This window comes from Apteryx mantelli, chromosome 7 (genome assembly GCF_036417845.1).
Source record: "Apteryx mantelli isolate bAptMan1 chromosome 7, bAptMan1.hap1, whole genome shotgun sequence".
NCBI lineage: Eukaryota > Metazoa > Chordata > Aves > Apterygiformes > Apterygidae > Apteryx > Apteryx mantelli.
Window position 1 is genome coordinate 39,083,807 of NC_089984.1, and position 144,179 is coordinate 39,227,985.

At 37.9% G+C, this 144,179-nt stretch overlaps 1 protein-coding gene across 1 annotated transcript; it reads left to right on the forward strand.

The window, feature by feature from the left end:
• The first annotated feature begins 45,348 nt into the window (after positions 1 to 45,348).
• PLPP4 (phospholipid phosphatase 4) lies at positions 45,349 to 117,196 on the forward strand. Its single transcript, XM_067299564.1, has 7 exons — positions 45,349 to 45,469; positions 67,572 to 67,680; positions 73,053 to 73,143; positions 76,527 to 76,590; positions 78,120 to 78,244; positions 105,195 to 105,365; positions 114,146 to 117,196. The coding sequence occupies exons 1-7, from the start codon at positions 45,414 to 45,416 to the stop codon at positions 114,343 to 114,345; spliced, it is 816 nt and encodes a 271-aa protein (XP_067155665.1). The 5' UTR covers positions 45,349 to 45,413; the 3' UTR covers positions 114,346 to 117,196.
• The last annotated feature ends 26,983 nt before the right edge of the window (positions 117,197 to 144,179 follow it).

The window sequence follows — 144,179 nt, forward strand, 5'->3', positions numbered from 1 at the left end:
AGACCTTAGCCTCTGTAAGTACATATAAGTGCCTCTATTCTAAAGCGCCCGTCTGAATATAGGCCAGCCCCTGTTATTCTTGCTCTAGGAGATACCAAGGGATAGATTCTACATAAACCATTTTTTTCCCCAGTAATATAGAACTGCCTTAGTTGTGTAATAATGGGTCTATAAATGTCACACTGATATTTTTTCAGTGCAAGAACAGGATTAAAATACTGTCTTTCAAGTCATTTGAATTAACACATGCCAACAAATGAAGTTTGGTTGCCAAAGTGAATGAAAGGAGGTTCAGATAAAATGAAATCCCTGTCATCTTAAGGTAATTATCAAGTATTAATTAAGTCTTGTAAATGTAATTAAATCAAAGCTCAGAGGTTTTAAGAACATCTTGAAAGATCTGAGGTTAAGTGAGATGCCATTTCCAAGTTTTACTTTTAACTCACAATTAATTGTGCATAATTTTTGTAGTATTTGACTCATTATTTTGAGATAGATAAAAACAGATTTGAAGTATTTTCTGAGCAGAATGTTCATTGCCTGGTCCTTGAGTATTGCATAGTGTGGCTCTTTCATAAATATAAGTATTTTCCTACACTCAGGAATCTTCCAAAACAGCTCTTCGGGCATAGTTCCAGCATAGGCTATACTAAATAGGAAAAAGACACTTTTATAGCTGAAATAGAGAGTCTAGTATGATAATTATTCTTAAGTGTTCAATTAAATACTACCACTGAATACGTTTATTGGAGTTGCTCCATTAAAGTAATCATGGTGGTTACTCTTCCAAACTGTTTCTGTTTTTTCCTTATCTGTGGGTCAAACCTCACTCTAAATTAGACCATCCCTTCAGTATGGAAAGGCAAAGCTGTTATAATGACATCTAGAAGTAGGATGAGGTTCACCTACAGTTCTGCAAAACAGACGGTTCTTATGGCCCGCCAAGTACAGGCTGTATGGAGAAATAAAAGGGATATCTATGAAGTTTGGAGCCCTGGCATAAAGCTCCAATGCCTACAGGTTATACACTGCTATTACCTTTTGAGCCTTGACACTGCTTTTTGAGGATTCTTGTTCATATGCCTTCCCAAGCATCAGTTGCCCTCAGATTCTCATACAAGGAGCATCTGAAAATACGCAAATAATCAGTTCAATACCTGTACAGAATCAATAAATTTATAACAGAAATCCACTATGAATTTGAGAAAGATTGTTACAGTTTAGAGAAACAATTTGCAATTACTGTTTCTACTTGTATTCAGTCACATTCAGGCATATAAAAATCATACTCACAGAAAGTGATGAAATGAGAGATGGTACAGGATGCTCTCATGGTTATAAAAGACTCTTGAGTCTTAGACATCTCCTGGAACCTTGAACTGAACCTCGATAGGTTTTCAGTCTTGGACCATGATTGCATCTGGATCAATAGTGGATTCACCAGTTTGCAGATAAAAGTTTTCCTTTAAAAAAGCAAGAAATAGGTTGTCAAATGAAAAGACACTTTTAAATTTTGATTATTTTTCTTCCATCACTTTTTAAAGTGAAAATTAAAATATTTCTCTTAGAAAATACTAAAACAGAGATTTTATTTTTAAGAAGGTTTTATTACCTCTTGAATGAATTATCTACTGAAACTAAAATAATTCCCTGAAAATTTTAGTTCCACTTTTAATTTTGCTAAGTCTACTTTTTAAACTGAAAAATGCTAACTAAAAAATATTCTAAAACTGTCACTCAATGCTGTCACCTCTTGGGCTTAGTGTTTATCATGCCTAGAGGCTGGATACTGAGACAATCTTGACTCAGCTGTGATCACCCTAGCAGATGTGACTTGAACTCTGACTGTAAGACAATTCCCTCTGTAGCAGTGACAAGAGTAAATAATAAGCATGGCCTTTCCTAAAAGCAAATCATTGTTTATTCAGAATCATGCACTGCAACATATTTATACAAACATAGTTAGAAAAACATAATGCACCCTCAACAAATGTTTGAATTATACTAAACGGAAGGGAAGGGTTGACATGCCAAATGGTTGAGCTTCATTCCAGAGGGGCCTTGAGGACTGGAGTAACAAAAACATCATGAAGTTCACCCAGTGCAAAGTTCTGCATCTGGGATGGAGGAATCCCATGCATCAGTATAAGACAGGAACAGCCCTGCTGAAAAGGACCTAGTGTTTATGGTGGATGTCCAGCTGAGTATGAGCCATCACTGTGCTCTCATTGCAAATAATGCAAACTGCATGTGTGCCTATGTTGGGAGGAGTATGGCAAGCAGACTGAGGGAAGTTATTATCCCTCAGCACCTGACACTGAGGTGAGGCTACATGTGAAATACTGTGTTCAGCTCAAGAGTGATTTTAAGAAGCCAAAGAGGGTGCAGGAGAGGGCTAAAGGATGGTCAGGGGCCTAGAACAAGGGATTAGCCTGAAGGGGAGACTACGCAATCTAATAGCAGCCTTCAACCGTGCCAAACAAAGGTAGTGGACCCAAACCTCTGTGGCAGATGATGCAGCAAAGGGCAATGGTAACAAGTTGCAGATTGGGAAGTTCATAATGGCCACATTGGGAAAAAAGTTATTACTAGGAAGGTAATCCAGTATTGCAACAACATTTCCTAGAAAGGTCCATGGAGTTTTTTAAGACTTGGGTAGGCAAAGCCATGGTTGACCTGAGCTACTGTTTAAAATGGTCCTGTTTCTAGTGTGAGGTAGGAGGAGATGATCTCCAAAGATCCCTTCCAATCAATGTTTCTATGATCTTAAAAGTAACGATACCTACTTTATAACTTTCCCACAGTGCATTTCACTCCCTTTAAACCCAGATTCCTCCACAGAGGTGGTCTCTGCCACAGACTGCTTCGTTATACTGCTTGCTCACAAGTTTTCTCTACCTTCTCATCAGACTCAGTTTAGTTTACTAAAATAGTCAGTCTCAGTGTCCATATGATAATATATAGCCATCCATTAGAATTCATAATCTCACTGCCAGCACCATTTCTGTCATAGATGCTATTCAATTACATCCATCTTTCTCATCCCAGGAAGTTTTTAGATTTTAAGTTTTTAGATCTTTTTTTATACCCACAGGATGTTCTAAGAGAATGTAGATTGCTACATGAATTTCTCCAGAAAAAAATGCTGCTAAGGACAGTGAAGGATCTGTCTTAGAAAGAACCACAGCTTTTGCTCTCCAGTAGCACTGCAAATTGCTTTTTAAAATTTAGCTAATATAGAAGAGGTATGCTACCAGCTTCTGTACAGTGCTGCAAAACTGGAACATGGCTGAAATATTGTGCAATAAATATGTCTGTTGACTTTTTTTAAGGGCAAGGGGAATCCCTGGAATGGGTTTATTCAGTGAAACTGTTGACTGAAGTAAGACTTTGCTAAATTGTGTTCCTCTTTGAGCTGAAAAATAACAGCAAGAAAGGGAGGAAGTACTATATTTTGTTTCAGCATTGTGGGAACAACATTTTGCGGTAACAGCCCCTTTAAAACAGGTGCTGGAAAGGCTTACCAAAGTAGTCATAGAATGTATTTCTTCAACTGCTGGCACAAAGAAAAGAGAGCAAGCCTGTCAAAATTTCTTTCACTGACTAGCCACAGAAATAAACCAGTTTAGACCTGTTTTTCCATGAAGAATTGAAAAAGACTGTACTGACTTTCAGGGGCAGTACCTGCTGGTAAATTGGGCAGTAGTGTAAATGTAAACTGAAAAAAATAGTGAAATGGTTTTCATTCAGGATCAGGCAGAATAAGACCCCTAACAACCCCCTAATAAAACATAACATTATTGTGATGGAATATTAACCTCATTTGTGATATTTCAATGTATTTTCTAAATATGACTTTATCTTGTTCTAGTTTAATTGTTGTAGTCAGCTTGAGAGGTTTATTTGAAGAATAGAAGACAAAAGAGTCTAAAGGATTTGCCTTATGTTAAAAAAACTGTGACTCTGATAGTTCCTCTTGTTTTGTATGCAAGGGACAGAATTAATGGTATTTTGGATGGGTTTGGAAAATTGCATTTTCTAACCCCTCTAACCTTATGATGGAAAATGTATTATTGCCATTAAGTCTTAAAAATGCAGAGTCTGGAGCTGGTATGCCAAGAATTCAGAAGTTATATGACATCTATTAAAATGGAGTTTTAACATCTTTAAACAATTAAAACTCAAATATTATCTGTCTGTAATGAACTTCATAAATATTTATAAGGTGACATTAAAGTGTACAGTCTAAAAAGAGTAAGGAACTTCAGCTGCCTTTTGCTCCATTTGAAAAGACTGTGTCGTAACTTGGGAATACCTACGTACCTGTAACACACAATTCTGTTTCCTTTTACCCCAGTAAATGAAAGGTAATTATATTAATGTCAGTGGAGTTATATCAATGTGAAAGCAGTAAATATGAAGCCTCTTGTTGTTCCTCAATGTTTTGGCTCCTTTCAGTCTGCACTTTGGCTGGTATGGAAACCAGGACATAATAGAAGCAGAGATACAGTAGGTTGTGCTGGCAAGTTTAAATTACTATTTGTTCTTCTAGGGCAGGAGAGCGCTAGAATTTTTGCATTTTTTATAGGTGCAGTGCACTCTTCAAAAGGTGCATAGGGCAAATGACAAAATGTGCCCTAAGAGTAGGATCTTCACTGTGAGGTCCACCTTAGAGTGCTGAGGAATCCTTGTTCCACATAAATCAGGGCCAGTGAATTTAATGAAACTCCACTGGCATAAAACTGATAGACTTGAAGGAAGGAATATAGCACAGTGTTTTTTAAATAAAGAATGCTCTCGTTACATGTTTAGGCCCTGTGGAATGCTTCTCTTTGTGAAAAAACCTCATTATAATAACTCCCTTCAGATTGGATAGCTGGACTACATTTCCTCTCTTCTCTGTGTTAAAGCAATAACCCAGTTGCATTAGGCATGTATGATTAGCCTGCTTTTAGGAAGCTGTGGAAGTAGCTTATTAAAGTGACTTGAAAAAACAAACTTGTAAACAAGTCAATTTAGCCAAAGGCACATTGCACACACAGAAAAGTTATGAAAATGCTGTCTGTTCTGCTTTTTTCCCCTTGCTTGAATCTTAGTGTTTCGCTATGGTTTTAATAAATTCCTTTGAAACCAGCTAATTGCAACTCTGGAATTAAGATTGGAAGACAGAAAATAATTATAGTTCATGTGCTTGTGTAAGAGAAACATCTCCAGCCATTGTCAACCTGAGAACCCGTCTTTCTTAGTCCATTGTCTTAAAGCAATGGGGGGGTTGGTATCCCATAGCAACATTCCCAGGTTAAGGACTTTTTCGCTGTGTCTTTAAATACTGTTGATATTGGCTCAAAATCTATCTTACTATTTCTGTTGTTTTATTTCCTGTCGAGGGGGAGGATCACCTCCCTCGACCTGCTGGCAACACTCTTCCTCATGCACCCCAGGATACCATTGGCCTTCTTGGCCACAAGGGCACATTGCTGCCTCATGCTTAACTTGGTGTCCACCAGCACTCCCAGGTCCTTCTCCGCAGAGCTGCTTTCCAGCAGGTCAGCCCCCAACCTGTACTGGTGCATGGGGTTATTCCTCCCTAGGTGCAGGACCCTGCACTTGCCTTTGTTGAACTTCAGGAGGTTATAATAGAAATAATAGATCTAAGTTGCTTTGTCTTGTGTATTTGAGTTTTTTCACATAATTTCTGGATAGCAAATGATGTAATAGATGAGTCTTGGTTTTTCACCTGTCAATAGCTCATTGCATCGCTGCTGTTAAACAGCATACATTAATAATTGCTTCCCAGATGAAAGTGAAATACATATAGTAAGTTTTTGTAAACATACAGCAGATGATAGTAAGAGGCACCTATTTTCTTTAGGCCTTTCTATAGCTGACTGAGTTTCATCTTTGGAACTGATGCTATTTTAGTACCATATGCAGATGCAGAAATACCCTTCTCCTGGTAAAAACAGGGCAGATTTGCTAATCCTTTTCCTATAATGGCTCAATGAATGGAAAAATGGAAAGAGATATATGAAGTTATCACTGTGTAAGAATTCTTTTAAAGTTTGGTACTGTATCTAGTTTTCAAATCATCCTTGGATTCGACAGTTCCTCTTCAAAGATATTAGTCTACAAGATGGCCAGAGCTGCTACTGAAAAAGGTAAGAATTGGGTAGCCACCTTTACATAGTAAATACATATTTATGAAACCACAGTAAACTGAATTGTGATATCCTGTTTCAATACCAACTGCATCTTACAGCTGATTTTTAAATTCCTGACCAAACAAGATTTTTAATGGGTTTCATACAACATATATTTTTTTCTAATCTCTAACAAACAGTAGCAGGAATAAATTTAGTCTAAATAATCATTAGGGCTGTTACATCCTAACACCTCACTTTTTGGACTGGACTATACTAAAACATCATGGGTTCCAATCCTTTAGAAATGTAGCACAACTGTAGTTTGATGAAACAGGCAGAAAACCAAGTAAAGAATCACTGTTAAATATATTGAAGTAGGAAAGTATGAAAGCCACCCTGCTTTTGTAAGAACTAAGTCACATCTTTGGCTCCAAAGTTCTTAAATAAATCCATACAAAAACTGAACTTGCTACATCTGTCCTGTTGTTCAGTTGGGCTCTTTCTTCTTCTGTACTTCCAGGCAACTACTGCTCTTAGCTTCTTCATGAAGGCATCTTAGAAATATCTACTTACAAACACAGGGAAAAGCATATCTATTAAAAATTCCTTGTGTGTTGAAAGCTATGATTTCAAGCTCTTCCTAAACATGGAAGAGGAAATAACTGCAGTGAATTTCTGGTATGTATCAGCAAATGTTGACTATATTAATGAGATTAATTAGTCATTTAGAGGTTAAACAAAGAATAATTAGATGTTATCTGATTTTAGTTTTCTGTATGTTTATGAATATTTTATATTATACATTAATATATGTATATTATCATTTTCTGTATGCTCTCTTCTTGATGCTGCTGTTTAAAATTATGTTAACAGCTCACTGATACACACTGCAGGCAATAGTTCATAAATTCAGCTCCCCATCGTCTGTTATGAATGCCTTTTAATCAACTGTTTTTGCATGGAGTCACTCTCTCCTCTCCCATCTGCTAAATCATATTCAGGCAAACATTTTTCCAGTCACTGAGAGGGATTCAGGAGCTCTATCCTAGTGTTGCTCTAGTAAATTTAGTTTTATTTAGAAGCATCTGAGCTTATTCAGTTCTGTTGCTATCTTTTGTACCTGACATTGATTAAATAGCCTTGTCTGTGATTCATCAAATTGAAGAGCTGCTTCTAGGCTGCTGAGCCCTTTTAACAGGGGTGCCATGAAGTATTAAGACTAGTACACAGAACCCTGGCGCAGAGTACTTGTCACTGGGTTATACACTACTTCACTCCCTCATTCCATCAGTTCATGGTTATGATAACTCCCAGGTGGCTCCAGAAGGGTTCAAGGTCGAAGAATGATCAAATGAAACATGTCAGCAGAGACAAACATCTGAAAGACTGAGACACAGAATGAGACACAACCGTGAAGAACTCCCAGGCTAACAAGAAATTACTCTAAAGGCATTGTTAGTAAGAGGAAGATCAAGGGAAGAGTTGTTCCATTACTGGAAGGGAAAAGCCTATTTAAAAGTAACACAGGGACATGTTTCATCATAGTTTTATGTTGGTCATTATAAAGACCCACCGCAGGGTATGTTACATAAACTGCTGTCAAGGATAAGACATCTGATCCTCTGGAAACCCTTTCAGCCCTAGTATTGAATGATGCCCTGACCAGGGGGGCCATATAGTCTTGCCAGATTTTCTCAAAGGAGCTTTGTTAGATCTTTGTTTTGAAGGTGTCTCTCCTTCTCTCTCCTTCTCTTCAGAACATCTAGTATATCTGACATCAAGCACAGCAGTTATTCAAAAATATATATTGCTAGCTGAAAGCATACAGTCAAATAATGTTCTGATCTGGATGTTGATACCTTCCACTAAAGAAACAGGAACTATGTAGAGCTTATAGAATGTGACTTACACTTAAAACACTAAGGTGACTTTCTGAGAAACAGAGGAAAAATGATAGTTGTGAAGTGAGAGTTTAAGGGCTACTGTTCCCATTTTACCCCTGTTAGGATACAAATTTCAGAACTGTCAGTGCTTTTACATTGAGAGAATTCTAGAGCCTTAGTCCATAGTTTACCAAATGTCACCAAGTCAAACCATTCTTAGCAACACATGATACTCATTACCTGAATCTTCCTATTGTATTATCATTGTTATTACAAGACATTTGCAAAATAGCTTAATTATTTGTTTGATAAATATGTAAAATATTAAAGAGAACATTAAGTCTTCTCAAAATGTCAGTATATTCTTTCCTCATGTTCACCCAAGCAAGAAATACTGATTAACGGGTTTCATTATTCAGTGGTGTAGTATGACAGAATAGCCTTCAGCACCTTGTCCTGGTATTAGCCACAGTCAGATCTTACACTGTTTTGCTCCATTCATAATGAATCTATGCTGAGCTTTCTATTGCCCACTCAAACTTGGGGAGAAGCTGTCCATTCTTACTGGATATGGAGGAAGTGAGAACTTACTGATATAGTGCAGTACCTTGCCCTCTGATACTGTATGGAGACTATTTTAAATAATTAGAGGAAGGTTATTTCCTGGCAGTCTTTCATATGCATATGGAAGGGTTTTTAATTTTCTCGACTGGAAATTCTTTTAATTTCCAAAATGAGTGCAATAGTTAAAAAAACTAATGACTGTGGTATACTGCTTCATCTTGAAGCTGTTCTGTAATATACATTTTTTCATCGCTCTTTCAAACCACTGTATAACAAAATGCAGCTACAGATGCTGGTAGACTCAGGCCCATACCTCTCCAAACTTACTTTAGTGATGTTCCCTATGCAATTTTGCAACTCTCTTCTGTTTATTCTAATGGCAATTGAGCTTTACTAAAGATATTTTGAAAACTAGTTTTAAAAACTGTAACATCCATGCATGTGACAGAAGCCAGCAAAAAATAAAATTCAGTGCCCCATTTTGACGACTTTGTTTAGAAGATTTTGAATCAAGAGTAATAGCAAATAAGGATACTCATGATCGTAAAGAGCTGCCAATAAAAGGAGTTCACAGTCTGGCACATGCCAAGTCAGATGGAAGTCCTGGTGAGGATCTCCAGCCTGCAGGACTCTCCCCATGCATGGACCCTCCCTGTGCTTGGGACTTATTTGCAGACTCCACCGAGGCTTTTTGCAGATGCCAGAGATGCAGACTTTGCAAGTTTGATCTGAACGTACTATTTACTGGCAAATCAACCCTCATTTGGGGACACCAGACCTATGCAATAATATATTTTTGAATAGGTTTCTACAGGAAGAAGTCAGCAGAGTTTATATTCTTGCTGGATGTGTGACTGCTTGTTAGAGAAAAAGACAGACAACAATTTCACTTAGTTTCTAGTATACAGAATAATTGTGAGTTCTTTTTTGATGTCCAGCTGATGTCCAAAATCTTGGCCCTTCTTTTATTTAGAACTAACTGCAGGATGTAATATCACAACTTCACATAGTCTTTCTGAACCCTTATTTTCAGTTGACAAGTCCTGTCTGACAACATTTCTGTATCTTTTATTCCTGTGCTGCACCTAACAGGCAGAAGACATGAATTAGCAGTCCTAATGCCTGCAGCAGTGCTGGGTAATCACTGTGCTTCAGACCAGTTCTGAGAAGACTTGCCTGAAAACCAGTTTTGTTTAAACTCGCTTTGCACAATGTAGACAGTGATACTACTGTTCACAGCAAAGCTGGGACTGGTACTCACACAGTGGATTTGACAGCAAGAAGATGATACAATCTCTCTTTCCACTGCTACCTGCTAGACAGCTAAAGATGTCAGATAAGAAGAAGATTTCTGGAATTTGTCTGTTTTCTAAATAGTTTTTTCTAGCCTATATGAACCCTGTATGTCCCTGGGTTGAAGTTACACAGTGTTAAGTTAAACTCTTCTAGAGACACTTAGAATAAAAAGATTTCTCTCTATTGATGATTCATATAGGTGATTAATAATGAGTGAGCCATCTGAGCAAGAACTACAGCAAGGCCAGATCCAGCTGCAATGCAGATATAGGTAAGGTCTGCAGACAGTATTTGGTATAACCGAGTAGACACCATCTGTCTTCTGACCCAGTGTGTGCGCAGTCCCAAGCAGCGATAATAGACACTGGCCTTTGATTCCTGGGTTTTAGGTAAACCCCTCCATGAAAAAGAGTATTTATAATACATTTGGACTTGAATTTCACTTTGAATGTGACCTACTTTTGTGGAAAAGAAGCATGCAAAATCAATTGTAATAAATTATTTCACTTTGTTTATAGGCTGCTGGAGCTAGGGAAACAAACAAACAAAGAGGAAGATAAATCTGAAAAGAGTTTTGAGGTTGTCTCTATTTAGGAGAGTTCGAAATAACCCCATTTATTCTTTTCTATTAAATCTTTTGCAATGTTTAATCAATATTTTATTGACCTTATTACCAAGTTTTCAAAATTGTCATTGAATTGTCATTATAAAAGACCACATGATTTTCAGTACACAAAATATTTCTACTGAAAAGTGGTTTTATTAGTATTTCAGTATTAATGAAAATTTCAATTTTTGCATAAAAAGTCTGTTTTCCTAGTACAAAATTGCAAATCTTTCTTCCTGCTTTGTTTGCTTTCTCAACCACATGCTTTAATGATTATGATACAACATTCCTGACTGATTAGAAAACACTGGTGAAGATGACAATATAATTCTCCTTCTTGTCTTAAAGAAGCTATGTATACATGTATGTCATCTATTTCCAGCTACAGCACATCTCCTTAGAGCAGTTAATAGATTTTTCCACCTAAATAAAATCTTTTTGGAAACTATCCACATATAAAGGGATGAAATATTTATTCAAAACACATTCTTCATGCTTCTTCAAAGCAGGGTCCAAAAGAGCCTGGCTGGGATTCCTTGTAGACTGCATGAGGGCACAAAGTTTTAAGTCACTCTGCAGTGGGAGTGTTTTGCAGAAATCCCTGGAAATCTATTGCACATACCCAATTAAATTAATGCTCTCAAATGTCAGATTCACTGAGAAGCTGTAGATTTTCAGAAGTTTCTAGCTCAAATTGTTGGCTTGGATTCTGCAAAAAATGTAAGGTTTATTCTGTTTTTCCCTAAAGACAGAAAACTCTACTTTTTATATCAGCTTTATTTCTTATGTTAAACTGATACTACAATAGAATTCCTTTTGATTGGTTTAGACAAAATTAACAAGCAAGCACAAAAATGAGAAAGTAATCAGTGTTGTGGTTTTCCAGGCTGTGAAAATAGCAATACACCAGCATTAGGAACAGACAGGCATAGAAGAAATGCACTGCACAAGATGAAAGATGAAATCAGATGGCAAACTCATAGAAAGAAAAAATAAAAGGATATTATTTTATGTTTTCTAGCATGACTAATTGATTTGATATTGTTCCATGTAATGCTTATTGCAATTAATTCATTTGGGATTAAAAGAGATATTATATATTACCACATCTTATTGCTCTTGGAATTCAATTCTAATATAGTAGCATTAGGATAAGATCACAAGTATAGCTTTTGTCAAGAACAGGAGACCAAGCATAGTGCCAAAGAAAAAAAGAGATGAGGGATAGCCGTGGGCAGGTGGACCAGAGGGAGGGAACAGGGGTTTTAGCATTATTTCTGCCACTTCTCTCCTGACTTTTTGCTCTTTGTGCTTACTCATGCTTTTCTTTTACTTCTGTTAATTGCTTTCCTTGATGAATATGAATCAATTGCCTCTTCAAAGAGACTTGCTGATCCTAAGCCTGTAAAGGGTGCAAACACTGCATTGTTAAGTAAAACTTGTGGCATGGGAATAAAGGATCGGAACGGGGGGGAGAAAAGTGCAGAAGTGATGTCCTCCAGTAAGCTAGAGACCATCTTACTGTATCATCTAGTTTATCTGTGTAAAGCAGGGGGAAGGGGAGAGCATGCAAAAGGATATTATCTGCTATTTAAAATCTTCATGACTCTCTCCCTTGTTAAGGAAATTGGTACTAGCAATTCTTGGCTCAGCCATCAGTAGTAGCAAACTTTGCTGATACAAATCACTTTATAAAATTTGTAAGAGTTAATTTTAAAAAAGGTTGATTATTAGGAAGCTTGATGTAAAGCCAGCCAGCTTTGCCTCACAAAGCAACATGCATTGCTTGAGTCTAACTGGCTAACAGTCCAGCTCTGTGAGTTCTCACAGCATGCTTATTTCTGTCTGCTCCTCAAAACCTTTTCTGCCACAGTGAGACAAGCTCCTACATTTCATTATTCAGAAATGCCTATTCATGTCTCCAGATACCTGAAAAACAAGGAATACACCACACCTGTTCATCACTCAGAGACATATTGTGCTGCTGAATTCTATTTAAAGGAGTAAAACCTTTTTTTCCCTTTATGTTGTCCCCAACTTGGTTATCAAAATGCCATAATTTTGTTTTTGTAAATGGAAAGTTCTAGTTTCCTCCCCCTTCTCTAGTTTTATGTTTTCTCTATTTTGGGAGTGAAAAAGGAGGTGGAAAGTTTTTGAAGGAGGTTCTGTCTGGTCTTTCTTGTCACCAAAATTTAGACTGAAGCTTTCCTTTGAATCAGGTATCCCAAGAATTGTTTAATATCAATACAGAAACATATAATAATAATTCATAATAATGTATTGGGATAGTGCTTCCTCTTGAGACCTTAGCAGTGGAGAGGAAAAGTGAAACTCTACTATCTCTCTACTATCAGTGAAATCCAGTTAAGGACAAGGTATTCACTGTTCTAGACTATGTACTGGTTGTATAACTAATAGCATGAATAGTACAGAAACTATAAACTACTGTGAAACTGAGTCAGATTTTGGTCACAGTCTAGCTAGGGTGATATGGATCTCAGTGTGGGTTGCAAACCTGAGTGACAGGTTATTACTGTAATAATGTTCTTAGTCCAGTTCCTCATGGTAGGATATTTGCCATTACAGGAAGCATCACAAAGGGAGGTAAATAAATGGCAGTCCTGATGGGTGCTTCAGGAGAAATCTGAAGGCTGAAGACCCGCTGCATTCTCCCTTTCTTTTAGAGTCACACCAGATTGTATAGGTCTAGAGAGTGAAGACCATTCATTTGAGGACGGAAAAACTGACACTGATACAATCTGTATTACGGCTAAATGGAGACTTGAGGGATGGCAGTTTCATGCAGTCCTGAGGACCCTCATGGCATTGACCAAGATTACCAGCCATCAGTCCAGGAGAAGGAAGCTCAAGAGGTGAGGTTTTCTCTCTTTTGAGGATTATTTTCTCATCCCTTTTCTACAGTTAAAGTGTTCATCTGGGCAGCCATGAACTTGCATTCTCAGAGGTGTCTCCCTGTGTAGCCATTTAGTTTTTAGGAATGTCCTCTTTGATGCACTCTGCTAATTAAATTGCATTTGTTCATCAAGGGGACACCCTTTTCTAAGGGTCTTGTTCAAAGGGAAGATACAGGAAAGAAAGGGAAACAAAGAATTGAGTTTAATAGATTGGAGATTTGTGCAAAAATAATCTTCAAGGGGTATAATTTATTCATTGGCTCTGCTTATGCAATCAAGGCTGTAGTGTCTTTATGATGACTTCAATGGATTAGCATTGTTACTATAGCTGATGAAATCTGGGTAGGTTATTATCCACTAACAGTAATATCGCAAAGTTCAAAGAAAGTAAATACACTGCTGAGTACACCACTGAATTCATTTTCTCGCACCTTTTTCTACTTAAAATTACTAGACACACATTGCAGTAGTCTCCAAGTTAGGCTAGTTTATCTGTTTCAGCAGTATTCCAAAAATGTCAGATAATGAGACACTGATTAGATTCAAAACAGCCCCAGAACTGAAGGCATCTAAAAGCTATTTCAAAAGCAGAGTTAGAAACATAATTACAAAAGAAACTAATGAAGGGCACCTCCTCAATCTCCCTGTGGCCCCTGCTAAGAAATTAAATCAAGGTTGTAGCAGATAAGCATGACTGAACTGTTGGAAATGAGGGAAAGAAAAGATTAAAGTGTGATCTTCTAAACAATAAATACATAATGAACTGAAAATAAAGAAATAAATTAAATGACATTACAATGACAAGAAAAGAGAAACCTAATGGATTACAGAAGATCCAGCAGTTCGAAAAGGTACTAGAAAGAGTCAGTCATGAGTTTATTTTGGAGAAATAAATTCCAAATTTTGGAACTTGTGTGGAAGTAGTTTTCCTTGATATTTCAAAAATAGTAGCATTGAAGCTGTTTCTTAAGCTACTGTCTGCCAGAGAAGGAAGATGAGATGTCTCTATGGATAGCTAGGGGACTCAGTACAGCACCTGTCAACATCAGAAGAAATCATTCCACTGGTGTCATTAGTCTCTGCATGAGGCTTTAGCAGAACAGGTCCCCTCTGACCTTGGGAAGCATGCATACCAGAGGCGGGACATAAAGTACACATGGGATGAATCTGCATTTGAAATCTTGCCTCAGATTTCTGTAAGCCTCAGCAGAAAAGATCTGTAAGGCCAAGTGAGGCTGGTGGAAAAGCAATAATATGCTTTGCACAAGTGGGAGAGCAGTGGTGATTCAAAACACAAAACACCACCAACCTTCATGTTCCAGAATGGTCCTGCTTGTACAGGAATTGAAAAGGAGGCTAGCAACTGAAAAAGTAACCATCAAAGCCCATCAAAGAAGAAATGATATATGTTTTAATCAAGAAAGGGATAGAATCTGATTTTTAGAGAGTGAATGACTGAGATGACCTCAATTAATTATTTCAATTTACCACAGCTGCTTGGGATGATATCAGAGCACTTAACACCAGAGTGTGAACAGCTTCTGTAATCAGGTTATCTTGACTACCATGATGATTAAAAAGTGCAGAACACAAGGCAAGGGATGGAGCTGAAGGCTTTACGAGTATTCAGCTACTAGTTTGCAAATTTTTCCTGTACATGGTTTGGTGGGACTTTACATATTACCTGTAAGTTCTCCTACAGAACTAATTTTACTCCACAATAAAATATTCATATTGGCTTGATCAGTCTCACTGAATTTAATTCTTATTTTTTCCATTTAATCATTCAAAAAACAGTTCAAAATTTTGAAAAGCAAATTCATTTTCCCATAGATAAAAGCTGAATATATTGGACAACCAGTTTATATCCTGTGTGCTATTCGTTCCTTGTTTCTAATGAGTATTTGATCACCTTTATCACATCATTTCTTTTTGATATCTAACTGGTTGACTGAAACCTTTTAAGTTATAAACAAAATAATAGAAAACAATAAATAGCTAAGTCTTTTGTCTGCTTCTAAAGCTTAAATTTGCATGAAAATGTAGGTGTTCATATCAATCTTTATTCCCTTGCTGCTGTCCGTAAAAAATACAAAGATGTATATAGATGTTTGAATAGAGTAGGGTTTTGTAATACAAATCTTTGTGAACACTTTTTTGGGGCATCATTCCAGGTCCCCATACCTTGTTTGCCTGCAGTCTCAATCTCTCTCACTCTCTGTTTTTTTTGTCTTTTTTTTGCTGTATCAACTCACTTTCCAAGTACAGTGATATTCAGCATTCAGGTTACCTTTATTTCTAGAATAAAAGGAGAAATCAACTGTCAGTTTGTGAAACTTTCCCAAATATGCCTAGAGTGACCTGTTTAAAAGAGTATGAATCTCTGGCAAACAACATGCTGTTGCAGTAATTAATGCTATAGACACTTACTACACAAAATCATAGTGAAGAACTGTCCTAGCTGTAACAGGATATCTTCTTTAATAAATTGGGTCCCTATTTATATCATGGGCTGCTGAAACTCTCTAGACTTCAAATATTAAATCCATTTGCCTGTTACATTCTTTGCTTAATTTAGTAGGCCTAGAACGAATGCACTTTTTTTCTTACACTATTAAAATCCTCTCATAATGAGATTACTACAGCTAACTCTCTTTTCTTCTCCTTTGTTGACAAATAATTTTTTCTTTCTGAAACCCTAAAGTTTTCTCTCTCTAGCTACCATCCAACTCCTGTTTTGGAATATGTTCTCTTCAATAACAAGCTTGTGGATATTAGCACCCCAGCATTTATCACAAGTGACAACAGAAAAGCTTTTAATCAAAGACACTTGGGTTTGTATTTGAAGGTTACCTACTACATTATGATAGATGGCCCTCTATAGATGCCATAGCTGACCTATTTTACTGATTTCACATTGCAGTAAACCTGCCCATCTTATAAAGCTATTAATAATTTAACCTGCACCATTACTGTTAATATGTCTCTGAGAGGTATGTCAGCTGGGGAAAAATGATACATTTATGAGCTTTCTGAAACAATAAAATTGATCAAATCTTGACCCAGCTTTTCCTGTGAAGCTAATTCCAGAGTAATTTCTTTTCCCTGATTAAATCTGATGTCTGAAAGTAGCATTTAGCGGATCTACATGAGCAAAGCACAATCAGCTGCATTTGCAGGTGGTGCCCAAGTTCCCTGTAGAATCCAATGGAACTTGCCTTGAATGAGATAAATGGTGCATGCGTTTGTGTACACTTACAGAAAAAAAAGGAAATCAGTCTAATACTCTAGGAGTTCTCTCCATTGCATCACTGTTTATGAAAGGCTGCATTCTGTGGAACATGTGGAACACTAATCAATAAAATTACTATTGCATTGATCTGAATGGTTCAACTAGGGAAGGAAGAGTGCTACTCTGTTTCCAGGATCAAATGAGAAAGTTTAGTCATTTCTACTGTGAAAAGCAATTAAACTGAGCATCAGCTTTGATTATTCAATGTTCCTTAGCTAAGTCTTTAAGAATTTATAAGCTAAGACTAATATCTTACAGTCTACCTAGAAGGAAGGGCTGACGAAATAAATGGTTGCAGCAATCACTGCAATTGAAAATAGCGTGCCTGTAATTGGAAATACCACCTCTGGAATGATTTCCAAACCTCATTGCAAAGGATGGGCAAATCATTTTGGACAAGAAGGAAAGGCACAGACACAGGTATGGAATCACTGAATGAATACTGGGCAGTAGAAAAAGATTATCCAGACATACTTTGAAAAGTGGGAGAATCTTCTCATGATAGGAGCTCCTATGATATTGTTATGCGTGATGTATCTACCTTGCATTCTGCCAGTCCCTGGCTGACAGAGTGGACTTTCAGGAAGAACAGTCATCAGTCAGTCATCAGCCAGCATTTCTAAACTTTTTAAAATGTATTTTATTTAACAAAAAAAAAATTCAGATGGGTTCCTGACCAGATCTAGAGTTGGAAAATAGAAATGATTTAAAGCTACTTTTGCATTTTCCTAGCTTGTTTGAATATAAGTCATAAATCATAATGGTATAGGACAGCAAGTTGACTTCTACTAAAGAACTTCTGTTTTACTGACATAAACCTGAATAAGCCATTGAGAAGGTAATAGTTCTCAAACTGATAGCGTTTATGAATGTAGTGACTCCTTGACTGCACAGCCTGTGCTTTAGCTCATTCACAATGATCTTGGTGGACTGCATGTTGAGAAGCAGTAATGTATACTTCAAGATGCCTCCTACAAGCAAGTCTAGTTATTGCAGGGTAGAAACATCAAATGTCAGAGGCCTTCAACATTTTTACATTGTTTTAAGGAGGCACATTTGCTTCTAGATCCCTTTTCTCAGGAAAGTGTGTTTCCCTAGGAAAGCATACCCAGACTTCTTTCATCAAAGATCCAAGTACCTCAGAATATGTACTGGGAGATGGGAGCTGAGACTCATACGCTGCCATGACACTTCAATCCCAGGCTCTTTACAGGCCAAGAACAGACAGCATTTATGAGCCCTCTCTAGTCCGATACTCAGATCTTTGCCAAGGTAAGCAATTAATATGAGATATTTCTGTCAGGGATTTTTGCACTGGTCTTGATTTGAATTCAAGCCAGAACTCAGGATGACACCTCCTGAATTTACAAACTATCCTTCTGTTTCTTCTTGTTAGCCTAACAAAATGGTGTAGGATGGAAACTGACACCTACAATATCATTCAATCCATATGCCTAATTTTTACACTAGAGATTTATACGTGAGGTTAACTACGTGATAATCCTGTTGAAGGGTATTGCTGGGTTTCTTAATTAAGACTGATGAGCACAGATGGGCCAGTAAAGGTCATTCTTTGAGGCATTAGTTCTTTTGTTGATGGAAAATTTAACACACAAATAGGTGAGAGACATGCTACTTTGTATTTAGCAAGAGACCCCTTTCATGAAAATGCACATCCCACTGTCTGTATAAATTCACCAAATGCATTTACTTTATGCAGCTGCTGACAGCCTCTGTGGCTGAACTGACAAGTTAGTCTGAAAGACAGAAGTACAAAAAAAGGCTGTAAAGTTTACTCCAAGGCATCAAAGTGCATTAAGAGAGATTTTTAAATACAGATTTCTACTGAGTTGCAAAACATAAGGATCAAATTGAAGATACTGGGATAGATGAAGACAGAATGGTTGTCAGTATTTTCACATCTTAAAATTCACACTGTAGGTTGGGATCCTCCAGAAAGGACTTTGTCAAAACAAAACAGCATGCAAGAAACTAGGTTAGAATCATCAAGACATACATCTGAATGAATAAACAATGATGACTAGACTGTTTCTGAAGAAAAGCAGAGACTACATGTCAAATCAGTGTATGGTCTCTGAAATGAGAAAGTACAAAAACTGGCAAGGGAATACATCAAGAGTTATTAATGGAAACTCAGATAGGAAGAAGTCATTGGTGAATAAGCAAGGAATCAAGAGAAAAGTCTGATTTTGAGTAATTGATTTGTTCTGTGAGAAGCTAAGTCAAAATTTTCCTAGCAAATCAACAAATACTAATCCAGAATGGAAATCAAAGAGGTAAAGGTATTAAGAAAGATGTACTGAAGAGCTGAAGGAATTGCCAGGGAAGTCTGAGGAAATAACAGAACTGATGAGTAGAACTAGGTCTGCTCTCAGTTACAGGTGCACAGTTCCTAGCAAAGCTGTGGTTCTTGGGGACATAAGTTTGAGATTACCAGTACATAGGAATACAAGAATTGAGCTGGTGAAATATCAGCACAAGGAAATTCTGGGCCTCAGAAAACTTTATCTGAGGCAAAAGTTCTTCCACTACTTCCTATGAAAAAGGACAAGAATTTGCATCTACCCACTACTAGCACCAGGCTAAAAAGCTCATGTGCTTAACAGTATATTGGCTATTCCCTGCCTCTTCATTCCTACCTGCTCTGGTTATTCTATTACCCTTTTTATATGTGTACCTGAAACTGCATACAACAAAGTTTGATTTCAGTGGTTAGGGAATCTCTTCACCCTGCTTAGACACCCAAAAGTTCCACATTCCTGCCACTTCTCAAAACAATCTGCAGCTTAGAAATAGATGCTATAAAACATTTATCATGGTCCCAGGAGATCTATATCTAGTGTCCTCGTACATGTTACAAGAAAATATTTACAGAGTTAGCTCATTAATTTCCACAGAAAGCATCAGAAGGTTTAGAGGAATTTTTCAAAATGGGAATAGATAAATGCTGGGATAATTACCATAGGTCACATATTTCAAGGACCTGGCTAAACTCTAAACATAATGTTAGGATAATTTGTCTACTTTTGTCAAAACATTACAATGAGTCCCCATATGAAGACATCAAAAGAGTCTTCATTCACCTTTTCAATAATCTTCTTTGTTGATGTTATACTGTGGCAATATAGAAAGGCTATAGTCAGATTCAAATATTATTTCTGCTTTTTGACTACACTTCAGCAAATTATATTGGTCCTTGCATGTATTTATTTTGATCATTCAAAAAGAAAACTACACAGTTGTGCAAACAAGAGTATCCAGTATGTCCATTAAACGTTATCCATTTTCATAACATTTTCTTACAGTACTGAAACAACATAAAAATTCAAATGTTTCCTGAACTGGAATACGCAGCTGTGTATGTGTGTATATGGCTGGTTCAAATATGAGGTAAATTACAAGGCAGACTATCTTACCACCACTTTATTGAGAGCTGTCATGACTGAATCTCCATATTAAAATCTCTTGTTTTTTAAAAATTATTTGGTTGAAATTTTCTGTTGATATGAAATTGCTATGTATAATGCATAATACCTCAAAGCTTTACAGAATAAAGGAGAGAATATTTTGAGACTATTAGGGTGCAGTTTCATAACCAGCTTCACCATTTTAAGGGGTTATCTAACTTCTTCCTTTCCTCCAGCTGTGACCTCCATCCTGCTGCTCTGAGCAAACATTAGTATTCATGCAGTTCTACAATGAATCATCAGACTGAAAATGTAACTCCAAAAATTAAATTTGAATAGTGAAATGACTGAAGATGTAGTTATGTGGAACTAGGATCAAGAGGAAGGATGGGGTGGTCCCTGATGGTAACAGTGCAGTCTTGTCATTGTCTTCTGAGACAAGTTTGGGACAGCCTTTCTATGCTGATTACTTTAGAAAAGTGGACTTCTGGTTCACAGTTGTGTGGTGGCCACATCATGTGACCTTCTTTGGACCTGAGTATGAGAAAGCAATTTAGAAGGATTTCTAGACTTTTTGGAAGGCAGGAACTTGAAAACCTTAGTATTTCTTAGGGCTTTCAGGCTAATCCTATGCATCAAATGCCATTCAAATCTGAGTTCTGGAGAATTCTCGACTATCGGCCATGAAACAGGTAAATTTCAGCTGGAGATCCCATATGAACCTTCACTTTTAAAATATAGCAAATGAAAAGTCTCTGTTAACTCTGATTTTTGAAAATGTCTTCCTTTGAATAACAATATTTACATTTCTATTTTTTGATGAAAAATATAACTACTCATTTCCTATTTTCAGATTATTACACTCTAGAAACATTGGTTGCAACTGGATCCAGGCTCTGTTATGTGTTAAGCTAAGAATCTGAGAAGTTCCACACTCCAGGATAAACAACTTCTTCCATCCCAGCCCTTTCTGTAACAAAACTGTTGTTCTAGGGGATGTTGTGCATGGAATAATTTGCTCATTGTCTGTTATTTAAAATTCTAGGAAACTGCATTTTCACACATAATGTAGGACACATTCTTGAAAACAGTGGTTATAATGTCATTTGAAGATCAGAGTCTGATACTAATGTGTATTCATATATGACAACTTTCCTGCTCTGCTGTACCAGCACATATAGTACTAAAAAATGTATTTTTATACCTGTTGATGGAATACCCACATAATTTAATCCCTTACAAAAATTTTTTTTTGGCATCTCTGCCAAAAGTATAAATCCAGAGTCATGGTAGTTTTTCTGAGAGGATTATTTCTCCATGAAGAGCCAGAAAGACTACCTTGGGAAGCTGTCACACAGTCTTGCTTCCAGAGCTGTATATGACAAAGCAAATAGCTTTAATGTCACTATTACCAACCACTCTATCATTCAGCCTTACCACCTCCTGACATCCTATGACTCCCTCTTTCTAACTTTTTTTTATCTTCTCACTGTCTTTAGGTACCTATGACTACAACAGCACTTACCACACTCTGAAAGAAGAATTTAGACTGACTGTCATGTTTCTTTGATTAATCTTTCATTTCTTTTTACCTTTCAAATTTAAATCATCCAAATGTAATGTTTTTCAAATCTGCTCTATCTAAAATTTTAGGGATGTTCAAAACTCATCTGTGGACCACAAGGAAAAATAACGATGCCTGCTAGAGTGGATTCTGTCAAGCTAAACTGAAGCATCAAAAAAAGTGAGTTAACATTTAGATTTGCCAAAATAATATTTAGTCGATTGTAATGTAGATTATATGAGTACAATTTCACATGCAAGAGTAATGAGTCAAGTTACGAAAGAGGTTTGAAAAATAATGAGACTTGGCCTCAACACATGTATTTCAATCTGTGGATATTAATATTTGTCTTCAAAAATTCATGACCATGTTCATCTTTGTTGGATCCCAATATTTTCTGATACTGTCTCTCTCCCTGATGAGGCAGGGATGAACAGAACAGAAACTCACATGTGGAGGATGACTGATTTTTGTAATGTGGCAGATGCGAGCTGCTGCTACAGAAATCTGTGAGGAGCTAGTGCTTCAGAAAGGAACCATTCTGAGCACAACATTTAGACAGCTCAGTATGTAATTCTGGTAATACTGGAGGGTTTTTTAATGCCAGTTTCCATAATAATTTATCGGAGCTAAAAGATTATACTTAGTCGGGGTGGAGTACAACTATTATTCTTCAGGGCTATATCCTTAATAATGTTTTTATACACTATATTCTTGTCTTTGGCAAGCCAAGCTGTTTTTGACTGTGGAAACACATGTTGTCAGGGTGCAGTGAGAGTCTAGCAAGGGAGCAAGGCAGGTCGGGGGGCAGCCCCAGCCCTGGGCACTAGGCAGCTCCGTGGGGCTGAGGCCGGGCAGTCAGCCTGCAGGTCGGGCACTGGGTCGGGATCAGCAGGCCCACGGCCAGCCACGGGCTGCAGGGCAGCAGCCTCAGCTGTAGCTTGGGCCAGGCCTCACAACAGAGGCTTAGCCCAAAGCAGCTCCGAGAGGCAGGGCTGGTGTGGCGCTGCTGTCCCGGAGCCCTCCCCAAGGGCACCAGCAGGAAGGGGCAGCCCTCAGCTGTGCTGTCCCGAAGCTGGCCCTGAGCCAAACCCCCACGCACGTCACCAGAAAATTCTCTTTTTTATTAATAGCCAGTTAGTGAGCATTAGAGTTCAGGAATTAATATTCCAGGATCAAGATAACTTTCCTTTCTCTTGCCTCCTCCAGAGTTCCTGTCCCTCCCTACACCCCCTGGACCATACCGGACTACTCCATGCTAGCACAGACTCTATAACCCTTATTTGTAACTAAGGATGCCTGTGGTGTGAACACAAAAGAATCCAAGCTGCTATGTTAAAAATCCTATTAGTTTTAAACCAGTGGCATTGTTTTGAGTGGTTGTGGGACAGTGTGGTAAATTTTAGTATTATTCTTGTGAAAAATGGATATGGTTCATTTTCCCCATTCTTCTTTGCATTGTCAGTTGCTACACTGGCTCATTTTACCCATTTACTTTGATGCTGTCAGAACTAAGGGAAAATTTCTATTTCAGAAGAGCAAAACCGAAGGGAATTAGGTAATCTCTAGCCATTGCCAGGTTGGAATGAAGGGCCTTTCAAGGACCATCAGCACATGAATAGAGTTACCTTGGATGCACTGGTGGAAGACCAGTGACCAGACAATTTTTAGCCTTTATCAGCCAAGGAAAACAGAATCTCAGAAAGCAGCATGACTGCAACTCAAAATGAAAGAATTAATATGTCAGGAAGCTAGATTATAAACTTTCTGGACATTACAGAAAGGGAGTTGAAATTCTTGAAGAGGGGGACAAGGAGGGAGGGATTATTAGAAAGAGGGACATGTTTTTACCTTTTGTTTTCCCTTCTGATTTAAGGATCCTAGAATAACATATTCCAAATGAGTAATGAATGGTACATTGCCTGGAAAAGTCTGCCTAATGTCATTGCACATTTGTGCTGTATTGATTTCAAAAGAGAGAGTTTCTAAATAGAGGTTTATGTTCTTTTGAAGCAATCTGGAGGTCCTGGTGAGAAGCAGGGCTCTGAATTTAGCAGCCAGTTATTAGAAACAGTGATTGCCTAAGGTCTAGAACTGCAATGGTGCCTTTACCAGAGGACTGATTAGCTGATGCCAAAAAGCACACGCTTAAAAAAAGAATTTTAGCCCTCTTTTTAAATTCTGTCTCCTTTTACTGTGCAAAGGTGTTCTTAGAATAGGTAGCATACAACTTTTGAAAAGAGATTCTCAAATCATTTAAGTGACTTACTTACCTACATCTCTATTCTTTACCTTACCATTGACCTTTAACTTGTGAACTAACCTACCTGTACACTAGCTAATAATGCCTGACATCTGTCATGCATTATGAATTAAAAAGCTGTTAAAATCTGTGCTACAGCAGAAGTCTGTAGGCTTAACTGCATACTCTCTTAAGAGGTTGTAAGTCAGCTTGAAATACATCTTCCAAATGCAATGTTGCTCTGAGTGCCAAATTCAGGGAATTGAGTAGCTTATGATGTCTTGTATCAGAAACAGGTGATTAGAGTTTCATGATTTTATGGTTTGGATGACTTACATTTCACTGAATAAACTATGCATATGTTTAAATATATTTCCTAATGGGAGTATTTTTAAGTATTACTAACAAACATTGTCAAACTATCTTAAAGAAAGCATAGGTCAAATTACAAAAAAAAGACAAAATTAGAAATGACTGGAATATTTACTCAGCCCTTGCACCTTCATGAGAACTTAAGTCTTAAAGCATTCTAATTAGCTTCTGTTCATCTGCCTTTATTTCTGTGTTTCTGAAAAGAGTCATACTCATCCATATCATAGAGATAGGCACCTTATAAAGCAATTTAAACCATCACAAAATCTGTACCAAAAATAGACAGAATGACTTCCCCTCTGAAAATGCTGCTTTCTCTTCACTGACTATAAAGGAAGCGTAAAAGGCCAGCTTACATTACACAACAACATCTGAGATGACAAACTGAGGTGATATGAACACCATCATGAATGCCACCAAAATTTTCAAAGTTTGGGATATGGATTTCATTTTCTACAAGATATAAATAACCCCTCAGATTAATGACTCAGATTTTTGGGTAAACATTCAGAGATAGTTTTTTTGTAGGTGCTCAAATTCTCTGAAAGTCAACAGGATTTAAATGAAAAATGCTTTTCAGATCTGCACCTTTATATCAGAAATCAGTATAATCAATGCTTCCCATTTTTTCTCTGACCTGCCAATGCAGACGTAAACTTCCTGGCCCAGGACTGTTCCTTATTGTTGCTATGAACAGCACATAAAATAGCAATACTCTAATTTATTTTTTTTCTCTAAGAACTTTTTGTAATACAATTGATAAATAGTGCCAGCAATAAAATGTATTATGCATTTTCATATTTATTAGCTTATATAAGCTGCTGTACAATCTCCAATCTGCCAAAGGATGGATGTGCAAAAACATGAATGAAGATGTAAGACCCATTTTAATGTGCACTTGCATAGCGTAGAATGTAATAGGTATGCATAAAGATTGTTCTATAAAGCAGAAAAATATGCTACAGAAAAATTATGACTCCACAGAATCTCCTGTGCAATTGATGTTATAAAATGATATAAAAACCCCATCATTTTCTGTTATATGTCATCTGACTTTTCGATGAAGATCATTAAAATGAGTGTGGGTTAGCGTAGAAGGGGACAAAAACATAGAAATATTTTAGCAGTTGTTAAAGCTTTTTAGGTAGGCTGCTTTATTTACTGGTGCATTTTCTGGTGTATTTTCAAATACAGTAAAGGTTAAGAAGACTATGGAGAAAATGTCTACATAACCTCTCCCCTCCCTTCTCACTGAGTCCCAGGAACATGAAAAGAAAGAATTCTTCAGTGTATTTTTCTTTTTTTATTCTCTTACTATTTGGAAAGTCAAAGGCCTTTTTTTAATGGTAACAACATCTTAAGAAGTCATTCATGGACCCAGATTTGAGAGATCTCAGCAAGAAATCAAGTTATGAATGTATGCAAGAAACCTTATTGTAAAAACGCTAACAGCCCTGAGCCAAGACGCACAGGATAACTATTGAAACTGTGCTTCCTAGAATCTGTAGCTTCTAACAGGGCAAGGAAAAGGCATTTCCTAAGCTTACTCACTCTTGCAGCCACACTAGATATAAAGCAGCAGAGTAATATGCTTGTGCTACTTTTTGTAGCCGTGACAGACATTTTATACCTCGCTGATCATCAATCATAAGGCACCAGGGATAGATCTCATATAAAAAGAAGAAATAAGGATGTATTTGGGCTCCGTGGATCATGTCCACATGGTTTAAAAACCCAAGGTGTTTTTTGTACCTTCCATATGTAATTTCACGACACAATAGATGATGTTATTTCCTATTGGCATTAGAACTCGGGAGCATTTGCTCCTGTCTTCTCTCAGGGATTTGGACTCTGAATTATGATCTAGTTAAAGCTCTCAAGAAGATTCCCTCTTGTCTCCTTAGCTACTTTTCATCTGTCACTTTCACCTCTCCATGGACAAGAGGGATTTTCCCTTTTGTGAAAGAGAGAACCCTGTTAGTTACTGCGTATTTCATTCTGATAGAAGGCCTATGTATCATAGAGCAAAGATTCCTAGTACTTTCTGGATTACTAGATGACCAAAAATCTCAGCCCTGCCCTGTTAAAGCCCACTTCTATGTGATGTTTATTGTCTCTTTGAGATTTTATATACTTCAGAAAGCTCCTGACCAGCCTGTGTCAGGATGTGGTCAATGAGAGATAACAAAGGTGACGGGAGATAAGGTGCTGAAAGCCAGCACTGCTTATTTATTCAGTATTTCATGCTAGAGATTTGTACTGCCTTCTCTTCCCAATTAAGTGTCAGTTTTGGCCCATGTAATCAGTTGCATAAAGCATATTTGCTTCCCTTCCAGACTCAAGACCTGATAATTTGCAGTTATAGCACTGGTTCTACAGTAATGTGCTGTAGGATCTTCCAGACTGGTTTCCCTTAAGTCGATGGATTCTTGTCAGCATGTGTATTGCGAATTCCTACACCATATGAAAGTTGATTCACCATTTCAGCCAGGGGCATTTTGTTTTTTTATGCCTGTATTTCCTTTGTTTTCCTTAGATTGCATAGTTCCTGCTCATCTGCAGTGGAATTCTGAGTGGGATAGATATTTTTTTGTCAACAGGAGCTCCAACTGAACTTTTGAACTTTTTCCTCTTTTGTTACTCAGCTCAGTTTTTTGGTGCAATTACATTGCTACAGGGTAACCAAGGTGTTTGCATAATGTTAGATGGAAAATGGGAATTAATCTATATATAGCACTGGAATCTATTTCCCATTTCCTGGCTCAATTCTTGGCTCTTTTTCACTAGTAAAGACATTCTCCTTTCAAAAGTGAACCACTCTGAAAACAGAGCACCAAAAGCACAAATGTAAAATTGGAGAAAGTTTTTCTTTTTATAGTCTTCAGACAGTCCCTCCAGCTGTCTCAGACACTTATTTTGGTATTCACACTCTCTCATGTGGTCAATAGATAAATACAGGAGGTGGAAAGGGATGCAGGGACATACAATAATAATGAAAAATAGCTGTTTGCCTGGCGACTAGACTAATAGTTCTGTTGGACTGTCAGGGATCCCCCTCTCTGGTACTTTGCATGGCTTTTGTGAAAGGATGGATGGATTCAGCCTGTGACAAAGCAAAAGGGTTTGAAATGCATCCAAGTCACCTCCAGTGAATAACCTGCTAGGCACTCCAGTGGACTAATGAATCATTTCTGAGGTTTGGGAACCTGAAAGCCTGAATCAATATATAAACATTTACTGGCCTCAGGATTGCAGTTGCTGTCGGAAGTTGCCGAGGAAGTGTCTTCATTAGTGTATTATAATCAGTAGTGTGCTTTTGGAATGAATCTCCTGATCATTTCTATTTACCACACAAGACATGTTGAAGTCACAGGGTGTCTCAGAGCACAGAAAACGAGTTTTGTTTGGATGAAACTGGACTGGAAGATCCATCTAATCTGGAACTAAACTGGAAACTCATCTAATGTGCTCCAGCCCATAATGGGCCTTCAGTTCAGGGGACCAGACTAGAGCTAGTCTGAAGCAACTCCCCAAATACACATAGTACAGACATCAAGTGCTCAGCACCTGCTGTTTTGCTCTACAACTCCACTCCTAGTAGGTTGTGCTACCTGTCAACATATATGCATATGTAACATATACTAGTAAAGATTAGACTAATGTCCTGTTTTCAGAATTTTCCCTCAGGTGTTCATCATGAAAAAAACCCTTCAATAGAACAGCTAAAAAATAAACATAGATGTTACAATAAGATCTTGTGCTGGGATCCCCCGCTGGGATCCCCTTTGTTTATCACATCACTTGCTTTTCTTTTGCAGAGGCTCCACTGATATAATTAGAGCTGGAAGGACAGCACTTAATCCCTAAGATTTTCCAATTCTGCCAAGCTTGAAATGAATACTTTGAAATTTTCTAAACTCTTTTTTGCTCAGGAAATGTTATAGGAAATATAAAATCATTTCAGCATCTCATTAAGTTCCCACTCCCCATCTTATTTTCAAAGCGATCCCTACATTTAGCTGCACGTTCTTGCTGAGGGTTTTGCAACTCCATCTCTCTGTGTGGCATTATTTGCTTTATTTAATAATAACCTTCAGTGTTTTTACCATTGCCCCTTGACTTGAAACATATTTGTTGCAGGGGCAGCCTCCTATCTGCTTTGCTATTGGCAGGCAAAGTCAACTTACTCCAGAAGCAAAGGCAGGGGGATGTTGAAAAAGGAAAGGAAAGCTGAATGTTTGACTAGAATGTCCCTTTCATTAGATGTGAGGTCACTTGCTGTGCAAGCAGCAAAACTATCCCTATTCTCTGCATGTAGGCCAAGATGTGCCAACTTGGGAAGAAGCTGGCAGTTCATAGAGAAGTCACTGTTTTAGCAAAGCTGATCAGACACTCTCTGTTTCTTTGGAAAATAATTTCTTTTTTTCCTGAAAAGCAAAATGTTTCCACTGTTTGGCCTTGGAGGAAAAACAAAAATAGATTTCCCAGAAATGAGATTCTTTCAGTGAAGCAATTAATTTAACCTAAAAGCTGCGTTTTCCAGTTTCGGAAAACTACTCATTTCGACTACCTTTCTGAAATGCACAGGAATTTATAAACAAAACATTAATGTTTTGAAGACCTATAAAGGGCAACTAGTCTCCCAGCATACCTACATTTTTTCATAGGGAGTGCTTTACATTTTTATATATCTGTTAAATGTACCCTATGATAAGTTAATTGTAATGTTAACTTGCAACAAGCTCTCAGGTGACTTAGCATATGTAAACACCCTGGAAATACAGCAATGCTTTTGTTTGTTTTGCACAGTTCAAGCTTCTAGCTGGAGAAGGTCACCCAGAACTCAGCACCACCATGGATTTTTGCACTAAAGGCAAGTGACTTGCCTGAAGACACACGCAGGTTACCGGGGAGAGAACCCAGATCTTTGGGATCTGTGGGAGAGAGCAAAGAACCTAGGTTATTAATCATAAGTCAAAATAACACTGTGTGTCATCACTGCTCATTTTAGGCAAAACCTTGGTCCTATTGATGTCAACAGAAAATGTGTGCTTTTGAGAGTAGGTATTACAGTGTCTACTATGGCAGCCAGTATGTCAAAAGTTATTTTACTTCAGATACCATGCAGGAAATATATTTAAAATTGTGCAATAAAGAACAATAAATGAAATAATAGATAACTTTCCTATAAGGTAAGGCAAGGTTTAATTCATTCACCAATCTGAGCTTTTAGTTTAATGATAAGTATATATGCAAAGTACTATATATGAAACATCCAGTAATATCAAATATATGCTATTAAATATTTACGCAATTCCTGCAAAGGTTACAAGTACATCTTAAAAGGCTAAGCACCCCAAAGCCTATGCTGCTTTGCTTAGGAACTGGTAGCTTCATCTCAATTGAGACTGTGATGGCTTTGTGCATATTTGAAATTGATATGTTCTTCAAAGGAAAAAGAAATGCTTTATAAGTTTTTTCTTCTCTTTCAGCTTAGAGCTGTGTTTTGACGTGAACTCAATTTTGAGTAAAGAGAATGTTCTGAATTTTTAAATGTTAATGTAAATACTGTACCATGTCAGTGTAAAACAGGTGCCCACTGCACACAGGACTGTGGGGGTTTTTTATGTCTGATCTGTTACACACCAAAAATTGCAGACTCCTGTGGAACAGGCTTTATAAAAGAAGGTCAGATCTCTCAGTTAAAATTGCAAAACAAAATGGCAATAGAGAATGGGATCTTGGGAGCTGAAATTAAGTCTTCTTTCTCTCTCACTCACTCATTTTGTTTACATGTATTATCATCATCTATACAAAGCTACAATTTTCTGAAGAAATACCTGATTTTTGATGCCTCTGTTTTTTTGATTTTTTTAATCCAAGGCACTTTCAATGCAAGACATTTCAGAGGGTGAATCAGGCACTTTAAACAAAAGTTATACACTCCAAAATAATGATACAGAATTATCAACAGCTTTTGTAAATCTTGACCCCATATGTGTTTCATTCCTGCAAACCTCCAAGGTATGGCTGAATGCTGCCAGGGAATGAGCATGGGCTGTGCTCCCTGTTAGGGCCTGCTCTTGGGAACACAGCCCTCCCTAATCTGCCAGCTGTTCCCACGACATGGGTGGCACCGACTTTGAGCTGCAGAAAGCACGCTTAGCTTCGCATTCCTGTGTCTGATCACATGCTTTGTTTATGGATGGCATATTTTATATTTTATATTTGTTATGTAAACACTTCACTGTTGTTATTGGTGGATCTTGTACGTTGCAGCAGTGATTCTTACAATTTAAAATGAAAATCATATCTTGAAAAGAAATCCTCAAAGAAATTCTCATTTTTGAAGCTTCCAGTGTTATTGCTCATCTTGCCTGAGGCCATTATAATAGCTTGTGTGTACAATAATATTACTGAGGCAGTGACAGGAAGGAGAGATAAAAGTCATCTCACTTTAAGGCAGTCAATGAGGTGTCTCACTACAGCCCTCATGTATCTATCTGTGTTGTTTATTTCCTGTGTTCTGGGCCTATGAGCCGACATGCAGTAATTTTGATTCTCTCTACTGCCCTGAAATCTGCACACTGAGATGCGGTTTGTTCCAGTCTTCACTGTGTTCACTGAAAAAAGTCTTCTATACAGAGAATTTTGACATTTTGAAAAGTGTTCTTCCCTCTGAAGCAGACAAAAATCATCACTGTATTCTGAGGCAGTCTTCAAAAGTTGTCCCAGGCCTCCTGGATGTTGCTAGACATTGGATCCCTGACTCTCCACCCAAGGGGGCTGATAAGAAACTGAACTGGCAGATGGAAGATAACTAGGCAGATTCCCTTAGGATTTTGTCAGCCTTGAACTGTCTCCACAAGTGCTTTGATTTATTGAGATGGCAGAAACTTGATGAGAAACTCTTTTTAATCACAATTTTACAATCTCTGTAATTTTCCTAACTAGGCCAGCCTTCAGATCTGTCTTAAAGGAATTCCTAACTATAACAAAAATGAAGAAGCTATGTGAGATGCACAACGAAGGTGCCTTTTTGCTGCTGCTCAGAATAAACTTTTGAGAACCACAAACTAAGACCGGCAGTTTGATGGATGTGAAAACAGCCTGTGGCACACATAACCAGTTGGGCAGAAATTAATAACTGTACATGTAAAGCTATCTTCATGCAAGTACAGTTCACCAAAGTATAAATAACAGACATGATCCTTGGCTTCTCTGAATCAGCAAGTTCCACTGAAGTCAGTGGAGTTACACTGATGTACCCTTAGTCTAATTTTTTTTATCATTTGAATTGCTGCAAGTTTACAAACAGTTTTTAGTATTGATTTTTCCCTGCTTTCTTGGTAGAGAATTTTGAAACACCTTGAAAGTCTCACAAAAACTTTGAATGACCTGTTTCTGTGATTCTATGACTGCACTCCAAGATGGGCTACAACAATTCCTCTCTCTTAATGGAAGTCCCTTTCTGCAGTGATACTAGATGGAAAGTTCTGTCCAAAAGGAATGCAGGAAATAAATATCAACATGTGCAGAAGTTTCATACCTGATGTCAATAAATCAAACTGTTCCAATCCCTACAGATTTTTTAGCAAGAGGGAAGACTCACAAAGCTTCAGCCTCACTTTTCTACTTTCTTATCAATAGTTTAGCATCTCTCTGACTCTGTCGAGAGCTGGAAAGACATGGAAAACTTCAAAGAAGCTGTGGCTCCATACCACAATTAGGAAACATGGATTTCTCCCTAGCAGAAACTTGTGCTGTGTACCTTTTTCCATCATGTGTCTGATGCAAAGATGTGTGCCTGTCTTGTGACCTACTGTTGGAGGACAAAGGGAAGATTCAGCTTCCCCACTGATACCTTTTGCACTGAAACCAGTAAACTGTTACTTTCTTTCAAAAACCCTGCTGTGTGTGACTTTTTGAAAGTGCATTGGATATAAATTGAAACTGGGCTAATTTGGAGTACCATTGCTACAGTGTCTATCTAGGCACTGCTGATGGAATAGCATCGTTTCCAGATTTTCAAAGTTAAGTGCTCCAGCTCAGCACTTTCCCCTCAAATTATTCCTGATAGACCAAAGTTACAAGTTCCTCTTTCTGTAAGGTCTATAAGCTAATACAGCTGCAGAAAACTATTGTGCCCTTATTCATTGAGAGCGAAATCGTGAGCTAATATCCAATGCTGATGACCTATGAATCTTAACAAGATAGTCTGATTTTCAAGTCTAAAGTGAGTGTTGGTAGTTGCAGATGAAAAACTACACCTTTTATAGCTAAAAAATGATTGTCTTTCTTCTACAGTATTTGCTACACCTTCCCATTACCATTCTCCCAGTTTACAGTAAAGTGAGATTGTGCTTGGATTATCAACCTAGCTGTACACATTTAAGTATTAAGCCTAGTAAACATAGAATCCTAATGCCCTTCTCAAAGAGTCACTGATCAGGTTATCACAATGCTTAAATTACACATCATAAAAACATAGTAATAAATAAATAAGTGGAAATATTGCCAGCACTTCAGAGACCCCTGAAGATTCACTGGTATGCCAATGAATAGCTTGTCAAACTGCAGCTGATGTCTTTTCATTAAAAATAAATATCTATACCTCTGTACCACAACCACTTACAAATACCATGAAATATTAACCTCATGGTAGATCCAGATGCTTCCTTTAAAAGCAAGTAAATAATGAGCTAAAATATTGTTTTCTAGGCTAGGATCTAAAGCATCTAATACCCAAAGGAATGATGTGAATTTTCAGCCCAAATCTGTGGACTCAAAAAGCACTAAAACAAAACATGACCTGACTCCCTTGGTCAGAAGTGATTTCCCCCACTATGCTGCTGAGCTCTTGGTTTGCTACTGTAAGTCTAAAGAACTTTTTCACTGCCTCTATCAGGAATTAGAGACATAGCATTTCAGCTGCTGCTTACAGTTGCAGAGAATCACAAAAGAGGACAAACCATAGATATTGTGGAAATAATGAGAAATTAAGGTTATTTTTGGATTACATTGATGTTGGAATGATTTGATACCTTTGTACTAGTGTAAATCTAAATTTCTCTCAATTCCAATTCTTGAGCGTGAAAAGAATCGCTCCTATTTACAGCAGAAAACTATGTTAATGATATTATTAAAACATCAACTGGTAATTTATCTTCTTCCTTGATCAAGATCTACACTGCAGTCCAGTAAGTATGTTTTGATTCTCTGTAGCAATAAAAGGGGGCTGTGAAGAGGAATAACTCATTGAAGGAGGAGGAGAAACTAAAAAGACTGGGTAAGAAGAAGAAGAAAAGATAAAAATCAGAAGAAACAAGAAAAAAGAGAATCAGGAAATCATAAAGGACAACGAAGTAAGGGTGACTGAACTTGTCACTTGACTCCAAGAATTCATCTATTCAGTTTATTTCGTCCAAGTATAGGAAATTTGTATGAAATGCTAGTATCTAAAAAAAAAAGTCCAAACTTCAGGACTGTTGGGCAAAATGGGGATCCATAGTTTTGCAAGCACCTAAAAAACTTTGATGTGCACTTTATTTTTATTATTATATTATTATTATTAGCCTTTTATTTTGATATATATATATAAATAATGAATATTTTGTGTCCATTTGTTAGAAAATACTCAGAATTTGATACCAGCAGAACACAGGACAAGACAATATGAGTTCTAATGTGTACTAAATAAGAAAATTCCAAGATTGAAAGACAAAATGTGAAGACTGAGGATCCTGAAAAAGGACTCTTTCAAGAATCTTAATAATTACAAAGTAGTCTGATGCGTCTATGTATTCTTTTTTGCTATACACAACATAATTCTGGCTCAACCGATTCCATACCGCTTTCATACATTATCTTTAACAACACTGAGGACCACAGAGGGATGAATTATTCAAGTGAAATCTTTATAAATAGACATATGAAGACATTGTTTTTTCATATCTGTAAACTTTCTGTAAAAGTAGCAATTCTCTCTTTTTTTTCATACTACTGTTTAAAATAAAAATTTCAGTATGAAAGGGAAAAAAATCCATCTCAGAATACTCAGTAAAGTCAACCTAGAGGAAGAAAAATAGAGCTTTATTGCTGATGCAGGAATTCTCCAGTGTGTCTAATTGAATGGATTTCCAAAGAATATTCTAAAGCATTTTAGATATTGCATATCTTTGCAACTTTACAGTGCCAGCCCAGTGAAAGAACCTCTAACTTAACTCTGATAAGTACCTACTGCTTTCTTGTACCTCAGTTCCAACAAAATTCAGTTAAATATTCCCTCTAGAACAAATTAAAGTATAAAACTTGTCAAGCCTTCCACTAAAAGCCTTGGGAAGTTTAAGAGAAAGTCTCTTGTACTTCTGGGCTGAATTGCTGTCAAAGATACTCTGTTCTATTTTGTTCACAAGGACTAAACATTCAGAGTAATATTAGGTTCTTTCCTCAAACTCAGCAATAAGTAGCTAATCATTATCACTCCTGTGGTACAACACTAATTATGATGAATGCACAGAATTAATTTTAATGAATACAGAATTCTGTAGGAGTCCCCCAATTTCATTTAGTTTTAATTGATATACTTTTCAAAACTATATAATTTGTGGTTGAATCCACAATAGGATCCTTTTGTATGCATTTGTGTAGCAGAAAGAGATCTCTTTGCCAATAATAGTTTTACAATACAATATTTTCACACAGCAGTATTGGAATAGCATAATTTTAAACAGCTTTCTCTCTACCATCAAACAGTATATAAGCTTAATCTCTAAAACTAGTTGATTAAAATCTGTCTGCAGTTGTAGAAAGTAAAACATGTATGAACTGATTTTTCTCGTTTGCTCATTTATTCTGTTATTTACCAATCAGTACCTAAAATTTCATAATATTTTTAAAAAGCCAAATAAATATTTAACATTTGCCTTAGGCTTTCCCAGAAAAAAAAAAATTGTCCAGCAACAGAATTGCTTATTTCTACTTCTATGAGGAGACACAGTTGTTTCATAAAATGAAACCTCAATATTGATTATGTACCCAGAGTGGCCAGCACCCATGTTGCTATAGCCTGGGATGGTACCAAGCTCAGTGGTGCCATTTAAATTTAAATCAGCTGCCTACTGTTTTACCTCATCGTTATCCGCAACGAGTACTACTTTCTACTTGTGCACAGCAATCAATTTCTGGCTTACCTGTAAAGGTGCATTTAGATTTGCCAAATCATGTAGTTGCTGACACCCAAAACTATAGAATTATTATATAAATGGTGTATACTTCCCCTGCTAGGGAACAGTAATGGCTGCTGATCAAATTGGCTAATAATTCTAACTTGCAATTCAGTCTGCTTAATGTTGAAAGCTGGGTTCAACCACTGTGTTTGATTAATAAGCAGCCTTCACTTTGAGCAGCTACAGCAAAATTAGCAGTAGTACACACATACACACATGCACAATCAACTCCTTAGCCTACTTAAAAAGCTGCTGCTTTTTAAAATGTGGATAACATAGAAGGCAAAGAAAAAGAAGTAAAATACTAATGCTGTTACAATGCGCCTTGGATAAAAGTAAGCATCAAGGTCTTTCAGGCTATCCCAGGCTACCTTGCAGGAAATCATGAATACATTTTAATACATTTTCTAGGCGTCTAAAAGGTAATATACCTTGATCCTCACCCTGTCCTTCCTCTTCTTGTCTCCTAGCAAAATATATCCTTTATAATATATGTTGGAAATGATATAAATTAAACCACATATCTTCACTTAACAGAAATCCACACCTTGCAATATGGGCCAAACAGCAGTGACTTCTGTATTTAAACAAGCATATAAATTATGATTAAGTGAGTGTTATGAAGCATGAATTGCAGGGTTCAAGCTTGGGAGCTCTGGGACAAGTTTTTGCCATCTCAGTCACAAGCTATGTGTAGCATAAACTGTTCAAATTAATTGTAGTTTATATTTAGTGGCATTCATGGAAACTGATACTAAATCAGGATGTTTCTGCCCTCCTCTGACCTGTGCTATATATGACAAAACATTGTCAATATGTCCTGATTAGCCATGGAAATAACAGCATCTCTTCCACTTCTGCAGCTTTTGACAGCACAGTTCAGTATTCAGTAAGGTAAGACTTCAATGTGAGGAAGAGGTAAATTGCTTCTTTTGCTGCAATGTGGGTGAATGTACCAGACCTCACAACATCACAGATTTTAAAGAGAAATGAGGTCTCTGGTTAGCGCTTCCTAGTCCCTGGTTTAGAAATCCCATTTGCAGTAGCTCACTGCTACAACTTAAAAAGTGTTGCCACTATCATCTGGCAGAAAAGCCTCTTTCTCCTCCTAAATATCGCTGTCATGCTCACTGGTTGAGGAAGCCCACAGAATGGCAATAAAGCACGATCCCTTCCAGGACCCCCCGACGCATTGTTTTGGCACTCCCGAGTACCACTGCAGTGAGCCCAGTCACTAGCACACAGCGTTCTTCCAGCACTGGCAGCGCAGTTCCCGCTGCGTCCAAGTGCGCTCTCACCGAGCCGGATTCCTAAGGCTGTGCAACGAATGGCGTGCTTAAAGGGGAAAGCAGTGTCTGAAGCTGTACTGACACATGACTCCTGGTTTTCTTCCTTCAGCTGATTTAGCTAAAAAAAGCTGCGTAAGGATCTAAAAAGTTACTGGATCTCATCCCATTTTGTTGCTCCTGGGGCTATTTCTAGTAAAATTGGGATAAAAAAAATTCTGCTCTGAACAGCTTCAATATTTTGCCTTCCTTATCACACAAAAATCAGATGAAATAGCTACTAGTTACAAAAAAATCCAAGTGAAACATGAACAAATGGTCCTTTATGGTTACTGAGTACTAAACAACCAGCCCATATTTAGACTTCTGAGAGTTTATGTTTTGCAATTTCTATCCAATCCAAGAAGTGGCCATTTTATTTACTCATGTTATTTGTGCTTGCTCTTCCATTTAGCTCTTGTATCTAATTGTTCTGTTTCATTGTGCTCCCTTTTCGGTCAAGAGTCATTTGAAGTGACTGTGGCAACTGCTGGCAAGTTTATACTACTATTACAATCACACACACACAAAAAAAAAGTAATTACACAATAGCTTCATTGAAGTCAATGAGGCCATTCTTGGCATAAGGTGTTACTTATAACTAAAGACAGCAGAAATCTACTTTAAGTCACAGTCTCCTATTAAATACAGCACAAAAATACTATATATTGTAAATGTTATACACTTGAATTTATCACAGATTTATTATGGAAACATTAATGCTTTTACCAACTGCAATACCACAACAAAATACACCAGATAATGACTACTAAAACTTCAGTGCTGCAAACACCAATTGGTTCATTAATATATATGAATTTCCCTATTTAGACTTAGCAAATTTCACTGTGATGCTTATTATTAGGTGCAACAGTGTGCAGGCTGAAAATAAGCCTCACAGGCAAGTAATCCAGAAAGTACAGCTATAAAGAACCTATTCTGAAAAGGCTAAGCAATAGTCTGGTAGACAGATTTCACTGAAAACAGCTGTAGTGGCATGCTGCGGGCTCGCTGTCTTGGTAGGGGAGGATGCCCAGGGTGCAGTGGGCACCGGCAAATTCTGCCCGTGCCCGGTAGTACTAGCACACGTTGCAGTGTAGTTCTGGGCCACAAGATGGCTCCAAGCCCATACCTCAAGCTTAATAAATTTTCAGACTATACATTTGACACAATTTTATTAAATGGCAACTACTGAAATACACTGATATTTTAATGTTTGGAAAAACTGTTTTATTAGGCACAATCATGAGCCAATTGTAGACAGTTGTATAGTGACTAAACAGAAATGTTAACAATTTGCTTTTATAAATGTTTAAATATGATATCCAAGGCAATTAAGATGTGCATGATGACATCAAGCTGATTGAGGTCTGTAATTCCTTTGAGCTTGCTTCTCTCTCTTTTTTCACTCATTAGAGTACCCACTTCGGAGAGAAATCATCTGCAATATACATGGAACAGCAGATATTTACCCTGATGGTGGGATCATTCCAGCTACCATATGCATCCGTGTGGACATTTACACAACAGGTAAAACATTTTCATTCTTAACTGGCTTCCTTAAAAAAACCACCATGACTTTAGAGTTACTCTAATGCTAAATACACAACCAAGGGCTGTGCTCTGCATCTGGGGGTGCAGTATAGATCTAACTCTCCAAAGACCAGCAGTGGTATTTCGGTGTGTCTAATGGCAAGAACTCTTACTTTAAAGTCTCCTTGTGAGGTGGTTGTAGGTTTAGAACTTGAATAAAGGCTGTCTTTTCATTGACATATACTGATTTCAGAATCCTTTGCATGCTGTGACTTTTGTCCTATACTAGGCAAAGATTATTATTAAGCCCTAGAAAGAGCATTTCTTGGTGAAAATTAAACCTTTACATCTGATACAAGATTAATTTACCTAAACTAGCAAGCTGACTTATGTGTAATAGACAAAATCTCCTGAATTAAGCCATTTAAACTATTTTGTGCTGGTAATGTTCTACAATAATACAAGAAGTCTGGCCAGTTCAGAAAGCTAAAATCCTCGACTGACGTAAACTGGGAAAAGACAGTTTAAAGTTCCAGTTCTTGGCTGACACTGCCCCAGAATAGAGCCCTGCATGTACTTTGGTCTTGACTGCCCCCAATGTCAATTAGCACAAAGCAGAGTTACATCAGGGTGACTTTGTGAGTATGCTTAGGGAATCCGGATATGTGGTGTGCAGAATACAGGAAGAAAAATTGAGAACTTTTCCCCATGGTAAACTGGATTTAATTAGTCAAGCAGCCATGAAGAACAACAGAAGCAGTAAGATATTAAAAAAAAAAACAACAAAAAAAACCCCAACAACATAAATACAGCACAAGAAAATCTCTAAAATACACTTTTGTTTCCTTGTTTGAAAGAATAAATAGATTCTTTTTAATATATTGTAATTGCTGTAGAATATAAAGCTACCCAACTCTCAAGCCAGGCTTGATTTTAGTGATTGTTTGACCTACTGTTTTTGCTTAATCGTCTGGTTGTCTACAGACTTAAGCAACTGGAAACTGCACATTTTGTTCATCTGGACATTTCTTAGTGTCTGATCTGTATGAATTTGAAGCCATGTCAGTTTTTATGTCAAATAATGAAATTAACCCCAAAATGAAACTTAACTGGCAAACTGCACCTGATTTTTCATCAGAACTATAAACATTTGACAAAATTGTCAAGCTTTACTCAACATTACTTAAATTGTTCTTAAACATACAAAATTATTTGACATTTTTGGGTTTGGGTGGGTGAGACTCTTCCATGGTTTCAAGGCTCATTCCAAACTCTTTTCATAGGTTTACAAAGAAATAATGCTCTTGTCTTATTTGTCCCACGAAGAACCTAGATCACTTACAGGTAGCAGCAGATTTGAGCTATATAATAAGACCTATCAGGTATCTGTGTAAGATATTATTATATGCTGGAGGCATAATTCTTCCTTTCTGAAAGGAGAGGCTCTTTTTGAAACTATAGTTCCTCCTGACTTCAACAGTAGTGGGCCTCTTGTGAGGAAACATAAAGAACGTTCTCTGTGCTCAGTCACTCGCCCTTATTATATACAATGTAATTATAATCAGTGATTTAATGGATTCAACAATGAGGCATTTATTCAACAAAAAGTCTCAGTAAAGTTATAAAAGGTACAAAAGATGGTGTTTGGCCCATGGCATCATCGTTTCAGGTATTCTAGTCAAATTTCTCTGTAAGGTATCTTAAAATTCTAGGTTTGGCTTTCCCTTTTCTGTGTAATCTTAGATCTCAGGGAATCACAATCTCAGTGGCAATACCTGCACATGGCTACATACAATGGCTACTTTTTCCTTTTTACTTAACATGGGTCATAAGTATTCGTGAACATCTGACTCACCTAAAGTAGTAGAAACCTGTTACATAATCTTTCTCTAGGCAACCAGTTAAAGCATTATGTAGATGTGCTTTCTACCATACAAATTTACAACAAAAAAATACAAAAAATATACGCTAGTTTCTGCAATGAGTTCTAGTAATTAAGAAATGACTTATGCAGGTTTAAGAGTTTCCCATGAGGTACTCATACATATGCATAGACATTTACTCAGAAATAAATTATATGCCTATTCCAAATTTCTTATTCTTTTCAATCCTCATAATTTTGGTTTAGCTTAAGTCATATAAAACAGTGAATGACAGAGAGAAGAGGGCTATGGAACTACACAGTTCTGGAGAAAATTCAGAGGAGAAAAAGATAAAAACCTGTAGCTCTTGTTCATTGATTTATGTGAACTGGTAATACTGGTTCACCTCAAAGGAAGTGTTTCACATGGCTAATAACGTCATCTCAGAATCAGTGGGACTGACACAGGTATACATGTATACAAAGCTCTCTGTTTTTTGTTTGGTATTCAGGCACAAAAAAGGGCCTGTCTGCACAGGATGAACTACAAGTGTACTTGTGTCCTCAAGCTGTTTACTGCCTACAGTTTCAAGGGCTGAGCAGGGCTATGACATCCCTCTTACATCCCTCTTGCCCATAGGGACAACAGTTCTAGTACATTAGTTGAGTAGCAGAGGGAAGTTTATACTGTCACTGCCAATCTGCTACCTTGTTTGGATAGAAAGCTGACTGTACATATATGCCACCTAAACCCATGAGTAAGGTATGCTCATAGTGCAATCCAATCACGGTCACATCATTCACTGGATTCTCCTAACCTAAAGGTCTGAGAAAACCATTGCATAAGAAATAGGCTTGTTTCACTGTGCAGATGGGACCCAGGCTTGCAAGTGCTGACCTTCATGTACGCACATTGAAAACCTGGACTTCTGAGAAGTGCCTATGTCCATGCATTTCTTCTTTTGGAAAAAAAAAAAGAGTGAAGAAACTTAAAATAGAGGAGATGGTGCATTTTGATATTTTTTCCAATCAACAGCCACACATTTGGGTTATAAATGGCTATTCCATTTGAAATTTACTTTAATTTCTAATATCATAATTTACTTTATGCCTTTTTATAGCAATTATAGCAAAGTGTTTGTATTTATATTCATAGATCAGACACTAACACTATGCACTGAAAGAACAAAAAAGAAAAATATAGTCTCTGTCTCAGAAAGTTTAAAAACAGATTGAAGAGACTGAATTACTTTAAATGACTCAAGAATGAGCAAATATAAAGTAATTGTATTAATCCCATTGTATTAACTCATAAGTATTAAGGGGAAGGGAAGGGAAAGGGAAGGCAAAGAGAAAGGGGAAGTGAAAAAGGAAAGCATATATTCTCAATTAGCAGACAATTCTGGAAGAATCTTACATTTTCTGGTCCTTTACTTTTAATTTGAGTTTGGGTTATTCAGCTAGGAATCCAGAACATGAAGAGCACTAATCTGATTCTGGCTTAGGCCACAGTGCTACAAAGCAAGCCCAGTTATACAGGACAGAGAAAGAATTGTAAAGTTTAGCTGCGAAGACATGACAATATTATGGACAAGGAATAATAAATATATGATAGAAGATAGTGAAATATATGTTGAATTGGGTATAAATCTAAGCCCTAGCCACAGCCCATGAAAACTTTATGGACATACAAGATTCCACAACTTACAAGTCCTAAGAATGAGCCAGACAACAATATTTCTGGTGATTTTTTTTGTGCTTCAGATTCCAGAAGAGTTACAAGCCTTAGAAAATGGTCAGAAAAACAACTTCTGCAGTATCAGTTGTTACTATTCCTTATGTTTTTGTCATGTCCCTTCTGCTGCAAGTTTATTATTTTCCATGGCTTTTTACCTGCTTTGGTGCAAAATCAGTCTGTTTTAAACTCAGTTTACTGTGAGCTGCAAGACTTTGCCCTTAGGCAGGTAAGAAGCACTCATGCATCCCGCTGCATTGACGAAGAGCTGTAACCTACAGCAAAGGGGTGATGACAAACAACAGAGGGACAGTATTAGTTATACAGCTGTTTCTGCCTGTGAACATCTGTTCATAGACTAAAAGTAGGCTGCAGGTGGCTGATATAAGTGCACAGTTGAGAAAAGGATGCAAGAAGCTTTCTCCTTTCTGCTCCCAAGCTGGAGTCAGTCCAAGTAGAGACTCTGGACTTCCTGAGAGAAAACTATTTCATAGCTACCTCCAGAGGAGTGGAATCAGCTCTCTTTTGTTCACAGTGACACCTAAGAAAATGGGATAGCATTAAGAGCACCTGTTGCACCTATTGTAGGGGTAGCATGAATCGCAAACTGGGGAGGGTCATTGTGGTTTGCTCTGAGAATCTGCTGCAGTGCACTGACTCTACACTGCTCCCACTGCAGGGTTCTAGCTTAACGCCTAGCTTAAATCTATTCCCAGCCAGATATCTCTATCTCATTTGCTTGGTTTAAAAGTCAGAACAAGTTTTGTTCAGCTGCCAGCTGCAAGCTCAGTCTGGTTTCAAAAAAATCAATTTGGGGTATTTATGCTTCATAAATCACCATTAGCTAATACATACTAGGGAATCAGAACGCTGCAAGCAGATAGCTACAGCACTTTTTTTTTCATTTTAAATCTGTAACTAGTATTATTTGTTAGCTCTACTGCTAAGAGTTAAATGATTTCAAACAATAATACTGACCAGAGAGGAAAATCCCCTCTTCTGTACCAGGATAGTAAGCATGTAGCAAAGCCCGAGGAGCTGCAGGATCCAAAGGCTAAGACAACAGACAGTTGAACAGATACTTTCAATTCCAAGACAATGATGAAAATAGGAAAAGATGCATGATAAATACTATATACATGCTGTCTAGATGCTCAAGCAGGGCAAATGCAGCTTACCCATTTCTGTCACCTGTCACCTCCACAGCCTGTGTAGAACTGGCAATTTCAGTACAGACTGCCAATATTGTCTGCAGCTTTTAGTTCATATGACTGGCTTGATTCACACAAACTATGAGGCTATTCCCATAAGTAAGGACTATTCATGAAAACAAAGATTTTTCTTGTGCACACCTAGCAACAATGTACATATACATTCACTAGTCACTTGAGGCAGAGACTAAAGAAAATACAAAGATTTGACAGTAGAGGACAAACCAATTGAGAATTTTAAAAGGAAGGAGACACATCCTTTAGCAGCAAGAGAAGCTTAAATACACTGATTTCACAATTCAACTTTATGTTTCCTGAACCAGAATCACATTTATTTTTAAATCAAGAATGTAAAGAAAAGACCAAGCTTCATCTTGAAAATCAGGGAAACAAGACATATACAGGAGGCAGATCTCATTTAAGTAACAGTAGCATTTTAAGTGCTCTCTCCAAATGCCAGTCACACACTTGTGTTTTCTGAGCTTCAGTCACTCTCCCTGCAACAAATCTAGCACTCACATAGTTAGCTGGAGCAAACAGCCCGTATTGTTTAGATGACGTTAGTAGGGAAGCTTGTGCCTCTCTGTTCTTCCACAAGCATGGTCAATAAAAGTTTTACTACATGGCAGTTAATTCAGAGTTCAAAGCCTTCATCTGATAAAGAGTGGATATATTAAGCAGATGAGTTTAAACCTCTCTAGCATTAATTCTCCAGCAATAATCATGTAGTAAAGTAAGTTGGTTCCCTAATGCACTACTGATGGTTGCTTTGTAACTATGTGCACTAACAGCTATGAACACTTTCCTGAAGGACATGCCTTCTCAAAGGGCAGTAGAAAGCAGATAATTAAATACATTTAAATGTGAATTAGTTTGCTGCATTTAGTGACTTAAGCTTGAACTTATCTTACAATTAAAATGTTCAGAACTCAGTCTCTCCATGCATATTTAAATGAACTCTCTGTAAAACTAGCCTAAGGCAATGTAAGGCTTAGGGTGGCTCTGAGTTTGCCACTGGGAAGAATGGAAAAGGGTTGTGGTGGATTGGAGGTGTCACAGGGGAGAACCAAGGCCATGGTTGTTTTGCCACCTCTGTCTCATCCCAGCAATCTTCAGCCCCACATGACCATCTCTTCCATCTATTTATAGAGCTGGACCTGGCTCTATGAATGGACATTGACTCAGAATATCTATTTATGCTATAATCTTGCATACTGACCAAGTGAAGCAGGAGTGACATCCTGGGTTATTTGCATTAACAATAAGAAGTATGGTTTAAAAAGATATGAATGTCTAAGTGAGTGGAAAGCCTGTAAGAGGCATCTGATATACTGCAGAAACTATTCAAACACTGTTAATCCTTTATGCAAAGATTACATAACGGTTCCAAGCTCAATGTCAGCATGGGTTGTCTGGCATGTAATTGCCCATTGCACAAACTACCAGCAGTTAGAGCCCTTACGAGCAACCACTATATCTTCGCCTGCTGCTGCTGCTGCTGCTTCCCCCCATGTTTGGCTCCATCTTTTCGGAGCGCCGTCCTTCGCTACGGACCACGCACGAACACAGCAATGCCAGCCTGGCCTCATCGGAGCTGCACCGTGCTGAGGCCTGACATTCAGCAGGCTGCTGCGCCCTGAGGAAGCTCCCTGGGGGCGCAGCGGGAGCGCTTCACGCTGACGGGCAGCGGCTAATTTCCTCCGCGCTGGCGTGCGTGGCGGTGGCGGTGTGCGGCAGCTGAGGCAGAACACGCGCTCCCCACGTCCGCAGGGCACCGTAACGCCCCGGCTCCCCGCAGCGCCGGCCGGGGCACGAGCCCGGGGCCGCCCCGGCTCCCCGCAGCGCCGGCCGGGAGCGCCAGCGGCTGCGCGGCGCCGCGGGGGCAGGGAGGCAGTGGAAATCCCCAGGATCCCCCGGCCCCGCGCGGGGCGACGCCGCGTCGGGCACCGGGAGCCGCCCCCGCGCCGGCAGCCGCGTCGGCGGGGCGGCCCGCGCCGCTCCCCGCCCCGCCCAGGCCGGCGTGCGGCGCGGGCGGCCGCGCAGCGGGGGGATGGCGGGGCCCGGGCCGCACCTCCCGGGGCTCTGCGCGGCGGCCGCCTTCCCTCGGGGCCGGCGGGCGGCGTGAGGCGGCCAAGCCGCCCCGGGGGCGCCCGCCCTGGGCGCGGGGAATGAGAGGCGGCGCCGCGGGGCTGCCGGAGCCCGCCGGGACCCACCATGCGGGAGCTGGCGATCGAGATCGGCATACGGGTCCTGCTCTTCGGGGTCTTCGTGTGAGTGCCGCGCCGGGAGCGGGCGGGGGAGGGAAACTTCTGCCGGGGCGCCGCCGCCAGCCGCCTCCGAAACTGCCTCAACTTTCCTTCGCCGCCCGCCGCCGGGGTCGGCCCCGCTTCCCCTCTGGCGCCCGAGTTCGCCCTCGGCCCCCGGCCGCGGTGCCGGGCTGGAGGGAGGGCGGCGGGGCGAGCGCCCCTCGGGCCGGGGCGGCAGCGGCGGGGGGTGGGGGGGGGTGTCCACGCGGGGCGAGCGCCCCTCGGGCCGGGGCATCGGCGGGGGGGGGGAAGTCACCCCGCAGAGGAGCGCCCCTCGTTCCGGGGCGCGGGGGAACAGTCTCCCCTCAGCTCCCTTAATCGTTGACGGAGCTGTCGCCGTTGCCCCGTCCGGGGGGCGCGGTGGGGCGAGGGTGTTGTCCCCTCCTTGCCCCGGGTGTTTTTTTCATTTTTCTTTTTTTTTTTCTTCTTCTTCCTCTTCCACCCTCCCGGGTCTTGGGTTGTTCGGGGAACGCGGGGAGCCCTCTCCGTCCTGGGACACTAGGGATTTGCCGAGGACCTGCGGGATTTTTTTTGTCGGAGAAACTACTGTTTGTGAGAGAAGTGTACAAAATATCTAGCTGCTTTTTATGTTTGTTTGTTTTTCCGTTTGGATGATTATTGTTTTTAATACGAGGCCTGATCTGCCAAGGTTGTAAATGCAACTAAATAGCTGGCTTGCAGCACGCAGGACCTGCAGCGAGCGCCGGATGCTCCGGGGCAGGCGCTCCCGGTGGCAGAGCCTCAGCGCGGGTACTGGCACCTGGGGAAGGGCAGCAGGGTGAATATAAAATACAGTGTATTTTAGCTGGCCTTGGAAAGCATATCCACACACTGGTATGTAGGAAGAAAAGCAATGAAAATCTGATTTCTTTAGATGCTGAAAGAAGTACAGCCATCACTGAAGGCACACTCTCTTTTTTTGCCTCTTTACCAGGAAGCAGTTGCACATTAATTTGCCCTGTATACTTCAGGGAGGCTTCCCCCTTCCCTTTCAGGGCTGCATCTGTTTTTTTCTTTTGGGCACTTCTCATTCTCTATGGATTTGAACAAGGAAAAGTTCTGTTCTACATAAATTTGCATTTCAGTTTCTTAATATTTAAAGATGAATATTCTCAATCTTTATGATCCCTCTAAAGTATTATAGAAATTGGATCAGATTATCAAATACAGATTGCTGCCACTTTACTTGCTTGCCTACTTAGCAATGGATTGTGTTTGTAACAGGTGCCTGCAATAATAGTCTAGGGTATCTATTAAGTCGTGGTACTGAGTTACAGGTAGTTGTATTGGAATGCTTTGATTTGATATCTGTCTGAACCTTTCATGGCTAATGAATTAATTGCTCAATATCCTGATACTTGATTTTTTCCTCAGAGCTCATTTCTCTTGAATATTGATGCAAATCTTTTATGAAAAATGCAACCTGTTTGCTAAAAGTGTCGTCCTCTTCATTTTAGGATAGACTTTCATACCTTCAAAAACCTGTAAGGTACCCTTGATACCTTTCTACTAAGTTGCATCTTATTTTGAGAGTTGTTCCTTTTAACATAACTCTTTTCTAGAATAAATGGAAAAATAGGTTGAGCAAAGACCTCAGAATCTGATGTTACATCAAAACCTTGCCCTCCATTATGATTGCAGGTGTAATTCATCACTTACACCACCAATAAGAGATCTTTTAATATAGCTTTTTTCCACAGGATAAAAATCATGCCCAATTATATTATAAGTAGTAATTTTTAGGGTATGCTTGCCATCAGTCTCCCATTTCCCCTCTAAAAGATTCTGTGATTTTTTGCTACTTACTTTATGCAGTAGTTCTGAAATTAACTGAAAGCCTTGGGTGGCTAAAGGAAATGCTTTCAGTAGAGTCACCATAATGCCAAATGGCAAATGACTAAGCAAACAATTTTTACATTTTAATGTGGCTCAGCTCCTGCCTTCTTGGAGTTCTGGGGAATAATTCCAACATTATCATAGGTCATTTAGAGCATTCATTGACAATATAGAGATCATGATATCAAAAAGTACCAAATATATATCATTCTAAACTCACATGCAAGTCTTCAAGAAACTAAATACCTACCTGCACTTTATTTGTTTGTAATGATTACAAGAATATAATCTCTAGGTAGACCAAAAGAATGATTTTTTTATTTAGATAACCTCACACCTAATATATATATATATATATATATATATATTTTTTTTTTTTTGCTTTGGAATAGTATTCAGTATTTTTCTCCAATTTTCCTAAGAGGTACTTATTCATCTTTTAAAACCTCTTTAAGTTATAGAGATTTATATATTAGTTGTGCTTTCTGGGGTTCTGTAGACAGCGAGAGCATCCCTTTTTAAGGAGTTGTGAGATCATTGAAGTGTCTTTTGAGGAATGAATAATTACTGGTGAATTGGGAAGCCCTGGAATCAGAATCCAGGCGGCAGCAATATAAGCTCTGCTGCAGAATCTATTTCTAGGAATGAAAAGGCAGTGTGGTTCCCCTCCCCCTTGGAAAGGCATGCCATTAACACCAGTGATTTGAGGCTAGGTCTGAAATCTTCTCTGTTGAGATGCCAGCTGCGGCATAGATATTTGTCCACTAGGAACTGGACTGAAGGAAATTACTTAATTCTGCAAAGATGGTGATGACTTTGGGTCACTACCAATATTTACAATATTAGAAGTCTGACCTTGAAGAGAATGGTTCCATAGCTCATTGCCAATCAGATGAACCATCTGTGCCTCCCAGATGTCTTTTTAGCTTCCTCCTACTGATTAATATAACTCAGAGTAATATACATATTTTGTACCTTAAGATGCAAAAGGGAAAGATGCATATTCTATGTTGTAGTTTTGGTTGATGATAAATGTCATTTCATAAAAATGGAAGTGTGAAAACGTATGTTGATGATTGTTGAAATTAACTGTATTGCCAATTTGAATGTATTCTACAGCAACAACCACCTTCTCTGTACTTAGACTCTGGCAACTTTCTTTTTTCCCCCGTTGGCCATAATTACGATCTTTAATCGTTCCACTGAAGGCAAAAACCTATACTTCTATTTTTTTTTTAAGTTCTCCTTTGTCATGCAAATGTAGATGGTTACAAATTATGCATGTTTTTGATGGTTGTATATTGGTTTGGATGAATAATACTTCAACAGACTTTGAATAACAATAATGAGATACTCTGTTCTTAGCAATTGCTAAGTGTTCAGTTAGCAATTAAAGATAAGTTTAGGTGTTGAAATTAAGCAGCTCAAGCTTTTGTGCATTTACAAAGATCAAATGCTGAAGGTTATTTTAGCTGTCAGGATATACTGCTATTGAAAGAAAGATTAGTAAGGGGAGATTTATTTGAAGACTTACAGCTGTCTGAAAGTCAGAAGCACTAATTAAAAAACTGGTTGTAGTGAAAAACATACTTGATGCCCACTTTACTGAAAGGGTAAATAGTTATTCTTCGAGTACCTTTAGCAAAACAGCCCTGGAGCCATGAGTTGCAGACTGTAGAGAGGATGGTGGTTTTTTTTGTTCTGCTGTACAGTTTTTCCCAGTTGCTTAAGACTAACAAAATCATCTTCATTTTCAAAATATTCAGCCTTATGCATTTTGACAGGGCTGAGCTGATCATAGTGAGCATAGGTGGTGTGCTACTTACCCGGCAAAGACACTTCTGTGTAATTTGACCAGTTATATGCTTTAAGTGAAGAGGTTTTATGTACCATTATACAGTGTAAAATATCTCTCTAGTTAAACCTTAATTTTAACTAAGAATCGATTCTCATTTCACTTAGTTTGTTAGATACTTTATTAAAAAGTATCTGTGCATACAGAAGTGGATTTTCAAAAGCAAGATCTTTCATGTAAGGTCTCAGAAGTAGAAAGGGTTTATTGTTTAATATAACAGTTGTGAGCATGTACTTTAACAGAAAAAAATAACAATTTGAAGAATGATTGGACTAGGATCTTGCATGTCTGTTTCCTTCATTTTACAGTTATTCCTATGACTTGCAGCATTTTATGATGCCTGATTGATGTTAAATGTAATCAGTCTTTCATCTGCTCCATGTGGCTAGTGGCATTTATCGATTATGGAATGCTTGATGCATCGGAATTGTTTTGACTGAATTGTTTTTATTAGGTTAAGGCAACTGTAGAAAGATTTCTGAGCAGGTCTGATCTTTTACATGGGAATGATGATGTCCTTAAAATGCTGTTCTTTCTCTGTCCTGAAAAGAAGAGATACATTGAGTGGTAGTTCTGAGTGTGGCTGTAATTGCCAGTAGACTTGCCCCAGTTTGTTAGTAAAATACATGTTATTCTGCTTTTGATACGTCCTGCAAAGAAAACTTTTTCAGCTCTTTCGGATGTTTTAGAAGATCACAGCGTTGTCTTAGCAGGAAGATAGAAGAATTGGTGTGCATTGTGGTATATTTAGTAAGATGACTTTTAGTGTCAACAACATATCCCTGATGTTTGTGGAGCTAATTGATTAAAAAGACAGTCTTTCAAGGATTGCTTCATCAAACCTTGAGCTCGTCAATGAGTGTGATGTGATTAAAATATAAATGTCATTCAAGGTAATTGGATATCTTCCCTACAGCACAGTCTCATTAATAGCCTCCCTTGGGGATAAATGTTTATCTGCAGACTTATGTATATATATACATTACACATGTAAGTGTACAGTCTTAACTAATATTGACATCTTTCACGTGGGTGCATGGTATAGGTAAATACAGGCTGATTTCTGTGCAAGTTAGATGTCTTATAAATTTTCAGTAGTAAGATTATAATGTAATTATGAATGGAATGATTTAGGCTGGAAACCTCTTCTATAGTAGCATTCTTTGTCATGGATGGTCCTCTTCTGGATATTCTGCATATAAGTTGCCTTCTTGAGAGATATTATGTATTGTCTTGTTAACACAAAAAATCAATTAGCTGAGGCCATTCCATAATGCTGCAGTTCTAATTTTCTCCTTCCTCACAGTTTGCCTTCTCCCTCTCTCTGTTGTACCTGTTGGGTTTTGGAGGATAGACTCTTGAGTTGAGAATGATGAGCAGTCAGAGATCTCTGGGTAATCTAAGTAAAGTAGTACTGAGAAGCAAACACTGATCTGAGACATTGAGTTCCTGATTCTGACACAGACTTTCTGCCAAATTGCAAAAATTATTTGGACCAAGATTTCAAAGAATATTTAAAGTTTAGTCTCTGTAGCTGAGCTTTTCAAAGGGAAGTTGGTATGTGGGCACCTGAATTTCTTGGTCTTTTTTTTTTTTTTGTCTTTATTTTCTAGACTTGAGAATCCTATAACTCTGCCTGACTTTGTTCTGGAACCAGATTTTTGGATTTTGAGCTTAAAAGCCTTGGACTTGATTTCTCTGTACTGTAATTTCTTGTCTACAAAGGGAGGGTAATAATCCTTTTTCCCACCCATTGTTCGTTCAAATGGTAAATTCTCTGTAGTAAGGTATGTGGACAACAGTCAGGTCTACTGAGAATTGAACTTGGTTGGAGTTTTCAGTGTTAGTTTCACAAAAAGTAATGATAAGTAGTGGGAAAATCAAAATAGTTGATTACTAACCCTTTTAAAAATAGGTACTGTATTGTAAACAAGATCATTCTTAAGTGAGGAAAAGATTTAGCTTAGCAGCCCTGTTTGAAGTCTAATTCACTGAGTGGGGTTAATGCACAGTTATGAAAATAACCTGCTACACAAAAGACCTTCTTGCCTCTCTGGTGCTTAGGAGCTGAAAGCATGTATCAGAGGTTGCATATTGAGCTCCAGAGGCAAGCAACGGACTTGTTCCAGGGCTTGTCGGTGTCTGTTACACCTTTGAAGTGATGAAAGACTTGGAACGCCATAGAGCTGCTGGAACTTGCTGATTGCAGCTGATATATCACAAAGTAACCCGAATGTTAACTTTGCTCAGTTTTGTCTCCTTGAGAGGTTACTGTAAAAACAAAAAGGCTATAAATACGTATTATACCTAGTGTAATATGAAGTACACAATAAAATGACTGTGTGCCTGTCCTAATATCTATGAAATATCTCCAAGCTAGTAGAGACACTGGGTAGAGTACTTGCAGTTCCATTGAGCTGAAGCTTCTGTTTTCATTGCTTTCATATTTATTTATTAAAACTAGGGTAGAATTTTACTGACTTTTATAAAAGTTATTCAGGAAAAGGCATGCTTTTTTTTTTTTTTTGACAGACTTTTCTATGTGCAGAAGATAGCCTTTTTTATAGGCTATTGTATCAATAGTTTTAGATTGTTGAACTAAGTTTCATTTCATTTGTCTTTGCTGAACTCCAGAGAGAAAAGGTTTCAATGGCATGGATTCTGGTTGTCCCATTAACAGGGTAGGATGTCCATAGCTGAACTCCCAGCTGAATCCATGCTAAAGGGGATATTTTTGCAAATACCAAAGCATCTGCTCCATCTCTGTGAGGAGTAAATGATCACTCTGTGATCATTGGATCTTATTTACTTATTGACTTTGGCACTGTGGATTTATTTTCTGTCAGCCCTGATTGAAGACTTTTTGTAGTGAGAATGTTGCTAAGACTGACCTGGTTTCTGTAAGGGAAATTTTTCTTTAAAAAACTGAATTTTATATTTTGATCTAAGCATGGCTAACCTGTGGCACAACTCTATTTCTTACTGTGAGGTTTTTCATAAAAAGTACAATCTTGTTGCTGGGAATGCACTCATGCCTAACACCTGGCACAATAAACCTAAATCTTTGTAGTCTCCCAATCTGTTGATGATTTCGAAAAAGTGAGTACTCAGAAATAGTTGGCAGAATTAATGACACTGAAAGTGAATTAAGGGTTAGATTTAGTGTGTCTTATTTCTTCTGTAGTGAACACAGTACTAATATTGAACAGGGGAAGTCTGAGGGCTGCATCTACACTAGCAAGGTTTGGTGGACAGAGACAAAGCTAAAATCAATGCATGCATCCCTTCTTAGAGTATTGGTTGTGATCCACTAATGAACTTCAGGGATTTACTACTTGAATGATTAAGGAAAGCTTCGATGGGATCTGAAGTGGAATAACTGCTTCACAGATTATCCAATTAGTTTGTCTTCATAGAAGATAAAAAGTTGTCATCGGATCTTTTGTAGGACTTGAAATAGCTTTCCATAATTGGTCAGGTTTTTAAGGTACTTTCCATTCCTGTTTTTATCTCTGCCTAGTAAATTTGTGATCATTAGACCACAAGTCATTGCTATGCAGGAAATTGGGACTGATCTAGATGATTCTGTGGAAAACTACATTAGGAGTGTTTCTTAGTTGTAAATCAGACTTTATAGTCATTGTGTATTGTATTTGATTATTTCTCTGCATTACAGAACACTGTTAGCTTTTTACTTTCCAAGTGGCTAAAATTCTCTGTGTTAAAATATCACTGAGCTTTTAATTAAAAGAAAATTGCATGTAGGGAAAATGGAGTAAGTGTAAATTGCTCTATTGCAGGCTGATAGAGTAACAGGGTAGAGAAACTGGTGGTTTCATAATAAGTGGCAGATTAAGGTTACTTGTGCAGGTGAACTGGAAAGAATTGGGAAGGACTGGGAAGGATGATAGGAGAGGTATAGAAAACATGATTTCTGAGAAAAGATAGAAATAGTTGTTTAATCTAGAAATCTGAGGAGACATGGTAGAAGTCTTAACATGCATGAATGACTGCCATAAAGAGGGATAAAGGGGATAAACTATTCTTCATGTCCTTTCGGCCTGTACAAGAAGCAATGATTTTTAACTGTAGCGGGGGAAATTTAGCTGAGTGTGAGGAAATACAACCTAACGGTAAGGCTCTTTGAGCATTGGAATAGATTGCCTGAGGCAGATGTAGGATCTCCATCTCTGGAAGTTTTTAAAAACAGGTTATGCTAATGTATGTTGGGAGTATTTTAGATAAAGTTGAATTTGCTTTGCAGCAAGGAGGTAGACTAGATGGCCTTGTAAGCTGACATGAACCAGCCTTAGTGGGCTGATGTTTATACCGCCTGAGCATCTGTCCCAGTGTGTGAGAAAAGTTGGAAGACATTATGCAAAATTTCTTTTAGAACTTTGGTTCATATTGATGGGCAAAAAAGGCAACAGTGTTACTCATATAAAGTTACTTGGAGAATACTGTGGCAGAGTCAAAGACCAAGCAGATGCTCATGAACTCTTTTGGCTGGAGGGCAATGCCATATCAGATACCACCTTTTAAATATTCTGCATTGAGGAGATTGTGAGGAAAATGAAATCCTAGATTAGGTGAAACTTTTCACTCTGCAATCTTGTGATTCAATATTTTACTGTATTTTGAGTGAAGTTTTGCTACTGTCCTTAGAATTTATAGTGAGGGTGTAACTGTCAGCTCAGAAATGCTTCATTTTTGGAAGATGTTTGTGAGACTGTGCCAAGTGTTATGAAGCCTTCCATATAGAAAACAACAGAGGAGAATATCATTTGGTATCAATTGTCTTACATTAGCTGCCAATTTTCACTAAGGGGAGAACATGTCTAATAGCCTAACCATGCTCTCACAGTCTACTGAGACACTTACTAATAATTTCACTCATTTACTGTCCAAGATACTTTACAGTGGTATAACTCTTGCTATTGGACTCTGATTATTACAAAATGTTGGTGATTACTGCAAATGGTAAAAGTGATGTTCACTCTTCCCATGATTTTATAGATATATAAATATATATACATATATATATTTTGATCATTAGTAATGCTAATCTTTGGAATGTGTAATTATTCACACCAGTGTTTTAGGACTGAGCAATTTTAATATATTTGGATTTGATTGTAAACATAGTTAGTCAGGTCTTTTTTTCCCCAGAGAAAAATAAATTCATTGCATAATGCAACTAGGGAGGAAGAACTGGAATGATATAATTTGTGATTTCATGTTATGTTTACTGAATAATTTGGCAAAAAGTCTTTTATTACTGAAATGCTTTATTTGAATTTTCAGGGTTTTTAAAAGTATTTTTTTTAATTTAAAAAATAATTTAATAAACACCCAAGTAAAATATTTTATTTCAGTTTGAGTCAAAATGACATTTTTCTGATTGACCAAACATGAGTGTTTAAATTTTCATGGAGAAACTTTTGATTGAGCCTTCTAGTTTGACCTATACTAATTCTCCCTTCTCTCACTTCCTTACCAGCTGCAGAGTTTTTTGGTCCAGCAACCTATCTAGGATCGTATTTTGGCACTTAGTTCTAGCTGTGGACAATGTGTTTGATAATTCTACATCCTCACTTTTCTTCAACCTGTACCCTTTGATATGGCTCAAGCTTTCTGAGCCATGATGTGGAGAAAAAGGCTTCACTGCCATACAGGTCTTTTTAAATGGTCATGTCTTTGTCCAGCCATAATATATTTAAGGGAAACAGTAGCACATAGTGAATGTGATACGAATGTTGAACATCTGTAGAATGTATAGTAGACTAAAAATGGCTTGCCAGCAAATACCAATCCATGTTTATATTAGTAAAAGACTGGCTCTGGGGAAAAGCTGGATGAACAAGGAAGAACATAAAGAACTTTTGTAGAAATGGAAGGTTTTTGATATGGGGCTTTTGAAGAGATGAAGGGGCGGAGCAGTGGCTGAATGGAAAGGAGCTCCCTCGGCGTGGAAGAAATCTATTAATGTACTTCAGAGGCTGTTCCTGAATAAGCTGCTAGGGCTAAGCAGTCACCTCCAAATAGTTAAACCTTGCTCAAGCAAGATCTTAAAGAACTGTCACAAGAGGGACAAGAGAGAAGTATTGCGGTCACAGTGAGCTACAAAGGGACTTTCAGAGAAGAAGTGAGGGGTGGAAGGACAAAAAGAACTGAGAGGGAAAGCTTTGGTCACTAAGAGAAACTCAGCATCTTTGCACGTTTCTCCTTTCAGGTGCAAACCTATAGACAATATAGTGCACAGACATGATAAACAGAAGCTTTCAGTCTACTCAGCTTTATCAAATTACCGTGAAGTTAGAAGAAATGTCCAAGGAATTTCTGAGAGTAGTTTGAGTGAAAACAGTTTGAGATATAATAAAATCAAGCATTAGTAAGCCTGAAGTGCAAAATTTTGCTGCCTGCAGTGTGTTTTGATTCATTATTCTTATACTTAGGTGATTTAAGCCTATAATATGAATTCTGTTTTCCACTTATTTAAAATAATATATAACCACCTTCTTTGAAACTTCCTATGGCTATGTCAGCATTTGTATTACTTGGGGTTTCCTTTCTCTGTACTTCTCCCCTTTCCCTCTCCCCCTCTTAAGATGGCTTTTGTTAAATAGCTTATAATATAAGGTATATTTAGTAAAAATAGAGTGTAGAGGCAACAATTAATAACATAAATCATGCTTTTATTAATTAAAATGACAGATAATGCAATAAAAAACAGCAGCCAATAGTTTTCACTTTGTTGGTATCTATATTACTGTAAGACTATCTTTATTGATTATTTCTATTAAAGTAGTGCAGATATGCTGCATCACCTTAAGTACTGTACATGGACATAATAAGTAGCAGCTCCAGCCTGCTTGCCTTGGGCTTTAACTGCTAACGCCATTGCTCCATGTGAGCAGCAATCACAAGAACTGAACTGCTTTTTCACCTCAGGAGCGGCTAAATGCCAGAATAAGTGTGCTTTTGTTTCAGAACTACTTATTACACACTCTGCTGAACAGGAAGCAAAAGATGCAAAGATCACTTTCGGTATTAGGTCAAAAAGTTTTAAAAATATAAAAACAGCCAAGATATAACAATTGGACTCATTTTGCCGTATTTTTTTTTCCTGTTTCACTATAGCCACTCTGTCTTCTGCTCTTCTGTTCAAAGCTGCAATGCAGCATTACCAACTATTCCCTGTTTCTTCTTTTCACATTGCTCGTTTCCAAGTATTCCACTTCTGTAAGGAAGAAATGATCATGAATAGGTTGTAGTTAAGTAGTTTAACTCCTGGATAAGTACTTTTTTCTCCCATTGAATTGAAGTTTTATAGGTTCCGTCACTTTTCTTTCATACTGGCAATAATGATATCTAGCAATATTCAGGTGCTACTCACATTCAGACTGCTTAGCCCTTTAGTAAGTAGAATTTCCAGTTTGGAAGCTCTTGGATTCTTTTTTGGTGCACAAAAACAACTGTACATGCATGTTCAGATAATCTTTGCCCATTCTCTTAGGTCGCATAATACCAAAATAATGTAACAGAAAATAAATCACTTGCCCAGAGATAATTTATATGCCAGGACCTGAGAAAGCAGTTGACAAATAATTTAGGAACTAAGGAATTTGACATTTATTTCTTAAACGTTAGGCTGTTGTTTTTTTTCAGCTTTGTGAAAGGACTGCTGGTTCCCTATACCATGTTAGGTAGTCTAAGGAAACTTATGTCTTTTATGTATTATCTCATAAGCAGCAGGACTCCTGTTGTGAATGTATACTGTCATGTTAGTTCAGGACTTGAGCTTTTAGCTTAGCCCAGACTCTCCAGATGTTGTCTCCTCATTGATTCATATCATTTCTTGAATCCAGACCAACTCAGGAAGGGAAAATTCAAGTAGATATGTTGGGTGGGTTGGGTCTGGTTTTCACCCATTTTGTCTCTTGCAGGCAGTAGGGACACGTGTAGCTCAAGCAGTGTGCTGCAGCAGACTAAAACCTAGTCCTTGGCCCATCTGATGCAAACTGTATAAATATAGCTCTTGATACCACATTAGGGAAGGGTCCAGTGGCTAGATAATCTTTCAGAAGCCTTGGTTGGCCAGATGTCATCATTCTGGATGAAGAAGCTGTTTCACATCATGATTGGCCTTGGTGGCCAAGTAATAGTACAGCTCACTGTGACTGGGATGCTAGCTGCAAGGAGGAGGGTAAAGAGGGTGGCCATTCAGCTTTGGAAGAAGTCACATCTGGACATAAAACTGTTTAAATCAGCGGATATATGAGATACGTTTGGGAAACTTGCCAGTAAGACCAAAGCAAAGCACTGCAAACTGTTTCTGCTTTCAGCACATCTGGGAAGTATGACAGCCATGATAATATTTTCTTTAAATCACCTTAGAAAATATTTTAAATCTATTCTTAATCAAAATGATTTATCATATTTTTGAAGGGCTGATGTGGGCATATGTGGCAATTAAATGTAGCATTGCAGTTGCTAATTTTAAAATATTCAAAAAATGGTTTCAAGTGATACTGACTAATCTGAAGCCAAACTTACCCTGAGAACCAGTTTTCTGCTTGCCTTGCCTTTAAAGTCTCTTGACTTTAAAGAAAAAACAAAAAGATTTTAAGTTTCTCTGATTCTTCTTACATTTCCATCCCCCTAATTTTCCTTGGTTGATAAAGGAACAAATAGCTTTTCCAGCCTTCTCCTCCTTACTCTAACAATTCACTTTATTTACTTCATAATTTATGCTTTTATTGGTTTCCTTTAATTGTGGGCAGGGCCAACTTGCTGAATTTTTTGTTTTATATGAAGCAAAGCTTTCACATGCCTCACTGAAGAAAAATTCTTAGTTTTCTAGAAATGCTCTTAAGTTAGTATTGCTTCTTCATTCAGGATTTCCATAAGAATATTAGGATTGCAAATTATTGTTTTGTTGGAAGTACTAAAGACAATTTTTCAGGGGCAGGAATAGATTACCTGTTGGCAAGGCTATCGCTGCTGCTGGAGAAGTTTTCTAATCTTAGCAGCATCTATCCTAATCTACAAGTTAAGCTTCTCCATATAATACCTTTCCTACGTTATTTTAGCAGCTCTTTTTCTGTGATATATTATGCTAGTTACATCAGCTCTCACCATCTTAGTATTTTCTGAGGACAGAGGAAGACCTGGTCCATGCTGCAAGGAGAATGCTGTCTAGAAATGCCTGTGCTCATGTAGACAGTGAAAGATGGAACAAGAGACTAACGACATGGAAGAGGCTCCATGAGAGTTAGGCACAGCTTAGTCTCCTCATGTTTTTACACCATTACTCAGGTTTGAATTCTAAATTCTCTTTTCTTTGCATCCCCACCACTCTTCCCCCCCCCCCCCCCGCCCCCAGTAGTCCCAGGATTTAATTCCCATGGCTTTTGGCTCCTCCCTACATAAAAATATACCTACAGAACTACGAATGGGGAAGGCTGTGTACACTGGGATTAGAACTACTGGTGTTTTCAGGAGGTGGTATGAAGCCTTTGTTTTTAGCTTCTCAGAAAATACAGAAATCTAAAAATGCTATCGGCTTGCGCTGCTCTCAGAGCTATATTGGGCACTGGATCAGGACTGAATGAAGGAAGCATCCTGTAGCATTTTTTTCTTACAATTTACTTTCTGCCAGTACACCCTCAGTCTTCATAAATACTTGCCTCTAAACAGAGGGTTACTGCTAATAAAGAGAGGCACCGGATTCTCTCATTTCTGCAGCAATAAAACAGCTTCTGAATTATCTTTTTCTGGTGTTTCTGGTGAATATTAACTACCCTGTCTCCTGCAGGACAGTCAAAGCTAATAAAGCTCTGTGTTAGGATTATAGATTGTTAGTCAAAAGTGATTGCTGCATGACATTGGATTTGGAAGTATATAATGCAGCATCTTAGCTGTTAAACTGATGGAGATAAAACTTTCCTTTTACTGATACAGCTGCTTCTATATCTCTTCTCAGTGCAAGTGAAAATTACTTAACAAATTGGTTTTAGTGCAGCTACAATATGATGGTTATGATAACAGGTTTCCATCAAATTATATGAAGGCCACATAAAAAAATGAATTTCTGATCTTATGAACATTTTTCTTGCAAAATCACTATCCATTGCAATATAACTTTTAATATATTTTATAATTTAACTTTTAACTTTTTATTTCTATGGAAAAGTTAAAGCCATTGCTTTCCTGCTTGAATACTTGTTAGCAGTGGATACCTGGCATAGGTGGATACCTGTCCAATTAGTGAGCTAACTACAGTATTAGGTGTCTCACTTTAAATGCCAGAAATAGGCACTTCTGGCTGGAATGATCTGCCCCAGCTTGCGCTGGAAAATAGCGCAAATGACAAAAGATCTCTTGACATCCAGCATTGTGCCTTAGCCATAGCAAAAGTTTCTCTTTCTAACAAAATTAGAGTTTGTTACTGAATTTATTTTTAGTGTCAGCTTCTTCCTTGGTGAAATTGCAGTTCATTGTTAATAATCAGGCCTTGGTCACGTGTTTGTACTCCAATATGTAACTCCATTCTTGATACCTGAGGGACTGTGGATTTCCCAAGTGACTATAGAAATTAAATAAGAGCCAGATCTCTTTCCTCGTGTTAACCTCTGAGCTAACACAAAGCTATCTCATCACACTAATATAAATAGACAGCAGCGTTTCAGAAATTGAACTCCTCCAACATCTATGAGGTGAGCAGAATGGGAGTGATAAACCACAGACACTGTTTCCTTATCACTATCCTGTCTGCCTCAGTTCTGTTAAGTGAATTTTTGCATTCCAGCCACACACCATTTCAACCTTTCACATTTTATCTCTCTTTGCCAGAGTCCCTAAAATAACCACCAAAAAGTTATGATTTTTCCTTAATATTACTACCTAGGTGGAAGGAAAAAGAGGATGTTTTTCATGGCATGAAAATAAGTTATTTTCCAAGTATCTCCACAAGTAACATGACATGAATGCTTTTCCAGCTATTAGTATGTTGCAGATAGCGTGGATCAGTTGCAGGTCTCGGGATTCAAATTTGAGCAGAGACGGTGTAAACAGGGAGCGTTCAGTGCAGTGTAACCAGCCAGTGCAAACACTGATCTTTTTCTGCTTAGCCTAGGTCACTTGTTTGAAATCCCTCAAGCAAATTCTTACTTTCGGAATATCATTTTCTTATCTCTACAGCTGTTGTACCCTATGCTGTGTTCTATTTCTTGGCTTTTCTTTCAAAAGTTAGGTGCTGCAAATCAACTGTGTGAGAATCCTTCCCTGAGTTCTGTATTGTAGGTATGCTTCTGTAATTAGGCCAACCTGTAGAGAGCCCTGCCAACTTCAGCTTCACCGGTGCTGCTCACAGCTATGTAGTTCTAGTATCAAGACAACTGATTGTACAATTTAACATGGCAGATACACTATAAAAGCTTTTACTGCTAGATTTATGACATAAAAGCTGTGGTGGTTTTGGAAATATTTAGAGAGAGAAATACCCATGTAAGAAAGTGCACAGTGTAGTATTAATAGCAGAGTCACCACTAATCTGTTTCAGTGGGAGAGGTATTGATGAGTTTGCTCCCACAGGGTTCTGCAGTCAGAGAAAGGTAGTCAGAGCCAAACTCTCCTAGTCAGACCTTGGTGGTGATTTATGAGAGGTTCATGAACAGCTGTGGGTTTGCAGCTATCTCTTCATTACTTACTCAGAGGAGGAATTACGTATAAAGTCATATCAGGCTCAGATCTACTTATCAACAGATGACGCTTAGAAAAGAGGAAATTCAGTCACTAGGTATCTGGTATAAAAGACTCAGCACCACAAGTTCCTCTTCGTTGTACTCTTTCTGATGCTTTGTTGTGCCATATGGTGCTGAACTTCCTTTCCTCGTTTCCTACATATTGTCACTTGTTATGTGGTACAGCCACTGTTTACATCTAGAAAGAAGACAAATTCTCACAAAATAAGTGAATCCTCACAATGTAGAAACAAGGCAAAAAAAAAAAAGTTGATGCTGGAAACTCAGAAACTCTCTATAATCCTCTAATGTGCTATGGACGCTTCTGATGGAGTAAACATCTAGGTCCCCAAGATTGCCAGGATGGAAGCCCCTCTGTCCTCTCCTCACTGATATCATATTTGTTATCTCTGAGAGTACAGGTGTTAGCCAGTGATAGTCTTTGTAACACCAGTAGGTGTTTTAAGGCAAAGACTTTCTGACTTCATTGCTGGTAGCTTGTACCTTGCGCTATCAGGGCACAACAGTACAATGCTAATGTTGGGTCCCATCTATCCTATTCCTGTTGCTGTATTTGGAATGGGATTTTCTACTATGAACACTTAAAGGTTTCTACTTTACCAACTTTGTCAGTACAGTACTGCTTATGAATTTTTTTATGGTCCTTTCAGTGAAGTAGATGCCTTTCTGTAACATGTTTTAGATGCTGTACTGTTCCATGATGCTTAACAATGTGGTCTGGGGCAGTGAAAGTCAGTAGCTTGTCAGAAAACAGATGTGTCCCCGAACAGCTCCCTTGTGAAGGGAAATCTTTTTGGTGTTTTATTTTGTTAGCAAGTCTGTGGTCAAACATTACTCCTTTTAATAAAGAACAACAAGTTGTTGACGTCTCCATAAGGCTGGCAGCTGCTGTCCTCTTCTGAAGATGGTGACTTAAGATTATCTGCTTGCACTTAATTTGCAGTTAAGAATTAGACCAAGAATACCAGCTTCATCTCATGAAGTTTCCATGGAATAAAAATATTCTCATGAATAAAAAACATTCCATGGAATACAAAATTTCTATGAATGGAAGATGGGCTAGCATGACATATCTTTTTTAGTTTCTGCCTATTTTTCTTGTTCAGTTTAGTTTGTTTACATTGCTGTATGCCCTACCTTAATCCAGCTTTCTGTTGTTTTCTACTTCAGTTCCTCAGCACTTTCTTTTGGGTCATACATACATAGTCACATAGGACCTAATCATTCAGTTTTGAGTGCCACTGAGAGTAATTAAAGATACTGAGCATATTGACAAGAGTAGTAAACTGTTTTGGGAAAGGATGTTTTGGCTCTGGAGATGTTTGTACATCTGAGACTTCAACTGCCTATGTTACAAAAATTATATTGGCAAACATTTACAAACTGGAAGCATTCCCAATGCTTTTCTGGACAGGTCCATTATTATTATGTTGGAGAAATATTTTTACTTTTTGCTTTGTTAATTATAGTGAATTAGTTTTGGCTCTTAAACGACTCTTGGAGGTGAAAGTATTTCTAGAACATGAATTTTTCATAACTATCAAGAAATTTCCAGAGGAGAAGCATTTGGAAATTGTGTATATACATATATTCATCACAGTGAAGAAGCATGCAAAATTATAAACTGATACCTGAAACTCTTGATGAGACTGTAGTTAATTTACAAATAAAAATAGGGGTTTTTCTAATTTATAAAGCTTAGCTCATCTAATGAAAGAACAAAAGCAAAATGCACAGAGACTTTGGAATTTGACTCCCAGTGGAACTTCAATGCACTTTAAGTCACTTGGGCAATTTTGAGAAGTTTATGCCAAGTATATTCAATAATTATAGGACAGGGAATTAAAACATTAAATACAGTTACTGTTCCATGAGAAACCATGGGATAGAATTTGGTTCACAGTGTGAAAAAGGCAGAGTAGCCAGTTGCATTCACGCAAGCGCTCCACAGAAATCGGGGCTTTTCAGGGAACAAATTACAAACTATCTCAGAAACGCTTAACACAGGAAAGAGATGAAACGTAACCTTACCCATGAATTATTGTCAAGAAATTGTATAACAGGCTCTTTTCCCTGCTTGAATATCTGGGGAGTTGGAGCGACCCCCTTATTAAAAGGGTGCTAGATTATGTGTACTTTCTGATCTCTTTGCAGTATGCGCTACTGTTGGTTTTCCAGAACATTTTCCTACTTGCTGTACTACTTTTATCTCTTCTTCCACTGATCTTAGTGACTGCCAGATGTTATTGCTTCTTGATTTCATGCCACTAAATGCCACTGAATGGTAGATACTGTAAACAGCATTTGAAACAACAGGGTGAGGTGTTAACTAATACCCTGCCATTACTTAGGGGAGTTGAAGACCATGGTGGAAGCACAGGTTGTAGATTCTGTGAGGGTGTTTATGCAAAGTTTGATTCATTCACTACCTGTGAATGATTTCATAAATAACATTTAGTCCATATTTTCACAAAACTGCTGCCTGCTTTTATCTTGATCAATCAGTGATGTGGTCCTTGCATAGAAATTATTTTAAAGTGCTACATGCTATTAAATGGAAGTGAAGGTAATATAACCTGAAAGTGCTTGTGTCCTTAGAAAAAATTATTGTTTTTATTTAGGATGGGGTTTGTAGGCATTAATGTTGGGATGTCCAAAGCAACCTCAGGCACCTGTTTCTCATTGAGGTTTTTAATGAGGTTAGGGCTCCTGTTTCCCTTAAGTTGCTTTGAAAATAACAGTTGAAGGACTAGAGCTGAAGACCACTGAAGTTAATGAAAGTCCTTTTATTCTTTAAAAACTTGTTATCAGACAGGTGTTTTAAAATCTTGCCTGTTAAATTGCTAAAAATGTTTGACAGATATGTAAACATGCAGGAAAAAGTAAAACAAAAGGTTTAAAAAAAAGGAAAAAAAGGTAAGACAAGAAGGTCATACAAAATTTTCATGGGCTAATATGAAATAAGCTTTCTAAGCTGCCCACCTGCTGCTGTGGGTGTTAATCAGGTATGATTATGCTTGTATTTTCAGCAATGAGCTTGTATTTTCAGCCATGATAGAAAATGTCTAGAAACATTTCTCTTCATCTAAGGACTACATTTATTACTAATAACACCTAGTATTTTAAACAAGCTTGTGCTGGCTTATGAATAGTAATAGACAGTACTCTTGGAGAGGACAAAGGAACATAAATCAGTAAGTGTCAGGCAGCTTAGAAACCAGTACGTCCTCATGGTTGTTTAACAGAGTACAAAGGGAATTGCCTTCAAGCTAATGAAATCTTGTATCCAGTTGCGCATTGGTGATGCTTCAAAAAAGGGAGAATTGTTCTGAGTCTTGGCATAAAAATTTAATTGGCAGCTGAACTCTTTCTGTGGAGGAAAAAAGTGATTTTTTTGTTATCACTTTTCTTTAACTGTTTATTTTTCTTTATTGTTCACATAGATAAGATCTGCTTTCTTCTACATCTATTTTTTCTACTTCAGTAGTGATCTTGAAATGATTATTACTCAGTTTCAGCAGCTTTTTTCTGTGTGTGCATTATGTCCCAGCATAGTGTTTGAACAGTTTTCTTGGAAGACATTCAGAACACCAGTAAGAGGAAGCAATGGATACATAATCAGATTTAATAGGTGTTGGATACAAAATGCTGCTATTAAATAAAATAATAATAATAATCACTGTCATTGATAGCTTTGAAATGAATCTCTCCTTAGAAATTTACAAAGATAATGAGTGTAGAATAATCAGAATATTAAGAACTATGGTCTTCAACTGGAATCAGATATTTGTTATTTATTATAATGTCATCTCTTAGCACATGTATTATTTTGTCTTTAAAGGAGTTAAATTTTATGACTTAACACATTTGCAGTGTCACATCATGATTCCCATGAGAACTATGAGTTTGAATTTTTTGTTCAATTCCTCAAGCAAATTTTAACAAATATACTTTAATCTCATTTTCCTCACATAAAGAGGAGACAGGGAACAAAAGAGAAAGGAGAGAAGCCCCAAATCTTTAACTCTGTTGGCATTTGCTCATGATGTCAAATGTCATAATGTCAAATTACTTAAATGTCTGCTCTAATGTGACACGTTTTCCAAAAGTGCACCAGCGCTTGAATGACTATACTGTGATAACCTTGAAGCATAAATGAACGTGTATTGTTTGTTCTTCGTAGTCTGAAGAAATGCATCAAGGCCTAGGTATGTCAGAGAGTGGGTCTCTGCTCTGAGGCATTCCTTGGTATAGCCAAGTTCCAGTGCTTTGAGAACTGCTTCGAAACGGAGCCTTAAGTCATTCAGACCAGCGGATACCTAGGGGAGTGTGTCAGAAAAGATGGGGCAATCTGGAAGATGTAGTCCTTGAAACTCTACTGGCTTCTTTAATTTGTTGGCTGTCCAGATGTGCTTGTAGTTAGCTATTTATGCTTACATAAAGGTGGTGAAGTACGTCATGATCCCAGATTCTTTACACATTTTTATAACAAACTTTAAGTCCTGGACGGTATACTTGTGATCTCTGATAGTCAACTCTCTCAGGTGACATTTGTTGAAAGTCATGTCCAGGCCTGTGGCAACAGAACCCTTTCAACCAGTAGTTTGTTACTTCTAGTTGTCATGCATGTCTTTAAAGGTAGATCAGTACAGATAATAGAATTTAGGACTCTTGCTGCTTGAAATTTGGAAACAAAGTTACTTCAGTTGTCTGAAAATCAACCTTTATTTTTCTAGTTTAAGTGAAAATTTGTGAAATTAATTTAAAATTAATTTCATTTATGGGGTGCTTTATTTCCTTGAAATGGTATATTTTTTTCCCTTTAAAAATAGGTATAAAAGAGTGAAAAGTATCTAAAAAAATAAATTTTCATTTTGAAAATGCTTTGAAATTGAAAATTGATATTTCTGAAATTCATTTTTCACCTTCTTGAGAGAGCAGAGTCAAACTCTGGATTTGAAGAAACTGGATGTATTAGCAAATAAATTCCTTTCCTCCACACTAGAGTCAATAAGTTTCCACAAGAATCTGGTTGTCCCTATGGGTCAGTAATGGAAGCATAACTATCGGCACATGTGACAAGATGGTGCGTTTAATATGTTTGGTTCTTAGATTGTGTTCTTTACTTTTAGGATGAAGAGGTCAGCTGGGCTGTTGGGATAGACAGAGAATTGCTGTCTTCTGCCTAGTGGGAGTCTGCAAGTGCTCAGATAGGGTCGGTGGGAGCCTGAAGCTAATGCCATGGTTTTAAAAGAAGGGAGATAATTTATGTAGTCCTAAAAGACTTTGGAACTTCTGTCAAGAATCACATCACAATTCCAGCTTCCTCTTTCGGTGTTGGGCAAAAGAAGGTTCCCTGCACAAAGAATTTACTTTCCATAAAAAACGATTCTTTCCCTTTAATTTTCTTTGTTTCTTGAGATGATCTTTGTATTCCAGTCACTTTGCATGTGTGAATTTCACTTTTCACATTTGTAAAAATAAAATGGATTTAATAGTTCTAACACATTTTTTTAATAGAGTGGATTTCATTGAAAGAGAGCAAATTTCACTAGGGGCTGCTTAGAATGTCCAAACTTCTTAATGTCCTTGGGGGTAATTCAGCTTGATAAAAGAACTGACAGAGGTCTGAAACACGTTCCTATGATTCACTTAAGTAGCATATTGTTTGCAGTCCCTTTCAGGAAGATTCTGGTTTTTACTTTGATTCCATTTCTTTTTTAGTCCATGATTATTGTAAATAGAGCTGTTCAAATGCATGTCACAGATTTTAAATATTCTTGATTTTCATTCAAGCTTTAGAAAACAAAAGCACTTGGGGGATTAGTTAGGTTAAAAAAGAGGAGGTTTCAGGCAAATCAGGATATGTATGTGTTCTTGATGATTGTCCTGATCAACATTTTATTTTGATGCTGTTCATTTCAAAATAACATAATTGCAAAACTGACATTTTTAGAGGACTAGATGACATGAGAATGAAGTTAAAACATTCAGTTTTGGTTGAACTAAACATTTCTGGTAGAGCTGGATTCTGTTTCAGTTTGACAGCCAAAGGAAAATACTGTGATTCTGGCGCAATTTGTTGTAGGAGCAAGTATCTTTTGGAGATGTTCTCTAAAGTTATCTTTCCTTTCTTTCAGTAGAGGAATTGTCTGAACTGTGTCTTTCTCCCTGGTTCATGATCCTGCAAATACTAACTTCAAGCTCTGTATCTTAAAATTTGAAAGACAGATTTTGTATTTGACAAGTTGGTGTATAATTTCTGTAGTGTAAAGCATCTGCTACATGTGATCTTTTAATCCCACAATATTCTTTGAGTACCCTTCCAGCAAGAATAAGCATGTAATGACCATTTATTCCCCAGTGTGAAATTTATGGAATTTTTATAAAGTTGTAGAATATAGAATTTTTAAAAACATTTTCCTAAGTGTATATTTATGAAGGTTGTAGTACTAAAAAGCAGTGATGTAGGATAACAATATATATGAATAATTAATGCAGACAATACCACTATTAACTTGGGGGGAGGTTAAATGTACTGGATTCTTGTGGGGTTTTTTGATCATCTTTTCAAATTGGAAAAAAAAAAATCTTTAATTGTTATTTTTAGCTTTACAGAATTTTTGGATCCATTCCAGCGGGTTATCCAGCCAGAAGAAATCTGGCTCTATAAAAATCCTTTGGTGCAATCAGACAACATACCTACGCGTCTTATGTTTGTAAGTACTAGAAGTTTGGTCATTTGATAGCTGCAGATTTTCATTTGATAAGCAGTAGAAGGCTTTTCAATTGGTTATTTCAGGCAGACAAAACATTTGTTTTAGGTTCAGCCAACAATCCTGAGGTCCTTGTGAGCCTATTGAATCTGTCATAGAGCTGCTCTGCTGTTAGCTTTTTTCCGGCTTCCCCCAGCTCAGCTCGTGTTGATATGCAGACTGACAGTCCTAAAACTCATGGATTTGATAACCTTTAGTAACAGGAATGATTAATAATCATAAAAAACTCCACATAAAGTAATAAGAGTGCAATAATTTAGACCAGTACAGAAATGTTAAGAATTTAGCAGCTATAGTTCAAGGTACTAAAACTAGTCGCTCAGTCTTTGCAAAAGCTTCATCAGTCAAAGTGGAGGTTTTTCAGGAGTGGGTGCGGCAGGCGAGATCGGGTCCTAGTACCCTTACATCAGAGCATGTTTCCAGTGTCTTCAGTGAAGCCAGGGTTTTACTTTTAGATGAAGAGACCGAATTCAGAATAATTGCAAATCAGCCTGTGTAATGTCTTCACTGTTTTGTTAAAAGGCTCAAATCTTCAAAGTCAGGGAAGTTTTTAATTAAATAAGGAACAACTTGAGGATACTTCATATTTATAAGACAACAACATATACCAGCCTTCTAAGACAGAGGCTGAAGGCCTGGTTTTAAGTTTATCAGCATACTGTTTTTATTTCACTAAGAGGAAGCTCAATTGAATGCTTTTTCAGCCTGGATGGGTGAAAAATATATACTTTTTTCTGAAACGGAAGACAGCTGTTTAAGAAAAGCACTAAATCATTGTGCTATGTAAAACTCTGGATTTAATTCTGACATTTTTCCTAATGCTGAGATGTACCTTGCTACGTGGGTTGTCTGATCAATGTTTAAAACTGATGAGTTCATAAACCAGTAGTGAATCATTGTAAAGGAGTTTGCTGCAGTGGTGAAACTATTTTTAAAACAGGTTGGGAAGACTGAAAGGGATAACTCACTAGTCCTTCCTCTGTACTCTAGGCACAAATATGAGATGTAAATATGGTACAGTTCCTTGTTACCCGCTTCCTACAGAGCAAGCTTTTGGTGTGCTTTATGGCAGATGGAACTTCCAGGCTGCTGTGAGTCAGTAACTTCGTATAATCTGTGTTCTCTTTTTGGCTCAGACCACAACATTTCAGTAACTCAGCAAACAGCTTCTTAAATTAAGAAACATGGATCATTTTGTTCTTATTTCTTTAATTAAATGGAAAAAAGAAGAAAAGTCCAAGCCTAACACTGATCACTAGCACTCATTATCTAAAGAATTACTTGCCACCAGCATTGTACTCCAATATTAAAATGTATGGCTATGACTTACCAAAAAGGAGTCTCTGGGAATTTATTTATGAACTGCTGGATTTATTTACACTGAGTATTCCAGATTCTGATCCAAATTAGACAAAGCTGACCTACACGTGGGTAGTAAGCAAGTCATGAGGACTGGAAAGACCTTAGCCTAATTCTGTCTCTCTAACAGCAGATATTCCTCATCTTGGGAAGTGCAGGGAGAGAAGAGCAGAAGAAAATGCACAGCAGGGCTGAATGGTCTGAGGTCTGAGACTAACATTGTGGCCAGTGTGACAAGTGCCAGTGCCTTATAATTTCAATTTCCTTGGGTATTGTGTATCCCCAGATGACTGGTATTAGTGCATTGCTCTTTTCTCCTTATTGCATTGCAAGAATCCTAGCAGGGGGATGATCACACTGGAATTCTAATATAGCATGGCTCACACCATGCCTCTGTATGCCCTGCAGGGTAGGTAGGATTGGGGTAAGACTAAATGCAGCTGTCAATCCAATTTGGCGAGTGTTGAGTATAAAAGAACAATGTTTACTGCAGGGCATGCAGCAGATTATTACTTTTCTGGAGTAAGGGGACAGCAGGATTCCTTCTTCCACACCGCTCTGAGGACAGCTCAGAGGAAAGGCACAGCCTAGCTCTAAGGCATTAAAAAATACTGTCAGGTTCTGAAGTAACACAAAACTGAAAGTCAGTATTATTCCTCATATAAATTATATCGTGTTTGGAAACAGATTTTACCAAAGTAGATGGAGACAACATAAAGTGCTTCTCTGTGGGATGTGTGTAACTTCAGTGCATCTCTGGCTTGCCAGGATTAATAATGAATGCAATAGACTTTTGTCACCAAAGCAAGGCAATGTTAGAATATTTCACTGCAGAAAAAAGAAAATGTTACTGGGATGCATCTGAGGAGAATATTGCCAAATCTGTTATGGGTGTGAGCCATACAGAATCTTTTTACAAAAGAAAGTCTTTTACAAGCCAGACTTACTTTATATGTGCATTTTGCTACAGAGTTAAAAAAAACACTTCCAGCTAAAGCTTTTGTATAAGGAATTGCAACCAATGTATGGCAAACAATAATTGTTCTTCCTATCTCTCACAAGTGCATATGCTTGTGAAATATGAGGAAATCTGCAGTTTTACCAGATTTCTGAAGACTGATTGTGAAGCAGTTTGGCACAAGTTTGCCACCTGAATTCTATTCTATTCTTGATATTTTCTGCTGCTTCTGCCTGTTCAAAAGATTTCTGACTCCATTAAACCACCTCTATAAGACTGTCAGCCTGGCTATATTTCTTCACATTCTTCAAGAATGGAATGCAGACATCTTTCTTCTTTTCTTTCCTGGTAGTAATCCTTACTTTTTAGAATGATAATAATAATTCTATGTTTTGCTTTAACCACTCTTATTTTACTGTATTAGTCTCTAAAAACAGAAATTAAACTGTTGCTGAGGATAGAGAGAAATGAACATTTCTGGAGTAGTAACATGGTACTTGTATCCTGGCTTAAAGCTCCTCCCTTCTATCTCTGGTCCGCATGAGATTCAAGTGGAAATGGTGCCTTTTTTGTAAAACAAACAAACAAACAAAACCCTGATGACTTTCTATATATAAAAATGGGTAGCAGCCTCCTGACAGTGTTCTAACCTGCATGGCTCAATGAGTTAGATAATCTTTTGCAGATGCAAGTGAAGGGAATATGGTCCAAGATATATTACTGAGATAGTGTATATATATTGCATTTTCATGTTGTTTCATACTTGGGTGTTCTAAAAGCATAAAGTGAGGACTGGGATTATTCTGTTTTTATAAAAAGAAAAATGGAGTTAAAAGGCCTTTGTCATAACACCTTTGTTCTGAATCAGTCTCTCTGCTGGGGCTGAACAGTGCCTGATTCAAAGATAGCAAAATCCAGGTACAGTACCCCCCTTCTCCTGGTGCCATATACAACTTAATTTTCACCTTCTTTAAAAAGGCTTCTTCAAGAGCCTAAAATGCTTCTGAAGGACCTTGATTTGCTTTTGAGCAAACATGGTTGTGAAGTGGTTTATAGATTCCAGCAAGGAATTGATTAACTCTAGAGCAGAGCCAGGAAGAAGCATATATAGACTACCTCTGCAGCTGAAGTTGTGAGGGGGGAAAAATGGGATGATAGAAGGACCAATTAGGAACAAGATCAGGAACAAGTTAGGAACAAGTTTCTATGGGAAGCTACCAGTGAGAAACTCCCTGGCATGGCACTTAAGAGAAACTGATTGTCCTGTGTGGAGAGAGACAATACTGATCTGCTCTGGGAGGACAGCCTGCAGTATATAGATACTGCACTAGGTAGGGTGCTTTTGGGATAACTGGCACATACACAGTGAATCATCAACCATAATCTGAATTACTCTATGATAATGCAGATGCTGTCCATGGAAGTCAAGTATATGCATTCATGTGAAAATGCAGTTACAGGATTCTTGAAAGAGAAATACTATCATACAGCTCCGAGAATACAAGAATATGGTCCTACTTAACCAATGAGTTTGCTTGTAGATGTTCAGGTGTTATTTTTCTATCTGTTTTTAAACAAGGTAAAGCAGTTGGCTCCACTCCCAAACACTTGTCTGTAAATGAAAGAATCATAAAGTCCTGATCTTCTAAAGCTCCATCTAAAGTCAGCTCAATGCATTCAAGAGTGGTAGTTGAAAAGAAAAAAGTAAAATAAACAGCTTTCTGAAATGTCAGGAAGTTGGTGTTAGAATTTGCTATGTTGAATAAGGTCCTACTGAGAGCACAGTCCAGTTGGGCTGCCTTCTGGAGCACTGCTTAGTGTGAGAAAATGTAGAAAATTTCTTTGGATTAGGGCATAAAATTTGTGTCTCAGGTCAGTATCAGCTCTGAAATAATCTGACAGCTAGTTGCTGGTTCTTTACAACTTAGTGTGGTGCATAAGTACTGGTAAAACAAGAGAGCTGAGTTTCAGTCCAAGGGAGACTAGGTATGATGGGTTGCGGAGGAGATTGAGTTTCATAGCAACCTCAATACATTTCTGACTATTTGATTCCCTAGACTGTGAATTGACCTGTGGTCCCCTGGCTTATGGCAACCAGAAGACAACAGATAGATATGTGCAGTGAGATAGCACTGAGAGTCCAGTTAGAAATGTTTCTTTTTTTGTCAAAAATCTGTACAGGGGAAATAAAAAAAAAGGAATAGTAAAATAGGAACTTGGTCATTTGCTTTGTGTACCCTCTCTTCCATGTAATTCCAGTTTTCTTCCAAAGTAGCTTGTTGCTTTTTGACTTCAGCCTGACATAGTGATTCTTAATTCACCACTGATTTTCATGCAGGATAATTCCAGTTAAATGATAGTAGTAATGGGTGTCAGTATGACTTCCTTTTCCTGACTGAATGGTACCTTATTGTTTGAGTGACCAAATTGATTTTCCTGAGGATAGGAGGATATATTTGACTGGAAAAGTGAGTTCTCAGCACTGTTTTCTGTGATGTTTGGCTTACAAAGAAGGGGCTTCATCCAACACTGTTCATGTGAAATTTCACAAAATGAGTAAAATTATCCTTATTATCAGGACTCACAGACCAATATGCTTCACAGTGTTGAATATTGTGCTGCCACTATTCTCTCTCTCTTTGGTGAGAAAGAGAGAGAGAGAAGGGATAAATGCTGCTAGAAAACTTTGTAAAGCGGAATTGGCAATAAATGACTCAGGATATTTATAACCTATTATTTTTTTCATTTTTGAAGATGACACTTTAAAGGCAGCTCCAGGCAATTACAAATCAATTATAACCCACAATTATGTTACAATTTTTAATATATTAATTGCCTTATTGTTACAAATACAAATCATCCCACTTTGCTTGAGGTCAGGAGTTTGATAAAGATCGTTCAGCCTTCCAGTTTAAATGTAGCTAACTGGAGCTAATTATTAATCAGTTGGATTGAAAAGGAATTGATGCTCTCACATGAAATTTGTTCTCTCTTACAGGCAATTTCGTTCCTTACGCCACTAGCAGTCATTTTTGTGGTGAAAATAATCCGGCGAACAGACAAGACTGAAATTAAAGAGGCTTTCTTAGGTAACATATGTCGTATTCTAAGATGGAAAAATGTGTCATAGTTCTTTGATTCAAATTTTAGTCTAAGCCTTGAACAAAACCTTTCTCCATTATAGTCCAGTCCTGTAGGTTTCAGTGCAGCTATAATGTCACACTGTCTCACAAAAGCCTTTGTTTTTGTGTGTTTCTAAATGTGCAAGTTCTTTACCTTGATTCCGCAATCTAACTAGCAAGGGCCAAAATGTGGTTAGTAAAGTCAAGACCAGTGGAGATAGACTGTCCAGATACATATTTTTCTGTCACAGTGAGTCCATTACTTACTACTTATTTACAGCACAGCTGTTCTAACTTGAGAGATGGACAGGAGAGCCCTGTGAGACTTAGCTGCTTACTTAGAAAATCATTTCTCTCATTGTTTTCTCTGTCTTTCTCCTGGAGATTCCCCATTGTAAAGTCTGTGCTCACAGCTCAGCTTTTCTAGTCACAGTCTGATGTTGCATTGGAGTTGGATGTGCACTTAATCCTGGCCTGTGAACTGCTATGGCTGTGTTAAGGGTGAGCTTTTGTCATAGTGGTAGGCAGCAACCTCCAGCAGGGGATCAGGGTAGACGATAGGGATGGTAAGTCTTAAACTGTCCCAGCTGATTGTGACTGAGTCTATCTTTTGAAATCTTTTAGTGATGTGTGGTCTGAATCCTTCTGTCAGCATTGTCAGAGTCCGAAATTGACTGAAGCACTTTTATTAACAGAGAGAACTTTCAAGCACTGGGAATTGCAATTGCTTTTTTGGCAGTATATTTGAAAATGCCTAGCTATGGAATTTTCTGTGTTTTGCTGGCTAATTTGCAGTTGAATTTATTGGTGCTCAGATCGTAAGATCAAAGCGATGCTCAACTTTGCTTTAGCTAGATTGGATATAAATATTACTATGCATCTGCCTTTGAAATTTTTTTAGACAGGAATGGGTTCTTACAGCTTGTTCTTTCTCCAGTTTATCTAACACCAGTGTGAAAAACTGTTAATTTTGATTTGGTTGCTGCTAGTCATTTGTAGAAAATTCTGAAATGTTTCATGAGTGATATTTTATTGACAAGTCAGTAGAGGTAGCCTGAATTAATGAAATGCATGCAGTCACAGTACTGAGTTCCACTTTGTGTGTTTCAGAAGGAAAGGAGCTTTGAATTAGTTTCCCCATCACTTGTTCTCATCTTTTTGTTCTAAAGAGACAATCATGGTTCCTGCTGTTTTTGCCTTCTGTTAAGTTCCCTCTATAATGCCCAGGATGAAACTCTGTTTTCAGGTCCTTGCCAGCTTCTCGACTGTTCTCCCTGCCTCTCAAACTTTAAGGAAACCCCAACCTTGATGTTCTGTTCTGCAGGGTATCCCTGTGCCCCATTTGTTCAATATGTGCATAAGTGTAGAACTTCTCATGACTTAATCCTGTTCAAGTATACTGTACATTAATATGATTCAGTATGTTAATGTGTCTCATGATGTGAAGTTGATGTGAAGATTCATTAACTGTGATGAAGCTTTGCTGATTTGCACTGTGATCTGGCACACAGTTTGTAATGAATAATCAGGAAATCCCCCAAAAGGTGAATTTCTTTACACGCCTATAATCATAGGTAGAAGGGATCAAAGATTAAAAGGAGGTGAAAATACTGTCTGCATTGCTCCTCATAAAGGAGGTGGTTCAGTGTGTCTAGAGTAAGCAGTAGTTAGCTTCCTAAAGTAGGTGCCCTGAATCCTTCCCCTAGAAGTGCCCACCTCTGTCTATTGACCAGGTTATGTGTCTTGGGGTGGGCAGTGTGAATCTTCCCTAAAGTGGAGATTCACTTTATTTGTTGGCTTACGTTCACACTGACATTTGATGTTTGGACATTTGAGTAAAGAGTATGCAACATAAGTTGAAACACGGTTCAGTCAGACCTGCAGTGAACAATTAAGATAAAGCTTGGTGAAGAGAGTAGACTTTACAGCATATTTCAGAAAACAAATGTCTCTACATCCCTTAAAAAAGAGAATGTCATGCTGTGACATAGCTGGTCATATGCATTTTATCTTATAGATAATTTCTATTCAGTCATGACATGCAATCACCATAAATAACTGAGAGAACAACTGAGAGGAGAAAGAGCATGCGCATGAGTGCTCACTGTGAACAGGGGTATTGATATTGTTCAAACAAGTCAAGTATTCCACTTTCAGTGTCTCTAGGATTGATTTGTTCCTTTATTCTTGCTGGCAGCTATTGTAAAATCTGAGAAAACCCTTGGTTTTGCTTTGATGTAGGACCTCTGTCTTTATTTTAACTTAAAGAAAAATATATCCTGTGACACGCACAGATTTTTATGATCTATAATATCCTCAGGCAAAAATTTTATGGAGACAGGATGAGCGCTCCTAAAGCGCAACATTTGGGGCAGCGGTTCAATGAGAAAATAGCCAGTGGAGCTGTCATAAACTAAAATTATATTACTGTAGCTGTTCTGCTGGAAATCAGAGATTTGCCTGATAGTTTATTTCAGTTAAGAAATAAAATGCAATGGTTCTTGCAATTGTTTTAGAGAACTGCAGTCTGGACTGCAACATTAAATCAGTTTCAGTCTAAAAACAATGTACGCACTGGATCTGAATTTCACTGAAATCAAGGCAGAAATCTCCACAGTCTTTAGATGAGGTCCTTTGGGAAGTCTAAGGACTTGCTGTCTAAGTATAAATAATGAGGGTGATACAGTCATACCCAGCATGACAGTTCCTGTTTATTTCTTCAGTTTTATTACGAAGGTTGGTCAACACCTGGGAGAGAAAGGGGGAAATGTCAAGGTTTATGGTTAAAACATCTATGTCCATTTGAAAGTAAAAAAAAAAAAAAAAAAAAAAATCCAATTCTAATTTCAGCTAAAAGGCAGTTCTGCCTGAAATTGGACAGTTTAACTGAGTGTATATATATGTACATACATATAAGTGTATATGTGTTTGTGTATCTTACATATGTTATACAAAAATTCCTCTTGACCTGAAGACTAAGTTTTTTATGTAGTAAATTGCAAAACTGATAAACATAGAACTTGATTCTGTAATGCTTCTTGCATTCTGATTATTTATGTCTCTGCAAATGACATGATAGGAAAACCCATTTTGTGTAAGGAAATAAGATTTCTCAAGAGTAAAAGCAGAACAAAAGCAGTCATGTGATTGTTATGATACTTTGGGGTTTACCGTCAGTCAGCGTAATTAAAAAAAAAAAAACAGTGGACTACAAAGATCATTCTGTTGTACTGAAAGGTTCATTTTCAGTTCAGTAAAGGTTTCAGTCTGTAAATCAAATGCTGTAATGCTACAATCTATAACATGGTAGTTAGGTTATTATTGTTCTATTTGTTCATTCTGTTTTGTAGCTGTTTCCCTGGCTCTAGCTCTGAATGGAGTCTGCACAAACACTATTAAATTAATAGTGGGAAGGTAAGTCTCATCGTATTATAAATGATGGCTTTAACTGTTAAAGAAATGAAGATGACACAGTTGACAATTACAATACTTCTTAATAAAAAGATAAAAACCACTGCTCCAAAACACATTGGGTTAGCAAGGGCCTCTGTAATGCTGTCTTCTCTGGTTCAGGTGTTGTACAACTTTATTATGTGAAATCTAACTGTGGCAGGAATCTGTGCCCTTGCATTTTGTTATTTGTTTGACTGGTTGGCAGTACAGGCAAACAAGTGAAGTTTGAAAGGAGAGGTGTGAATTGAAATCACTTCATTTCATTGGCAGCACCAAAGGGGGAAGAATCACAGCATGTGAGGGTTTATATGCCAATTGCCACTAGTCTGATTAAATAGAAATCAATTCAGTCTTTATTTGACACGGTGTCTGCATTTTGTGAAGTACATTACTGAATGTGGTATTTCCAGATAATTCAAGGTCCATGGCAGAACAAACCTTGGAGCTAAGCAGTGAGTGGACTGCTAGGTAGGCCATTTTTAGGGAAGCATAAATTTGAATGAAGGGCCCAACTAGCAAACAGAACTCCCTGGAGAATAATTATTTTAGGAATTTTTGGGGTTCTTTATCTAAATTTCGAATAGCTATAACTTCAGCTGAGAAGTATATAATTGGCTTGAGTTCATACACCATTTAGTTGACTCCAACACTGCATTTGTTCTTCAGCTTCATGAGTTCTGCAGCAATTTGTGCTTGGTTTCTGATGTTGTCTGCCACAGTACTGCTTCCCTGACAATTGTAGTACTTGGCAATTTTATTTTAAAGTGCTTTTGAAATATAATTAAGGACGTCTGCATCATCCTTTACAGGCAGACATGAGCTCATTCTGCTTGCACTCCAAGCCAACTGGTTGCTCTGTTAGTATGTCTTTGAATCTGTGGCCCTTCACTTTGCTTCTATAGTGGGGTTGTGTTAGCTCAGGCTCAGTGTGACACCACTCGGGCCTACATGCTTCTGTTCAACTCAAAGTATGGTCAAAAGAAACTAAGAAGTTTGTTCAATGCAGTTAAAGAATCAGCCTCAGGACTGGGATTAGAATTTGGCAGGTTTTTTGAACCCAATCTCTTAGTATGAGTGCAGGCTCGTTCTAAGCGTGTCAGCAAGATTTGTGCGACATTGTGGGTAACCATGCTAATTTGCTCCATTGCTGGAAGTGCTGTGCAAGAGTAGCCCTGCAGATTCATTATCAGAACTGAGCTTCTGTGTATTCTTTGGAATTAAACGCACTGTGAGGAGAGTCAGGCTCCAACTCCCACTAGTTTGCTGCGCTGGAAGCTTCCCCAAAAGAGCCTGCCTGCAAAAAAAGTTTGCCTTGAATTGATTATGCAAGGAAAGTGAAGCATTTCATTTACTGGTGTGTTACTCAAGCAGGAGGCTCAAGCAGGAGGGAATGAAATCTGTACGTAATAGGCGGTAAATATAGTGATCACTTTGAGGTTTATTTGTTACTACAGCTTTTGTATTTTTAATATCCATGGTGTTTTTTGTAGACCGCGTCCCGATTTCTTTTACCGCTGCTTTCCAGATGGAGTAATGAACTCTGAAATGCACTGCACAGGTGATCCAGATCTGGTGTCCGAAGGCAGAAAAAGCTTTCCGAGTATCCATTCTTCCTGTAAGTTTATTCAAAAGCAGTACCTCTGTCAAAAACTTTGGTAATCTGTGTTTCAGAATTGCTCTTTTTTTGTTAAATTATGAATGTGATTTTTTTCTGGAGAGGCCTGTGCTTCTGTCTTAGGTCACCAACGGCCAGAAATTTTCTCCTGGAAGTAAAGTTGTGAGCCCATGACTCTTCCTGATCTTGAGAACCACCTGTCTCCACTGACAGCCACAGCAGGACTGTCAGTAGAGTGAAGCACTCTTCAAGGTTAAAGAAAACAGTATGATACCCAGGGGATATCTGGTTCCTAAAGGAGACCTCTGTATGCAACCTTTGTCCATACTGTAGATATTTATATTCCAAAGAAAGATGGCAGAACATGTAATACCATATGTCTGACTTACCATAGTTTTGATGAGATCTAGTTGTTAATATCTTTGAAGCACGAGATCTACTGAACCAATGCTCAAGTCACAAAGATAGCTTAGTTCTTAAGGTTTTGAAAAAAAAAAAATCGTTAATAAGTTTTTCTTCATGGGAAGTTGTATGTTTGGAAGTGGAATGGGTAGAAAGGAATACAAAGAGATCATATTGCATCACGTTATTCATCATAATGATCTGGGTACAAGGTCAGACTCGAGAAGTCCCCACGCTGCTAGAAGCTATCACAATGTGCTGATAGAAGGATGATTCTTTCATTCCCTGTTTTCTTAGTCACTGATGACATCCACTACTGGCCATGGCTAAGGATGGGATCCTTGACCATGTGGGCTTTTGTTCTGAACAGTTGTTAAACTTTCACATTCAGATGTCAATTGCCATTGGACTGCTTTGCCTGAGCACATGCAGGAGTAAGTGTTAGCTCTGTTCTCAGCTCAAGCAAGTATAGAAAGCACGTAGAAAATCCTGACTTTTCTGTCTACATGACAGCACAGAGGTAGTAGGTAATGGGGTGACAGGTGTATCGGTAATACCTTATTTGGAGGAGCAGGTGGGAAACAGGTAAATTGGGCACAGTTTGGGGTTTTATGAGTTGTTTTCTGCTCCTAAGACAGTACAGCTGTTCACTTATCACCCCATTTGGGTTTGAGATGGTCTATGATCTAGGTCTGATGGATTGATCAGCTACCCCAACTAATGCTGTATCCTGACAGACATTTGAGTGGTTTTACAAAACTAGTATGATTTAATTAGTTGTATTAAGTCAGATGTTTATGAATGTTCCTTTCTCTGTCTTGAGGAGCTGACTTCTAGAGTGTTTTATTTCAGGAGGTCTAATCAAATTTCTTGATCTGTAGTCTGTAACGGTGATTACTGTGAGTTTTTATTTTTTGGGTCAGAGTGATTTGTTGTGTGCTGTTCAGTTTCTGAGAACTGCCAACTGAGTACCAGTAAGTCATATCTCTGGAATTTGTTTTCCTGATTTTCTTTTTTTTCTTCTTTTTTTTTTTTTAAATAATGATTCCAGTTGGCTAATTGTACAGAGTTATATGTTGCAAACAAATTGGGTAGAGATGAATGAAATTCTGCTTTGATCTTGCTTGCAGTGTCCCCAGAAGAGATAGAGGTGTAGTGGATGTTTGTAGATATGTTATAAGCTGTATAGTCCTAATCAGTAAACCAGCTGAGCCTTGTCAAATTGTGCTTATGAGCTTTGAGTCACATTAAAGAGACAAATATATATATATATATATGGATATATAGAGAGAATATATAAATGTCTTTTAGAACAAATGGTATTTATTGCTGTTCGTAGTCTGTCTTCAAATGCTGGTTTAACACATTTAATTGCAATTCTTTTAAGTTTTTCTTCACTGTAGGACAATAAAGACTTAAATTCTCAGTACATCAGTGCATTTTATAGAGTAGTAGTACTCAATCTACTCAGTGTGCTAAGTGTGACAAGTTATAGTTTGTCAGTTCTCATTACTGAAATGCAACAGTTTAATCTGGGGCTGCAAAGTGTGAGTTATGGAGGACATACAATGAACTTTCATTTTTGCCTACACTACAAGCATAGTATCTGTAGCATGCTTTGCCCTGTCCTACATCCCAAATTTCATACCAAGATTGCCTGTTGTACAGTGAAGTGCATTCTTTGTGCCAGTGGAGCAGTCACAGAAGGCATATTGGAGTTTTATTTTTAACTGGTATGGGTTTTGTAAGCATTGAATAATTTTACTGCAGCTCACACAAAATTCAGTAGGAGCGGAATGATTGCTCAGTGGATTTAAATCAAAATTATGAGAATAGCTTTCTCCTTCACTGACTGACGCAATATTAGCATGTGGCTGAATTGACTATATTTCCCACTACAAAGCCTTTTATTAGCATGTGATAAGAAAGAAAAGATATTGTATAAGCAGTAGATTTTATCTGTTGATAAGCCAATGCTAGAGTGAGGCAATTCTGCAGTTGCTAAAAGTTCTTAACTGTTTGAAGCCTGATGTTATGATATCAAGTCTCTGACAAGCGCATGTGTTCTGAAGCCTTAAAATCACTACCCTCCACTCATTCCATGTAGCAAGATTGAAATTACCAGGGTTGACAATATTATTTTATCAAAAATGGTTTATAGTCATGATAAGAAATTAATTTTCTTGCTGCCACTTCACACCTCCCCCCCACTAGACTGAAGAGTTAAAAGAAAAAATTATTCTGGGAAACCTAACATTACACTGCCTTCTTGGACCTTTGAAGCAATGAGGATGTTAAAGTTATGATACTTTGCCTTCCGAAGTTTTACTTTAATTTTACATTTTCAGCCTTTTTTTGTGTGTAATACTGTAGACAGTCTCTCTCTTGCCCCTCCCTGTGAAAAATGATCATCTTATCTCAGATTTAAAAAGCTGTCCTTCCTGCATTCTTAACATATAAGGAACTTCAAAATTTCCTTCCATAAACTCAGTACAAGATTTTTTTGACTCCTTTCCCTCTTCTTCCAGCATAACATTACCTGTAGATAAAATGAGGATGTTCTGTTCTTCAGGTTTTTCTTATCCTCTCTCTCAGTTCAGTGTGGAATTCAGTGAGCCAAAAAAACGCCGTTAGGTTACCAATAGCACAGAATCACAGAATAATTGAGGTTGGAAGGGGCCTCTGGAGATTGTCTAAGTCCAATCCCCCTGCTCAAGCAGGGTCACCTAAAGCACGTTGCCCAAGACCTTGTCCAGATGGCTTTTGAGTATCTCCAAGGGTGGAGACTCCACAGCCTCTCTGGGTAACCTGTTCCAGTGCTCAGTCACCCTCACAGGAAAGAAGTTTTTCCTCATGTTCAGACAGAACTTCCTGTGTTTCAGTTTGTGCCTGTTGCCTCATGTCCTGTCACTGGGCACCATTGGAAAGAGTCTGGTCCCATCCTCTTGACACCCTCCCTTCAGATACTTACACACATTGGTAAGATCACTCCTCCATCTTCTCCAGGCTGAAGAGTCCCAGCTCTCTCAGCCTTTCCTCATGTGAGAGATGCTCCAGTCCCTTAATTATCTTAGTAGCCCTTTGCTGGACTCGCTCTGATAGCTGCATGTCTCTCTTGTATTGGGCAGCCCAATAATAAACATAGAGCTCCTTTCTGGGACCCAGTACCAGCTCACAGGGTTTGGATGTAAACTGGACTTTTCAGAAGAAATTGTGTTCTACCTTATACTACTGTAAATCTATAGTGACTTTATTGTTTCCAATGCAGCAGTGCTATACTTGCCTAACTGCGTGTGAGAACGAGTCGTCTTTGATGTTATATCAGCTCCCTTAACCTTGCTCCCTGCAAGTTTTGTGTAATTTGTGAGGTCGTCCTGTGTTATTCTTATATGAAGCAGCACCAAAAAAGCTTATGTTTTTTCCTGTTTTATCCTGCTTTCATGGCTGCAGAAATGTAAGTGGGAAGAATGAGTTGACATAAACTATAGCACCTCTCTTGGAATGGTAGTTACAAGTAGCCCACTACAATTTGGTGTTTTCTACTTTGCTTGAACATGTGAAGAAAATAAATCACAAGCGAAAGCAACATGCTGCCAGGCAGCTGGTAAAGAGAGATTAAAAGCTTCAGTCAAGAGCCATTTTCATCTTTAAACCAACTTTTCTTACCCAATTCCTTGGACAGACCATCAATCAAAAACTTTTTTATACTCTAAATAGTCATCTATGCAAAACAAGGCCTTTGACAAGAAAGTTTGTTGTGCTGTGAATGTTTACTGCAGGAATATAGTACAGGAATGTATAACAACAGTGACAATACTGACATCCTCGTATGGCATGACCTGACCTTGTATGCTCAGTAAAAATGTTGTGAACTGCCTTTCTTCCACTCTGAGGATCAGCTTGTGCCATGAAGGAGAATGCATTCCCCTTATTAGGGACACGGATGATTTTCTTGGCTTAAATTACCATGTCTTTCATCTCCCTGTGCCAAGGAGTGTATGCAATACAAATATGAATATGTTTGGAGCCTAACCTGTTTTGGAAAGGGGTAGAGACACTTGCAGGTAGAAGTGAACTACAGTTGCCCGAAACAATTAAGGCGTGTTGTACCAAATCAGAAAAGGAGGGACCTAAGTGAAGACAATGTTGTTGTTACCACCCTCTCTGAACAAGGGGAGAACTTTACCTGCAGGGGTTGCTGAAAGTGTACTTTGAATTGGTGTGCCTCATTCAAGGCTGCTTTCTCCTAGCTCTGTTCTTTGCTGTCTTTTCCTGGAAAGACTGCTGAGATTACTCAAATCCTTCTTTGTTTAACTTTTAACCACTGCAACTTTAGTTTAGAATCTACGCAAGCACAACCCCAGTATTCAATGACTGCATCGAAATTTGCGCAGTAGTGCATGTTGCACTGGATCTGAGAAGTCCCTGGATCTTCTGGATTGCTTGGAGCACATTTTGCCTCTTTACCAGTTGAACTGCCAGAATATCTTGTTTGAGGGAACCAATATGTGGGGGAGGGGAGTCAAGACTCCTGTCGGGGTCCAGCAGCTCAGAGGTGTTCCTGAGTCCCAAGTTCAGGCATAGCTATTCTGACTAAAGCCCTTCCAAAATGTAGGTCTGCTCTTCCATACTTAGTATTTCTGTGGCTCTATAATTCGTTGGCTATTTAGTGTAACTGGCATTATAACTGTTGGCTATTAAAGCTGCTATCTGTGAAGATACTGTGCAGCCTCTGTATGTGCATACTTCATTCAAAGAATAATGTTTATGGGAATCATAAAGGCAGCATGTTCTTCCTCCTGCACGTGTCTTCTATGCAGTTATTTTGCAGAGAGCCTTCAGACAGCCTACTGGAGATACATGTGGCATCCTAATTTCTCAAGGTATGTGGAGTAAGCATGCTTACTCTTCAAGGTGTGTTCTGGTTGTATTTTGCATGCTTGCTGTCCAAACAACAAGCAAGTGTATCTCAAAAGTGGCCCTGAAAATGGTGGAAGTTACTGAACATTGATGATAACTTATAATATCTGGAAGTGCTGCCTGGAATAAGGACTGGAGGAAGTCTGACATCCCTGTGGTGGGCTTCTGAAGACAGTATTTCTCCTGAGTGTTTGGTGAAGTACGATAGGAATTGCACTTTGCTGGGTGTTTTTGGTAGTTTTATGCTAATTTACCCCAAATTTAGCCATCCCAATGTGCAGCAGAAACAAGAATATATCTCTTCCTCAGATCACTCCTTGCAGTGCTGGAAAGCACATGATGCAGCTGATGATGGGACTCTTCACCGTTTTTCTCTCCTTGTAGCACAATTCAAACAGCAGCATCAAGCAACAGATGTAGAGCAAAATATGAGCAGCAAAATGGTTGAACATATAGACAGAATGATTTTGCATATTAAAGAAGCAAACAGCACAAATTATACTGAAATCAATAAAAAGTTATTGTTGTCTGGAATTAATAATACATGCAATGATTATGTAGCATACCAATTGGGGAAAAAATGGAATGCATGAATAAAGAGTATTTAATTGAATGCAACATATGAAAACCGATAAGAGAAAAATACAGTGAAGTTATATAGTGAATACAGTGAAAATACAGGACAGTTAATTGGATAAACCACATGCACTGCTGACAGCTGAAAAGAACACTGAATTTGCAGGCATATAGTATAATAATAGGATGGATGGAAGGCTATTCATGATTGATTTCTTCCTTTTTATCTCATGATTGATGTCGTTTTGACATTTGAGTCAGACTACAGGATCTTTCCACACACAAAATGTGAACCTAGAGTCTTGTAGCATTATTTTTCTGAAAATCAGTAATATCTAACTGTTTTAATATTTATTGTTGAAAAGTTACCATCACACAGAAGCTTTTGTTAAGTTTAATTATTGCCTTATACATCAGAGTGCAGAGAAAGTGCATGAGAAGTAAACCCTTGTAATACTAATTTTACATGCAGCAAAGCAATTCCAGGCAGACCAGATATTCAGTGATAAAGACTGGAAATGAAATCAGAACAGTTCTTTTCAATATCAGTCCTTTGTTACTTTAAGTAGCTTTATGCATTTACCGATTCAAGAAGTATTTCACAATGCATCATTTTTCATGTACTCTACTAGCAGTGAATGTTTGTTTTTTTAGATACTGCCTAAATAAACTTTAGGATGCACTTAAAATTTAGCATTTTAGAAGGTGGAGCAAATGAACTGAAGTGAACTTCCATTCCTTCCATCTGAAACCTTTGAGAAGCTGGCTCTGATATCCAGTAGAGTTTTTTTACTTTTTCTAATTTCTTTTAGCAAAATAGAATGTCACTTATGAATAGTTTAATTAATGCTGTCAAGAAACAATTTTATACAAGATCCTTCAAAGTATCTTTATAAAAAACCTAGAGTTTTGGGAAGAACTGATGGAGCTCTGACCAAATCTGGGTAAGAAATAAGAATACATACTTACCTAGTTTACTGGATGTTTTTACACAGTTGCATGTTGGCTGGAGATTGGTTTAAACTAGAAATAGCACCATTTGCCAGGACTGCAGGTAGATTTCAGAGGAGAAATTAAGCATAATTTGTGTGTATTATGAAAGAAGACGGTAGGCAGTTTAGGGAGTGGAGTGGAAACTGAAAGATACTTTAGAAGACAGAAAAAAATACAGCTGTCAAGGAAAGCACATTTTAGAAACACAAATTCATAGAAATCCAAGTCTTGTTAGCCATCACAGAACAAGCTGTTCATAATTAATTTCTCAAAGATTTTGGCTGTGAAGATTCAGGCTTAAAAATATGCATTCAGATTGTATTCCCAAGTTGGTGATAACGAGTTTTGGTACAGAGCTCTGAGTCAAAGGGAGGAAGACCCATGACATTTTAATTCAGTCCTTAACCCGGAATTCATCTATATAAATGAGGGTAGATCACCAACAGCAAGCACAGTTGTGCTGCAAAAGTGTGTCCTTTCACTTATGGTAATAGAATAAGTGAGTGTGTTTTGACTTGTTGCCAAAACTAGGTGAACTTGTTGATCTGGCCTCAAAGGTTTGCTTATGTTTGCATGTTACTTATCAGAGCAATGGGTAGTTAAGCAGAGTAAAATAGACACAAGGCTGGCAGTCAGAAGTATCATAGTTCTGCATCCAGCTACAGACCTGTCTTGCGTTCCTGCTTCTGTGATAGTTGTGAACTATGATGGTAGAGAAGGTTGAGGGGAGCATAGCATAGAGATCTCAAAGTGCGGGGCTTTTACTGTCATAGCCTACCTTCTCTTTCACATTTATTGACTGTTTATTGGCTAGTCATAAGTGCTGAAGAAAATGTTTTGGGGAGTATCAAACTGCTAAAGGACTTTTCAAAGCCATATCCTGTGCAGAAAAAGTGTAGATCTAGAGACTTATTTCAGATCTCAGCTTAGCAAGCAATAGACCATTTCGATGTAAATATCACTTTGCGATAGCAGTAAAACCCGCAGTATTATATTCTGAGCTGCTTGCCATGTAAATGATTTCTGAATGGATTATCTACTGAAGCTTTCTTAGAAAAAAGTAACAGCTCAGCAATACAGACTTGCTTCAAATATTTGTTTGGTCAAAGATATTATTTATTTATTAAAAAAAAAAAAAAAGATTCCTAGGCAGTCAGACATCTTAGAATATGCTGACATTATTGCAGTAATGAAGTCTTTGGAGGAGCAAATATGGGTAAATAATAGTAATGCAACAGATTTTATTCAAAAACACCAAAAATCCTGTGTGGAGGAAATGCTAAATTCTTGACACTGTTTGCTTTATTAGAGGAAGTGATTATTTCATGATGAATAGCTGTCCTTAGGTTCATATTCTACTCAAAAATATGTGCAAGCAGATTGCAGTTCTCAGAGTTTATAAACTCAGGTTTACTTAGTGACTGTTTGTGAATGTTTTATTTATGAATTGGTCATCAATATTTGCTATTTAAGCTGTATTTTTCAGCTTAGAGATTGCTCTCATAGATTTCAGGAAGTTGCATGAAACTGGTTTTGATGCCTTTGTGCTAAATAAAAAAGGAATTGCTTGGTGAGAGGTAATTTTGAACTCCTTGGAGCCTGTACTTTTTTTATATCTATTTAATATCAGTAGTCAGTGGCAGATCAAGCCAATGATTGTCATGAATACCCACACAGGCATCTTGAAATTAGTAAGTGTTGTGAATAAATGAATAATGGTTTGCTAGTCTGGTTTATACCAGCTTATAGTTTGAGTCACAGAATTACAGAATCATCGAAGTTGGAAGGGGCCTCTGGTGATCATCTGGTCCACCCCTCCCTGCTTTGAGCAGGGTTAGCTAGAGCAGGTTACTGAGGGCCATGTCCAGTTGAGTTTTGGATATCCCTGAGGATGGAAATTCCACATCTTCTCTGGGCAACTTGTTCCAGTACCTGATGAACTTCACAGTAAAAATGTTTTTTCTTAAGCTTGAATAGAATTTCCTGTATTTCAGTTTGGGGCCGTTGCCTCTTGTCCTTTCACTGGAAATCACTGAGAGGAGTCTGGCTCCATCTTCCTTACTGCCTCCCATCAGGTATTTATACACATTGATGACACCCACCCTGAGCATTCCCTTCTTGATGCTAGACAATCCCAGCTCTCTCAGCCTCTCCTTGTATGTCACATGCTCCAGTCCTTTAATCATCTTTCTGACCCTTCACTGGACTTGCTCCAATGTGTCCATGTCTCTTGTACTTGGGAGCCCCCCACTGGACCCAGCACTCCAGGTGTGGCCTCACCCGTGCTGGGTGGAGAGGAAGGATCACCTCCCTTGACCTGCTGGCAGCGCTCTGCCTAGTGCAGCACGGGTTGCTGCTGGCCATCATCGCCGCAAGGGCACATTGCTGGTTCATGTTCAGCTTTTTGTCCATCACAACCCCCCAATCCTTTTCTGCAAAGCTGCTTTCCAGCTGGTCAGCCCCCAGTGTGTTCTGGTGCATGGGGTTATTCTTCACCAGATGCAGGACTGTGCGTTTCCCTGTATTTAACTTCGTGAGACTTCTGTCAGCCATTGATCTCAAATAGAACAATGCAAGTGGATTTCATATAACTTTCTAACTGGAAGACAAACTTGATAAAAATCGGTTAAATAATAGAGTTGCTGAAGAGATAATTAAACTTACAATTTTATGTTAGAGCTGGATAGATTTATGTTAATAAATTCAATAAAAAACATTTTCTGTATAAAAGTACTGTATGAGTGGTAATGTGAGTGAAATGACCTTGTGCATTTTTCCCATAAAATACTTCTGTGATTTTATTTTTGTAGCTGGAATGTTGACATAAGTTAGTTTAAAAAGTTGACTTCTGGCTAAATTGTGTTTTTAATTTTTTTTTTTTTAATAGAAATCTTCATTGTTTCCAGAGGTTCCTTTTTTTCAAGGAAAAATCAAAATTTGTAGAAACTATTTTTAGTAACATCTCCATTTGATTTGAGCTGCTTCCAGCATGACTGTTAACACTGTATTATAGATGAGCTCTTCTCTGTTTTTCTCTTTGTATTGTATCAGTTGAAAAAGAGTTGTGGCAATTACTGTTGAATACGGCTGAAGAAATCAGAGAATTTCATGAGAAAACTGAAATGAAGCATGTAATCAGTGTATTTGGTTGTAGGGACAATAACAGTGAGTATGTCATATGTTTCTGAATTGCTTACTCCCTTGATGAATAAAGGACTCTTGATATGTTTGAAAGAATAATGGCCCTTTAGAGGTGGAAAAAGAAAATGATTTTCTCTCTCTTTCAAGATATAGCATACACTTGCCTCAGTCTTCTCAGACAAGATGGCAAACCACATATACATACTCTTTTTTGTGTCTTGGTTGACCCCCTTTATGTAGGAAGTTCATGGTTTTTAAAAGAAACAGTTCCTTTCAGTGTATATTTTGATAACATGCACTTTTCATACAAGAATGCCCCACACAGTAATATGTCACTACTAATGCCCCAAATTTGCTGTGGCCAGATTTGCAAGGATTTGATATTTCAGGTTCTAACACTGTGCAGAGTTGATTTTTCACAGCCTCTTTTTTCAGGATAAGCCTTTGCAGATACAAATTCATCATAAATTGAGGTTAATGTCTATTTCCAAAATAGGAGGAAATCTTGCTCTGACCAAAATCAATGCTAAAACTGAATTAGCTGGAGAATTCCTATCTATTAATAATCATCACTGCTACATCTAAGAAATCATCAACAAAAAGGGTTAATGGGAGCAATGACCAAAGAATTAGGATCTTAATACCTACTGTGCACTTCAGCATAACCACGCCTTTGAGAAAACTTTGCAGGTGGAACATGTTGCACATTGTCAGTTCCATGTGTATCAAAAGTAGGATATGCATGCTATATGAGTACTGGACATGAGGTGATCTGTGCTCCTTTGTGGGGAGAAACAGCAGTGTCTCTAAGAAAGGAAGTACAAACAGCAAGAGGAAAAACTAATAGGTTACCCTTTTCTGCTGGCATAATAAATGAGATTACATCTTCAGACCAGTCCTGAACAGTAATTTCCTACTTTAAGTAGCTAGATTCTATTACGAATGACAGCAGTAATTGTTCATTTCTTGTAACAAGCTTAAGGTTATGTAAGAAAAATTCTTCCATAGAGATCCCCCGGCACTATCTGCAGATGAGAATAAGGAGAGGAATCCCAGCTGCCTTTTTGTCACTGCATTTCCATCTTTTCCTTTGTGAGGAAGCCAACCCTCATATCCTATAAGTATAAGCAATATGTATGTCTTTCCCTTTAACTCTGGCATACTTCCTAGAAGCAGAGCTCCTGTGTTAGCTTCCTCAGACTGCCCTGTAAGAAGTTTCCTTACAGAATTAAAGGGACTGTACTGAAAAGCTAATATTACTGTCAGTGTTTGCATTTGACCATTGCCATTGAATGCAGGTGGAAGCTGGGAGACTGACAATGTCCATTGCCACCCTCATCCCTACAGAGCATCCCTTCTTGGGCAGGAATGGCAATAAACACTATTTCAGAAACAGTGCTCAGGACATAGTTCTCCTATCCAGAATGCGGAAAGCAAACATTGTAAGTTTCTGCTCCCATCTTTTTCTAGGAAGAAAACAATAGGTAATTTCCACAAGCTATTAAGAGTTTGAGTATATTAAATCATCTAGATGCCAATTTATTAAGTGGCTATGATGCATATTATTGTGGTAAATGAGGTGGCTATTTACCTGCCTATTTTCTTTATGAAAATATATAGCCATGCAGGTGTGCTATTTGTCTTTGTCATTGCTTACTGCTTATCTGTCTGAGGATACAGTGAGTCTTAAGGTGAAAGGACATATCTGTATCTTTCCATCAAATTTTCTGTAAACAGTAAGTTTGCTTCCAAGCCACATAAAGGGTCTTTGCTTTTCACCAGCACCTAGTCTTTTGTATTAAAATGACTGACAGATCTGGATCATGAGGTGTTATATCTCTCTGCTGTCCAGCAAAATTTAGCAGACTCTTTTCAAAAATGAAGCTGAAAGTAGCATGATTCTTCACAGCAGCATATGTTATTTAGCAATGCCAAAGACTGCATGAAAAATCAAAAATGAAACCATATTCTATCAGATAAGCCTGTTCCTTCCTTGATCTCAGCACTGTGACTTGTGATCCACTGTAATTTGTAGTTTTACATAGGATACCAAAGAGTTGGTGGGGTTGCCTCCCACCACCCAACTTGTAGAGCCTATCATGCAGGGAACTCAGGATTGGAGTGAGACTTCCAGAGAAGAGTAAGAGAAATCATCTCTGGAATCATCTTGTATCTTGCATCACCAATTAGGTATAGAAGTTTGTCTACTGCTCCCTTTTCTCTCATCTAAACTGTACTTTTCAGGTAAAGTTGGGGTATATACTTGATTTCACAGCTTGAAGAAGACTTGGTAATGATATCGTTACTGAGTAGCCATTACCTACTGAGGTAGGCTTAAGCTGTATACAAAGTTAAGACCCACTGTTCTTCTGACCACACTTCTAATTGAAAGGAGCTTGAGTCTGTGAACTGTTGTGACAACTCTTCTCCTGTGAATCAAAGCAAGTCAGAAAGCCCAAGACTACTTTGAAAACTGATGACTCTCAACTTAGGCCTGTAGACAGAGGAGACTGGTACATCAGTTTCTGACCATCTTTAGGAAAGAAATAGAACAAAATCTTCCTCTATAAAATAAATAAAAATGAGAAACCTCACCATAACACTGTTCTATGCAAAACTGGCAAATAGTGAGATTCTGTGAGATTGCCATTGTGGCACAGTCCTAACATCCCACTCTGAAATCCTTTCGGTATGTTTTTGTGTAGCATTTTTCTGTAAGAACAAACCAAGTGTAGAGATATTACTAAAACAGGTATGTTGTTAGCTCTTCGCAAGTTATATATTTGCTAATGTGGAGTGTTCAGTAAGGCTAGTTAAGCTCAACAGTGGACTGCTTTAGGCAGCACTCAGAGAGGTAAGAGAAACTGAGCTACTGCATTGTATATGAGAAGGAGGCAAATAGCTGAAGAAAAACCATGTCTTGGTTGCATGTTCATTGTATTCAATGCATTAAAAGGTTTCTTGCCTTTCTGCAGGGGTTAATTTTAATTTCTGGTCAAACTCTGACCTCATGAAGGATATCTCTTCATCCTCCTCTACAAAGAAGAAGAAAAGGAATCTTAGACCCAGTCAGAGCTCCTGTTTTGATAACTAGAAGCTTATATACTTTGTGAGTTTGGCCCCAGTCCCGTCAGGTGTGAAACATTCTGGTCAGATCTGATCAGGCATGATTGCTAGAGGTAGTCCGTGATCTTAATCTTAGGAAGGGGTAAATTTCTAAATCCCTTGGGACTAAATGTAAGGCTTTCAATGGCAGCATTTTTGTTCTAATCGGTAGTGTACTTTGAAGATAGTTTTATGACAGTCCTCTTTTACTGCAGTGTGGTTCACGTGATCTTGGAGACCATAGACTGGATTTCCTTTGGATGAGATTAAACCAGAATGTTTATTAGGCTGTTTGGCCTAGACTGGAGCTATTTGGAAGTAAAATAGGTCATCCTGTTTCCATGGGGATGGTAAACCTATCTACAGAGTGGTCTGGTGTAGGTCTCCTCTGTGAGCTGGGATGTATGTTTTCAGTTTTTCTACAAGAGCTAGTTATGACCAGCCTCTAAATGACAGTGGGTGACTCAATACCCTTTTGAGCTGCAAGAGGGATAGAACTGACTGACAGAAGTATATGTTTTTGTAATACAAATAACCCTGAGCCGATCTAGAAATATTTCAGTAAAACAAGAGTACCAGCTGCAGTTTTATCATAAGTAAAACAAATCAATAAAACCCTCAGAACTGAATCATAAAATTAAAATACTAGGCATCCTTCTTTAGAGATGTCTGACTGATTTATCAGATTGCAGAAATCTCGGTCATAAAGATTTCTGAATACATTGATTTAACTCTGATGAAAACAAGGGAATATTAAAAATCCCTTGAGATAAAAGCTATGAGATAAATATAGGAAATCAAGCATGTTGTTTATTCCAGAAAGAGAAAAGTACAGAGCATCTGCAAAAAGCCTCGTTGGGATTTTGATATTACTGTCAATTCTGCATAGAAAGCACTAGATATTACAGATAAGTAAGTAGGTAGATAGTAATAATTTTTTCCCATGTAGAGAGGACTGAGCAAATAAGGAAGTCAGCGTTTTATCTAACAAAACCTACATGTAAAACATTCATGCAAAATATTTTTAAAACTAACAATACTGCTCTGCTGCAATCCCCCTGATTTCCTGTACTTCTCTCATAATTTTCTCTTCAGCTTTTACTTTTTGTTTGTTTCAGTCTGAACTTAGTCAGTGTTTTTAGAACTCTTTATGACTGTGATTTCTGCATTCTGTTTGATCAACCAGAAACTTTGGAAAAATGATCGTGCTGGGAGTTTCTAATCATATTGGAAGGCAATGTAAGTTGGACTCATGGATTAAATTGTAATCATAGTATAGTATTTTAGGAGCCCCCCCCCCTTTTTTTTTAAACTTCTCATGGTGAGGGCAGTCTGTGCAAGATTTTTTTGAAGGAATTAGGGAAAGGAAATCAGAATGGTTGGCCAGATGCTTTTGGTGTAAGAGAACTTCCACAGACACTAGGGACTAGATACAATGTGGACAGCTGAGGGTGTTCAATGATGCAAGAAGTTCTCTGTTATATGATTAGCCATTCTATTCTTCACGCTATTAGGCTGTCTTACCTGTCATCCTTCCCTTGGCTGTATTCCTTCATTCCTTCCTTGAAGGTGGGATTCAGCTCTCTTGACTGTATGCATCCTTATCTGAAACATTCACAGAAGGGCTCCTTGCTAGTCAAGGGAGCACTAGGAGGCACAGTTCATCTGACCTGTTCTAAATGTCTCTTAGAGTGAGATAAAACACACCTTGGAAATGCCTATTTTTCCCTATCAATTGTAGTCTAGATGACTGGTTCACAAACTAATATCTGCATTTGTTCAGACGTGACCTATCCCTCCTGGCTAAACTCTGCTTATTTTGGCAGGAGGGATTTTTGAGATTGCTCCTAAATTAGTTTTCTGTCTGGTCCACTGCTTGGATTTTGGGGAGGGAGAGACAAAGATGTAACTTCTTCCCCTCTCTAAAACAGTTATAAATTTCAAGCAGTCGGACTAAAAGCCTCCATCGTATGAATTTGTCATCTTGGACAGGTGGCGACTGTCACCATGGTTCTCAAAATATATAGCACCTTTTCTGTCAACTGGCTGATTGCTTAATATTTTATTTCCTCTTTTTCTCTGCAATTAACAGTCCACTCAAAGTGTTAATGTTTGTATAGTGCATTACCATTGTATTACTCCTGAGGAGTTGCCACCTCTGATGGTATGGAAGCTGATTATGCAGTGCAAGCTTGCAGCAGATTTGCTTGATGAAGCTCTAATTGTATGAACATAGAATTTGTGGTATGTCTTGCTGTGCCACTAAAATGAAAAAAGGAGACTGGAAAATATTATATCTTTGGAGTGAAAGGACAGCTAGTTCTGCCTCCCCTTTTCACTAAGTAATTGAATTTAGTTGTAGAAAATAAATCTTTTTACATTTTAAAAGCCATTCATTTGTTTGAAAAATTAAAATGATTTGTGTGTTTCAGGGTGAAGAAATTATTGAATTTCAATAGAATCATCTGCTATCTTGAGATAAATTATATCAAATATTGCTGCAGTACATGTAATTATAGTTGGCTATCTAAATTTGAACTGTTGATTATCTTTAGCTAGTAATTTCATGGAGGATAATCATATTTCCTTCAACTCAGAGTGAACACTTTAAGTAACAGATGAGCTACAAGCTACAGGTTTTTGGCTGTAATTGCTGCTACTTCCCTATTTTCAAGATAAATCTTGTAATTAACAGCTGTATTGCAATGCCTCTCTGAAATATTTCATCCTCTTAAAGAGGAACCCAGGGAAATAAGGAATAGATTTCTTAGATATGCAGGAAAAAAGTCTCCTGTGGGGTTTTTGTGGCTTATCAATTCAAGCGGTAAGGATATGCAGGAATGTTTGTGTTGTACTTTTTACTTCTTTGACACATTTACCTCAATACTCAGTAACAAAAGCTATTTGAATTCATGAGGGGCTTGTGAGATGAGCTCCATAAAGCTTAGTGCTCCAGAACTACTAATAAATCTCCTGCTAGCCTGTTTGAGATTCAGATTATGTATATAAGTCTCAAGGAAACCTCCAAAAGTCTTTCTGTTTTTTTTTTTTTTTTTTTTTTTTTGAGTAGAAAAAAATAAGTTTTTTTTGTTTTTTTTTTAATACAAGTTATCTCATCACTGTAGACCAGTGGTTCCTCACTGGTATTTATCCTACCCAGCAAACATGTTCTATAGCTTTTCTTTTGTATGGCAGCATTTAATGCAATAATGCCTGTTTGTTACAATAAAATATTTTCTTCTTTTGTATACACTGTTAAGGACACTTCTCTCAGTTCTACAGTGTACTCCAGAATGGACAGCAGCTTTATTTTTGCTATCTTCAGAGGATCTGGAATGAATCTGAAATGAACATATCCACTTGCCAGTCCCTGATCATCTCAAGAGAGTTATTTAAGATTTTCTATGTATCGAGCCCAGGGTGGAATTCAGGGAAAGCATAGTATAGCTGGGCAGCCGCTTTCCTGTTAGTATTGTCCTGGGTCACTTTGTCACGTAAGGTGGGGTTGAAGGAGGCTTCAGATCACTTACCTATTTTACCCATACCCTTCTCCTTCGCATAAAATCCCAAGTGGTAAAAGTGCCTCCTCCAAATGGTTCTGTAGTGGATAGGGCAGTCTTTATTTCTTTGCACTTTGCAGTGCAGCAGGAATATTTAACATTTTTCTTCTTCATGCTGAGTCTCACTGCATGAATAGGAAGCAAAGATCTACATAATCCATACTGCTGTAGCTGTGCCTACTTCAAGGTGGTGCCTCAGGCAATTTAAAACATCATAAAATTTGTACTGCCACTTGCACTAGATTACTGCCATTTATACTAGATTTGGAGAACTGATCTAAATCTTTTATGTAGGTACTATGTTTATGCTAAGGTCTAACAGAAAGAGAAAATTATTCTCTGGCTATTGATAATTGACAAGGTAGTAGCTGTTTAATTAGTACTGACCTGTTTGAATTAATCTGGCAATTCTTGATCTCAGTTTTAACAGATTTTTTTCTTAAGAAACTAGATGTATATTATCAGGTTTTTATTTCATAAAGGGATGCAGATACAATCTAAGAAAAATATTCAGCCAACACTTGGTATTCCTGGTGCCTGTAGGGAGCAAAATGTGTTAGTCGGGAACTACACCAGAGTAGCCCCACCATGGGGATGTTCAAGGACCAGTTGTATCCTAATGTCTTTCTGTCCTGCATTTAAATCTGATACAGATTAATTGTTTGCATGTAATTTCACCAAATGTAATTGAGAAGCATGGAGATGTTGACAGTGAGTAAGGAGTTAAAGACATACCTTATAGAGAAAGATGTCTTTTTAGTCTGATCCAGTTGCATGATCAGGGCTGAGTTTACAGGACAGTCTGTTGTAACTTATATTAATGCTAAGGCTTCTTGGATTAATGCCCAAGTGCTTATCCCTTTCTCTCCAGAGTAACTCCAGCATGTGAGACATTTTAGACTTGTCTTTACTGGGTTCTCAGAGAGAGGGGATTTGTCGAAGGTTTCTGTGAGCAGAAGTGGCAAAGCAGGCCATGGAACAAGTTCACCTTTGGGATTTCTTGTAAGTGGCATCATTAACTGAGCAATTCAAAAGTAGCTAGTTCTCACTTTTTGCTTGCACTAAGATGCTCCCTGAGACCATATTAGGTATTTTTGGTGTAATGAGGTGTTTTGTAAGGTGCTTGAAAATGAAGTATGACAAATGAAACAAAAGGGATTCACGTGAATTAATTATAACAGTCCTGCAAAAGCAACCTAATGACTAGATACTCTGATTGCTTACCTTTCTGATAATACAGGTCTGTTCTTGTCCTGACACTATCCTGCATCTGATACCTTCTTTTTGTTTCCAAAATACTTGCATACATGTGTATTTTCTAATTTACTTCAAATATCACCTCTGCTGAATTGTCTGTCTTTGTTTTTTGTGAAAACAAATAAATAAAGCTAAGCCAAAGGGAAGATGGTTGACTATCCCACTTGGAGGAAAAAAAAAAAAAAAGAAAAATCTTTTGCCTATGATAATAAGCTCAAAACATTCTCTGGGAATTGTATTTCTATAAAATCCTCTCTGAATTGAATTTCAGCATTAAAATTTATGCAACCATTTGGTATCATGCTTTTTCCTTCAGGAAAGATAAATATTTCAGCCTTTGAACATTGTGAAACTGAAAACATTCACCAGTTGCACCAGCTAAAATTGCAGTAGGCTGCTGTGCAATTCCAGTGATGAATAGTAGCTGTTTGCATTTGGAAAATATACAGTAATCATTGCAAGTATGAAGCATTACAGATGAAGAGATGGATCATTTTCTCTGATTGTTACACAGACCATTTGTAAATGGTTGTTTTGCAGTTTCATAATGTGTTGCCACTTAAATATGTTGAGGATTTTTTTTTTCAGTTTAAAAACTGCTTAGTGTAAGGGAGTCTTAAGTCTCTTAGTATATTACCATGCTTAGCAAAGCCTCCATTAAAACTTTAGATGATGATTCTCATGGGGTAGTTTGATTTCCAGAAAACACTTGCAAAGGCAATTACATATTAAAATGAATAATTTATTTTGGGGGCTTTAGGTCAGATTCTTGTTCAGAGTTTCTCACTTCATGCATTTTAATTTGGTGATGGGTTTGATCCATACAGGTAGCTTTTCAAACCCACTTAGAACTTCCAGCCAGAGAGAATCAGATGTCAAGATGGAGTCTACAGTATTTCTAGACACTATCATCCTCTTTACTTCTTCCATGAACATTTTCTTTTAAGAAAGTGATAGAAACAGACTGAAAGATTGTCTGACAAGACTTTTTATAATCCAGTAATCATAATGTCCAAGGGAAGCTCTTTCTGATATGCCTTAAATACCATTATGGTGTAGTTTAAAAATGTGCCTTCCAATTAGCGGTTCCAGATACCCCACCTACACAAAACAAGGTGAAAGGCACTCATCTTATGTTGGTAGTTTCTAAACCATTAGGATTTACAGGTCAAAACAATACTTTATAGACACAGAAATGTACAAGCCATCCAATTAGATAGAGGAAACCTATTCAGTTGCTTTTTCCCACTCTTTCATCTTATACAGTCTACAGGTTACTAAGAACCAGCTCTGCAAGGGCTGGACCTGGTACCCTTACAGAATGCCATCACCCCACTGGAGTGCTCCATGGTGGCAAGGTTCTGCACGTTTGATCCAGTTGCAGGATGAGGGCTTGGAACGTGAATTCCTTGGGCAGAAGGCATGCAAATTTTCTTTTTCTCTGAAGGGCTTTGCTTGTGGCATTGCTGTAGCATTAAACAAACATGCTCAGATACTTCCTTTCAGTTCCACATGTGCATAGATCTTTGCAGCTTACCTATGGAAATTCAAAAGGTGATCATGGTCTCTTAACATTTTCACTTAATTTTTTTATTATTCCTGTTTTTCCCCTATGTACTGACATCAGTTGATACAAAATTCTAGAGGAAAGCTTCTCATTTTGAGGTTTTTTTGGAAACACATCTGGGGCTCATAGCTATTTGTCAACACTTAATGTTTGTAACCTCTCACCTCCAGCCATGACAGCTAGAGGACACATGAATGTTAGCTCTGAGTGTTAAATATTAAACATTCCTAAATGTTGGCTTTTAAAGAATGATATTGTACTAGCAGTATTTCTCACTGCCTTGCAAACATCAGTTTTGAGTGACAAATCATTTTATGGCTGGTGACATTGATCAAATCATAGACATTTTGGCACCTGTGGCTTTTCTTTTACACCTTGCTTTCATTCTGCCAGCAAAGGAGCCAGTTGTGGCAACAGATGATCACTCTCCTGTTCCACTAACAAAAGGTAAATATGTTATTTCTTGCAGTGTTAGGCTAAAATGCAACAGCTGTGCTGTGCTGCTGTTTAGCCATCATTTTAGGTGCAGTTTGGTGTATGGCAGCGTAGAAGCCTGCAAGAGTATGACAGACTTGTTCTCACTCTCTTCTATTATTTTCTTTGTCCCTAAGCCAGGTATTGGAAATACAGAAGTACATGTTGCAGAGCCATATACGGTCATTTCAAATTAAATACCTGTCTCTAGTCTATCGAGTAGAGAGAAGAAGAGAACAATCTAAATCAGCTGCGGGGAGGATATTTGGTTTAGATTGGCCTGTTTGTATGTTTGACATGTTCTTCCAGCAGCTCAGTCATGCCATATTTTTCTTAAAGGGACTGGATGGTCATTCTGTATCATTATTCAGCAAATTGACAAAATGCTTGTAACAGTGTTTGCAACCAATTCTTCATGTATATGATTACTGTGAAGCAGGAGCAACACCCGTTGTATGAAGGCTGTTGGAAAGCCTTTCTGATTTTCTGCCCAAGCGCTCATGTTTATCTTTCTCCTCCTATAGTAAATGTTTTACCAAATCAGAACCTCAGGTGAAGGTGGCCCATGGTGAGGGTCATTTACTCTTTAAACTTGTTTTTGTCAATTAGAATTTCTAACTGGTTGGTGTTACGAGCCCTCGTATATCTGAGATAATAAAGGAGAGCACATAGTGGAATTCTCCTCCTCTAAGCATCTTCAGATTATTTCTCTGAAAAGTATGCTTTATCCAAGCCCACATTCTGGTGCTAACTGGATGTTACTTAATGATGTGATATATTGGAGGTCAGACTAAAAGATCCGCTGATCACTTCTGGCTGCCAGCTCTGTGAACTTTTGAGCAGTCCTTATTCAGCAAACAAAGTAAGCAGCATTATGTGCAGTGAAATCCCAGTACGCTTTGAGAACTGGGCCAGCTTAAAGTAGTGACTTTAAATTGATTGATCCCGTGTGCAACTGGTATTTGAGTCTCATTCTGAAAATGGGCATAGGGAATTCATTTGATAAGCAGAGAGAGACAGCATATTTCCTCTCTACCACCTTGCTGGCTTGAACAGTATCTCAGAACTTGCAGTACAGTCTCTGAATGTTTTATAGCCATATTCCAAACAAAATAAATTAGACACCTTTGACTTGCAGGTCTACATAACCAGTAAGTCTACATTAACAAAAAAAAAAAGAAACAGGTGGGATAGGTATAAAAAAGAATGCAAAGGGGTTTAATTTATCACATGCTAATGTCTATTCACAGCTGACAGTCTAGTTACCAAAAATATTATCTGGAAAGTGCATACTCGTTTTTAAACATTCTTTGGTGATGATAGTTTGAAATAAAACCATATAAATACAACAAAAACATTATCAGTTTGAGCTCTTGTGATTCCTTTGGAGAAACCCAAAACATCCATCATATGCACTACAAATCTCAGGATCAGGTGTCCCTTCAAAATGTATTCAGAAAGATGCAAGATTTGCAAATGCAGTATCTTTGCTGGTACTGACATAGTCCCACTGGCCCCAAAGCATTTCTCTGATGCTGCCAGCAGAGACAGGAAATGGATGTAAATAATAAGGGGACAAAGCAAATATTGCTTAATTGGTTTTCCTCTCATTTTGAGTCCTTTATCCCCTGTAAGTCTAGTCAAAGCAACTATTACAGTAAGACTCAAATTTTCCTTTTCATTCCAAAATTCCCTTCTTCTCCATTAATTTCTTAAGAACCTGTAGCTACCCTAGTTAAATAGAACAGTTCGGTGATACCTTTCTGAATGCAGAGGGAGAACACTGAGGCAGCATGAACCTCGAGTTAGGGCACAGATCCTGGCTTTCCAGAAGCTGGGTTTTATCCTTGCTTGGGCAAATCCCCTTAGCTCTCTGCACCTCCACCTTGCCTCTCCTCTGTTTTTATCTTTAGTCTCTGAGCTTTGTGGGATAGTGTTCTGTCTGTGTGTTTGCATAACACTTTGCATAATGGCAACCCTGTCTCAGCTAAGGCTTTCAGAGCTGCTACAATGCAAATATTCCATTTTCTGTATTTCAATAGGTACACAAAATCTACAGTGTTTTATCAAGTCCTGACAGAACATGTGGCTTGTCAGAGGAGGGGTTTTCATGTGCTCAGCAACTTGTTGTATTAGGGTTTTGATTTGTATTAGCTACACCAATTGAAAAAAAATGGCCAGTTTCATTATAGCGTGTGTTTGAATCATTCCTTTCTCTTCTTCCAACATTTAAAATCAAATATTTCTGTCAGGAGTTTGCATCAGCATCTGTCTTTAGTTAACACTGTTTTAAACTAAAGCAGACTGATTTTTCTCATTTTTGTTTGTGCCAGTGTTTCCTAAGAGAGTTGGTTGGGATTTCATGTTGCTTCTTGCCTTCTTTATATAATCAGAATATTAATTTCTTATGATCCGGGAACAAACCAGCTTAGTAGGAGTATTTGTATAGATGAAGAACATTGTCTTTACTGATTGGTTGGAATCTGTCCTCTTATGCAGAATGTTAGCTATTTTATTAGGACATTAGGCAGTTTTATCTACATATGTAATGTATTAGAGCATGTGACATGCCTCTGTGTGTGTGCATTTTCTCTGTGATTCAATGAGCTATTGACTCTAGCTTGAACAGAAAAAAAAGTCTGTTCAAATATATTGTACTGATTGATTAATTCTTGAATGTAAATATCACCTATAGGCCCAGGCTTTCTTGCAGAGTGAATTGATTTTCTTAATGTTATTGACTGACCACATCTTCGAAGTATAGCCGTCAAGCAAAGAAGTAGCCTACATGGAGTGCACAGCAGTTAAGTTGTTTCAGAATATATAGTTACATTTGTAATGTGTACTACCACATCCCAGAGCATTCAGCTGTTAATTCCATGTTCTTCTCTGCTGCTGGTTGTGTGCACACTGGGACCATGGGGCTAAGAGCTCTGTTTTGGATGTGCACAGTCCAGGCTGAGGAAAATCAATCTTGCAATATTGCAATGTAAAGCCACTCTGCAGAATATTGGTTTCATAGCCAAAAGCTAGAGCATCATTATATTACTTTTCCATCGTGCATCAGGCGTAAGTCACCCTGGAATAGTGCTTATGAGTCAGTCTTTTCTTCCTGACCTTCAGTTTTCAGATACGCACCAACCATCTAAGGCAAAAGCTGCCTTTGTGTTGCCTGCAAATATAGATCCTGCTGTACTCTCTGTATTCTTTCACGAGCACCTTCTCCTGGAAAAGTTGCAAATTCTGAAAAAATGCAAATTATGGAAAAGTAATTCTTTTTTTTAATATTGTAAGGTTTGCTCTAAGGCCCATTTAGCTAGATCTGCTGCTGCTGTCCACCATACATTTGAATAAGTGATCCTTTATCTGTAGTCTTCTGCCATCCGTCTCCAGGACAATACGGGTATGGTTCTGGATGTGATGCCTTGTTGGGGTAGAACAGAACTGAAGATAGAAGGCAAAGTTCCTGAATTGAAGTGTTGACTTGCTTGTGTTCTTTGAAGTCAAATATATCTTGAACTTTGTCCAGTGATGTAAATTGGTTTTACTCTATACTTTTATCCCACATCTTGCTTTTAGCATGCCAGAGCCAGTAATTTATAACTCTGTCAATTGATGGAATCTATCCAGTTATATCTCTAACTGTTTTACCATTTGGTTACCATGCAGGTAAGTCTTAAAAAAAATCCAAGTCCGCAAAGACGATGTTTATAATTAAACATAAAGTTTTTAATAACCTCCATAGACACTTAGCAACAAGTCCAGAAATCTTGAAAATCTAAAGATCTACATAGCTACCTTGGCTGAGTATCCCTGTATGCTGTTTTACCTCTTTAAAGTATCCATTGTGACAGACTGCATTTATAATGTAGATTAGTGTGGAGAAAAAAAAACAGTTTCCAGGCAGCAGTTTGAATATACAACAGATGTTTCACGTGATTTGTGCACTTTGCCTTCTCAAATCCAGAATAAGTCATTTCAGTTCAACTTGAAGGTCTGTTTATGTTTAAAAATTTAAAATGTCTCTTACCAAGAAGAGATTTTACCTTATTAAGAGAGCTGCATTAAAGCAAATTCTTTAACTGCTGATCTTTCTCTAGTCAGTTATCTAAGAATCCTCCAGAGATGACGGAATATTTGGTAAGTGATAAATATCAAGGAAGATCTCATCCTAAAACCCCACCTCAAAAACAAGTGATGATGTTATCTTAAAAAAAAAGTTTGTCTTTTGTTAATTAGGAGCTAAATTATGTCACTGCAATTCCATGCAGTACATTTTTATTTCACTGGATACTGCTGTGTTATATATATTTCACTGCTTTCGCAATTCAGCTTTGCTGTGCTTGAATTGTGAATATGAAAGCTCAAATTTAAAGGTTTAGATTAAAGAATTTAAGGAACAAGCACTTGTACAGGTGCATGAAGAAAAGGTTTTCCTGCAGTTCCTATAACATGCAAATATTGATGTATTCATGATGAAATCTGTTTTTCTGCATATCAGAGGTGTTTTATATTCCCACAGCATTAATAAAGTATAAATCTATGAACATTAACATAAGAATGTATTTCGGTTGCTGTTTTTCTTTTTAGGACCTCATCCTGTAAGAAGCTCATTAATCTCTCTTGCATGTTTTTGCTCTGATAAAACATGTTGCTCTTCAGAATTATATGCAAATTCTGTTTTCTGTTTTTATTGGGGGGAGGGAGTGGGGAGGTCCTGCATTGGAGTTGCTAGTAACTCTAAATAAGAGTATGTGTGAACTGAAGACCTACACTATGGACTGGGCAATGTATATCCACAACATGAAAGCATGTTAATATAGGAGGGTTACACTTGACAGTTCAGATAGTCGATTTAGGAGAGTAAATATCAGATTTAAATGCTTCTTTAAACCTTCTAGATGGCTAGACATTGTAGGTCTTGTGAGAATGAAGCCACAAAGCACTTTGTGCTTCTGTCTGGAAATACTGTGATCAGATTTCAGTTTATATTTTAAAGACAAAAGACAGGCACAAAAATTATCCAGTGCAACATGAAGAGTGCAAAAGAGAACAGTGTCATCTTTTGTTATATTCCAGTGGCTAATCTAACAAACACAAGAGGCATAAGAGAAAATCTCCACTAGAAGGTGGAAGAGATGTTAATTTGCTGTTTTAAGTTCATCAGTCTATGCTAGGCCCTAAGAGTTGGAGAGAATGTTTGAAAGGGGGAGAGGGGAGGTATTCCAAGTTTCTGAGATATGTTGTCAGGATTGTATCCTGACATATCGGGGGTTTTTTCCATGGTGATTATAGCTTGGTGCTCTGAATGTGCATCTCACAGACTGTCTCTATATAAGAGATGCTACTTGTAGGAAAATATACTCATTTCAAGAATACCATGACACAGAAATGCAGAAGAAATTATTTCTTGTTGTCAGCTAGATAGTCTGAAAGGTAAAGCAAGTTTATATGACTCTCAAAGATCTGTACACAAGAGAAGTAACCCAGTCTGCAAGAAATCTTTATTCAGGATTGTTTGAGCCTCCTATGTTTTAACTTTATTCAGGACTGTTTGAGCCTCCTATGTTTTAAAGTTTGCCTCCCACCGTCTTCTGACAGGAAAAATACAGAATCAACACTGTTTGAAAAGCTGCTAAGAAACAAAATATTTAGTATACCAGTTTGATGCCTTCTATCTTGCTCTGCCACATCCAGTCAAAAGAAGTAATTTATTTGTGCGTTTAAAGGTGAAATGCAGGTCTTCATCAATTCCATTCAAATAGCTGTGTAGTATAGACTTAGGAAACTACTCCACTGTGCTGTCAGCTAAAATTGACCGTCCCATAGATTCATCTGCAGAACACAGAGTAATTACTTTATCACATTTAGTGTTTGGGAATATGAGGAGAAGGGCATTTGAAAGCCTTAGCAGGAGATTAGAAAAAAGTTGCATGTCTGACCCTACACTGATGGCAGTTTTACCATTAGATGCACTGATAGCAGGAGCAGAGAATTTTGGTTTTATGAATGTGATCTATTACCTTTCATAGAGATGCCTAGGTATCACAAAGGTTAAGAGTATAAAGGTAGTCAGAAAAAGGATTTCAAATGCTTGGATGCTTGGATAAGTATTTGTAATTTTGCACAGCAGACCTGAATATGATCTTTGTGGAGAAAATGGAAGATGTGTTCCACAGAGCTACCTGTTCAGCATCAGCACTAATTTTCCTACAGGAAAAGAAGTGTTTAAAAGTTGAAAAAATGCATGTTTAAAAAAATTTGTCTGGAATGTGAACAGCTGCAAGCGGAAAAAAATTCAGTACAGAAATTTAGTGTCTGAGTTCTATGATCACTGCCAGTTCAGCAAGTGCAGTTGAAGCAGGTTAATGGAACCTAAAAATATCATTTAAATGTAATGCAATAGTGATACGGATTGAATTCTTTTCTGTTTTGAATATGAAGTTTTTAGAATAGGTCTCAAATCAGGAAAGACATGCTGAAGGTTAAGCATGAAAAGGCTTATGTGCCTCAAGTTAAAAATTTGTCTGTTTACTTAATGTGAAAAAAATATCAGACATTCTTTCTGCAGCCACTTTTCCCCCAGAGGAAAAAGGTAAATTGTTAAAAGAGAAAGAGAAAATTCAGTTCCTATTGAAAAGACAGAACATCTAGAGGTACCGCAGTATTTGCAGACATGGGAGGTGAAAGCTGAGTATCTGTGAGAAGGAAATGGATATGCAATAGTAAGTTATAACAGCATTATTTATCTGGTTGAATGGGAATCATCATTCAAGTTACGAAACTCCATCAATTTTTGTGCACGGGGCTTTTCAGTTTAACTTAGCTCCCAGTACCATCCTGTAAAGATCAAGACTTCTCTGCAGTAGAGGGATCCTACTGTCCAAACTAAAGGGATAGTATCATACAGGGCATTAATGACAAAGCACAGTAATTCTGTGTTTTTCTTTATCAGTTGCGTTTTCAGGCCTTGGCTTTACCACCTTCTACTTAGCTGGAAAGTTGCATTGCTTCACTGAAAATGGCCGGGGGAAGAGCTGGAGGCTTTGTGCAGCAATTCTGCCTCTCTATTGTGCCATGATGATTGCCCTGTCACGTATGTGTGATTACAAACACCACTGGCAAGGTGAGCCATGGAAATACCATTTTACTGTTTTGCTTTGCCTTTTTAATTAGTCTTGTATTTCTTTGGTTAACTTTTTTAATTGAATTCATGTGAGTTACAACATTATGTCATGTTAGAGAAGATTTTCCTTGCTGCTGGGTTGATGCTGAGGGTTTCAGTGTCTGCAGATACAGCAGTGGTCCTGTACAGGTCTGTATTTTTATATATCAATGTACATCAAAGCTTTTTGGACCATTTCTGGGAAGACACCTTTAGTTTTCTCAAGTTTCCTGTATATGTATGATACATTGCATTGAGCTGGAGTGCCACAGCTATCTTTTGTGAGCTGGATTTAGGCCATCAGAGTAAGTCTGGTCTGTAACCTACTCCTTGCCTTCTTTTTTTCCAGTTACCTGTGAGGTACTTGTTAATGTACATGCTTGATTGCATAATACGTGGTTATATGTGCATTAGACTAGACTGAAGCACCTGTGCATAGCTAGTCATTGCAAAGATGCACTCAGTTGTATATCTATTTTCTGGTTATTTGGTGCACATGATAGGCTGTGTGTCATTCAAATCAAAGCGTAGGTACAACTATACTGAGTATGAGGTGGGTTGTCTCCTTGAGAACTATTGAAACGTCAGATACTACAGCTACATAGTATATATTTTAACAGATTCTGCCCACAGTGAAAACCTTGCTGCAAAGTTTGATGTTTTCTATTCTCTTCTTTTCTTTTGGCCAAGATTGTAATTGCTCTCAAGGAGTCAATCCCACAGTTTTTGAAGTCAGCTCCTACTTAAGGAAAAGAAATATTTCATGTTCTTGTTACATCCTATTAAAAATGATTTTCCATAGCTTTGGGCTGCAAATATTTTGAGGCTGGTATTTGGGAAATACTAACTAGATACTAGTCTGATTCAGTATGTACCATACATGTGGTACCAATGCGTAATTTGTAACTGCAAATGAATAAATGCTAAATATTGAATAAATGCAATATTGATTAGTAGTTTATTGAAGCAGCATGCAATGCTTCTTGATCCTAAAGCACATCACAAAGCTAAAGAAACATGCTACACAATTTTAAAACTTACGTTTGTGAGGGAGATGACAATTATTGACAGAATGGGAGATGGTTCGTAAAACTGTGACAGCAGCATTTGATGTGTAGTTGAGTTGTACAAAATGTGTCCTTCGATGAGCCTGCATCCTTAAATGTCTGCATATAATGCATAATAGGATATATTCTGAAGTGAAGCATAGTTAGACTGAAGGATGTTTAGTCCTAATCTCTCCTTGAGTTACTTCTTGGTGCTTCTAGTGGAAGCTTTGGATCTTCCATATTACATGAACATTCTCGTGTAAATGAGGCAGCATTATAGTACAAAGCTATAACTAGAACAGATAACTTTTAAAAGGTTTCCCAGTGAGGTTCCATTAGCTAGCACTGGCACTACAGCCTCAGGACTATGCCACAGAATCTTCTCTTCCCCATATTCTCCATATTCACTTCTGGATAGCAAAACACCAGTTAGACCAGCTGTGTCTATCCCAGGGAGACTATTGTCTTAGAGTCCTTTAAAATGCAGGCTTGAGATGTAACTGATGTAAGAGGCTATACTGTTAATTTATTATGCACTACTATTACTAAGTTACAATTCTAACACTCTTCACTCTATTAAGTCTTTATCCTCTGCCACTGAGTCATGGACCTGATGAAGAGTCTGATGGGTTGTCCAGGTGACTTTCCTCCCCTGTTCACAGGTCAGGTTCACTACTGCCTGTAGGCATCCACTGTGATTGGAAAATACTGCCATCTGTTCTTCACTCAAGCTTATTATTCCTTTTCTGATTTCTTGACCCTCCTTTTCACTGCCCTTGTACCTCTCTGTCCTCACCCAAGTCCTCTCCTGAGTAAAAAAACTGACCGTAATTACTTTTTCCCTATTGTCCACATTTTGCTACATCTGTACCCAAAGCTAGTATTTCTGGTACTGTTACCTAGGTCGTCTTGGCTTTATATGGTATTACTAATAAGATTACCTAAGTACTTCTGACCTTGCGAGTTCTACTCCCCTCAAGATTCTGAGTGCTCCCTTCCATTATCTAGTTCATGCTGGTTAAATATTGTTTACTTGACATATTTTCTAAGATGTATCATTCTACACTAGTCTTGGTTCCTCTACCTAGTTTCAACTAAGTACACTGTACCTCTGTCCCTCTGAGCACTTTCTTATCTCATACACAAACAATCCATATACCAGAGCAAGGCTCATCCTGTTACATGCTTTTTCTCACTCTGTTTTTTGTGCTCAGACAGCATCCTGTTCTCCCATAGCTGCTTAACCACAAATCATTAGCCTTGACATGTTCTTTAAACAGTCTCCTGGTTTCCTGCAGAGTCCTTGTCTTGTTACAGGGCTCGATGCTCCTCTTGCTCACAGACACACTGAGCTGGAGAGAGCAACCAGCACAAAGCTGCTGAACATGAGATGCTTGCCTTGTCAAGCTAGTAGGCAGAACAGAAAGCAGTGTTATGAATCTCGCACTCAGTATGTAAGCCTAGACTTGTCTGAAGTTTGTGTGTGTGCACGTGCATGCGTGTGTGTGTGCAACAGAGAAGAATGAATGAATGTGAATGTGATTGTATGAGTTTACTCTCTAGTTTTCTGAATGCATGTTTGCAGTGTGTAGTATATCTTGCCAAGAGTATGAATTTTTATGGACTGAAACATGTGCTATGAGGCAGATAATTATGGTGTATTTTATATATGATAGAAGCAAACTACTCCCAAGGGGTTGTGGTTGCATCCATTACAGCTGCTCATATTTTTATCTTTAAAGCTTAAGGAGATGGAGCTGAAAACTCAGATAGTTCTTCTCAAGCTAAGTGCAGTGCTGGCAGAGATTATCTTGCAGATGACCTTAGCTTTTGCGTGAAAGAGCTACATTCTCAAGGGAAAAACTAGTTCACCCTGTAAAATACAGCACAGACACTCAGGCCTTGTCTTTTATGCTCAGCAGAGTCAGCCAATTGTTTTAAATTACTTATGGTGGCTTTGTGATAGAGTCTTAACTATGCTGTTGGGAATGAACAAGGACCATCAATATAATGTACAGGACTTAGTGTACTGTAGATGAGAGATGAAATGGAGTAACCTTACATTAAAAAGCCATAGAATGGGCTCAGTGCATTAATATTATGAGTATTTTATGAGATCCCTTTGGATTGGTTGGAAGATGTAGTGTTCAAAGTCTTGGTGTTGATATTAGTGCATTTTAGTGCATTATATTATGAATCCTGAAAACATTGACTGTTTTTAAGTTTCTAGTTCTTCATATAGGTTTCTAGTTCTGAAAATATTAGTTTTCTAACTAACAAAGTAGAAATTTTATATGAAAGAACTAAAGGTAAATAGCGAGTCTGAAAAAAACATAGGTGTTTTTCTAGTCTGTTCTTAAAAAAAAAAAACAGTGAAAAAGATCTCACAGTCTCCCAACAAAATCTGGCCCAGTATTTAACTACATTCACAGTTAGAAATTTTTTATTCATCTCTAACCTAAATTGTCTTTACTGACAGCTAAGCTGATTTTATGCATGTCCTTCCCAAAGAAAACAGTGAATATTGAACACCATTCTCTTCATAACATCATACTATATCCTGGCGTCATCCCCTCAACTTCTGTGTATTCCTTAAATCTTTTCTTATCAGTTATGTTCTCTAAAAATTTTGTGTATTGTTACTTTTCTTCTTTGTGCTCTTTCCAGTTCATCTGGATTTCTCTTAAGGTCTATCCAAAACTGGACCAAGTTCTTCAATTGAGGCTTTACCATTGCCAGGTGGAAAGGAATAGTTACCTACCATCTCATGCGTACTTCACCCCTGTTAAAACATCGCAGAATAGAGTTTTTCATTTCTGTGGTAGCCACACGTTATAGTTAATGAGCCACCATAACTCAAATATAAATCCTGCAGTATTTCTGTATAAACAGTTATTCTACATTTTGTGTATGTGTATTTCTTCCCCGTAAGTGCAATACTTTGCACATCTCTTTATCAAATTTCATTTTGTTGACTTTGGATCATCAGCACTGTTACCATTGTATCAATATATTTTTAACTCTGATTTGTGCCTTGACTTTCTATTTGTAACTTTTCTTTTTTTTTTCTTTTTTACTTTCCTTTCCTTCATCTGTAGATTTTACAGTGCAGCTCCTATTCCATTGCCACATGAATTAAATATCATTAATGAAAACATTAACTTGGGTCCAGAATGGGTCTGTGTAGATCTCTGCATTTTGACAGTAACTAAATAGGCCATTCCACCCACACATCAAGCTGGGAAAAAAGTGGAATGACTCTGACCTCAAGTCTTGGATGTATTATTCAGGTTTGACATGGAGAATATTTTCTTCAGCCCAATATTTCAGAAAAATGAATTCAGACCTGTATTGACTTGTTTTTTTCTTAGATTGTGTGTCTGATAGGGATTTCAGCTAGAACAAATTTCATCTCATAGGGTGCTACTAACCTAGTTGTACTAGAAGAAGGAGACTCTGATTTATCCAGCATATCCTAGCTATATAGAAATGATCATGAGATTCCCAAGGGCTCATATCTGTACAGCCTGAGACAAAGTGTAAATATGGGTGCACGACCTGTAAGTCAGTCTCAAAGAATAGCAACAGACATTTGAGTCAAGATGTTAACTATATTGAAGCTAAGTGTATTGAACAGAGTGGAAAGGACCTGACATGATTCACAGTGTGTTTTTATAACTGGTTTCTCTGGGAGTCCTTATGATAGGGGAAAGTAAAAGTAGAGAGACAGTACAGCATGCAACATTAAACTTGTTCATGCCCTCAGATCAGTATCTTTATTTTTACAGTGTGCGTGTGTCTGCCACCAATTGCAATGTGAAACTGTGAGACAGTGATTGTGGCTTCCTAGGTATTTGCTGTCTGCACAAGCACTTATATGCAAAAGGAGAAGAAAAAACTATAATCTTACAGTTGGCTAGATGTTCAGTGAATGTTTGTTAGAGTAGCTCTAGTGAAGTCAGTGGAGCTACTAAATGTACCAGACTATTCTAGCAGCTAAGTGATAGCTCTTCAAATACATGTTGCTCCTGATAGTTCAAACACAGCTTGCATACCTGTCTGGGACTTTTTAGGGACTGGGAGTGGTATAGGGATTGATGGTATAATCTCTGTCCTCAGCTGTGCAAGGAAGAAACCACACAGGGTTGCTAAAGCCAACAGCAGTAGATTGTCTTTGAACCCCACCCCAGTGAACGTTGTTATTTCATGTAAGTTTTTTTTCTTCTTTCAGCTCTCCAGTGTTTGTGATGAGAAATTTAGGCTGTAAGCCATATCAGTGTTTTCTTACTCATAAAATCAGGAGAGTTGTGTATCCCATATCTAGTGCTTTGTTTTGTATTTCAGATTGGAAAAGGCCAAAAAAATCCAGCGAATCATCTTCAGTAAATATAAGGCTGTTTCTAAACTTAATCCAGATATTTAGAAGTCATATATATAGATGTATATACATTTATATGTATGTAAATACAAATCAGCTTATTTTCCTTATAGACCTCTTGAGTTCAAGATGCCAGAATTTATTTCAAATTAAATAGTTTAAATTGTACAAGTCTTATCTGTTAATTAGCTTGAATTGTACCCCCACTTATATTTAGGAATTGACAAATACCATAGAATCATTATTCTAAAGAATTGTACTGTAATTTAAAGCAATAGTGAAGCCTAAATGCCCTGATGACAGACCTTCAAAAATAGGTATATAACAAATATTTGATCCCAGTTTCATTTAGAAACTAACTTAAAAATGTGTTGCTGTATTCATTTAGCAACCAATATAGGAAGTGTTTATAATGTTTAATGTGGATAATACTAGTATAATACAGTAAGAAAAAATCTGGAGACAAAAATGTCTTGAAACGCTTCAGGAATATTTTCAGGGGAGAAAGTTAAACGTATGCAAATGATGACTTCCTCATTAGTTCATGACATTATTTGGAATTGCATGATGTCATTTATGTTGTCCCATATACTTGATCTATACTGTAGAGTTGGTTCATAATATTTGTGGCATAGGAGTATGAGAGTCAGCACTGCATAGAATTTAGTAATGATTCATAAAACATACATCCGCCTCTCATTTGTCACCTCCTGCACTAGTGCTCCGCTGAGCCAGCGTGGTGTGTAAGGCACACAAACAATGAGCTTCAAATGCCTCATGACTATAGGAGACACAAATGTAAAATTGTTAACAGATTAACATAAAACTGCAAAGTGCAATATCTTTGACCTGGAATAAATCTAATTTACTCCAGTTAAGAAGAGGAAATGTTTTTGTTTACATGCATTGAAAGACATTTTAATAAATGCCTCTTACTAATTCAGCATGCTTTGAATCAGAGTATGATGCATTTCTCTTGGAGAGAGAGCTGCCATTTTATCGAGGCACATTTCAGGGGTTCTAGCCTGATGGTGTGGGTTAGAACATAGCTAATGGGAATTGCTGAGCCTCCGCTCAGTGCCTCTGTTAATGGAAGTTATTTCCAGTGATCCTGTGTGCATGTCTAGCTCTCACTAACTTCAAGGGGAACTGGATTCAGCTCTATTTGAAAGAAAAAAGCTGCTTTCACATCATAGTACCACATTTAATTTTCTTTTAAATAGTCCTTTTAAATTTAACAATGAAAGCCAATTTTAAAATCTGGCTGGCAGGGACTATGTGACTGTTTTCACAGTAAACTTTCACAATTCTGTGTTGTCCTAGCATCTAACCTATCTATCCTTGGCTGGTTGAGGTGCTTTACTCTGAATGCATGCCCTCCTATGTTGTCCACAGAGGTCCATCATGAGAGGAATTCTTCCGGACAATAATTCAGAAATCTGTTTTAGATGTATGGAGTTGGCAGTAACATTCTGTCAAGCAACTGCAACCAGGAAATAAGTGATCTCAAAGACTGTGATTTCAGAAAGCACCTCTGTTGAAAATTGCAGTGGAATTTGTACTCCTAAGGCTGCTCAATATTTGTCTACTGAGAGCTGCAAACTCTTTCATCCTACTCTCAGAGAGGGCTGTTGTGAGTCAGCTTCAAACTAACAGGAGAAGAACATATAGTAGCAAAGGAGAGTAAGCAGTAGATTCTAGCTTTTGAACTGTAACTGGCCCATATCTAGTCAGCTACCAGTATGGGTAGGAAAAGTTTCTGTCTGCTTGACATTACTGTGTACACACAAGCAGCTTTTAAAATCTTACTTGAGTCTCTTTCTATTAATTCTTGCTTGTCATAGATTTATTATGTCCTTTTTGCATATAAGAAAAGAACATAGGATTGGAAGGGATCTCCTAGGTCATTCAGCCTAGTCCTCTTCCCTGACAAACAACTGTGACACATAATCACATTTCTTAAAGATATCCATCTGAATCTTAAATTTCTCAGGTTTTCTTGCCAAAGCTATTTCTGTTAAAAGGCTGTTCAGAATCTCCTCCTCTGCAGTTTTAACAAAGGTGCTCAGCTTGTAGGGAATACCCAGTAATGTTGCTCTGCCAAGGACTGCATTCTTCAACACTGAGTTTCAGATATAACTTTCAGTCTCACAGCTGCAGATAAGGATATGTTCTTTGTGTGAAAAAGCACAGGAGCTGTAACCCAGACACTGAATAGTGTCATTTAAAATAACAAGAGAAAGCTGGCAAGTGGAATTAGACTCTTTATAGTCACCAGTATTGTCAAGATTCCCCTGTTCCACCTTTCTGTCAATGTCTACCTCATTTCTGCAATTCTTCCTCTACCAAAGCTTGCAGAGGTAGACATAGAGGGCAGCCTTCCATGATGTCTCTCTCTAATTTTGATGATGTTCTGCACCCAGGAAAGCTTAGGAAACTCTAGCATCTCATACAATTGCTTCTATTCTGTTCCTATTCCTGTTCTATTCCTATTCCTAGTCTAATCTATAGTATGGGATAGTAAATATCATCAAAGAAAGTTATTCAAAAGGTATTAAATCACCTGACAAGACATACTCTTTGACCCTTCAGGTGCTTTTAGGAACAGTTCACCCAGCTTGCAATAATTCTTGACAGCTGCCTTTCTCAGGAGCCTCTCAGGAGTTGGCTGCAAGTGAAATGAGTTGTTCTAGCTACAATGGCCCGCTTCCTGAAGGAAGTGTGCATTCTCTGTCTGCACTGGAGAATGCCATCCAGAATACAGAGGTGCCAACAGTAGTATGCATCAATTACCATGTGGTGGCATCCTAGCTGCCATCTTTCCTGGGGGGTTCCCAGGCAGATACAAGGAGCAGACTGCAGTCAGTACAGCAGTTTGAACTGTCTGTGGTCAGCTGGAGAGTGCTGGACCCCCTGAACAGCACAGTTCAGCTGTATTGTTCATAAATAGAAGATCTGGTGGTGGCCATTGCAAATCATGGCAAACTAGAGAGAGATATGTGGGTTGTTTGATGAATGAATGTTCGATACCCCTTGGAAGCCCCTCTATTTCCCTGGGTCATCTCCTTCTGAAACGTGTCCAACTATCTACCTTTGGGTATTCAAAAAGTTGGAGATGGCCCAAACTAAAACACTGATTTTGTGTATCCTAAGTGATTGTAGTGTTTGGCTCCAAATTGTCTGTGAAACTTTGTAGTTCACATTTTCTGGGTTAAACACTTCCATGTCGATCATATGTCTTTTACTTATAGTTTTCACTACTGGCTGTCCTTTCTATGGTAACATGCATCTGATTTGTTGCTTTTCTTACCTAGATGCTTTTGCTGGAGGGATCATTGGCCTCATTTTCGCTTATATTTGCTACAGACAACACTACCCTCCTTTGGGTAATACAGCTTGTCATAAATCTTATGTCAGCCTGCTAGATCAGAATTCAATGAAGAAAGAAGAGAGACCTACAGCAGATAATGCTACTGGCCTGCCTCTAGAGGGAATAACCGAAGGACCAGTATGACTTTCAGAAATGTGCGGAATGAACTTTTAGCCTTCTCACGTTTCCTCCAAACCAGTCTCTTAATATAGTGTTTCCTACTATACATTTGGTCTGTGCTTTTTCTTTTGTTTCTTTCCTTTTTATAAACAAAAATGAAATATTTATTTTTAATGCTATAACATCCTCATACTTTTAAAGTTAATTTTTCAGTTCATATTGACTTGCTGAATTATCTGTTTTTAGTCCGCTGCAAAAAGATGGATTACCTGGGGGAGGGGAAAGACCATTAAGAAAAAATTCCACTTGGAGATTGGTTAAGAGAATTTTTAGGAGGATATGGTTTGAAGGTACAGTGGATCTGGAAACAGATATTCTGAAGTACTGAATATCTTCTAGAAAGTTCTGGTTGTCTTCAGCACTCATTGATTTTGATGCATGGTGAGTACACACAGCACTTTTCATCAGATGTTCAGCATCTGTTATAGCTAGCCATTTCTTTATGTAATTTGATAAGTAAGGGCAGCATCTTTATGTTTATCTTGTTGTCTTTAACATAAATCTGCACAAGCTCTGAGAACTTTGTGTTAATCATCAGTGGCAGGATCAGTCTGAGCTACTAACAATCAACCAGCTGAAAGGTATCAAGGGTTAAGAGTTTGTAACAGCCAAGCCTAGTCACATTAGTAGTTCTACAGGACGATGCTAACATTCAAGAAATTCCAAACTGTTAAAATTATCAGTTTTCAATAATGTATGTTTCTAGAATGGGCTAGAAACCTAGTATTAGATCGTTAGCAATTTTTTGAAAGCTCTTGCAGTAATTCCCATCAAAACAAAATGAAAGTAAACAACACCCAAGACATTCAACAAGCTGAAGTCTTTAAAACAATTTAAAAAAATTTTCAAAAAATGTGAAAATGAAGAAACACAATGTTTTCTGTGAATCTCAATGTGCCATGTTCATTCTTGTGTAGTGACTCACTGCAGCATTGGTGATCTTACAGAATGCAAAGATTTTCATTTGTGACTTTGAGCACACAACCATGAATGCTTATTGTATTTTACAGCACTGTAACATTTCCAGAGGAATGCTGGAAACAGTTCCATTAGACCCATCCCACATATTCAACTCATCATCTTCTTGAGCATGGTTTTTGCAAAGGTTAGCTTGGGACCTGTATCGAAACTCGCCTGAATCAAAACACTATTGGTATGGAGAAGATTACTAAGTGTATGAGCAACCTACTTTAGTTAATTTATTATTGTTAGAATCCTGTTATATATGCACTGTGCAGTATACATCACATTCCTGTGAAATGATGTACCTTTGGATGGCAGAATGTCAGATTCCATAATTTCTTTTCTTAGGTATCTTATGAAAGTTCAGGTAAATGGTCTAGACCGCATCTTGATGGTTGAATAGTTTTTGGGTGGAGCTACTGATTAAAGTGATCAAGACAGTGTTGATCAACAACCATTATTATGGTGCTTTAGACTGGAGGAGACTGCTGCCATGGTTATAATTTATGTGTTCCTGTTGGAATATGTATTGGCCTCGTAGGCATTTTGTGATTCAAACAGCTCGATGTCTGTATGTAATGCTTGTCATTTACTTTTGTCAAAGGTAAACTGTGTAGATTTTTTTGAGAAGAGCTATTTCCTGATTGGCAATGTTGAATTTTTATAGAAAGTAAGCAAATTAGGATCCCTTTAAAAATCAGCTGAAATAATTGTGTAGAAGAGAGTGCAGCCATACTATGTGTAAACGTATATGATATTTGGAAATAACTATAAATAGGAAATGACATTAAGGAACAGAATGTAGTAAGCATGAACCCTATAGGGTTCTATAGAAATTAGGCCTGATCTACTTGTAAAATTGATACCAGTTTGACTATGTCAGTTAGAGGCAAGATTTTTTACTGACATAGTTAAAGTATTCTGAGCTCTGAAACAGAGTCAGTTTCCCAAACATAACTGTGTTTCTGCTGGTGTACGCATGCTAGTTTATGAAACTAGCATAAGCAAAGCAAAGTTATGCAGGCATTGCATTTGCACTGGATTTGATAGAACATTTCTCTAGTGTAACTGAAGTCTTATTCTAGAAATCCACGCACTTTAGTGGAGGTTTAATCTTTCTATAAAGTTTTTAAACCATCCTACAGAATTCTGTAACAGGGATATCATTTTCTATTACTTCATATGGGAGGCTTAAAAAAAAAGCCCCAGGGTAAGGGTGTCATGTCTTTACATTGTATAGGCCTTTCCATTAGCTTTTTATTTCAGCAGGAACCCTAGTCTTCCAGGTTATATGCAAATGTCAAAAAATCTTAAATCAAAATTAGAAGTTTATTACTGATGCATAGTGCATTTTGCATGTTTTTATATAGATCTGGATTATTCTCAAAAATGAGCAGGGCCTCCTAACTGCTGTATACATTTCCTGTATTTTAATGGCTTTTGATACAAATAAGCTATCTTCATTGGGATGGGGAATACTTATGCAGCCCTTAAAGGAGCATTGGCTGTTAAAAGATTGGAATATGAAATGTAATGCAGTATAAACAGTTATACTGCAAGATGAATTGAACTTTGCAAAAAAGTAAAGAATATTGTATTTTAATGGGAATAATTAAATTGAAAGTCATAAAATAGACCATGTAAAAGCTTTGATTAAAATGTAATTAAAATTGTGAAAGACATAATGAAGTGAAACTTACGGTGGGATCTGCAGACACTAATTACCAGTGCAAAGTCAGTGTAGGGAAGCCATTTTTGTGGATCAATGTATTTTAATCTCATGCTCTCTCAGTGTGAAGGAAATGTAATATTGTAATGCACCAATAAAAAAACACATGAATGTGGGTTTGTACATCTGTGTGTTATCATTTTTTTGATAAGGATAAAAGTTACCAAGATAGTTTCATTAGTAAATCACATGGAGTGTTGCAAAAACAAGCCTAGAGTAACTTGCATCATTTATGAACAACAGCAGTTCCAAAAATCATTACTGTTACTGCAAGAACGGAACAGCTTTCCTCATTTAAACAAAGTACGCTATCCAACTTTCATCCAGCAAAATGTGCAGCATAAGACCTTAAGGCTGAAATTTTGAAATATTCAACCAGCTAAACTGCAGCAAGTCCCTTTGCCTGTCAAGTTCTGTATCATAAAATACTAGGAATGCCATACTTTGTAAAACATGATTAGACTAGAAAAAGATAACAAGATCTAATAGAACACAATGGAAAAATTCTTAAACCAAGAGAAGCATGAGATTGTGATCAAGTCAGTAAAATGTCCCTGTCCTGAATGCCAATCTCAGACAATGTGTTAGGAATAAAGCTGAAGTGTTTATGCTGTTTCATTCCCAGCTTTCCCTGTGTGCACTTCAGTCTGATTTGGCCCTCTATGCTTACCTCATGCATACAGCAAATTCTTTCTGTTTAAGGGGAAAGAGAACCTAAATTTCCTTCTTTTTTTCCCTGGCTAGAGAATGCTGTGCTATGGATACAATAAAATAAAATAAAATAATTAGGTGCCTTTCTTTTGTTTTATGGTAGTATAATTTCATCAACTTCAGTGGAACTGCCCTGCATCACTAATTGCATCACATCCAATAAGTGAAATAAAGCCTTAGGATTTCATCCAGTTTCTGCTCCCACTCTTAAATTTTTAGGTATGTAATTAGCAAAATATTGTGAATACTTTGACTGCGTTTTTTTTTTTCTTGTGTCAATTTATGTCTGACCTAAGTTAGAAAACCTTTCGGTTGCTCTGACCTAATGCAAGAGGAACAGTCTTGAATGCAGTGGTATCAGGATAATGGGAATTAAAAGATTAATGTGCTTCTTTTGCTTTCAGTGTTCAGAATGTGTAAAGGTCTGTAAGCAATAGATAACAGTTATTATCATATGTATATTACCTAGCCCACCAGTGTTATTACTTTACAATAGTGCTGTGCCTGCTGGCACAAATACGGTATGAACCTTGTATTGAAGAGTTATTCTTTGCTTACATTAATTCATAGAAACAAAACAGAAATTCTGCTTTTATTGACACCAGGGTAAACACTGTTGCATTGATTAGAATTACTCCACAATAATACTGTTCTTCACAACACAAAATTTGAGATTGTGGACTTCTGTCATTGTAAGCTGGATCTTCCTTCCAGTAAACTCTCATCAACTTAAATGGGAAAAGGAGGACCTAGAGTTCCTTTCAGACGTATATGTCTATTATATTCAGTAGTCATGCTGTTGTGGGTGTGGTCTAAACAAGGTAAAGCTTCAGGGCTTGCATGTCTAAAAGTTTATTTATGTGATTGCAAACAAAGAGAATCTGACACAAAATAAAATCATAGTGTCCTATTGAAATTTAGTGACCATTGTGATGATTGAAATTTGGTTTCACAAGAAGTCAAAAATCTACTCTTGCAATCTATTCTTGCTTGGTGATTTAACACCAACATAACTTCTTGAATTCAGTGAGTTATATAAGGTGCAAAATTTGGTTCATCTATGCTTAAAAAGCATGTAAATTAGAGAATTTATTAGGGAGCAGGGTCAGGAGGATTAACATCACAATGCATCTCATTGTATCATCTAACATAAAATGCATTTTTTTAAGAGAATCTGAATATAATCTAGCTGCTGCCAACACCAGCTGTTTGGAAGGGAGGGAGGAAAAAAACGAGTAATGAAAGAAGATGAAATGGATTTGAGAGGGCAATAAAAAGAAAGATGCTCCCTGTAAGCCAAAGAATAAAGAGGAAGAAGAGAGTCAGAGGCAAAGGGAGCATTGGCAGCAGATGCAAGAATATCTTCAGTGTCAATAAAACCACTGCTAGAGGTAGTAGCCAACACAGAAAAACATTAAATAAACAAAAGGAGAACTATAAAAGGCCTTGTGATTGATTTTTTACTCAGTTTTAAGATAGCGCATAGAACTGGACCTGACAAATAGCACTCATACAAATGAAACAACATGAAAGTGTGAGGAAGTGGGAGAGATTTAACTGGGCCATGATGGCAACTCTTTGGTTAAACCCAAGGGATTGAGGAAGTGTCTAGGTAATACAAATTCAGTTATTTAAGTCCTCCTGTTTATTGTAAAGAATTGCCACTCTGATCAAAAGTGTGGATGGAAATTTATGATTGGCCATACTCTCAGGATGAACTTGGCCTGCAAAGATAACAGGGACTAGGTACGGAGGTACCTGTAGGGAAAGTTGTACTGCAGCTGCTCCCTGACAATTGGCACCAACAAAGTAGACTTTTCCCAGTAATGCCACGGGCAAAATTACTTTGTAACAGCTCGTCTATTTGGGAAGCTGTAGACTTTCCAAAGTCTACCTGACATTACCAGCAATAAGTGGGATTTATTTCTCAGATCCATAAACTGATGCTAATGAAATGAACACCTGCATTTTAGTAATGTCCTGAGATGGAAATTGATGATAGAAGTATGACTTCTTCCTTTCATGACAGGAATGTCTTGTGAAGAACAGTCTAGAGGTTCACAGTAACCACTTCCCTGGTAAAGCAGTCAAGCAGAAAGTCAAGAGCATTGAAATGTCATTACCTCACCTTCAGGGTCCAGCTGATGGAGAATGAGGGAAGTTTAAAAGCTGCATGAACATCTATTCTTAATCCTATACATCTTCCCACCAGAGAATTTCTGTCTTGGAAGAGAAAATGCTAAACTGGTTATTTTTCTCCAGAATTTTCATTGACCAAAGAGTCTAAGCATCCTCTCCAGATGTTGTAGTGTTTTTACTCTTTTTTTTCACAGTTCTCTTAGGCAGTCATACATTTAGGCATCTCCCTTTATTAAGGACACTTTGAAAACTTAAGAACACTAAATGAAAGAGAAACAAAATTAAGTTACCTTTTAAATCAAAATTCATGAAGATGATTTTAGGCAGAAAAAAAAAATCTCATGTTGATCAAATGGTATTTGTAACTCTCCATTTGATTTGTTTGGTAATCTTTAATAAAATAAAATTCAAGGCCACACTACTATGCTTACATCCAAAAAGAACTAACAAAACTATAGACAACAGAATAGATAATGGATTAGACACAAGGTAAAGATCAGTTAGAACTTCTTCTCATAAAAGGGAACAATTCCAGATTATTTAATTGAATGGACTATATTTTAAATGCATAATTAAAGCATCTACCAGTTGTTGTATTTCTCCTTCCCCTCCCCCCCCAGTTTAAGATTTGTCTACCAATTGCTAACCAGGACTATATTTTTGGACAGTTATCGTTAATATCCACAGGTATAACCTGTAGGCATTTTCCTACAAGTATTCAAATCATTCCCTGCTCAGGAACATGCTCAGAACAGAGGGAAAACATCATTTCACCATAAAGTTAAAATTTGCTCAGTCTAAGTTATGTGGCAGAGGATGTTGTCCAAAAGCCCAACTAGAAATCGAAGAACATAGGCACAGGAAGCACAGTGCTTTGCACTCTGTTTTTCTGGTTGGCTCCAGTGCAGCAACCTGGGACATCATTAAATCTAAATGGAGAACGCACACTGAACATGTATACAATTAAAATGACAAGGCTGGACTGACACACTGACATGAAATGCCTGGCACACCCAGCCATTGGCCAAGTGCTACAGGACTTTTGATTAAAGTTGCAAACATAGCCAAGAAATCACCATTCAGACCTCAGGCCAGATTTCGATCTGATATAAACCCAGATGACTGTATTAAAGCCATGTGAGTTGCAGTGGATTTACACAGATCGTGCTTAGGTAAAGATTTGCCCGTTATTATTTTGCTGCCAGGTCCTGAGAAAACTTTCCAAAAGGAAAACCAAAAGGCATTTGTGGGTAGTACACATTATGCAATCTGTATAGCAAGGTATGAATGGGGCATGAAATCAAAAAACCTCACTCAGTGCTTTGATATGATATAAACAACACCATGATGCATTGGACCAATTCATACATATTGCAGATGGTCAAGCATGAAACAGTTCAACCAGCTACATAAACCTTAAACTCTGGGCTGAGTTTTCCTGTTAGCTGACCAGAAGAAGTCTCAATTTCACTGGCAGCTTTACAGCTCTTATCCATTATGCTGTAGACTTACTGGAATTTAACACTTGATATTAAGACTAAATTCACACAGTTTGAAACAATTTAATTTCCCGGATTAGATGAGGTCGGGCACGAGGAGGCTTTTTTTTTTAATCCTAATATTTATATATAGTATGCTTTTATTTTGACCTTGTGTTCCCAGACATATTTCTGCTTTTCAGAAGTACTCTGAGCTCCTTTACGTCCCTTCCTGTTATTTTCATCTCCAGAGCAGCCACTGTACTGGTGAAGGGAATGCGAAGAGAAATGTTTGCTGGCATCTGCAAATACCTTCTTCTGTATGGTATCTGTCTCCCTTTTCTCCCCTCTCCCATCCCCCTTAATGTTGCTTAGAGGATTTTTCTGGTGTTATTCTCACCCTTCCCCTGTTCCTCTGGGTCCTAAGGCTGGTGGTTTCATTCTGGTGTTGGGGTGAGTGTTGTGTTGCAATGAGCTGTCAGCACCTGGAGTCCTTCCTTGGGAAGATTATGATGTTCATGTTGTTGGTTTCTTTTTTCTGCCCCCAGGATCCACGTAGGGTCATTTTTATATGTTTGCTAACATGCATTTACACCTTTCTCTTTCTTCACTTGTCTGCAGCTCCAGGTTACATCTGAATTTACTATATGTGGTAACCTTTATGCATGTTAGATACAATTTCTTTGTTCTTTGTTGTCCCTAAAACCAGTCTTGTGCAGGACTGCATTTCTTTAGCGGACCATTAGTGAGTTGTTTAGGACTGTGGGGTGTCCTGAGCCAAGCCTGTGCCCAATCACTTAACATCCAATGCCTGTACTCCTCTACACCAAATCCCATGTTTCCACTTCTCAAGGCCTCTATTATACCAGGCCTGTATTTTTCTACACTATGTCATTGTATTGGAGTCATAAATATCTCATTCTACCTAGAACAACCACTTGTTACTGCTATCTGTATAAAACTATGGTTGTACCACACGAAGATAAACAAAAGTAAAACAAATTAGATGTAGATGTCAATTAGAGAAATTGCTGTCACAGCTAAAGCAAATAAACCAAAGTTACAGGCAGGTCAAGAAAAGTTCAGATAGAGCAGGCCTGATAAGCCTCAGTCCTGAGGCCTTGCAAATTCAGCACATAGCCTATGGCCTGTTGCTAGCAATGGCAATTCTATATTACAGGGCTACATAGTTACAGACTGAATACATGGTACTATTGTATTAGTCTGAATTCCGTGCACATCATGGCTTATCAGCATTACAGATCATTTGTGTATATGTAACTGCATTTCCTCTTCATTTCCAGTCCAATGGATCAAAGCCACAATAAAAGATTCAGATTCTTGTCTTTATCGAAACTAATATAACACTGCAAAAAAGGAGGGGAAAAAGAACATTACAGCAATGTCACAATGTTATTCTTCATCTAAGTAGCTCTTGCTGTAAGTCAATCTATAGAGTGAATATCCTGGAATTCATATCTGCAGCATTGTCCAAGCAAACGAAAATAAAGCCTTTATATCAGTGAATATGAAAAAGATTAGACCTAGCTTCTTCAAACAAATTTCAAAATAATTTCATAAAACTAATGGTTAAAAATCATTGAGCCCTTGATGGCCTTGTAATCAAGTTCAGTTAGTGTTATTAGGAGTATAACAGGATGCCTGTCATTGCACCCTCAATTGCACCTGGTCAACCCTGGTCTGTAACAGGTGCAATTCAGTACTATTCGGTTCCTGAAGCTCTCAGGAGTGTGCCCGCTCCCTACCCTTATGGTCCCCTTGGAGAGAGGCTTGGAGGAGACAGAAAACATTGCACTCACAAGGCTGTAAATCTGGGGATCTCTGAATGCAGTTGTTAAGGCATAAAGAAATAGAGATGACATCTGCCTTGCCCAACCTTCCAAAGATCATCTGTTTCAAAGCTTTCCTTTCACACCACAAAATCATGTTTTCAGGTAGGCTTGTTTAAAAAACAGCAATTCCATTTCACAGACATTCTATGGTTTAGAAAAGAGTTTTAATTCCACATGTTAATAAAACTTGGACCTTTTAAGCATTTTAATAGAAAAAGCATATGATATCTCCACATAACTTTATATAGAGAGCCCTGAAACAGTGTATGGAGACAAAGATTTCTTGCTCTTTTGGGGCTTCTACTTCATTCATTCATTCAAGCAAGTGCCCATAACAGAGTTATTCTAAAGTGTGTGATTTGTACCGTCTTAATTTGACTAAAAATTCTACCCTGGGCTGAGAAATCTCCCCCAAAATGCCAGTGTAGCAATTTCGTTTCTATGAATTGTTCTGATGGGAAATGGTTCCATTTTTATTTTTTGACCACTTTATTTTTAAGGCCAGCTAGAGTCTCCTCTTTTTTTAGCATTAAGAGAAAACTTCTGTGCTGCTAAGCCCCAGAGAGCTAAGCACAGCTGATTTGTGCATTCAGTTCAGGCCAGCTGAGAACAAGCACAGACAATCACAGGCAGAAGCAGCCTGCTGCATTAACATTACAGTAAGAGTTGCAAGCTAAGGGAAAGGACAAAGGGCTGATCTACGATGCAAAAAGGGGTGTTAGAGGAACTTTTGACTAGTAAGTAGACTAGCATTTTCTAGGAAGGGAGGGAAAAAAAGGCTCTATTCTCTTTGTTCTCTTTGGGAATTCTTAAAGTAAATTAGCTCTGAGTGCATTTTGGCTGGGAATTTGCAAGATTGAAGCAGCAAGGCAGTGGAGTTGTAGGAAAGTTTATATGGATAAAGGGGGCAAAAGAATCTAACTGGTTTCATGATGGTCCTTAATTGGTTTTTGGAAGGTTTCTGCAGTGGGGAAAACCAGAACTGATCACCTGGTGAACTTTTTCAGGTTTATATTTTTTCCTAGCTCTCAATAGATTGTGAAGCATCAAAGTTTATATTCTTAAGCATGTTCCTATCCATCATTAAATAAAGGCTGGCTTCTAACTTGAAGTGTATTGGCTTATAACCAGTCAAGACATTAATATGTCTTTTAACTTTACTTTTTGGAAAGATTATTCTGAAGAAGTCAATGGATTTTCTAAACTCTTGTGTTTTTAATGCTTGTTGCCATTTCTAAGGAGTTATGCAAAACAGCTAGATGTGTAAGAGCATATTTCCCAGAAGTATTAATGTTATGTTGTCCTCACTAAAAAGATAAGAAAAAACTTGCACTAGTTATCATTGTCCTGTAAAATTACAGTCATGACAGGATTGCTTATTGAGTTACAGTTTAATGGCACTGGTAATGGCAATAGAATATGAAGCATTTATAGCTTAGTAAATGCAGCTATGAAAAAAACTACTTAGAGATTGAATCTTAGAAAGACTGCCTCATTACGGTGTGATAATCCACTAAATAACTAGATTCACTACTGTAATTAGTAATAATGTTCAGAAGTATACATGACATGTAATACCCTCACAATCTTGTGAAGTATATCATACATTAAGGACTAGAAGCTTGCTTTACCTCTGTTAAATCTTTGCTGATATAATTGCTGACATCTACCTAGGTACATCAAGATTGTGAAGAATTTGTTTAAACACCAGAACTAACAGGCATAATACAATCTGAAACAATCCTGTGAGCTGAATTTCAATGGGCTTGCTCAGAGAGACCAGGACAAAAATATGTCTTGTTGTCAACTGAACTCAGCTAAAAGCTTTTCTGTCACTTCCCCATCAAGCAGAATTTTCACTTAGTTTCAAAGGAGAGCAAGAAGTATAATTTACTCTTTCAAACCTGTTAAACAAATAAAGGTTAGGTTCAAAGGGGGAAGTTAATCATGCTGTGTTCAGGTAAGTAGAGGAAAATTCATAGATACTTTTCTCTTCCCCCATGTCCTCAGTGTATCATCACGACTGATATTTTATGGTCCAGTAATGTGCTCTTTTAAAACAAAACATATCTTTCCTCAGGCTAAATTGTGTGTTTGTGTTTTGGGTCATTTCTAAATGCTTACGTTAGTACTCACAGTAAATTTTGTGAGCTAATGTTACTATAGAGCAAAAACAGCTAAAAGCTTTTTTTTTCTTTTCTTTTTTTAATGGGCTTTCAGTATTTTTTTCTTTGCAGTGATTATTCACTATTATTAAACAGTGATTTCCAAAGACCATTATTTAAGAAACTGAGCTCCTTCTTTTGCAAAGCACTGGCTCTTACTACTTCAGTTAAATGAGAGTTTCTTTTTTGCTCTCAGCAGTACCAAGCACACAGCTGAGCAGTTCAGATCTTATTCAGAGAAGCTGGAACTGGTTCATATAAATTCACTCCAAGCCAGATTCCGCCTAACTTAGGCCCTTAAATGAGGTGTAGTGGCTCTAGGCTTTCTAAACAGACCATTCAGTACTCAGACTACTCCAGAGGAGGTTTTAAACCACCTACTACGAGTGAATCCTTGACTCTGTTTTGGATGAATACAGACATCTGTCTATGGACTTGGTAAGGAAAAGAGATTTTACTCTGCTGAATGTCATTATTAATCATTAAGAAATAGAACTTCCATTGATCACTGCTGAAATCAACGGATGCCAAATAGAGTTAAGGAAAAATAGCATTATTCTTGGAAGATCTGTGTGTTATTTTTCTATAAAACTCTGTCTGTGACAATTGAAGCTGGTAGGTATGCTTACACAAGTAGTGAAATACTCAGATTAGTTCCTTACACAATACAAATTTCCCTGAAGCCTAAATGTGGGTCAGTCAAGATGGCTTCATTTCAACAGATCTTAATGCCAATTATTCACACTGGTACTCAATCTCTGCTACAATATCTCGCTCTTTTCCACACAGCAAAAGCAGATAGTGGGATGGATAGCTGTCTGAGGTGTAGACTGGTTGAATCACTTCTAATCACCTATAAAGGTTATTTTGTTATTTCTGATAACACTAAATGAAAGACATAAAAAGGCTTCAGGGATAAAATTAGCTCTCATCTTTCCTTTTGCTCTCTTGCCCGTAAAATCTGCTAGGCAGGAGCTGCTTCTCCCTCTTTCTTTGTTCAGTGCTTGTTACAATGAAGACCTTTGATGCTACAAAATCAAGTTATCTTTTTGATACTCTAAGGCCTCCTGTGGCTCCGTAATATCTGAACATCAGCTTCTCAACTGCAGTAGCATTATTGCCAAAGCAAATGAATTGCACCAGTTAATCCTTTACAGGGTCCCAGTAACCAGGTGTCAGAACATTCATTAGAAATACGTTATGTTATGTTATGATTGACTTGCAAGTTTTCTTCAATGAAATATAAACCCAGTTTAATCAAGAGAGAGTTTGTGTTTCTAAAAAAATTCTTTTTAGTAGCCACACGTATCAGCGGCAAAGGTTTGTTCACTGCTTATGTCTCTAACTGAAATAATTTCTAAGGTTCAGGGCTGTTGCCTTTAGAAAATACCCATTCATCCCCTCAGAAATGATATTTTAAAAGTGTCCTAGGAGGAAGTAAATCAATGATATTTTTCCCTCTCCTTTATCATTAAATGAGTCCAATGAAAATGCCTTCCTTGTTCACAGGAGGTTTCCAAGGAAAGTATAAATGTCATACTAGTTGCATGACAGTATTTCAGACAATATTTAGAGTTGCATCAATACCATCAACGTAAAGAAATACCACTGACTTTATTTACACTGAGGGTAATAGCACTTATAGGGTAACAGTATTATTCTGCAGGAAAAGTCAGAAAGAGCATCACTGTGATTCTTATCCCTTCTAGACACACCATTTTGATGTCCGGTGTTTCTTGCTACAGCCTCGTTCAGTATGTTGTCTCATATTCATCCCCCTTTCCACCATTTCTAAGTCATTATCTTTTCTATGAGGATATAGCTCTGTTGCCCCTTTCCTGAAACTTCATCTTGGATTGCAGATTGCAGTGAGAACACCTGAGGGAGATCTGGTGAGGAGCCAGTGACTGGCAGAGTACGTGGTAGCAGCCCCAGTGTGTGAAACTACACACTGACCAAATTCCCATCAGCGCCAGGCATGCATATTCCCTTTTGCCCACAATGTCTAGCTGCTTCCTGGACAGTAGCTACTCAAGGTTAGCACAGCTGAGATAAGGAAATAGTTCTAGTAGATTTAAGGGGTCCTTAGGATGCAACAAGTTGAGTCCTGCCTGGGTGTCCAACCTGTGCATCCAGTAGCCTCCCATCGGCGACCCTTCTGCATGGTTCCTGGGGCTTCCCGCACAGCTTGGAGTGTAAGTCCTTTAATAAATCTATCCTGTTTAACCTCTTGTGAAGCTTGAGCATCTCTCTCCACTGGTATCTGACCCTCTCTTGCCTGCCTTGCAGTCACATTTGGTGTAGTTGGCAGGATACTGCTGTGAAGATGCCTCTTTAGGGGTGAGAGGACAAGGGGGAGGTGGAGATCCGCATTCCCAGGTGACCTGCAGTCACACAGATCCTGCAGGTACTGAAAGCTGTTAACTCAAAAAAATTTGCCCAGTTTTGAAGACTGTAGCCACTGTCCAGTATCAAACTTGCATCCACTGTGGGGGGAATGTGCTTAAAAGTATCCCTTTCAGAACTTCCCAAAGATGGATTTCAATGCATCTTTGTTGGTAACCAAGCTAGTAAATGCTTGAACAGAGCAAATGAAGAGTAACCATAAACACATTTTAACAACAGCACAACTGTTGAGATTATGTAATCTTGATGCAGCACTGAAAAGCTATGAAGCTTGTATGAGCCCTGTATTCACATATGGGATATAAATTTGGAACATTGCAAGTCATTAAGTATTAAAGCCTTATTATATTTAAAATTATCTAAGTAATTCTTTTATTAAGTGTCAGGTGTTAAAGAGAACTTTTATTTCAGGTACTTAAAACTAACTAGGTTAATTATTAATCATAAATATTTTTCTTCTTTTTTTTTTTTAATGGTTCTGTGCTATATGAAAATCCTAATTGGAAATGTAACACTTGAAGCTGAAACATAAGGTTACTGCCCATATTGTTTGGGGGATTGTTTTATTGATTGGCTGGCTGGGCTTTTTTCCCCACCTTTTCCTATTATTTTCTTGAACAACTGAGGGTGACTTTGTGAGGCATGACCTTTGGTTACTTGAGTGTACCTGACTTCAGGGTCACCTCTCCCAGCTTATCAAAATAGGACCATAACAAAGGATTGAGCTAGAGGAATGTAGTCCCCAGCTGACTGTGACATGCTTTCAGAGCTGAGTGTTTTGCTTGTCTGCAGACAGAGTAGTGACGGCTTAAAATTTTGCTTTTGTTTGAACTGCCTCACCTACATTGTGAAGCAGACAGGGAGATTCACACAGTCTTTCAAGGAAAAGATTTTTGTTTCCTTGAAAATTTAAAGATTGGATGAAAATGTTTAAATCTTGCTTGAGTTGCTTATGCAGGATAGTACAATTACTCAGTGTATATAAAGCTAGAGCATCCTTTCCCCTGGGACCACAGGGGAGCTGTGGTCCACTACTGAATCAGCTGCTCAATGTCTTTCTGCAGCTCTCTGTAAGCGAGGATGATGTTTAGAGTTTCTTGGCATGGACAAATGAATGTTTGCCTGATGCTCCAAGTGTGTTTCTTGCCATGTGCTAAGGTGAAGAACAGCTGGGAAGCATGCAGGACGTACATGTGCACTGTGGTCTGCAGGTTGTTATCAGACTGCAGAGCTGGGGAAGGGTGAGGGTGAGCACCAGTGGCTCCCTTGACAAAGGGAGCTATTTTATTCCTTGCACAAGGGCCTGTTCCAACAGCCTCCCTGATGGGAACAGAAATCGATACCATTGACCTGTCAGGGTTCAGACAATTTATTCCAAATACAGGAGAAAAGCTTTGCTTCAGCTTCTTTGTTCCTTCCAGTTGTTGAGACACAGAAGACTGTAATATGGAAGGAGGACTGTTCCTTTCTTCGGAATCTTAGTGACCCTACTTCACTTTCTATGTAGTTATTTGTCACAGACATTTTATGGTTACATGTGGTACCTCATTTTTGCAATATTCAGGCCTTTCTGTTTTTATGAGGGAAATCTTGAAGTGTGGAAGAGAATTGTGTGCTGTGCACTATAAACCTGGAATCTGGGGCTACCAAAAAAACAACCTTTTTCAGGAGAAAAAGGAGCAAAGATAAGGAACCTGTCCTTCAGCATACATACTATATAAGAAGTAACTGGAAAAATTTCCACTTCCTCCGCAGTGTAAACAGTCAGCAGTGAACTAATGAATTTTTTTAAGGCACAAATTAATGATAGTGAATTGTTTTACAAGTTAGTAAATCGGGTAGTTCATTGCTTTTGAATGAAGGAGAAGATTGAGCTACCAGAAAGCTGCAATGAACTCCAAAGGCTGCCTGGTTGGATTTGGCAATTCCATAGGCTATGTTTTAATGTGACACTACATTAAATATTACTCATTAATTTAGGTGGCTTTTGGAGCACATATTTAATTTTTACAGCTTTGTGCCTCCTGGTATAAAAATGTCTCAAAACTATTTTATTGATATATTTGGGATCTTCTTCATCATGTATGTTCCAGGACAGGAACATCTGGAAAACTGCAGACACTGACATTAAAAAAAACTTATTCTCCAAACTTTTTCAAACCCTCAAACCATACAGTCTGAATTTGGGTCACTCATTATATGCAGATTAATTTGTCTATCCTTAGAAAGATATACTATAATGATTCCCTTGCACCTAGCTGCAGGCCATTTAGGAAACAGTTAAGCTGGCTTCTTTTTGTGTCTCTAGCTGTTGGGCAAAATTAAAATCAGAGCAGTGTGTAAAGTACAGTAGTGTTATAAAAAGTGACTGCAGGAAGAAATCAGATCTTGGACCACTCAGACTGTTTGCCAAAGTCTGACATGGGCAGAAAAAAACAAAACAAAACCAGGAAACGAAGTCAGACCCCAGGAAGTATATGGACTACCTTTCAGAGTATATCTGTGCTAGTAAAGTGTTGATTTCACTTGAAACCCCGGTGTCTGTTTTTATAGAAATCGCCTAAAATATACCTGATACAATCAAGTAAAAGTAACAAAAGCTCCACATACATAAAAAATAAACAGTGAAAAATACTTTGAGTTTTATCACGCATGTCATTAAAGAAAATATTTCAAGAACTCTCATTAAAGACAGCTTTGTAACTTTCTTTCGGCAGAGTGAAGATGAACACGTGAGATTAGTTATATAGTTATACATGCGTTAGTTAAATCTTACAGCGCCATGGAGAATCATTGTAGAGTATTTTACTTTGAAACAGTAAGCCAAATTCACCACTATCATATGGCCTTTTGATGACCTATATAAGCCAATCTTTTTCCCCTCATATTTGTCTACAGTATTGCTTTCTCCAGCCCTGCGGACTCTGACCCCTTCCTGGATGTCAGTGAAATTGCACACCTTCCCTCATGTTCTTTCTTGGAGTGCAGCATGGAGCGTAATGGTGATGTTTGGCTTAAACTTCCATTATAAGATCAAAACTCAGTTTCGGTTTAGCCAAACCCCAAACAGCTTTGCAGTAGGATTTCAAGCAACCTATCATTTATGCGAACAGAGAGGTGTGCTTTTAAATGATCCATACTCTGCAGATATGAAGCACTTGTAAGGCCAGGGCTTCAAGCAGTAACAGCTTTCAAATCCAAAGCTTTGCTTCAGGTTAGTGCAAGCTCTCAAACAACCAAGAACCAGGGGTTTTGCAAGGGTCTGAGCTGGTTGTTTTTGCCTCATTACAGCCAAGAAAATCACAGTTCTCTTCAATATGGTATCCAGGACCCAAAAGAGTGTTCAAGGCACTCTCACCTTGCACATCTTGTGAAGGAAAAGGAGTCCATCCCTATTTGGCAGAGAGTTTGTCATCCTCAGGGAGCCTTCCAATTTGCTACTAATGTATTCCAGAAAGCTATCTGTCACTCTGACCTTTGTATCATAAAGTTATCTGTAATCCTGACCTTACCACACAGAGGTAAGAGCTCCCCTGTTAAAAATTATGTTGATCCATACTTTTGCATGATGGAAAACACTATATCGACTGTTAAGCTATATCATTTTTCCAAGTTAAACCACTGTGTTTATGCTGTGGGGGGTGGGGGAAAGAGGGGGGAGTTATTGCCAATAAATAAGCAAATAACTACTTTTTTTAATGGTGAGAAGATTTATCAGCTAAAATTAAACATAAAACACAGATTGGAATTCCTGGAAAGAAGCATTTGTTTCCTCAGCTCAGTCAGTTTTATGCCTCTGATAGTCCACTCAGGAAATTCCTAATTTTTTTCTGTTAGCACAGCTACTTTTGTAAAGAACCACTGTTTGTAATTTATGCATCTCTAATTTATTTTTAGCTTGTATATTAAATTTGATAGAATGCAGCATGTTCCACTTCTCCAGTTAACCTTCCAATTTAGTATTAATAATACTTGGCATATCATTCTTCCCATCAGAACAGCATACGTTAAAGAGAATTTTACTTCATAAAAACAAAATTTATTGTTCATAAAGGACATATGTATGGCAGTGAATTTAGAGCTTTGCTGTGTAAGTCCTGCCATTCAATCAAAGCCTTAATGATGTTATTAAAATATATCATTCTGGTGTCTCTAGAGAGGAAGGTTTTGCAAAACTGAAGACCCCAGTAGCACCCAGAGCAGGACAGCAGCATTGCTTGCACTCAGAGCATTCTGCAGTTGGCATCAGCTAAACACCGGCTTCCTTTGCTTACAAGGATTCTGCCTCTTGGTCTGTAACTAACATCAGATCAGTTTTTGCAGGAGCTCTAAAATTTGGTTGGTTCTTGCATACCTCATGAGATTTCACCAACAGTATATGCAGTAACAGGTTTTATTTCCTCTACACTAATTCGTCATGAATTATGCATTATAAATGATATACTTCATTTTAAATCCATCCGGGGATAAGTCTGGAAATGCTCAAGAAATAATATGCATCAGTTGCAAGAAAAGTTGCCTAAACAACTTACATTTATCTTTAGTAATGAATTTTAATCACTGATGGAATACCAGTCACTATAATAGTTCCGCTCTTATGTTACAGAGAAAGTTAAGCAACAACTTAATTGCAGTTATGTGTCTTTGCAGAAAGCTGGTAGTCTCAGGGAATCTTTCCCACTAAGGCAATCAGACATTTAGCAGACTCCGATTGCTTTAAAATTTGCACTCTGGATGTGACAGGTAAAAAGATCCAAAGGAGAAGTTACTCAGAGAAGCTTCTTAGGCTGGAATTATATTTCCTCTTTATCAATTTACAACAAAAGATAGGTCAGGTCTTCAGGATTTTCTGAAAGAACAAGGATACTGAATAATATCACAGGTTGATGTTAGCACTTATAAGCTGTTATTCCCCCTTCCTCCCCCTCACCTCCTAGTATTGGAATATTCTGTTCTTTTAGACTGAGAAATACAAATTTAATTTTCCATAAACATCCATTGCCAAAACTGTCAGGAAGAACATTGATCATGTTTTTGTTCTACCTAGAAGATAATGCTTTTCAATTTCAGGGACTTTTTCATTTTGCAATTAATTCAACAGTATTAATCTGGTAAGAAATACAAGCAAATACACATGTATATCTTACGTAGTAATTTTGCCTGCACAAAGAAGCTAATCAGGATTTGGCTTTGTCAGTAACTGAGTGCAAAGGAGCCAAGGGAGATCTACCCACTGCACTGGATATTTAGCACAACATACGGAACTTTTCTTTATAACTTACCTCTGAGCCTGCATCTAAATTGTGGAGCATGAGTGACCTGAATTATTAGATTTATATTAGTTTGGATTTGATACTAATAAGAATATCTGACAACCTGGCATCATTAAGGTTCTCGTTACACTTTTCTGATTAAATAATTTCTATAAATATTTACCCCCAACCAAAAAAAGTGGCGGGTTGCAGTAGTGATATGCCTGTTCACGTGTCCTAAAATCCTGCTAGCTTGCAACTAGATAAGATATTCTTGATTATGCACTGTCCTGGTAGCTTACTGTGCTCTTTGAAAAGCTGGTACAGCTTCTCCCACAGGTGCATGTTGCTGAAGGAGACAGTGGTTTTCAGTGATTTCTCTGGTTGATATGAATGCTTTTTGCAAGAGGTTTTTTTTTTCCCCTCCCTCCTTTTGAAGGAGCCTTTAACTCATGAATACCAAATTCCTAAAGATTTACATATTCTTCCATACGTTTATACTGGCTTCCACTTATACATTCAGTCAAATTTATGCCCATGGTTCAGTGGAGAATTAGCCAAATCATCCACATAAAACTCATGTTCATTACTGGATGCAGTGGAAAGTAAGCATGTGGAAAATATGATCGCAGCAGTATTCCTTGCAAGGCCAGATCCAACAGTCATCCAAGTACAGTCTTTTCATCAGGCATCTGATCGGGACAAATCTGACTACAATGAAAAGAAAGGCTAGCAGTGAAGTATGCCGGTAGATTTAAGCTTAGATTAATCAGGCTTCAGCCTGATTACACAGGTAATACCTTCCACAGCATTATTCTGTGCTATATTCTTTGTAATGGTGTACTGTCAGGAACATAACAGTCCTTAATGACTAATATATTTGTTTAAAACATCAGCTTACACTATGCCCCAAATCTGCATGATCTGCACAGTCTTCTACCTGTGGGACCTTCTCCAAATCTGGCAGGAGAGAGAGAGCGATCACTACAGAAATGAGATGTATTTAGGAGGAGCTGGAGACTGCAGTCCCTGTCACTCTACATCTGTTTTTTTGTGGAGTCCTACACTTATTTTCCACGTGTTCTTGGGAAATCTGGAGGAAGTCTTGTTTCACATAGGTGCAGGTCAGCTGTGTTTTCTATGGTAAGAAAAAGCATTTCCAATTTGGGATGTGTTCTCTTCCTGTCATCTCTCTGAAACTGAAGACTTGCTATTCCAAAGATTTGCTAAAGTTTTAGGCAGCTCTGGAGCTGGACACTTCTTCAACTCAGTGTGCAAGTTCTAACCGGTTGCTGGTCCCTCGCAAGGATCTCTGTGACACAACATAGGTTGTGCCAAAAAAGACCTCTCAGACGGGAGTTGACTATCACCTACTATTTCATATTATACATATATTTGAAGCAACCGCTGCATGCAGACAGCTCTGGATAATGTATCTTTACATCCCCAAGTCTCTTGGTTTGTCTCCTGGGAGAGGTGTGCTGGAGATGGAATTGCCAATCAACTTACTGAATTAAATTCCTTCACAGTCACATCTACTGCTGCTGTTTCTGTGTATTTAGGTCAGTGAGAGCTAATCATTAGCACAAATATGTAGCTTATCATCAAGGCATTTAGACCTGCATCAATTATGTTAAAATACAGTTCTGTTTTAAGGCAATTCTGACAACTGTCAAGAAATCTTTCCATTGCTGCTTTAGCTTAGCTTAACAGCTCAGGCCGTTTGCAAAGCTGCTCTGGTCATTACCCTGCTGCTCCTCTCAACCTTGCCGTGTTTGTCATCTTCATAACACTATACTACTTGTCATGTTTCTCTCTGGAATGTCCTGGCTGCCAAGCATAGGTCAAATGGCCACTACAAATCTGATGCTTATTTTTTTAATTATTTTTTAGGGATACCTTCCATAACCCCTGTGATGTATCATTCAAATATTTTAATTCTCACTTAGATTTTTTGCCTTTGTAAGTAGCAGGATGTGTTCCTTTGTGTCTGTTAATTTGGAACTTTTGGACCTATACATGAAGGATTAGGTTCTTTTTCCTTACAGAGAACCCAGCAGAGTGGGAAAACAACTGCAGTTCACAGGCACACAGACCCTTCCAGCTCTGATCTCTCCTGCTGAGTATTTTCTCTTGCTCTAGGAATCTGTCCTCGCTCTCTGTGTTGGTTGTTTGATTCCCCTGCTTCACTAATGAGCTCATCCTTCTTAAACAAGAAGGAGCCAACAATTTTACTAAATTTACCCTCTCCTGTGCATTTAGGTCAAAAGTTCTTTTAGTGAGAACTAGCTCTTCACGCTCCAACCATTTGCTTTCTATTGCCTGAAGCTTTCAATTTAGCACTAATTACCCCAAATCCTGATGCTGTTCTGGCACAGGCGCTGGCATCCGCCACCACCACACTTACAGGACACTTGTATTCTCCAATGAATAATCACTTCTACAGTCTGCTGCTTTTTACCAAAAGGCTCTATCAAATTCATTACAGAACAATATTGCTGTTTTGTTGTTTTTTCCCTAGACTAGGTCCTTTCCCCTCACCCTCTTACATACAATCCTTCTTTCTACAACATGGTTAACTATTCCTCAGTCTGCTGCCATACAACAAATTAGAGTGGATACTTTTTGCCTTGCAGCTTTGCAACGGCTGCTGGAAGTAGTTGGTATTTTCATTAAACCTTTTAATATTCAGATGTACAGCATTTTTTTTTCTAGTTTGGGGATTTGTGCTTTGTCTGTGTTCTCTTGTCAAGTTCTTGCATTTCTACATTTTTGTGCTTCCAGTGCTACGAATTGCTCTTCTTTTTGTTGTTCACCACAATGCACACAGTTCCTTATGCTGTTTTTAATGGGTTCTGTCCCCTGTCTGCCTTTCTAACTTAGGCCTCTTCATTGAGTAATTCTGATTTTTCTAGTGCCTTTATACTTTCCAATCTGCTGTGACTGGCTCCCTTTGCTTTGCAAATTCTGATTGCGATGTCAAGAGCTAATTCTGGATTAATGGTATTTCTGTGTATCTTTTTTCACTTCTCATGGTAAGGCCTCAGAAAGGATTCACTTAGCCAAAGTTATAAGACTTTTCCCTTCAGCCTAATTGGTGAAACTGAAGAAAATGTCAGTGGGTTTTTTTGGACTCCCTTTAAAACACATTTTCTATGCTTCATGTGAGTGTACTGCTCCTTAAACTCCTGGAATAGAATTGCATTTAAACACATGTTCCTGAGTTAACTGAAGACTATTAAAACTGCAAGTGCTGAAAAAACAGATATAGTTAAAGTTGTCTTCTGACTAGGTTTGTTAGCATCTGTAGCTCAAAGATGCAGGGTAAAGGGCTATTTACATCTTCTGCAGTAATTTCCTCTTTCTCTCAACCCTGCCAAAGCTTTAACATCTCCTATCTTCTACTTAAGGTATTTTTGTTAATTAGCTTTGCTTCTGCTACCTGTGTTATTCAGGAATCCTGCAGCACCAAAGGACACTGACAGAGATTTCCTTGCTAAAAGTCTGAATTCCGGGTGCTTGGCACAGAATAAAGTACTTTGTACAAGACAGTGGCAGTTTCTAACTCTCTCTTGCTTGTCAAGGTTGAGTTCCTCACAGCAACTAGTTTTTTTCCCTGAGGACTGACTGATTTTTTTTTATTATTTTTTTAACCTTGTTGCCAAATGAAAAAAATAGGCTTAGATGAATCCCTATAAAACAATCCTTCTGTAGACGTCATATCTCAGAAAACTGCAGCAGGAGATATTTTGGGCCTTTGTTAGAGTCCTACTTCTTTCTGATTAATATTGATGTGAGATTGCTAATCATCCCGGAAAGTATATATACATCAGTGCTAGTGTATCTAGCCTTTCTGACTTGCATCCAGCTGCAAGAATGTTTGTATTATCTGAAGGCTGAGTGAAGTTTAATAGGTACCATTACTGTGCTGGTCAATAAAGAAATGAGCAAAAAGTCTTACTGCAGATCATGTGCTCAAGGAGAGACAAGCTCGTTAATCTTATTAGCTACAAGCTCTCTAAAAATGTTCTTATTGACTGTGGCTGTCTAAGGATCAACTCAAATACAAGGAATTGTACAGCACTGAGCTGACAGAAAATCTCCATTCAGGCAGTCCAGTCCTGTTACAAATTACCCTTCTTATTGCTAAGCAGAGAGTTAAGCAAAGGGGCTGTGCTGCCCCTCACTGCTTTGTGTGTGAACAGAACAGCAGCTCACACTGAATTCAGCAGCCTTGTGCGGCTGCTAGAGAACATTAATGATAACTGAGGAAAGAAAGCATCAACCCCAAAGAAAACTATCTTGTTTCAACAATTTCTATGCAAAATGTTTGCTGATATTGTTAGCCTAATACAATCCATTGTTGAAGCTCACATTGACTCTCAAGTATTGCATGTGTGCCTTTTAAATCTCATTAAAATGTTAAATATTAGATAAGAAAACCAATAAATGGAATTTACTCTGTTTCATAGAGATAAAATTTGGAGGGAGCAATGCTGAGGCTCATTAGCCTTTTGGCTTTTAAGATTGCTGTACTGCAAAGGAGATGTTTGTGTGCTAGACTCCTTCCACAATTTGTGTCCTCTTTTTTGGAGGAATAATGGAGGCTGAGTCAGGGCAGATAAATGAGCGCCTCTCAGGATGAAGCCTGGAGAAGCTTCTCGGCAAAAGCAGATACCAGCCAACATTTAATTTCAGTCAGCCTAAGTCCTGAGGCTGCTTCAGACTTAATAAAATATGTGACAGCTTAGGCTCTAGATCTGTGCATAGCCAAGGAAGAGCAAGGGAGAACACAAAATCCAGTGGGAGGCACGTCGTATGCTGGCAGGTGGGCTGACTGTTCAGTGCTTGGGAGGTTGCATTCAAGTAAAAACAAATTTTGCTAATGCTTTCAGTGTCATTAGGGCTCAATAAACAATTGCCACAGAACAGATCAATAAAGCAATGGCCCATGTGAAAATATGGGCTTCAGTATTAGAGTTTGAATCTAGCCTCAGAGGGATGTTTAATTCTTCTAAAGAAAGAATGCACAAAAGGCTTCCTGGAAACTTTGTAAGAGGAACTAAACACAGATGAACATGAAATTAAAATATTGTGTAACTTCACTAGGTAATTAGTTTTATGTTGGCTTAATTAGAACAAACCCTTTACCCTCACCAGTCATGGTAATTATAGAGCTCTGTATGCTCTAATAAATACACTGGATAAGGAGAAGTTGGACTTAAGGAGTATTAAATTGCTATTGTAAAATGAGGAAATGGTTATATGGGGAAAGTGGTCTTGGGGATAACCCTAAACCCTCATAGCAGGTCTCATAGAAGTGGTGTCAAGTGGGCTATGAAGACTTGCCCAGCAGATACAATAGTGCCTCAAGGTAGTATGACTTGCTCAAATTACATATAAACCAGCTTAATATTCTACAAGAGCAGTTTAACATCAGCAAAGGGAAATGACAAGACACTGAAGCCAATTCTATAAGCGAGCTTTAAAAATGAACTTGTAGTTCTTCTGAGTGCCTGAGTAGGCCCTTGTACCTGCAGAGCAGAGGTACCTATTCTTCTAGGTACCAGCTGGATAATTTTGCTTCTAAGGATCTGTTTGTATTCAAACAGACAGTTAAATCATTCTGGACTTGTAGGTATGGACTCTTGTACACAGCAAACAGATGAACCTTCAATTTCAAGACTACGGAAAAATTGATCTTAAAATTAAAGGTTTTATAGATAGTAAGAAACTAGAGGTGAGAAAGATCTGCAGTAAATAGCTGACATTGTCCATCCTGCTAACAGAATAGAAATTGTACTGCTTTCCTTGGGAAAGTTTTCCACAGTCTGAGAGATATCAGAACTAGGAATATTTTCTAATCTTTTATTTGAAATTTACTTTTTTTTAAATTTCTCCAGGTTTTAGTTTCTTGTGCTAACTTCTTTAGTTTGGGTCTTAATTCTCATTCCTTTCCTAATTTGGATATACAGAAATGTTCTGTTCTGTCATTTGTCATTATTTACCTAAGGGAGAGGGAGATTTTATATAGTTAAATCTAGCCAAAAAAAAACATTTTTTCAAAATCCCTAATTCAGGAAGGGAAAATGCATTTTTTTTTGTCAGGTCCCAGTAAGTTTAACAGCTTCTGCAATTAGCACAGATAAGCACATTAAGCCTTTTTACCTTTTTAATAAGGAACTGACTAATATGACTCAAAGCCTTGCACCTGCAAGTTGATTTTGAAGCCCTCAAGAAAGAAGTGACAAGGAAAAGACCAAATCCTGAAACTCCTATTAAAGCTGATAGGAAATTTGCAGCGAAAGCAGTGCAGCTCCGAAAATCTGGATGGGCTTTAGATTTGTGTTGCAAATGTAGATTTGATCTGCATTTGTGCTGAAAGACTGAAACTAATCTGACCCTCTGTCCTCTTACAATAAGCTATAGCTTTGTGACAGGTAATTTGATTAAATACTTAAAACAGGAGATGGACAAAAGGTTACTTGCAAAACTAAGTTCAGTTATATGAATAAAATATTCAGCAGCACATTTGAAATGAAATTTACTGAAGATTTGAGGAATCTTCTCAGAAATATCTCAATAAGCCCACAAATGGGAGTATCCTTTCCATTTTCCAACACAGAGACTCTGTGGTACTTTAGTGTAAGGGAGATAAGAGGAACGTGCAGAGTTTTAATGCAGCCATCAGTGCTGTCTCCAGAATCAAATCAGGCCTTGTATTCTCTTTTACGTTCTTGTACACTCTGGAGGTATAAAAAGTTGCAGGTATGAGCAGTTGTACTGCAGTCTAGAGGAGCAGCTTTTCAAGTGATTTTTCAAGGACGTGTATGTCATGGTCCAAATACTGCAATTAGATCTCTGTGCGCTGCCAGATCCATTGCTAAAGTCAGCAAGGCTTAATGCATACTGGAGTATTACTGAACAAGACCAGGGCTCTGTCCTGAAAGATAGACCATAAGAAGTCTTAGTCTTAATGACCAGGGCTTATATCCAAGCCACCCTGAGCTTTTTAAAGCTGTTTGTACCCATCACTGTGCTCTGTCTAGCACACTGCAATTGTTACAGTTTAACAGACAAGACTAACTTCATTTTCTGGTCTGGGACTGTCTATCAGTGTAAGATATGTGCGAAGAGACATCTTCACCAGCTCCAGCATGGGCTTACTTAGCAAGCCTGTTACTTGAAACTAATTAAATTTGAGTCTTAACACTCCAGGTTCAAGCACAAGAACTCCATCTGTCCATCGGCTGTCCTTGTTGGTTACTGTGGCTTTGGATCAGCTTTGGGATCCCAGCAGTGTCGATGGGGAACATCCCTGGCCTGGTCCCTCTGCCAGGCTGAGGATGTTGGAGCAAAGGTGGTCCCGATGCAAACACTTTTTAACACTGAAAGATACGTGGATATGCAGGTGTGTTTCTCTGGATACCAGTATCTCCTTCCAAAAATGCAGACGTAATCTCTTCCCAAATGAGGGGAAAAGGATGTCTTTCTGTCTCACCAGTAAATCATACACAGTGACTTAGCAGCAGTTTTGTACCACAGAAGATTAGTGAAAGGAAACCAAAAAGCATTCCCATAATAGCATCATATCCTTTTGCTCTGAAAGTGTTTCCTTTTATACTAGTATTATCTTCATTTTTAAGCACACAAAGACAAAAATATTAAAACAAGCCTATAGAGTGGGAAGCTAGCTTGTGAATGGCAAACAGTTGGTAAATGATTACTTATTTAATGTTTAATAAAGACTCCCTATGAGAGTAGGGCCACATTGATCTTGACTTCATGGGGAAAAACAGAAAAAGACAAGGGCCTTTTGTAAAGAATTTATCAGTTTGACAAGATAAAGGCTGAAATATAGGTACAGAAAAGTTGACAGACTCACCTGAGTCTTTGTCAGCTGGTGAAGACACTTGGAAGACTTGAGGAAACCAGACCTGAGCAAGAATGTGTCCTGACCGTCAGCTCTGTGAAGTTCCAGTTGCTCAGAAAGTTCAGAAAATTAAGATAATCTGAGGAAACTGCAAATGCATTTAGAAAAATCATTCATTTTTCAGGCAGCATTTTATCCTGGTTCTTATCTTTCTGAATTCTGTATTAAGTATCTCCATAGGCAGAAACACCCAACAAATTCACAGGCAGTTCCAGGCTGGGATTCCTTGGATCATTTGCATCCATCACTTACAATTTGTCATACTAATTCTGCCAGCTCAGCACAAAACCTTGAGATTTATCACAGGTCTAATGCTGTCATTCATCTCATGATCTCTCCAGTCAGACCTGGCACCAACTTCATTGCATTGTAAGGAGCTGCTGATGAAAAATTACAATCTGCAGAGAAGGAATAAGTGAATACCAAATCTTTGAGAGAACCATTTCAGTTTGGGTAAATATTTTAGAGTTTAATTGTTTATACGGATCTTCTGGAATCTGAACAGCTGCAAGAGAACAGAAACAAATGATCTTCATCCTCTACTTTTGGCATGGATCTTTAGATGCCAAAGTTTGGAAAGCGAGTGAGAGAGACAGACTTAAATTACCCTGTCATATAGCTGCATTTGATTCCTCAGTTAGAGATGGGGTCAGCAGCCCCCTATGAGACTAGTTCTTTTGTGATCTTTTTCAATAATTTCTGAATTTAGCCATGTTCAAAACCTTACAAACCAGCTTACAAAACAGAATGGTTTTGTTAAATTTTTGATAGTTGTTTGGCTGCATTCACTTTTACAGCCCTAGTTTGTCCATCTCTTAACTTGGGTCTGAATCTTCTATTGTGTGTATGACAAGTACATCACTGTACCCTCAAAATCTGTGTTTCTGTGAATTTCAGGTGTTATCGAAAGCTACTACTAGTAGCAGCAGTTCTGTAATTATAGTCCAGCTTGCTTAGATTGACTTACTAAAGGCAAATGGATGTCTCAGGTAAGTGGGAATTAAATTTTGTTCTTATTACACATAGGGAGAGGTGGCTGTGGTCTCGGCATGCTTTGCTCACTGCCTTCCATCACATGTTCTTCCACTCCCAAAGCAATGTAGTCTTTGAGAGCACAAAGTTAAAACTGTGTTAATGAGTTCCAAATTCTGTCTGGGTGCCAGCTGTACTGATCTTATTTGCCCAAAGTACAGAAGGCTACCTCAGCTGTCTGTCTGCCAGCATGCCCTTCTAATTCAATCTTACATGGCCATCTGTGCAAAGGACAAAAGTGAGTGGCTTTTCACAAGTTATGTTGTTTTTATGTAATGTTTTATTTCGCTTGGCTTCACCAATTAATTAAAATGGTCAATTTCATTTTGATATTAGCAACGTACTATTGAATTTTGGCAGATTCCAGTTCTACAGAGATTGTCTCAAATTTCTCTTCAATGCATGCCAGTCAAAGCAGCTTGCACATAAATTTCTGTCAGAATGGCTTATGAACAAAAAACATATTTCTCCTCCAAAATATTTCATTAAAATATTCCTAGGGTTTACAGATGAAAAGCTAGAAATCTGAAAAAGGAACTTATTTTGGATCTTGGTTATATTGTTCATAGGGATAAATATAATTCTCAACACACACATCAAAACCACAATCATCCGCTTGAACATTCTTTAAATAAAACAATGTCACAGCATCAGATATTACATGACTTAAACTCCCGTCCAATTTGCCTTACCATGTCTCTCTTCAGTGAACTCACAGGACTATTTATAATTTACTTGATTAAAGGAACAGTTCTAATACCTTCAGACTTACTGCCTCTCTGTTCAGAATGTCCTATAACGATGACTAGACTTCTACAGTATCTGTTCTGCCCTCCCATAGAATTGCATTACTCTCTGCGATGGTTAATAAATGAACTTTTTTGGTAAATGACAGCAGAGAGAACAGCCAAACATTAAGCAAAATTCTTTGCACTCAGAAAAGTGCTTGCATTTTCAACACTTTGGACTTTGCATCTGTTTGCAGTGGTTTATCTAGAGGACATAAATGATCAGAAAATAAGTTTGTTTTCTTGCTAAAATTAAAAAAAAATCACTGAGAAAAATGAACTCATTTTCTATTACTAAGTCTTTTTTCAACATTTCCTGATAAAAATTACTGTCTTGTTTAGTGCTATTGCTGCTGAATGCTGCATGCATTTTTTTTTAATTTCTAGGCACATCCAGTTATCATACAGCAAACAGCAGAACTTGCCTCAAGTTTATGTAGCTCTTCTGATATGCACTGTTAAATATTGAAAGTGTGAAGGCTACATTGGATGATGAAAGAGGGAATTGCTGCCTTAATTCGTCAGATACTGATTAAAAATATTCACTTAAGTTAAAATCAAAAGGAAATGGGAGGAAAACTGGATAATCATGATCTCATAATAGCGTAGCATGTGTATGGATTGAATAACAAGTTTGGTAATTTCTGGAACTATGTAGAAAAATTGACACTGAGGTTACCCAGTGAACCATTATTATTATTAATTAATGATTAGCTGTGATAATATGTTTAGTGCTGTAAACAGTACAGAAAATGGAGACAATTCATTTCCAGAGGTTATAGCCATAATACGTAATTTTTATTAAATCATCAGTTGTGAAGAGTCTGATTTTGCCTGTGTGTTTCCCTGTTTTTCTTTAAGGGATAAATATGTATATGTACACTGAGATATTTTCTGTCTCAAACAGTAACTCTCAGTATGGCTGGAGAGAAACACTTAAAATAAGCTCTTAGAAAAAATAAAATATATTTTATAAATGAAACTGGAGAAGTAAATAAATGGGAGGGAAAAAGTTGTTTTACAGTTGATAATTTGATTAGTATAGCAAAGAATTGCAGACCAGAGAGAGGCATCAAAACGAATAGTTTTTCTATAGTGATCCATGCTGTATAATAAACAGGGTATACTGATACCTGTTTTGTTATTTTTTTTCCCTTCTTGCAAGACGCCCACAAGATTGCTAATAATGAGACCAACACCAGGTGAGAACTGGGGCATACCTGTATGGTATCATATGTATTAATTAATGTTTGTAAAAAACTAAGAATGGCAAATTAATGAAGTAGAGAGACCTTTATAGTGAAAAAGGAGCTGGTAATTAGTCTTCATATTTGTTGTCTTTTGTTTCT

Excerpts from the sequence above, each read along its gene's own strand:
- PLPP4 (XM_067299564.1), top strand. The coding sequence starts at position 45,414 with ATGCGGGAGCTGGCGATCGAGATCGGCATACGGGTCCTGCTCTTCGGG. Across the intron at positions 76,591-78,119 it reads ATTAAATTAATAGTGGGAAG|ACCGCGTCCCGATTTCTTTT; the intron begins GTAAGTCTCATC and ends TGTTTTTTGTAG. Across the intron at positions 105,366-114,145 it reads TTACAAACACCACTGGCAAG|ATGCTTTTGCTGGAGGGATC; the intron begins GTGAGCCATGGA and ends TTTCTTACCTAG.